The 109,833-nt window shown below is 50.7% G+C and overlaps 9 protein-coding genes across 14 annotated transcripts; 4 read left to right on the forward strand and 5 right to left on the reverse strand.

The window, feature by feature from the left end:
• Positions 1-4,555: 4,555 nt before the first annotated feature.
• Positions 4,556-10,613, forward strand: EIF4EBP1 (eukaryotic translation initiation factor 4E binding protein 1). Of its 2 annotated transcripts, none has more exons than XM_058042405.1 (3): positions 4,556-4,769; positions 8,331-8,501; positions 10,039-10,613. In XM_058042405.1, the coding sequence occupies exons 1-3, from the start codon at positions 4,622-4,624 to the stop codon at positions 10,071-10,073; spliced, it is 354 nt and encodes a 117-aa protein (XP_057898388.1). In that variant the 5' UTR covers positions 4,556-4,621; the 3' UTR covers positions 10,074-10,613. The 2 variants fall into 2 exon arrangements, with proteins under 2 accessions (XP_057898388.1, XP_057898389.1); XM_058042406.1 differs by having other exon boundaries at positions 10,042-10,613.
• Positions 10,614-20,499: 9,886 nt separating this feature from the next.
• NODAL (nodal growth differentiation factor) lies at positions 20,500-22,610 on the reverse strand. The gene is made up of 3 exons (XM_058042487.1): positions 22,537-22,610; positions 21,312-22,048; positions 20,500-21,230 (listed from the first exon to the last, which is right to left on the reverse strand). The coding sequence occupies exons 2-3, from the start codon at positions 22,005-22,007 to the stop codon at positions 21,078-21,080; spliced, it is 849 nt and encodes a 282-aa protein (XP_057898470.1). The 5' UTR covers positions 22,008-22,048; positions 22,537-22,610; the 3' UTR covers positions 20,500-21,077.
• Positions 22,611-23,741: 1,131 nt separating this feature from the next.
• ASH2L (ASH2 like, histone lysine methyltransferase complex subunit) lies at positions 23,742-31,976 on the forward strand. 2 transcript variants are annotated; one of them, XM_058042541.1, is made up of 17 exons: positions 23,742-23,815; positions 24,135-24,204; positions 24,456-24,601; positions 25,221-25,309; positions 25,600-25,694; positions 25,778-25,873; positions 26,038-26,133; positions 26,257-26,332; positions 26,839-26,856; positions 28,130-28,223; positions 29,273-29,490; positions 29,624-29,791; positions 29,874-30,067; positions 30,393-30,485; positions 30,607-30,705; positions 31,020-31,079; positions 31,459-31,976. In XM_058042541.1, exons 2-17 carry the CDS (start codon positions 24,148-24,150, stop codon positions 31,564-31,566), a joined length of 1,707 nt encoding a protein of 568 aa, XP_057898524.1. In that variant the 5' UTR covers positions 23,742-23,815; positions 24,135-24,147; the 3' UTR covers positions 31,567-31,976. The 2 variants fall into 2 exon arrangements, with proteins under 2 accessions (XP_057898524.1, XP_057898525.1); XM_058042542.1 differs by lacking the exon at positions 26,839-26,856.
• A 1,068-nt stretch (positions 31,977-33,044) lies between these two features.
• STAR (steroidogenic acute regulatory protein) lies at positions 33,045-35,890 on the reverse strand. The gene is made up of 7 exons (XM_058042505.1): positions 35,827-35,890; positions 35,095-35,208; positions 34,746-34,873; positions 34,500-34,658; positions 33,509-33,693; positions 33,237-33,330; positions 33,045-33,152 (listed from the first exon to the last, which is right to left on the reverse strand). The coding sequence occupies exons 1-7, from the start codon at positions 35,888-35,890 to the stop codon at positions 33,045-33,047; spliced, it is 852 nt and encodes a 283-aa protein (XP_057898488.1).
• Positions 35,891-38,981: 3,091 nt separating this feature from the next.
• LSM1 (LSM1 homolog, mRNA degradation associated) lies at positions 38,982-41,482 on the reverse strand. Of its 2 annotated transcripts, XM_058042472.1 has the most exons (4): positions 41,376-41,482; positions 41,163-41,231; positions 40,533-40,648; positions 38,982-40,069 (listed from the first exon to the last, which is right to left on the reverse strand). In XM_058042472.1, the coding sequence occupies exons 1-4, from the start codon at positions 41,419-41,421 to the stop codon at positions 39,899-39,901; spliced, it is 402 nt and encodes a 133-aa protein (XP_057898455.1). In that variant the 5' UTR covers positions 41,422-41,482; the 3' UTR covers positions 38,982-39,898. The 2 variants fall into 2 exon arrangements, with proteins under 2 accessions (XP_057898455.1, XP_057898454.1); XM_058042471.1 differs by lacking the exons at positions 41,163-41,231; positions 41,376-41,482 and having other exon boundaries at positions 40,533-41,087.
• Positions 41,483-41,623: 141 nt separating this feature from the next.
• Positions 41,624-46,610, forward strand: BAG4 (BAG cochaperone 4). Its single transcript, XM_058042456.1, has 4 exons — positions 41,624-41,681; positions 42,896-43,135; positions 44,378-44,623; positions 45,324-46,610. The coding sequence occupies exons 1-4, from the start codon at positions 41,634-41,636 to the stop codon at positions 45,810-45,812; spliced, it is 1,023 nt and encodes a 340-aa protein (XP_057898439.1). The 5' UTR covers positions 41,624-41,633; the 3' UTR covers positions 45,813-46,610.
• Positions 46,611-48,862: 2,252 nt separating this feature from the next.
• Positions 48,863-61,908, forward strand: DDHD2 (DDHD domain containing 2). Of its 2 annotated transcripts, XM_058042534.1 has the most exons (17): positions 48,863-49,046; positions 50,254-50,444; positions 51,411-51,500; positions 51,734-51,854; positions 53,883-53,972; positions 55,026-55,161; positions 55,969-56,177; positions 57,295-57,365; positions 57,468-57,587; positions 58,170-58,265; positions 58,349-58,441; positions 58,530-58,685; positions 58,775-58,877; positions 58,963-59,127; positions 59,450-59,612; positions 59,854-59,965; positions 60,240-61,908. In XM_058042534.1, the coding sequence occupies exons 1-16, from the start codon at positions 48,863-48,865 to the stop codon at positions 59,942-59,944; spliced, it is 2,079 nt and encodes a 692-aa protein (XP_057898517.1). In that variant the 3' UTR covers positions 59,945-59,965; positions 60,240-61,908. The 2 variants fall into 2 exon arrangements, with proteins under 2 accessions (XP_057898517.1, XP_057898516.1); XM_058042533.1 differs by having other exon boundaries at positions 57,295-57,587.
• Positions 61,909-62,424: 516 nt separating this feature from the next.
• On the reverse strand, positions 62,425-68,331 carry PLPP5 (phospholipid phosphatase 5). Its single transcript, XM_058042418.1, has 7 exons — positions 68,231-68,331; positions 68,037-68,145; positions 66,490-66,580; positions 66,313-66,376; positions 64,872-64,996; positions 63,351-63,521; positions 62,425-63,038 (listed from the first exon to the last, which is right to left on the reverse strand). Exons 1-7 carry the CDS (start codon positions 68,290-68,292, stop codon positions 62,869-62,871), a joined length of 792 nt encoding a protein of 263 aa, XP_057898401.1. The 5' UTR covers positions 68,293-68,331; the 3' UTR covers positions 62,425-62,868.
• A 1,971-nt stretch (positions 68,332-70,302) lies between these two features.
• On the reverse strand, positions 70,303-108,030 carry NSD3 (nuclear receptor binding SET domain protein 3). Of its 2 annotated transcripts, XM_058042356.1 has the most exons (24): positions 107,917-108,029; positions 101,904-102,634; positions 99,251-99,319; positions 98,591-98,750; positions 97,693-97,847; positions 96,496-97,002; positions 95,481-95,607; positions 92,253-92,353; positions 89,837-89,882; positions 89,190-89,320; positions 88,547-88,675; positions 87,832-87,958; positions 86,665-86,862; positions 84,807-84,977; positions 82,254-82,403; positions 79,399-79,555; positions 78,722-78,924; positions 78,178-78,290; positions 77,119-77,388; positions 75,614-75,730; positions 75,373-75,514; positions 74,913-75,019; positions 74,379-74,583; positions 70,303-73,895 (listed from the first exon to the last, which is right to left on the reverse strand). In XM_058042356.1, exons 2-24 carry the CDS (start codon positions 102,588-102,590, stop codon positions 73,654-73,656), a joined length of 4,314 nt encoding a protein of 1,437 aa, XP_057898339.1. In that variant the 5' UTR covers positions 102,591-102,634; positions 107,917-108,029; the 3' UTR covers positions 70,303-73,653. The 2 variants fall into 2 exon arrangements, with proteins under 2 accessions (XP_057898339.1, XP_057898340.1); XM_058042357.1 differs by lacking the exon at positions 82,254-82,403 and having other exon boundaries at positions 107,917-108,030.
• Positions 108,031-109,833: the final 1,803 nt, after the last annotated feature.

Genomic DNA, 109,833 nt, shown 5'->3' on the forward strand with positions numbered 1-109,833 from the left:
ACATTTTCTCCCCCAGAACCACTCTCACACCACAGACAGGGGCATTTCATTATTTATAAAATACATTTTCTCCCCCAGGATTGCTCCTACACCATGGGATAGGAGCAGTTCATGGCTTATAAAGCACAAATTCTCCCCCAGGATTGCTCCCACACCATGGGATAGGAGCAGTTCATGGCTTACAAAACACATTTTCTCCCCCAGGATTGCTCTCACACCATGGGATAGGAGCAGTTCATGGCTTATAAAACACATTTTCCCCCCCAGGATCCCTCTCATACCATCAGCAGGGGCATTTAATGAGTTATAAAACACATTTTCTCCCCCATAACCATGGGATAGGAGCAGTTCATGGCTTAGAAAACACATTTTCTCCCCCAGAACCACTCCCACACCATAGGCAGGGGCATTTCATGGCTTATAAAACACATTTTCTCCCCCAGGATTGTTCTCACACCATTGACAGGGGCATTTCATGGCTTATAAACCCCCAGGACCACTCTCACACCAGGGACAGGGGCATTTCATTATTTATAAAATACATTTTCTCCCCCAGGATTGCTCCCACACCATGGGATAGAAGCAGTTCATGGCTTATAAAGCACATTTTCTCCCCCAGGACCTGCCAGAGGAGCAAACCCTGCCCCAAACACAGCCCTGCTCAGCTCACAGGGATCCAGCCCAGGTCAGGAGCAAAGGCAGTGCCGGAGGAGAGCCGACACCTCGGAGAGCACTTCTGCTCCCGATTTAGAAGGCAATAATGTGATAACTGTGCATCACATGAGGATGACAAAGGGCTTTCCAGCGGAACGGGCAGATAAAATGCCCTGGAGAGGAACACCCTGTAACCCCTGTAATCCCTCTGGCTGTCCTGGACTGCCAAGACCCCTGCCAGGGGGCTCAGAGACCCTGGCACAGAGCCCAGAATGAATGCCCGTGTGGGTTTGATTACGACCCATGGAGCGAATTACCAACCTTAGATGAAGATCTGCAGGCCATGACAATTTAAGGAGAATGATAGTGAATTTATCACAAGGTGGAAAAGTAGATTTTGGGGTTTTTAGAATGGGGGTTCAGGCAAGATGGAGAGATCTGAGCGTGTCCAGCCTTTCTGCATCTTCTTCTTCTCGGCCTCCATCTTCTGCTGTGATGGTGGCACTGACAGATTGGTTTAGAGTAGAAGCTCACTGTCTAACACAGGTGATAGGTATTGGGAAGTTATTGTAAATAATGTAAAGTAATAAATTGTAAATATTGGGAAGTAATTGTAAATATTGGAAAGTAATAAATTGTAAATATTGGGAAGTAATTGTAAATATTGTACACGTAGTTTTTAGTATAAAAAATAACACCGCCCTGGGGGCAGGCAGAGTGCCTGGAACTGTCCTGCTGGACAGACCTGGGCAGGGCAGGAGAAAGAATTTTGTAGGTAAGACAAAATAAACAACCTGGAGAATGAGAAATGAAGAGCTCTGATTCCATCTTCAACTGCTGGGCTGGGAAAAGAGACTTTAACACATCTTGGGGTCACTGTGAGCAGCTGAAGATCCCGACATGGGAGGGTGACACAGTGGCAGGGTGTCACCCTGACCTTCCCCGGTCCCTGACCCCACCACGGTCCACTCTGGAGGAGGAGGAGGAGGAGGAGGAAATGGCAGCGGCCGCCTCTCTGGGCTGGGGGTCACTGCTGATGTCACTGCATGCAGGAAATGTTGTTTTCCTGCCCCAGTGCCCGCTGATGCATCCAGCAGCTGGCACAGGGCTGCCTGCCTGGCACCCGGGCGTTCCTGGGGTCCCACGGGAGCTGGGGGGCAGGAGCAGCCCTGTCCATCCCCTGGCAGCACAGCGCTGCCCTGCACGCCCAAATGCTGCCCCAAACCGCTCAGAGCTCCCCGCGGGAGGAGTTCGGCCCCGGGCTGGCTCCGGAGCTGAGCGCGGCTGCCGAGCTCCATCTGTTGGAGCTGGGGATGCTGTGTGCGGTCACGGGCATCATTCCTGAAAAACCCCTTCTCCGGGATTGCTTCTCCTGGCAAGCTGAGAAGCCTCGGAGAAAAAGGAAAATAATATTATCTGATTGCTTCTCCCTGTTTTGCTGCTTTGGAATGCGGTTGGAGATGGTTGGTTTGATTGGTTTCATGTGAATTGCTTTGGCTTAATGAGCGATCACGGTCAGGCTGTGTCGGGGCTCTGGAAGCAGGCATGAGATTTAATTATCATTTTTTGTAGCCTTCTGTATGTATCCTTTCTCTATTCTTTAGTATAGCTTTAGTCTACCATTAATATAATATAATATAGTATAGTATAGTATAGTATAGTATAGTATAGTATAGTATAGTATAGTATAGTATAATAAAATATAATGTACTATAATGTACTATAATATAATATAATATAATGTAATATAATATAATATAATATAATATAATATAATATAATATAATATAATATAATATAATATAATATAATATAATATAATATAATATAATATAATATAATATAATATAATATCATATCATATCATATAATGTAATGTAATATAATATAAATATCATAAAATAATAAATCAGCCTTCTAAGAACACGGAATCAGATTCTCAATTCCTCCTTCATCCTGGGGACCCCAAAAATACCACAGTGTATTTTCTATTTTTACTATAAGTACTCTTTGCTATAGTTTATTCTTTACTATAGTTTTAGTATAGCATAATGTAATGTAATGTAATATAATATAATATAATACAATATAATACAATACAATACAATATAATATAATATAAATATAATATAAATATCATAAAACAATAAATCAGCCTTCTAAAAACATGGAGCCAGATTCTCAACTCCTCCTTTATCCTGGAGACCCCGAAAACACCAGAGTGTATTTTCTATTTTTACTATAGGTACTCTTTACTATAGTTTATTCTTTACTGTAGTTTTAGTATAGCATGATATGATATATGATATATGATATATGATATATGATATATGATACGATATATGATATGATATGATATGATATAATATAATATAATATAATATAATATAATATAATATAATATAATATAATATAATATAATATAATATAATATAATATAATATAATATAATATAAATAATACTCAGCCTTCTAAGAACACGAAATCAGATTCTCAATTCCTCCTCCTTCATCCTGGGGACCCCAAAACCACCACAGTGTTCCACTTTCTCTATTCTTTAGTATAGTTTTAGTATAGCATAATGTAATGTAATGTAATGTAATGTAATGTAATGTAATGTAATATAATATAATATAATATAATACAATATAGTACAATATAATATAATGCAATATAATATAATATAATATAATATAATATAATATAATATAATATAATATAATATAATATAATATAATATAATATAATATAAATATCATAAAACTATTAATCAGCCTTCTAAGAACACGGAGCCAGATTCTCAACTCCTCCGTCATCCTGGGGACCCCGAAAACACCTGCGCCTCTCCCACCGCACTCTTCAAATCTTTCATTTAATAAAATATTGACGCAAACCCCGTTTCCCAGCGGGGCATCCCCGGGGACACGGCGTGTGTGGCCGTCCCCGGCTCCCTCCGCGTTTGTCGCCGGTCCCCGGGGGGAGGCAGAGCCATTTGGGACGGGGACAGCCGGGCTGGCATCTGTCTGTCCCCAGGGCAGCCCCGGACCGCCCAGAGCGGCCACGGCAACGGAGCCAACGGGGGGCACAGGGTGGGGATGCCTGGGGGGGGAAATGGGGAGAAAAAGGGAAAAATTGGGGGAAAAATGAGAGAAATGGGGAGAAATGGGGAGGAGAAGGGGGAAATGGGGGGGGAAGGGGGGAAAAGGAGAGGAAAAGGGGAGAAATGGGAGAAAAAGGGAGGAAAGGGGAGGAAAGAGGAGAAAAAGTGAGAAAGTGGGAGAAAAGGGGGAGGAGATGGGAGAAAAAGGGAGGAAAGGGGAGAAATGGGGGGGAAAGGGGAGAAAAAGGGGGGAAATGGGAGGAAAAGGGGGAGGAAAGGGGAGAAATGGGAGGAAATGGGAGGAAACGGGAGAAAAGGGGAGAAAGTGGGAGAAAAAGGGGGGGAAAATGAAGGAGAAGGTAGGAAAAGGAGGGGAAAAATGGAGGAAAAGGGAGAAAGTGGGAGAAAACGGGAGATAAGGGGGAGAAATGGGACAAAATGTGAGAAAAGGGGGGAAAGGAGGGAAAAGGGAAGGAGGAGGGGAGAAAAAGGGGAGAAAATGGGAAAAAAGGGGAGGGAAAGGGGTAGGGAGGATAAAGGGGGAGAAAAAGGGAAAAAAATGGAAAAATTGGGAGAAAAAGGGGGTCCCGCCCAGACCCCGCCCATTTAGCGCTAAGCCCCACCCCGTCCAGGCTAAGCCCCGCCCCCGTATTGGGACGCTTCATTAGCATAACCCCGCCTTTTCCCATTAAACCACGCCCACTCCCAGTGTAGGCCCCGCCCACCCCGCGCCCCGCCCGGTGCCGTTCCCGTTCCCGTTCCCGCGGCGGAAGGGGCGTGGCCCGGGCCGGAAGCGGCGGGCGGGCGGCGGCAGCGCTGGTGCCGCTCCCGGTCCCTGTCGCGGTCCCGTCCCGTCCCGGTCCGGTCATGTCGGGCCGCTGCTGCCACGGGCAGACGCCCAGCCGTGACATCCCGGGCCCCGGGAAATGCCTCGCCCTGCCCGACGGGGCCCCGCTGCCGCCCGGCGACTACAGCACCACACCGGGGGGCACCGTGTTCGGGACCACGCCGGGCGGTGAGCGCCGGGACAGCGCGGGAGGGAGGGCTCGGTTCCAGCAAAGGGGCAGGGAGCGCTCCCGTCCTGTCCCGGGATAGGAACCGGGAGCTCCCGCCCGGTACCGGGGCTCGGTGCGGGTTTGGGGGAACCTCGCAGGGAGCAGCTTTGGCCTCCGCGTGGTTACTGATTAATTGTAATCTCCAATATTTGCTGTTTTCCCTGGCAGCCAGCAAAGCCTGGGGGCTTTTTTTCTTTATTTCTTTCTTTTTTTTATTTCTTTATTTCTAACCCCACACTGCTCCGAATTCTGGAGCTGCAAACGCGCCATGGGCTCCTTCCCTCTTTGCTGGCCAGGAGAGGAACCTCCTGTAGGGACTTGTCCTTAAGTAAAATAATAAACTGATTATGCCCAGGGTTCCTCTATCAGAGAGCTTTTGTGTCCCCAAGAGTAATAAACTGATTTTGCCAAGGGTTCCTCTATCAGAGAAGTTCAGTGTCACCATCTCTCCTTGGCACTTGTGTGTCCCCATCTTTCCTTGGCAGTTTTGTGTCCCTATCCCTCCATTTTTGCCAGTTTTGTGTCCCTATCCCTCAATTTTTGCCAGTTTTGTGTCCCCATCCCTCCATTTTTTGCCAGTTTTGTGTCCCCATCCCTCCATTTTTTGCCAGTTTTGTGTCCCCATCCCTCCTTGACAGTTTTGTGTCCCCATCCCTCCATTTTTTGCCAGTTTTGTGTCCCCCATCCCTCCGTTTTTGCCACTTTGGCCCCCAGAGAAGCAGCCCCAGCTCCAGGTGGTGGCACAAGGTCGGTGTAGGGGATTCCAGCCGTCTCTGCTGCCCCCCAAGCCGGGTTTTGGGGTGATTTTGGGGTGATTTTTTTTTCCCCCACACCTTGTAGAATCTCCCCTTTGCCTCCCTATCCAGGCGGGTGTAGCACCAGGAATGGTGAAGGCAGAAAAACAAACCTTGGGGAGGGCATGGAGGGCTTGTTGTCCCGCAGGATTCGAGGGGTTAAATGGCAAGGGGAGAAGGGGAAGTGACACTGCTGATTCACGTGTGCAGAACAGCCGCGTTTGGGGTGGTTTTGGTCGGTTTTGGGGTGGTTTTGGCCGGGTTTGGGGTGGTTCTGGTCGGGTTTGGGGTTGTTCTGGTTATGTTTGGAGTGGTTCTGGTCGGGTTTGGGGTGGTTCTGGTCGTGTTTGGGGTGGTTTTGGCCGGGTTTGGGGTTGTTTTGGTCGTGTTTGGGGTGGTTTTGGCCGGGTTTGGGGTTGTTTTGGTCGTGTTTGGGGTTGTTTTGGCCGAGTTTGGGGTGGTGTTGGTCGTGTTTGGGGTTGTTCTGGTCGTGTTTGGGGTTGTTCTGGTCGGGTTTGGGGTTGTTCTGGTCGGGTTTGGGGTTGTTCTGGTCGTGTTTGGGGTTGTTCTGGTCGTGTTTGGGGCTGTTTTGGACGTGTTTTCCCTCCTCTGGAAGCAGCGAATTGCTGAAGGCTCCAGCAGCACCTGTGGGAGCCTTCCCCAACCCTGAGTAATGCAGCAGAAATGAAATGAAATGAAATGAAATGAAATGAAATGAAATGAAATGAAATGAAATGAGCAATTAGCACAGCAGAAATGAGATGAGCAATTAGCACAGCAAAAAGGAAACGAGATGAGCAATCAGCACGGCAGAAATTAAATGGGCAATTAGCAGCGTGTGCAGTAATGAGCCCTCCGGGGCTGGCAGCCCTTTGTCTCCTGCGTGTTTGCAGCAGGAGGAGAAGCTGGGCTGGGTTTGTGTGTGCCCACCTGGCAGTGCCCGGGGCTGTCCCTGTTGGGGACACCGTGTTGGGGACACCGTGCTGCCCAGCCCTGCTGTGGTGCTGAAGGGAGAAGGGGCTCAGAGCTGCTGGGGGACAGACCCGCGGGGCTGTGTGTCTGTCCTGCGGGGCTCTCGGGGGGCACAGCATCCCGTGGAGTGTGGGTTTTGCTGCTAAACACACCCTGGCAGCACCCAGAGCTGTGGGGAATGGGGGTGTGGGTGGGTGCAGGAGCCTCTTGGTGACAGCCTGGGCTGGGTCTCCTGTCCTGCTCCATCTGGGTGTCCTGTCCTGTCCTGTCCTGCTCCATCTGGGTGTCCTGTCCTGTCCTGCTTCATCTGAGTGTCCTATCCTGTTCCATCTGGGTGTCCTGTCGTGCTCCATCTGAGTGTCCTGTCCTGCTCCATCTGGGTGTCCTGTCCTGTCCTGTCCTGCTCTATCAGGGTCTCCTGTCCTGCTCCATCTGGGTGTCTTGTCCTGCCCAGGCTGTCCTGCTCCATCTGAGTGTCCTGTCCTGCTCAGGGTGTCCTGTCCTACTCCAGCTGGGTGTCCCTTCCCATCTGGGTGTCCTGTCCTGCCCAGAGTGTCCTCTCCTGCTCCATCTGAGTGTCCTGTTCTCCATCTGAATGTCCTGTCCTGTTCCATCTGGGTGTCCTGTCCTGCTCCATCAGAATGTCCTGTCCTCCATCTGAGTGTCCTGTCCTGCTCAGGGTATCCTGTCCTGCTCCAGAGTGTCCTGCTCCATCAGAATGTCCTGTCCTGCTCCATCAGAGTGTCCTGTCCTGCTCCATCAGAGTGTCCCGTCCTGCTCCATCAGAGTGTCCTGTCCTGCCCTGCTCCTCCTGGCCACATCCCCCTGCCTTTCAGGAGCTCTGTTGTAGGAAGGTGGAAGCTCCCATTGCTTCTGCTACAGAGCTGCACTTCCAGCAACCCCTGTCCTCTCCTCCCAGGAATACCACACCCCTCTCCCAGCCAGCTGAACGTAGGGATGGATCCTCCTCCTGAAAGAACTGGAGTTCAGAATCACCAGTGAGAAGTTTTTTGGTGTTTTGAGAACTCCCTGGCAGAGCTCCACAGGAGCACAGCTGCTGGACGTGTTGTTTTATGGATTTGTTGGATATTTACAGTGCTCAGACCAAAGGGAGTTGCTTGTGCCAGGACAGATGGTGGCAGGAGCTGTTTGCCCACACTTGTGTACTTTAGTTAACACTTCTGGGGAGGGCACAAGGACAAATCCCTTTCCCTGTGGCTGGAACGGGAGCAGAGCAGGACACACCTGATCCAGAAGGGGAAGCAAACACTGGCTTAAGGCTGTGTGGGCTGTTTGGAGGGGATCCCTGTTCTGCCTGTGGTTTTTGAGCACTTTCCATAAATTCCTTTATAAGGAACAGGGTGTTCAGTGCTGTTCCTAGAAATCCATGCCTGCAGGCTGGAGCTGGCTGGTTCCTGGTTCACCTTTGGGGCATTAACCATGTGTGTAAACCCTGAGCAAGGTGTGTGTAAAGTGCTGCTGTGCTGAGAGAGGTGCCCATGCAGGAATTCCACCTGTCCACCTGCAGCTCTCAGCCCCATTTCTGGCCACGAGTGGGAATTAAATCCAGTTTTCTGTTTGCTCTGTGGGCTGCTGTGACCTTGGGCAAGGTGGGAAGGGTTGGATCTGCTGCTTCTGGGGGTTTTGGAGCCCAGGGACCCAGAATCACATCACATTTACCACTTAAATACCCAACCCCTGAGCGTTTTGGGCTGTAGGGGAATTTAAAAATGATGGAATGCTGTCCCCCCCCAGGTACCAGGATTATTTATGACAGGAAGTTTCTGATGGAATGCCGCAATTCCCCCGGTGCCAAAACCCCTCCCTCCGACCTTCCCGACATTCCAGGAGTCACCAGCCCCAGCGTGGAGGAGCTGAAGGTGGAAAACCACCACGTGCAGAGCTGTGAGGAGAAAGTGAGCGCAGGTGAGTGCAGGCAGCAGGGCCCAGACAGCCTCTGAGGGGCTCTGCTGGCTCCTAGAAGGGCCAGAGCTGCTTTGGAGCCAGGAGATTCTCCAGAAACTTCTTGGAAAGGCTCAGCGTCGCAGGGTTTTGCAGTTGTTTGATCCTCAGCAATGTGGCTTTTGCAGTTTTGGGGTGTAATTTAATATGATTCCCATTAATTCCGCCTTTAGGAGGCTCTGCTGGTTCCTAGAAGCTCCAGAGCTGCAATGGAGCCAGGAGATTCCCAGGAAATTCTCCAGAAGCTTCTTGGAAAGGCTCAGTGTCACAGGGTAGCAAAGGTTTTGGAGTTGTTTGATCCTCAGCAACGTGAGTTTTGCAGTTTTGGGGTGTAATTTGATAGGATTCCCATTAATTCAGCATTTGGGAAGCTCTGCTGGTTCCTAGAAGGTCCAGAGCTGGAATGGAGCCAGGAAATTCTCCAGAAACTTCTTGGAAAGTCTCAATGGACTCAGTGTCACAGGGTTTTGCAGTTGTTTGATCCTCAGCATTGTGGCTTTTGCAGTTTTAGGTGTAATTTAATATGATTCCCATTAATTCAGCCTTTCGGAGGCTCTGCTGGTTCCTAGAAGTTCCAGAGCTGCAATGGAGCCAGGAGATTCCCAGGAAATTCTCCACAAACTTCTTGGAAAGTCTCAGTGGGCTCGGTGTCACAGGGTTTTGGAGTTGTTTGATCCCCAGCAACGTGAGTTTTGCAGTTTTGGGGTGCAATTTGATAGGATTCCCATTAATTCAGCCTTTGGGAAGCTGCTGTTGGATCAGGAGCCCTGTGCAGAGCAGAGGAGCAGCTGCTGCTGCCTCTCCCTGAGCTGGGCTGTGCTGCAGCTGCTGGAGGTTCAAGTTACAATTCAGAGCAGGATTTACTTGGGTTTTTAATATCAGCCTGAGTGGGAAATTCCTCCTGCCCGTTTCTGACCCCATTTAGTGACAGGGACACTTCTCTGAGGCCCTGCTGCAGCAACACAAGCCAGTGCTGCCTTGAAAAATTGTTTTTAAAATTATTTGGGGTTATTTCTGAACCTACCAAGTGCAAGCATTTATCTCCTTTCTCTGAAAATAAAGATCTAAAAGCTCTCATTGTGTGATTGCTGCAAGTAAAACCTTTCCAGGGTCGGGACTGCCTCGTGCTGTGACCTGAAATGGCTCAAGGGACACCCCTGAAATGCTGGGCCAGAGAATCCCTGTGCTCAGGAGCAGCTCCTGGCTGTCAGGCTGTGGGATAAGGGCTGTGAAATGTGCCTGGCTGGGTTCTGCCCTCAGTGTGGTTGTTACAAGGAAATCCAGGGGGGAAGAATTGATAATTTAAAGGGCGTTATTTAAAGATCCCCTCCCCAGCAGTGACACCTTTAGCACAGCTTCACAAGCTGATTTTCACACCAACCCTGCTGCCTGAATGCACCTTTTAAACCCAGACTGCCCACAGCTGCCAGCCACCTCAATCTTTGCTGTTTAATGTGGAATTTTGGGGCCTCACCTGTGGTTTTTTTTTTGTCCCTCCCAGCAGGTGAGGAGGAGCAGTTTGACATGGACATCTAAACACACCTGCCCTGGAGTGATCCAGTGAAGCAGCAGGACTTGTCTGGAGGATTCTCACCAGCAGCCATGCCTTGAGTGCCTTCCTGCTCTGGGAAAGGCAGATTATTCCCTCAGGAGAGCAGGGTTTGTCCTGTTCCAGGGGCCAGGCCAGGGGTGCTGCAGGGGAAACTCTGCCCCACCTTGGTTTTGGTTCCAGTTTTATGCTTTTTGTTAAATCATTTTAATACTGTAACAGTAAGGGAAATGCAATCGAAGGGAGAAATAAAAATCACCGTGGAGTCTCCTGGTGTGGAGATGAATGCAATGAATGTGATTTCTGTGCCTTATTTCAGCAAGAAACTGCCAGCCTGAGGGGTTAAGTGGTGCTCCCTGGGGCTGCAAGCATCCCTGGTCTTTGGGGGGATTTTATTGTGCCAAATCTGCCCCAGAACAGAGACAAAAACTGTCCCAAGTCCTTCCAGAAGGTTCTGTCACAAAATACTGTAACAGAAATGCAATATAAGGGAGGAATAAAAATCACGTGCTGGTGTGGAGATGAATGCAATAAATGTGATTTTTGTGCCTTATTTCAGCAAAAACATGCCAACCTGAGGGGTTAAATGGTGCTCCCTGGGGCTGCAAGCATCCCTCGTCTTTGGGGGTGTTTTATTGTGCCAAATCTGCCCCAGAAGAGAGACAAAAACTGTGCCCTGATGTCAGAACTCAGCACATCCCTCTGGGTGTCCAGAATTGCCAAGGACCCTGCCAGGAGGCTCAGAGACCCTGGCACACAGCCCAGAGCACCTGGGGATTTGATTGTGACCCCTGGAGCAAGTTGCCAGCTTTGTATGAGGATGTGAAAGTCACACAGGTTTGAATGGTGTAATAATAAAATAACCACAGGGTGAAAATGTAGATTTTAGGATTTTTGATACGGGGATTTTGGGGACAAGATGGAGCAATCTGGGTGTGTCCAGCCTTTCTTCTTCTTCTTTTTGTTGTTCTCCATTTTCTGCAGTGATGTTGGCACTTTGGGGTTGGTCTAGAGTAGAAGTGCACTGTCTGACACAGGTGATGGGTATTGGGAATTAAGTGTAAATATGTTACACGTAGTTTGTGGTATAAAAGGACAACACAGAGTGCCTGTGGCTGCCCTGCTGAGCAGATCCTGGCTGGGCAGAGAGAAAATTTTACAGATAAGAATTAATAAACAACCTCAAGACTGAAAAGTGAAGAGTCCAGACTCATTCTTCAGTTGCACGGGCTGAAGCAGAGACACCCTGCACATCCTGGGGCAGCAAATATCAACCAAAACCTGAGACCCTGAGTGCTTCCAGAAGGTTCTGCCACAATTTGTGTTCCAGCCTGGCTGAGCTGCAGGTGGGAATGTTTGGGCACAGTTCACCTGGAGGCTCCTGGAGGGCTCCTGGCTGTGCTGCCCTCCAGTTTTGCCCCTGTAATTCTGATTTTTCTGACAAGTGCCAGCCTGGGTTTGTGCTCCGTGGTGGAATTTCCCTGCTGCTTTAGCCTTGCTTCTCTTTTTTTATCCTGTGGTGGGCAGGGAGAAGAGCTTTGGGGAAGCGGGTTAGAAACAAAATCAGTGTGGTTTTGAGAGGGGAATTTTCGTCAGAGAAATAATTAATTTTTTATTATTAATAATAATAAATTTAAATAGTAATTATATTAGTTATAATTAATTATAATAATATATTTTCTATATTATTAAATATATATAATTATATATAAATGTATGTAATTAAATATATACTTTAATTATAATAATATAATTAAATAATAATTACGTTCTATTATTAATATTAAATTTAAATAATTATTATATTTGTTATAATTAATTATAATATCTTTTATATATTATTAAATATATAATTACATATAAATGTATACAATTAAATATATAATTTAATTCTAATAATATAATTAATTACATATAAATGTATATAATTAATTATATAATTTAATTCTAATAATATAATTAAATAATAATTATATTCTATTAACAATGATAAATTTAAATAATTATTCTATTTGTTATAATTAATTATAATAATATATATTTTATATATTAATAAATATATAATTATATATAAATGTATATAATTAAATATCATTTACTTCTAATAATATAATTAAATAATAATTATATTATATTAACAATAATAAATTTAAATAATAATTATATTATTTATAATTAATAATAAAGTTATATTTTTAAATATATCAAATTATAATTTTATATATTAATTCTATAATTATATAATTAAATATATAATTAAATATATAATTTAATTCTAATAATTAAATATTGATTATATTATTATATTAATAATAGTGAATTTAAGTAATGAATAAAAAATAATAAATTTAAAATCATTTTAATTAATTGTGCTGTTTGGGTCCCCAGAGCAAATATCTTCATGTTTAGCCTCTGTAATGTTTGATAAATGTGGTCAGGACATTTATCAACCTCACAGAGTCTGTAAAACGTTGCTGTGTTGCTGCTGGGGGGTGGAAGCACCTCAGAGGAGGAGAATCCTGAACTTCAGACTTCCCAAAAACCACAGGGAGTGTCTGTGCCCACCAGCTTGGGCAGATAGCATTTAAATATCTGCTAATGATGCTCGGTGGTGACATTATGATATGCAAACCCTCCATAATGAGTAACAGAACAAAGCAATTGCTGCAGATAAACCTGCATTTCTCCAAGATAAGATTGAAGGCTTTCTCTGAAACCTTAATGGGAACAAATCCAAATTTTATTGCCCTCAGGTGTGACTTTATCTGGGTTCTGAGGATGGTTTAGAGAGGAGCTGCTGCAGCTGGGACTGGCTTTTTTTCTATTTTAAATTGGTGGTTTTGGTTTAAAATAGCACTGCTGGGCTGTGGCGCAGCTGCAGCTTTAGTTTTAGGAAAATTCCCCGTGTTGATGTAAATTCCCCAAAGTTCCCCCACTGCAGGGAGGACTGAAATGGCCCTGACAGGCTGGGCAGGCTCTGCAGGGATAAATAAATCCCTGTGCTTGTGCTGGGATTCTCCTGCTGGCCCAGCCAAAATGAGGAATTTCCACTCTGCTGTGTGTCTGGGCAGTGTCCCTGTGTCACCAGGGCTGTGGGTTTGGGGGGGACACAATTCTGGTGACCCTGGGATCCCCCAGGTGCCATCCCAAGCTGAGGGCTGCGTGTCCAGGAAGGTTTGGGATTCCCCGAGGTGCTGAGGGCTGCACATCCATGCCAGTTTTGGGATCCCCTGAGGTGCCATCCCAAGCTGCATATCCAGGCAGGTTTGGGATCCCTCAAGGTGCCACCTCAAGCTGCACATCCAGGCAGTTTTGGAATCTTCCAAGGTGCCATCCTAAGCTGCATGTTCAGGCACTTTTGGGATCCCTTAAGGTGCCATCCCAAGCTGCACATCCAGGCACTTTTGGGATCCCCCAAGATGCACATCCAGGCACTTTTGGGATCCCTCAAAGTGCACATCCAGGCCATTTTGGGATCCCTCAAGGTGCCACCTCAAGCTGCACATCCAGACAGGTTTGTGATCCCCCAAGCTGCACATCCAGGCACTTTTAGGATCTTCCAAGGTGCCATCCCAAGCTGCACATCCAGGCACTTTTGGGATCCCCCAAGCTGCACATCCAGGCACTTTTGGGATCCCTCAAGGTTCCACCTCAAGCTGCACATCCAGGCACTTTTGGGATCCCCCAAGCTGCACATCCAGACAGACTTGGGATCCCCTGATGTTTCATCCCAACCTGCATATCCAGGCACTTTCGGGATCCCCCAAACTGAGGGCTACACATCCAGGCCATTTTGGGATCCCTCAAGGTGCCATCCCAAGCTGCCCTTCCAGGTAATTTTGGGGTCTCCCAAGCTGCACATCCAGGCAGGTTTGGGGTACCCCAAACTGCACATCCAGGCACTTTTGGGATCCCTCAAGGTTCCACCTCAAGCTGCACATCCAGGCAGTTTTGGGATCCCCCAAGATGCACATCCAGGCAGTTTTGGGATCCCCCAAGATGCACATCCAGGCAGGTTTGGATCCCCCAAGCTGCACATCCAGGCCGTTTTGGATCCCCCAAGATGCACATCCAGGCAGTTTTGGATCCCCCAAGCTGCACATTCATGCAGGTTGGGATCCCCCAAGATGCACATCCAGGCAGGTTTGGATCCCCCAAGCTGCACATCCAGGCAGGTTTGGATCCCCCAAGCTGCACATCCAGGCAGGTTGGGATCCCCCAAGCTGCACATCCAGGCAGTTTTGGATCCCCCAAGATGCCATCCCTGCACATCCAGGCATTTTGAGCAGAAATGAGCTGATTTCAGCCTCGGCCAGCCATGGCTGTTGGAGTTGGCCTTTGGGTGCTGGTACAGAAGTGGCTGCCTGGTGTTTGGGGGTGCCAGGTATTGCAGGTAATGCCCTTAAATGCCATTCCTGCCACCTGCAGGAGAGGTAACACGTGCTGGAGGTGTTAATGCTTTGTGTCCCGGCAGCAGCTTTGGCAGCTTTGCATCGGTATCTGCAGCTTATGCAGATGGGGGAGCATCAAAGCACCAGGTGCCTGTGCCAGAGGGAGGGAGGAAAGCCTGTGAAACACCTGGCCAGGTGTCACCGGGGCCCTGCTGGGTGCTGGGTGCAGGCCCTGGGGCCATGGGTGCATTGGGATCGTTATGGGGGCACACAGAGCCTGACCAAAGCCTGAAGCGATGAAGGGATGTGCACATCTGCTCTGGGATGGTTTTGGGGGCACACAGAGCCTGACCAAAACCCCGAGGAGAGGAGGTGATGTTACCACAAAATGGTAAGAAGAGACGTTAAATACTTCATATTTATTCATATTTATTCATATTTATTCAAGCATGGAATTGTAGGGTATGGCAACCAAAAATTACTCAAATCACGACATGATAATAAGAGATATTAAATGCTTCATGTTTATTCATATTTATTCAAGCCTGGAAGTGTACAGTATGGCAACCAAAAATTACTCAAATAAATATATGTCATGTCCCTCAGAGATATTTTTTTTTTTGTTAGAAGTTGTCCCGACAGCAGCACTTTTCCTTATTTTTAGGGATTCTTTTATTAAATCTTTGCTTACTGATCTCAAAAAAGCTCATCAGTTCGGTTCCACTTTGCACAGGGCACATCTGCTCTGCTGCAATTTGTCCCAAACCCGTCCCTTGAACCTCTCCACCCGTGGTGTGGGACCAAGTGGTGTCAGCATCCCATTGCTCTGGTCCTTCACTCCCTCCCTTCCCCCTGACACCCCCAGCTGCTGCATCCTTCATCCACACGTTTTTGGGCACATCTCCCTCATGCTTTCACCTTCAGAGCCCTTCCAGGAGCAGCTTGTGAGATGCAAAGCTGTGTTTCGTGTCAGGTAGTGTGATTGCGAAATGTGTGGACCCCGACAATGGGAGAGCTGTGAATTCTAATAATAACTGAGGAAAATAAAGCATGGAAAAAGGCCTTTGAAACCTATCTGTTGCTTGCAATTAACCCTGGTTGATTTAGGAGCATTGGAATTAAGGTGTTAAAGATGTTGCTTTTTGCTTGCATTTAATCCATAAAGAGCTCTGCAATAACAACCTTTTGAAGGATAATTTTAGAATATTACTTGTATCCTTGAAACTATAGCTTTGGAATTTATATAAAGGAAATATGCTTATCTCACGCCTTATTGAAGCAGAGAAAAACAGCTTGAGAAAGGAAGATGAACATCACCTCAAGGGTTTATGGTTTTGACCAAAGGGAAGATGGACATCACTGTTATGAGATTTATAGTCTCTGCAATTAAAAGGTGGACACACATCTGTGGAGCTGGACCCCACCAGATGGGATTCGTCTTTCTTCTTTTGGAAACTGGACTGTCACCATCTGAGAATACTCATTCGAGATACATCCTGAGAAATTAAAATCACAATAGTGTATAGAATAGTGATGTAATAATTTGGAATAAGAATTGCTGATGAGTAAAAGATTTGAAATAGAAACTGCTGAAAAAAAACTGATGAGTGCCCCTATAAATACTTGTAACCCTCAACTATCGGTGTGCAGTTGGAGGGAACACTTCCCCCACTGCACCCAGCGCTGTATTGCTCATACTTTACCATATTAATTAATGACTTGATTGCTGCTTGAATATTGGCCTAGCCAAGCTTCTCATTCATAACAAGCTCAGCATCCCAGGGCACATCCCTGCTCCCCAGGCTCTGCTCCTCACCCCACACTTGCTCTCCCAGGCCCAGGAGCTGCTTTTGGCAGGGGCTGAGCCCCGTTGAGCACAGTGGGAGGGATGGAGGCAGCCGTGGGTGGCTGAGGCACAGCTGGGATGCTCCAGGGAGGTCCAGGCACAAGCTGGCTTTGTCCTTGCATTTCCCATCCCAGCCCCTTTTTGTCTCGGCCCGCTGTCCCCGTGTCCCGTGTCCCTCAAACGCCACCTGCCCTGGCCAGGCTTTAAAGCACCATTTGTACAAATGCCACCCTGGCTCTGTTTGTTCTCACTCTTTCCTTTCCACGTGTCCAAAGTCATCTCGGCCCTTCCCAGGGCACGAACCTGCCAGTTCCTGAAATCTCAAATCTCAATAATTCATAGCATTATTGTTATGAATGAGAAGCTTGACTAAGCCAATATTCAAGCAGCAATCGATTTATTATTTAATATGGTAAAAGTGTGAGCAATACAGCGCTGGGTACAGTGGGGGAAGTTTTCCCTCCAACTGCACACCCATAGTTGAGGGTTACAGGTATTTATAAGTGTATTTATCAGCTTTTTCAGCAGTTTCTATTTCCAATTTTTTTTTTTTACTCATCAGCAATTTTTATTCCAAATTATTGCATCACGATTCTATACACTATTGTGATTTTAATTTCTCAGGATGTATCTCAAAAGGAGGATCCCAGATGGTGACGGTCCAATTTCCAAAAGAAGAAAGACGAATCCCATCTGGTGGGGTCCAGCTCCCCAGATGTGTGTCCACCTTTTAATTGCAGAGACTCTAAATCTCATAACAGTGATGTCCAGCTTCCCTTTGGTCAAAACCATAAACCCTTGAGGTGATGTTCATCTTCCTTTCTCAAGCTGTTTTTGTCTGCTTTAATAAGGCATGAGATAAGCATATTTCCTTTATATATATTCCAAAGCTATAGTTTCAACGACACAAGTAATATTCTAAAATTATCCTTCAAAAGGTTATTATTGCAGAGCTTTTTATGGATTAAATGCAGGCAAAAAGCAACATCTTTAACACTTTAATTCCAATGCTCCTAAATCAACTAGGGTTAATTGCAAACAAAAGATAGGTTCAAAGGCCCTTTTCCATGCTTTATTTTCCTCAGTTATTATTAGAATTCACAGCTCTCCCATTGTCGAGGTCCACACATTTCGCAATCACAACTACACACACCGCCTGTTTGTACATGACACGGAACACAACTTTGTATTTCACAGACAGATAAAGGTGTCATCGCTGAAATTCCACTGCTGGGTGCTGACTGAAAGGCCAGGCAGACAATCGGAGCATTTTTCCCTCGCTGTCCTCTGGCAGGGATGATAATCACAAGGTGCCCGTGCCCATCGCATTCCCTCCTCCTCCAGCTGCATTGCATTTTGCCTTCCATTCCAAAATATAATTGAAGGCTCCCGGGCAGGGCTGGGGCTGTGTCCCCATTTATTGTCCTCACGTCTGGGTTCCTGTATCCCCCCAGCCGATGTAGATTGGGGCAGGAGCAGGGCCGGAGCTCAGATCAGATCCCCCCTCCCATCTTTGGGCAGAACCTCGCCTGAACCCGGCTTTATTGTCACTGCCGCGCACTTTGATGTTTTCCTTACAGCCCTGGAATCCCGGCCTTTATTTTTCCACCCAAGGGAACGGCTGCTGCCTCCCCCTCGGCCCGGCACAACTTTTTGAACCCTCTGCCGGATTCCAGGCAGGCGTGACGGAGGGGCAGAGATGGCAGAGATGAGATGCAGAACCCGATGGAAGGGGCAGAGATGGCAGAGATACAGAACCTGACAGGGCAGGGGTCCCGGGGGGGCATTGAGGGTGTAAATCCTGCTGCTTTGGGACCCTCTGTGAGCAGCAAAACCGCGCAGAAAAAAAAAAAAAAAAAAAAAAAAAAAGGCGAAACGCTGCAATTTTGCATCCCCCAGGTTGTGCTTTGCCTCCTGCCGGGGGTCAGCCCCGCGCCCCCGGCCCACCCTTTGACAGCTCCTGCAAATGACCCTCTAATGACGGGCTGGCGGCGGTGTGAAAGCTCTCGGAATATGGAAGCGGCCCCGGAGAGGGCTCGCTGAGCTGGGGGAGCTGCAGACACGCTTTGTTTATCCGCCGCCCGGGATGTGGATTGGGGATAATCAGCCCGGGCTGGGATGTGGAATGGGGGCTGCTGCTCGCAGGAGGGGCGGGCTGGGGATGGCCCAGGGCCAGCAGGGACACCGGGGACATCAGGGCCACCAGGGACACCAAGGACACCGGGGACACCGGGGACACCGGGGACACCGGGGACACCGGGGACACCAGGGCCAGCAGGGACACCAGGGACACCAGGGCCAGCAGGGACACCGGGGACACCAGGGCCAGCAGGGCCACCAGGGCCAGCAGGGCCAGCAGGGCCAGCAGGGCCAGCAGGGACAGCAGGGACACCAGGGACACCAGGGCCAGCAGGGCCAGCAGGGCCAGCAGGGACAGCAGGGACACCAGGGACACCAGGGACACCAGGGCCAGCAGGGCCAGCAGGGCCAGCAGGGACAGCAGGGACACCAGGGACACCAGGGACACCAAGGACACCAGGGACACCGGGGACACCGGGGACACCAGGGCCAGCAGGGTTTGGAGTCCCGCCCGTTCCCTTTGCTGTCCGAGGGTCCCCAGGCGTGATTTGTGTCCCTGTCCAGCTGTGAGCCTGGGGGTGCTGGGGCTGCCAAACCCGGACTGATCCCCCCTCCTCGGGGCTGCCAAACCCGGCCAAACCCAGACTGATCAATTCGGCCAAACCCAGACTGATCCCCTCTCCCCGGAGCTTCCAAACCCAGACTGATCCATTCGGCCAAACCCAGATTGATCCCCTCTTCCGGGGCTGCCAAACCCGGCCAAACCTGGACTGATGAATTTGGCCAAACCCAGATTGATCAATCCGGCCAAACCCGGACTGATCCTCTCTCCCTGGGGCTGCCAAACCCGGCCAAACCCAGACTGATCAATTCAGTCAAACCTGGACTGATCCCTGCTGTCCGGGGCTGCCAAACCCAGACTAATTCCCCCTCCCTGGGGTTGCCAAACCCGGACTGATCCATTCAGCTAAACCCAGATTAATCCCCACTCCCGGGGCTGCCAAACCAGGCCAAACCCAGACTGATCCATTCAGCCAAACCCGGACTGATCCCTGCTATCCAGGGCTGCCAAACCTGGCCAAACCTGGACAGAGCCGTTTGGCCAAACCCGGACTGATCCCCCCTCCCCGAGGTAGCCAAACCCGGCCAAACCCGGACTGATCAGTTCAGCCAAACCTGGACTGATCCCCCGTCCCTGGGGCTGCCAAACCCGGACTGATCCATTCAGCCAAACCCAGACTGATCAATTTGGCCAAACCCGGACTGATCAGTTCAGCCAAACCCAGATCGATCCCCCGTCCCTGGGGCTGCCAAACCCGGCCAAACCCAGGCTGATCTGTTCAGCACACCCGAACTAATTCCCCCTCCCCAGGGCTGCCAAACCCGGACTGATCCATTTGGCCAAACCCGGACTGATCAATTTGGCCAAACCCGGACTGATCAATTTGGCCAAACCCGGACTGTTCCCCCTCCCCGGGGCTGCCATGCAGGAGGACACGCTCACCCCGGGGCTCTCGGGACCCCAACATCTCCCCCAGCCCCATCATCGCCCCCAGCCCCATCATCTCCCCCAGCCCCATCATCGCCCCCAGCCCCATCATCGCCCCCAGCCCCATCATCGCCCCCAGCCCCATCATTGTCCCCAGCCCCATCATCGCCCTCATCCCCATCATCACCCCCAGCCCCAGCATCATCCCCAGGACCCCTCTGGATGATGCCTGCCCCACACAGCTCAGAATTCCCTGCTCCTGCAGGGCACGGCCCTTCCCCTATCTCCCAGGGGTAAATAAAGCAGGAAAATCCCTTCAGCCTCCCCTTCCGCGCTTGCAGGTGCCTCCTTGAGCAGCCCAGGGTGGGAAGAGCTTCGTGCTTATCTCAGGTGAGATTTGGAGCTTTGCAGCATCTCTTGAGCCCCTCACTCTGGTAAGTTCCAGAGCTCACCTGCTCTCAGAGCAGGGAGGAGCTGTGGGTGCAACAGAGGGGACACAGAAAAGGGGACACTCACACCCTGGCACGCCATCAACAGCAAAAATCAGCAGAACCCAATGGGCATTTTTAATAGATATAATTTATTGATGAATTGTACAGCCGTGACCTTTTCACTACCAGCCCTTCCAATGAGGGGGAAAAGGCTCGAGCAGAGCTGTGCTTATTTGTTTGTAACATCTGCCCAGCTGGATCTGCCAGCTGGGGCTCTGGACACTGGCAAATACATCCACTTGTCTGAGTTGTCATAGAAATGTGACAGTTTTAATAGAAATATAATAAAATTATCGGAAGAAACACTTAAAACCCGCGGGGAAATTGAACACCCCAGTGGTGTGTATGCTCAGCACGGCCAGACCCTGGAGCTGCAGGCTCCTGAGAACCTCTGGCCCCTGGTGATTCCCACGGCTGGGCAAAGCAGCTGTGCCACGGCAGGGAGCCGTGCCCAGCCCTGCCTCTGCCCCACACAGGGCACCCTCCAGCCCCTTGGCAAACACTGGGTGCAGCCTCAGGGAGGTGCCTGGTGGCTTTTCCACGCAGAGCCCGGATCCAGCCAGGCACTGTGGCTGCGCAGAGCTGCCGGGCACCTTCTCCTCCCCGGCTCCTGTGCCAGCCTCAGGGTCACCCTGCTGCTCCGTGCAGCGCTCCCGGGGCATCGAGGCGCTCCTGTGCACCTTCCTGGCCGTGCCTCAGTTGCAGCCACACTCCTCGACGATCATGTCCTCGTGGTGGCGGACCACGACCTCGCCCCTCTCGTAGTAGAGCATGGAGAGGGGGCTCATCTTCACCGGCGAGCAGGCGGGGCACGGCACCAGGTTGGGCTTGTAGAGCTGCAGCAGGCTCTGCGGGAGACACGGCAAGGGCAGAATACCCCCCTGGTGGGGTGTGGGGGTGAGGGGGATGCGGGGGCAGCGCCCTCTTACCTGGATGTAGGCGTGGTTGGTGGGCTTGAATGTCTCGTCCACGGGCGAGGGGCACAGCCCCTCGCAGCGATACGCGTTGTACCTCTTGGGGTACACGATCCAGCTGCCCCAGCCCGTCTGCTCGAAATCCACCACCATGTCCACCCTGCGGCACAGCGGCCGGCCCTGCTGCCGGCCCTGCTCCCGCGGGGCGCCGCCTTTGATGCGCTGTCTGTCCGTCCTGGTCCTGCGCTGCCGCCGCGGCCCCGCGCCCCTCCAGCCGCTCTCCCGCATGATGTACTTGGAGCTCTCGGCCGTCCTGATGAGGCTGTGCTCGCCCGGAGACTTGTCCTTGGAGAAGACGAGCAGCAGCACGCTGTCCGCCGCGTCCCCGCCGCCGTCGGTGTCTCCCGGTGCGGCGGGAGCGGCGGAGCCGTTCGCATCCCAGCGGCCCTGCTGCCCGGCGGGCACGGCCTGGTGCAGCCAGCCCCGCAGCAGGTCGGTGACCTCAAAGACTTTCCAGGAGGCCTGGCTGGCAGAGGGGGTGCCAACCACGGTGCCCAGGAAGAGCTGGTGGGGGCAAGCCCCGTCCGGGCGGCACCGGCGGCGCTGGCTGTGGTAGATGTCCAGGGAGGCGTTGTGGGCGCGGGAGAGGCCGGACAGACGGACACGGAGCTGGGCCAGACTGACCTCCTGGCTGCTGGACAGCGAGGACATGTCGAAGGAGAGCGACCAGTGGGAGCCGTTGTGCAGGGAGCCTGAAAGGCGGAGGAATGGTGAGGGGAGCGGTGCCAGGGGTGCCAGAGCTGGGGGGGACGGGCACCAGCCCCGCTATGAGACCCTGAGGGTCGGGAGAAAGCAGCTGGATCCACCTGAGAGGCACCAGAGCCTCGGGCAGGGCTGGGATGCCCGGGACAGGGGGAACCGGGGACAGGGATGCGCGGGGACAGCGCTGGTCCCGGGACAGGGACAGCGGCAATCCCGGGAGGAGGGATGGTGCTGATCCCGGGGACCGTGCTGATCCCGGGGACGGTGCTGATCCCGGGGACGGGGTCTGATCCCGGGGACATCAGCACGGGAACGGTGCCGGTCCTGCGAATAGTGCGGGTCCCGGCACAGGGATGCTCAGGGACGGTGCCGGTCCCGGTCCCGGTCCCGGGATGCTCAGGGACGGTGCCGGTCCCGGGACAGTGATGCTCAGGGTCGGTGCCGGTCCCGGCACAGGGATGCCCGCGGCCCCACTCACCGTGCGGGGAGAGGCTGAGAGCGGCGGCGGCGGCGGCGCGGAGCGGGGCGGGAGGGGCGCGGAGCAGCTGCAGCATCAGCGGGGGACAGCGCGGCGGGGCGCGGGCCGGGGCGGGGGTCGGTGCCCAGGTGAGCGGTGCCCGCGGGGACGCTCCGGTGGGTGCCCAGGTGAGCGGTGCCCGCGGGGACGTTCCGCTCGGTGCCCAGGTGAGCGGTGCCCGCGGGGACGCTCCGGTGGGTGCCCAGGTGAGCGGTGCCCGCGGGGACGCTCCGCTCGGTGCCCAGGTGAGTGCCCGGGCGGGAGCGCTGCCCAGGCGGAGCAGGGCGAAGGCGCAGAGCGCCAGCGCGGGCACGGAGCGCAGCGGGACCCGCATGTCTGCCCGGGCCGCCCGCAGCCGCCCTATTTGTACAGCGGCCCCGAGCGCCGCCCCGGCAGCCCCCTCCCCACAGCCCCCTCCCCTCTTCTCCCCGTCCCTCTTCCCATCCCTCCGTCCCTATCTCTGTGCTCCCTCCCCTCCGCCCCCATCTACCTCCCGGCCATCCCTCCCCGTTCCCTTGCCCTCGTCCCCCGCCCTGCTCTTTCTCCGTCTGTCCTTCTCTCCATCCTTCCCCCGCTGCCTCCAGCCTTATCCATCCATCCATCCATCCATCCATCCATCCATCCATCCATCCATCCATCCATCCATCCTTGTCTCATCCCTGCATTCCCCCAGTTTTCTTTCTCCCTGTCCGTCTGTCCCTCCGTCCCCACCACCCCTCTCCGTCCTTCTGTCCCTGTGGCCGGGGTTTGGGGGCGGCCACCCCCGCTCTGTGCGATGTCACCGCTGTCCCCAGAGCCCGGGGACGAGCGGCCCGGGCACATCCCAGCCCGGTCAGTCCTTGGCGGGCGGAGCAGCACGGGGGGCACCCCTGGCCCCCAATCTCGGTGGCGGAACACCCAGAGAGGCCACACTCGTCCTTGCTGGGACGAAATACGCTCATTCCTCCCGCGGGACACCGGGACCCGCTCCCGGTTCAGCCCCCGCTGTCAGCCCCGCTCCGGTGACGTCACGGCCGCTCAGAGTGACGTCACACCGCCCCGCGGCGCGCTCCCGGCGGCCGCCAGCAGGGGGCGCGCTCCCGGCGCCCCAAATCTCGCGAGATCCCCGCGCTTCTCGCGGCAGCGGCGCGAACATGGCGGCGGCAGCGGCGGCTGAGGGCGCCGAGCCCCCCCCGGAGCCACCCCCAGCCCCGGAGCCCCCGGCGCCGCCAGAGCCGCCCGCCACCGACGCCGAGACCGGGTATGTCCCTTCCCTGGCTGTCCCGTGGGAGCCCCGCGCTGCCCGGGCTCGGCGGGACCTGGTCGCGTTACCATGGGAACGCGGATGGGGGGCCCGGCACTCCGGGGCTCCCTCAGCCCCAGTCCCGCCATGCCCCGGGTTCCGGGACTCCCTCAGCCCCAGTCCCGCCATGCCCCGGGTCCCGACCCTCCGGGGCTCCCTCAGCCCGAGTCACACCGGGTGCCGGGGCTCCCTCAGCCCCAGTCCCGCCAGGTCCCGGGTCCCCGCCGTGCCCCCGAGCGCCGGTGCGGGCTCCGCTCTGATCTCTGTGCCCTGGCAGGGGGGACGCCGCCATGGTCGATGCCAGCGCGGCCCTGGAGACCGAGTCGGCCAACGGGAAGGAGCCGCTGGTAGGTGCCGGTGCCGTGGGCACGGAGGGGTTGGTTCGGCCGGGGAGGAGCGTCCCTTAACGCCAGCTTGGGATTTGCTTCCTTTGCCTCCTTAAAGGATTGTTTTGGAAGTTAAATCTCCAGAGTGGAGTGTACAAAACAGCTCCGGGCTGCTCGCAGCAGAGCCGTGGGTTAGGGGAAAGGATTTATTCCCTCTCAGATTCCTGCCTGCCCCGGGCACTGTTGGATTCCTGGCTCTGCTCCGCTTGCAGGACGCTGCCGGGGATGGCGCTGAAGCCATGGATGCCCAGGGCGGCTCCGGGGACGAGGAGAACGCGCGGCAGCTGGGCGAGATCGAGCTGCAGTGTGGCATCTGCACCAAGTGGTTCACGGCTGACACCTTCGGCATCGACACCACGTAGGTGATGGCTGGCAGGGCCAGCACGGGGCTTTGAAATGGAGTGTTTGGAGTCTGAGCTCCCAAGGACCTGCCCGTGTCCTTGAGTAGTTGGTGTGTTGTGTAAATAAAGCTTTGTGATAAAGGCGCCCCCATGAAATACCACTGGTAGCAGTCTGTGCTTTTAGGGAGGGGAGGAATACTTGGAATAATTAATTTCTTAACCCGGTGTAGTAAAGAATAATTAATTTTCTTTCACTCCAAGAAGAGCACTGAGGGGCTGGAGTGTGTTCAGGGAAGGGAATGGAGCTGGGAAGGGTTTGGAGCACAAGGAGGGGCTGAGGGAGCTGGAAAGAGGCTGAGCCTGGAGAAAAGGAGGCTCAGGGGGGACCTTGTGGCTCTGCACAGCTCCTGCCAGGAGGGGACAGCCAGGGGGAGTCCCAGGGAACAGGGACAGGAGCAGGGGAGGTGTCCAAGGAAGGGCTGGAGGTGGCACTGAGTGCTCTGGGCTGGGGACAGGGTGAGGATTAGGCACAAACTGGACTCAGAGGGCCGTTCCAGCCTCACAGATTGTGGGATTCTTGAACCTGATGCAATAATTGCACTGTACCCAGCCCTAACAAAGCTGATTTTCCCCCAGGTCGTGTCTGCCCTTCATGACCAACTACAGCTTCCACTGCAACGTGTGCCACCACAGTGGGAACACCTATTTCCTGAGGAAACAAGCAAGTGAGTTTGGGAACAGCTCCTTGGGAGATGTTTTGTGCAAGATCATCCTGGAGGCTTGGTTTTGTCTGAAATCAGTGGGTGGGCTCTGCTGAGACTTGTGGGAAATGACCCAAAATCTCATATTTACAACCATGTGTGGCTTCTTCTAAAAATGATTTGCTAGTTATTTATGAAGGTGTATAACTGGTTCAGGACAGAATTTGGGAGGTTTTGCAGTTTTCTCAGGGTGATCACTGTGTCTGGGTGTCTGATTTTTCCCCCAGGTGTAATTGGGGTGTTTTGTTTGTCAGATCTGAAGGAAATGTGCCTTAGTGCCCTGGCCAACCTGACGTGGCAGTCGAGGACCCAGGATGAGCACCCCAAAACAATGTTCTCCAAGGATAAGGTCTGGTTCTTTGGGAGCTCACAGCACTGGTGGTGTCAGCCAGCAAGAGGAGGAGCTGCCACAAATGTTTTCTGTTCCTACAGGACATTATCCCCTTTATTGATAAATACTGGGAGTGTATGACAACACGGCAGAGGCCTGGCAAAATGACTTGGCCCAATAATATTGTCAAAACCATGGTAAGGATTGAGGGGAAATCTGTGGCTTTGGGTTTCTGGCATCTGGGCTTGGAGCTGCTGATGCTTCTTAGGTAGCTATCATTAATAGGAACTACTGGGGTTTAAAAATTGTTAATGAATTTGTTGTGATCTTACCCTGTGTAACTAAAACTCCTCTGTTTTAGTGTAAAGAAAGAGATGTGTTCCTGGTGAAAGAGCATCCAGACCCAGGCAGCAAAGACCCAGAGGAAGATTATCCCAAATTTGGGCTTCTGGATCAGGTATGGGATGGGAGACAGGAGGAAGGTGGGGTCCCACTGATCCCTTTCTGCCCAGTCAAGGGGCAGATTTTGGGTGGGTGGGAGCCCCAGCAGGCTCAGAGTGTTCCCTCTGATCTCCTGCAGGATCTTGCCAATATTGGTCCAGCCTATGACAACCAGAAACAGAACAACGCTGTGTCCACGAGTGGAAGCTTAAATGGCAAGTTCTTTACTCAGGGGGGGTTTGGGTATTTGGGACTAAGCTGCATTTCCCAGTGCAGTGAAACTGTCCTGTAAACTGAGCTTATGCTTATGCTCAGAAAGTCTCTCTGTGCCTTTTTATAGAAAGATTAACTGTGTGTCTTGGGAAGGTTCAGCCCTTTCTTGACTGTGACAAGATAAATCAAGGTGCTCGCTGAAGGCTGAGCTTGTCACTTTGCTCCTAGAATGGTTTTAAATTTCCTCCTTGACTTATTCAGATTTCCTGTTTCCCATCTTGCTGAGGGTACTCAGGGCAGCCCTGCTGCAGTAAATTAACTGATAATGACTTTATGTATTAATAATCTTTATTAAACACATCCCAGTAGTGCAGGCAGGAGGTTTTTGGGTCTTTTTAAAGCAGGTTAGAGATATCTCAGGTGTGTTGTTTCCATGTCATGCACTGGTTGTTTTTTGTTCCATTTCTGGGAGACTGACAAACATGTGGTGCCACTTCTGTTCTTGCAGGTGGAGCCTCTCTGGGAGGTAAATATTTACCTTTCAGCTTCTAAAACTTTAAGTATTGCTGTTTGCAAAGCTTTTCTTGCTCGATTCTCTTAGAAGCCAAAGTCAATCAAAAATGAAAGCGTGCCCTGATGTGATTGCAGTTGGACTTCAATACAAACCAGCAATTCCAGTCTTTAATCTCAGTAGTTAGAAGCTTTTAATTGCCATATTCTGCCCTACTTGACTGATTTAAAGGTTTTGTTTATTTATTTTACTCCTATGTTTATTTTTTCTGTATCGATTGACCTGATGTTGTAGTTTTAATGCTTAAACAATTGGTCTGAAATTTACAGTGCAGTGGTTTGTTGGGCAATAATTGGTTTTTTGGGCAAGGCTGACAAACTGGAGAGCCTGAATGTTTGTCTGCACTGAAATCAGGGAGTGCAGCTGGTTCAGGTCATGTTTGTGCAGAATATGGCATTCCCTGGATGGTTTGGATCCCTTACACTGTAAGGGAGTGCTGGTAATGGAAGAGCTGACTGGAGTTTTAGTTACCACACAGATGTGGTTTGTGAAGGTGTTTGTCTACAGTACATGAAATTTCCATAGTTTTCCCTGTAAATCAGCAGTGATATCTTTGGAAATAGCAAGATGACAAAATGCATGTATGATTTAATTTGTTTAAACCTGCTGATATTAATTTAAGTTTGACATGTAGCTTTTCCCACACTCAGTTTTATTACTGAGTGCTGAGCTCAAGCTAATTTGCTGCTCAATCACAGAACTGATTTCAGTAGTACTGAAGAGAAACACCTCTTGCTTTTCATTTTTCCTCAACTCAGGTGTATTTTATTTTGTAGATGGAAATTGAACACTGAGTGCTTTTTGTTGGTTGGTGTCAGTGTTCCTCCAGCACAGGGTCACTGGGTTGGTGGCTGTGATTTGGGCTGTGACTGGAATCTCCAATAATAAGAATAATATTATTAAAGCCCCTGAAGTGGATCCCAGTGCTGCTGCAGAAAAAGATTCTTAATTCTCACCTGAAAAGCTCAGATTGAGCTTGTTTTGCTGCTCAATCTTTAGCTCCCGCTCCAAATTCAGAGCCCTCAAAAGCTGAGCAGAAGCCACATGAAAGTTGTGGGCTTTGCTGTGCTCGTTGGCAGTGAAGTTTGGTTCACAGCACCCGTGGCCAAAGGCACCTGAGCCCAGGAGCTGCTTTGGTGTGGCTGCTCTGCCCCTCTGTGCCCAGGGATGCCGTGGGGTTGGCACTGGGCAGCAGCAGCTCCTGAGCAGGGCTGGTTTGTGTGTGCAGGGGGAATGGCTGCAGGGGGCAGCGGCAAGGGCAGAGGGGCCAAGCGCAAACAGCAGGACGGGGGCACCACGGGCACGGCCAAGAAAACACGGAGGTGAGAGCTGGGGGGCCATGGAGGGCAGGGGTGGGCCCGGGGATGGCACAGGGATGGGCATGAGGATGGCACAGGGATGGGCACGGGGCATGGCACAGGGATGGGCATGAGGATGGCGCAGGGATGCGTGCTATCGCTGGCTGGGGGCTGTGTACAAATCACAAACAGGACAGGACTGCTGGGAACGTGCCTTGAGCTGTTTGATTTCCCAGCATCACTCTCATTACTTGGTTATGACAGTGGGAAGATGCCATTAGTTCATATCCTCAGCAGCAGACCAAGAACTTAGTGGTACAACTCACTTTAAAAGTTTTTTGACCAATCACACAAAGCAAAAGCACACTGACAGTATTTATATCTGTATAGTATATATTCTATATTGACAGTAGTTCTGTTCAACCACTATAAGCACAGATACCTTTGGTTAAACAATGCTTGCTTATTTCAAATGCAATACCTGCTTGTGAGCCTTAAAACACAACACACAGAGCTCCATTATTAAGCTTCAACCTTCCTAATATCTCACTAGATAAACTTTTCTGCAGCTTAGAGAGTTATTCTAGACAAGCATTAATACACAGACCATTGTTCTATTTGTCCTTACTTTTTTACTTTTTACATAATTTTTCTGCTGATTTGTTTTATGGCTGCTGCTTAGCTCTAATCACAGTTCTGCTGTCTCTGAGCCCTGCCTTGTGCAGCTTTCCCAAAACTTTCTGATTTTATGGATTCCCACAGGTACCAGGCAGGGACAGTGGCACTTGTGATGCCCTAAGCTGCCTCCCAGCTGTCTGTGCCCTTGGTGGGTGTCTGGGGGTCACTCCTGTGATGTCACTGGTGACATCAATCATAGACCTGATTTCAGTAGTACTGAAGAGAAACACTTCTTGCACTGATGGCATCATGAGTGACTGATGGGTCACAGGCTAGCAGTGATTTGCAGTACATGACTGTGCAGCCCCTGAGCACAGGGACAGCTCTGCAGGGGGTGTCCTGGGGTGACAAGTGGCAGCCCCTGGGGATGCCACGGTGGTGTTTGTGTGTTCCAGTGACCCGCTGTTCGCAGCCCAGCGCCTGCCCCCCCACGGGTACCCTCTGGAGCACCCCTTCAACAAGGACGGCTATCGCTACATCCTGGCCGAGCCTGACCCCCACGCCCCCGACCCTGAGAAGCTGGAGCTGGACTGTTGGGCAGGAAAACCAATTCCTGGGGACCTGTACAGAGCCTGCCTGTATGAGAGAGTCCTCCTGGCGCTACATGACCGAGGTACAGAGCTCCTTAGGGTGTGCACTTGTGTTTCCTTCCAGAGGCATCTCAGTCAGAGCTTAAATCCACCTCTGTGTTCACTTGCCTTTTGACATCGCCACGTTAAAAATGACAAGTGTGTGCTCCCCTGCAGCTCCCCAGCTGAAGATCTCTGATGACAGGCTGACTGTGGTTGGGGAGAAGGGCTATTCCATGGTGAGGGCCTCGCACGGCGTGCGGAAAGGAGCCTGGTACTTTGAAATCTCCATGGATGAGATGCCTCCAGACACAGCTGCCAGATTAGGCTGGTCACAGCCCTTGGGTAAATAATCTTATAAAAACATTTCTCAGCAGGTGCTCCTGCTGCACTCCCTGTGTTCACCATGAAGGGTTTGTTTCTGCAGGGAACCTCCAGGCCCCTCTGGGATACGACAAGTTCAGCTACTCCTGGCGCAGCAAAAAGGGAACCAAGTTTCACCAGTCCATAGGGAAACACTATTCCTCTGGCTATGGACAGGGAGATGTCCTGGGGTTTTATATCAACCTTCCAGAGGATACTGAGACAGCCAAATCCCTGCCTGACACCTACAAAGACAAGGTGAGGTGCAAGTTCACTGTTGGATTAAGCCTTGGCAGGTGGAAAAGTGGAAAATGAGCTGCTGTGCCCCTTTTTGTGCCCATCCTGCCTCTTGATACCTCTGTGGTTCCTGGGGGAGAGGCCCAAAGTGTTGATCTCAAGAAAGCAAAACACTCCAGGATGGGATTGCCCACATCTCCTTTCACCTTCCCCTCCTGGCTCTGAAATCTCTGAGCTGTGGGAGTCACTCCTCACAGGTACTCTGACACCAGGCACGCCTGGCCCTGAGCAGGTGACAGGTAACAGATTTTGGGCTTGTTCCTGATGTTGTTTGCTGCTTTTTCAGGCTTTGATCAAGTTCAAAAGCTACTTGTACTTTGAAGAGAAGGATTTTGTGGACAAAGCAGAGAAGAGCCTAAAGCAAGCCCCTGGAAGCCAGGTGAGTTTTTGCTGTCACTTCAACTCGTGCCTGACCTGAGTGAAAGGGAGCAGGCATTAATCTGGTCAGGGTTGCTGTGTCCTGACAGCCACCATCAGTGGGAAAACCTTTCATTTTTCAGATCATATTCTTCAAGAATGGTGTCAACCAAGGAGTTGCCTTCAAGGACATCTTTGAGGGGGTTTATTTTCCTGCTATCTCTCTGTACAAAGGCTGCACGGTAAGTGAGGGGTGTTTGAAAGGGAATTTCTAAATCCATCAGTTTCACACACCAAGTGTGTTCATGCACAAAGTGTGGGCATCCAGAAGTGTGCCAAGTGAAAAGGAAAGATGGGAATCATTTTAGTGCTCTGGAACAATCGTGCTGTTCACATGTGTAACAAGATTATCAAATTGCTGAAGTAACATCAGAAATGTTTGTTCCTGTGGACTTGTACAGGGTGTGGAGAGGCTCAGGAGTAGGAAGGAATGAGGACAGAGGACTAAAGAGATTTCCCTGGATTTTTAGATTTAATGAAAATATGTTTTCCACAGGTTTCCATAAACTTTGGGCCATATTTCAAGTATCCACCAAGAGACATCACTTACCATCCTGTAAGTAAAACTGAACTTCTTACTTCATTTGAAAAACCTCATTATTTAAATCAAAGATGTTTTGGTGTGATTCATAGCACACCTGTACCTGCCCTTCAGTCTCAATACCTGGACTAAAGGAGCCAAAAGGATTGTGTTAAAAAATGCATAAGGACAGATATCCAAATGAATTGTTACATTTTAATTAAATAATAGGTGCTATTATCTTGTTCCTCTTGGTAGATTGTTGGCCTCATTTGTCAGTAAGGGGGCTGAATTGTTGTTCAAGGAAACACTTGGAATTTCCCCCCTGCCAGAAGTGTTTTGAGGAGGGAAACAGCCCTGGGCTGTGTGGTCCCTCCTTGTCCAGGAGTGCAGCTCACTGTGCTTCCCCCTGCAGATGAGTGACATGGGCTGGGGGGCCGTGGTGGAGCACACGCTGGCAGATGTCCTGTACCACGTGGAGACAGAGGTGGATGGCAGGAGGAGCCCTCCCTGGGAGCCCTAAACCCCAGCACTGTGGCTTTGCTGCAGAGGAAGCTCCATCTGTGTCTCAGTGATCAGCCAAGGAGCCAACAGGCCGAGGAGGATGCAGCCCTGGCTGGCAGGTGTGTGTGTGTGTGTGTGTGTGTGTTCACAGCTCCCCACTGCCCCAGGAGGGTGTTTTGTGCTGCTGGGGGTGTTGGAGAACCTTCTCCCAGGCTGTGACAGCTCAGGACCTGCCAGCTGTGGCTGCAGTGACCCCTGAGCTCAGGTGTGTTTGGCTGGTGGTGGCCAACAGCTCCCAGCCAGGATGGCTCTGTTGGAACAACACGGCTGCATGCAAGACTGAAATTTGGGCTTCTGTCCAAACTGTATTTTTTTTTCCCCACAGACTGGAAACCAGTTTAAAAATAAAGGCTTTAACTCTTCTTTTTATTCTTGTTTTTGTCTTGTAAATTGTTACAAACGACATTGAAACTCAAAGTAGCTACACTTGGAGATCTTTTGAGCTGAAGATCTCCTGTGCACAGGAGTTACATGGGGCCTAATGATCATCATTGCAGAGCTTTGGGTGAATAAATAATTTGACATTTCTTATTTGTTGGTACAGAAAAAAAAATAAATTAGAGCTTAACAAAATTAAGTAAGTGGTGTGTTTGAGCTTAGGGAGAGTAAAAGTTGAGGTTCAGTCAGGCTTGTGTTTGCCTCACTGAGGATGTACCTTCCCAGTCAGCTATTAGCCCAGACCTTTAATTGTAGACAGCACTAATTAAAGCTTTATTTATTCATTGAAAGTAATTAGGGAGGGTGGAGTTGGCTGACTGGGCCAGCACATGCTCAGTTAAGCAACTGCAGGAATTAAATTTTTAGTCCTGCACTTACACAACGAGCTTCAATAAATAAACCATTCTATTTATTGAGTGTAACTGTGCATTAATTAGTGGAGTCTGCTATTAAAGGCCTGGCTAATTGAAGTGACACGATTCCATACTTGGTTCCTGAAGGAAGCCCTGCACAGGGTGGTCAGCAGGTCATGGTCAGTAGGCAGTGGTCAGTGGGTTGTGGTGGTCAGTAGGCTGTGGTCAGCAGGTCGTGGTCAGCACGTTGTGGTGGTCAGCAGGTCATGGTCAGTAGGCTGTGGTCAGTGGGTTGTGGTGGTCAGCAGGCTGTGGTGGTCAGCAGGCTGTGGTCAGGTGGTGATCAGCAGGTCGTGGTCAGCAGGTTGTGGTGGTCAGCCAGGACATGGTCAGCACGTCGTGGTGGTCAGCAGGCCCTGGTGGTCAGCAGGCCATGGTCAGTGGCTCATGGTGGCCAGCAGGCCCTGGTGGTCAGCAGGCTGTGGTCAATGGCTCGTGGTGGTCAGCAGGCTGTGGTCAGCAGGCTGTGGTGGTCAGCAGGTCATGGTGGTCATCAGGCCGTGGTCAGCAGGCTGTGGTGGTCAGCAGGCCGTGGTCAGTGGCTCATGGTGGTCACCAGGCTGTGGTGGCCAGCAGGCCCTGGTGGTCAGCAGGCCGCAGGCACCGGCCGGGCCAGGCGCTGCCGCAGGTGTTTGGCGAAGTCCACCTGTGTCTGGGACAGAACCTGGTTGATGATGCTCTTGGGCAGCCACCCCTGGGGAGAGCAGACACAGCCTGTGAGCAGAACTGGCCTCCCTCAGTGCCCCTGGCTCCCCCTGGCTCCCCCAGGCCCAGGTACCTTGAGGTCAATGCTGAGCAGCCAGGTGAGCCTGGTCTGGGAGGGGCTGCCAGGCAGCGGGCGCAGGACCATGCAGGTGGGACCATTCTCAGCCCTGGCGGGGAGAGAGGCTCAGGTCAGACCCCAACTCGGACTTTCCAGCCTCAAAACTGCACTTTGGGCTTTCTGCCTGTAGAAACCCAGCGACCCTGAGCCTGCAGTAAAACCCTCGTGGTGCCCTGTGGGAATCTCCTCCCTGCTCACACCTAACAGGGCTGAGCAGGTGTGGGTACCTTATGAAGCCCTCCTGCTCGGGCATGGCCCCGTAGGTGGTGGACATCCCTGCCAGCACACAGGTGGAGCCGCGTCTCCTGGAGCAGCGCACGCTCACAAAGTCCCGCGGCCCCACGATGTTCCCGGGGGTGGCGGCCGCCTTCTCGTGGGTGATCACCGTGTCCTTGCCAATCTTCTCCAGGATCTGCAGATCAGAATTAAAGCTTTCATTGGCTGCAAGCACAGCGAAAAGCTGCCTTTGGCCACCAGGTGTTCAGATACGGGGTCTGACAAAGACTTGACAATGACAATAATTCCAAATACTTGCTGTCGCAGACAACTTCTATGAAAAATCCTTTCCTTAAGATTTTTCCTCCTAAGAGGCCTCAGGAGCAAAATGTAAACATTGATTATCTGCTGCTGTGGAATGCAACAGGTAGACCTTTGATTGGCCCATGTTAGATGTTTGTAATTAATGGCCAAACAGAGCCCAGCGGGCTCAGACAGAGAGCCCAGCCACAAACCTTTGTTATCATTCTTTCTTTTTCTATTCTTAGCTAGCCTTCTGATGAAACCTTTTCTTCTATTCCTTTAGTATAGTTTTAATGTAATATATATCATAAAATAATAACTCAAGCCTTCTGAAACATGAAGTCAGATCCTCATCTCAGAACCCCTTTGAACACGGTCACACTTGCTTGCCCCCAGGTGAGAGGTGTTTTTAATTCCTGAGTGAAAAACTATTCCCTTACTGCCTCTATGATTCTCTGTGCCTATTTCTTCCCCAGTCAGCCCCAACTTCCAGCAGAACTGGCAGCTCCTTGCAGGAAAATGCAAGGTGTTTCCTTACACTTGCATTAATTTCCTGCAGAATTAATCACACAGAAACTGCTCCAGACTCGCCTCAACACAGATACTGCAAAACCTCCTCTGCAAAACCTCCTCTGCATCTACAGCAGGAAATGCACTGAACACAGGCTGGCAGTGACAGGTGTGACACATTTCTCCTACCCTGACTTCTTTAACATTGGGGTTCCAGTCTCCCATCTGCTCCATGTTGTCCACCAGCTCTCCATACACCGTGTCCAGGGGCTGGTCCACCACCACCTCCAGCCGGAACACCTTCCCCACATCTGGCAGCACCTTGCTCAGCACTTTGTCCCCGTTTCCCTGCAGAGGGGAGGGCAGAGTTAGCACCAGAGCTGCTCTCAAGGGGAGGGAGGGCTGCAAGGCAGCACCACAGGGCACAGCACCCACCGCCACCGTCTCTGTCTTCCAGTCGTCCTGGTCCTCCAGGATTCTGAGGGATTTCTGCAGGGCCTCCTCTCCTTGCTTGATGTAAGACATTTCCATCTCACTGAAGGGTTTCTCTTCCAGCCTTGAGCCTGCAGAGAGAGGCAGGGCTGAGCAAGAGCAGTGTAATGTGCCAGATGAGCTTTATCCATGCCAATACCCATCTCTGTGCCCAGGGGATGGCGATTACACCCAGTTCCCACTCTGCCTTTGGCTCAGCAGAAGCACAGCCCTCCCTCAAGCAGGTTTTCCCCCAGCCTGTGAGGGTCCCTCCCCAGCAAGAAGGAACAGACCCCTCAGGTGTGTCACTTACTGAGCAAGGAGCTTCGCCTGCGCACCTGGTGGATCCAGGTGCTGGGTCCTGGGCTGTGGCTGGCCAGCCTGCTCAGCTCCTGGCTGATGGCCACGGCAGCTTGTCTCCTCAGACCTGGGGAGAGAGCATGTCACCCACCTGGCCCTCACCATGGTCTTTTCCCCCATTTAAACACACAACATGGAAAAGTCCCTGCTTGTCACCATCTCGGTGTCCCTACAGGCACAGGGAGCAGCTGGCTGCCATCACACTGCCCTGGGGTAGGTGCTTCTAAGCAATCCTGAGCTTGGATCCAGCTCCAAAACATGCAGCAGTAAAAACACCGAGGAGCATCGTGCAGGAAAGAGCATGGAAATGGAGCACAGAAGTACAAAACCCTCACAGCCAGGGGAGTGTGACCCAGAGCTGGTCACAGGGACATGAGCCAGCCCCTTAGTGACAGGGCTCAGGGTTTCAGGGACAGTAAACCACCGAACCCAACATGCTGCAGAGTGGGGAGAACATCGCCGAGGCCCCAGCCACCACTCTGAGGAGTTCAGGAAGAAAGAGAGCCCTTTGTGGAGCCTGTGACCCAACAGGAGCTTCTCTAATAAACTTGTCAGAAAATCTGACTCTGCCTGTGAAAGTGGGGAGAGAATCCCTGAGGCCCAGGCAGCCGGACAGGAGCAACCTCAGTCCCATCCTGCCCCAGGCAGCCGGACAGGAGCTGCCCCGGCCCGCAGCCGGACTCACCGGTCATGTTGCGCAGGTGGCGGTAGGAGATGGCGGCGCAGAGCTTGGACGTGGCTGGCAGCATCTCCTGAGGGGTTGGAGCGTCGGCTGGGCAGTGATAGTGACAGTGGCAGTGGCTGTGGCGGTGCCCTCAGGGATGGCCGCGCTGTCCCGGTGTCCGTCCGTCCGCACCGATCGCTGCTCTGGCCCGGCCCCGCCGTGCTCGGCCTTAAGTACGCGGTGCTGAAGGATTCTGCCCCGTCAGGCGGGAGATAAGCGCCGTCACTGCGGGCCCTCACGGCGGGCCGGGCCCCCGGGCCAAGGCCGGGCCCGCTCCCCGCGCACAGCACACGGGGCCGGGAGCGTGAGGGCCCTGCGGAGCTGCCCCGGGCCCGGGCACGGCAGAGCCCCCATTGAACAGCCCCGGCCCCGGGCACGGCAGGCAGAACCCCCCCGAACAGCTCCGTGATGTTTTCTGAAAAATCCTTTCCTTAGGATTTTTCCTCCTGAGAAGCTGGGAGGCCTCAGGAACAAAATGTAAACGTTGATTATCTGCTGCTGTGGAATGCAACAGGTGCATCTGTGATTGGTCTCATGGGGTTGTTGGTAATTAATGGCCAATCACAGTCCTAACCCTAACCAGACTGTCTCAGTCAGTCACCAGTCTTTGTTATCATTCTTTCTTTTTCTATTCTTAGCTAGCCTTCTGCTGAAATCCTTTCTTCTATCCTTTTAGTATAGTTTTAATATAATATATATCATAAAATAATAAATCAGCCTTCTGAAACATGGAGTCAGATCCTCATCTCTTCCCTCATCCTCAGACCCCTGCAAACACCACCACAGATATTCCACAAATTGTGGAATAACGAGCCAGGCTGAGCCTCTGTGCACGGGACCTCACAAAAGCTGAATATTAAACCCATTGAGCTGCTGAGCCTGGGCTGAAGTGAGGAGCAGCCCCCCTACTCGCCAGGCCCCGTTATCTGCCCCAGCACGGCGGAGCAGCGATAATGATCAAGGCTGAGATGACATTTCTGGCATGAATTACGGCCTGGAGAGCAGCACTCGCAGGAACCTGTGAATTACAGCTGCTTGCTTTGACGTCAGCCCCTGCACCCTCTGCACGGAGCCTGACCTTGCTCCCCCATTTCAACAGCGTGGCCCAGGGGGAGGTCACCCCCTCACTGCGCCAGCAGCCTGGCCATGGGGAGCTTCTTGTCCCCCCCTGCCTGTCCCCCAGCTTTCCCGAGCTGATTTGAGTCCCACCTGCCTTCCAGAACGCTCCTGCTGCTCCCCAGGGCTGCCATTCTCCACATGGGCCAGGAAACACCTCAGGCTCAGGTCAGCATTGTGGGGTTGCAGGGAGGTGCTGCAGGGAGCAGGAGGAAGCCAGCAGCTGCACCATCCCTGTCCAAAACCTTCGCTGGGAGCTCTTCTTCTGTGCTATCCCTGTCCAAAACCTTTGCTGGGAGCTCTTCTTCTGTGCTATCCCTGTCCAAAACCTTCGCTGGGAGCTCCTCTTCTGTGCTATCCCTGTCCAAAACCTTTGCTGGGAGCTCCTCTTCTGTGCTATCCCTGTCCAAAACCTTCGCTGGGAGCTCCTCTTTGCAGCCACGCTCCCACAAGTGTGATTCCCAGGTCATGGCACAGCTCTGGGCTTCACCCACCTGCTCCCACCTCCCTGCACAGCACAGGTGGGGAGAGAGGGTTTGGAAGCCCTGGAAATGCCCAGCCCAGGGCTCTGGCCGAGCACACACTGACAGGTCTGGGTGTTGGGGACACCAGAAACACCCCAATGTTGTGCTGTGCCCCAGCCCTTGCAGTCCCCGTGCCCTGGGAGTGAGGGCACAGAGCCCTCTGGAGCTGTGAGTGATCCAGGGTTCTTATCCCAGATCCAGGGAGCCCCTGGCTGGGAAGGATCCAGGGTTCTTATCCCAGATCCAAGGCTGTTTTCCCAGATCCAGGGAGTGATCCAGGGCTGTTATCCCAGATCCAGGGAGCCCCTGGCTGGGAAGGATCCAGGGTTCTTATCCCAGATCCAGGGAGCAATCCAGGGCTGTTTTCCCAGATTCAGGACTGTTATCCCAGATCCAGGGAGCCCCTGGCTGGAGCAATCCAGGGTTCCTATCCCAGATCCAGGGAGCCCCTGGCTGGAGCAATCCAGGCTTCTTCTTATCCCAGATGGAGGCGCCGCTCCCAGCGCGAGGCCTCGGCACAAGGACACGCAGTTGTTTGTGAGAAGAACCAAAACAAACCACGCAGAGCCGCCCCTCTGGCTCCAGGCTGGAGGGCACCAGCCCAGCTGTGCCCTCAGGAGGGGACACAGGCACACTGTGCCACAGCACGGGAGGAAATGCTGCCGGTGAGCAGGACACAGAGCCCAAAAAGGCAGCAGGAACCCTCAGGGGGATCTGGTTAACTGGGACAGCTCAGCCCCCACAGACCCGGGCTCCTGCACAAAGTCACCACACACAGGGCTTGCAGTACAAATGTACAAAAACCAAAATGATGCCAGCCAAAGGCACTGGAGCTTCACCAGGACCTGAAGGCTCAGGGACCCAAGAACCCTCCAACCTGCCCAGCTGAGCTTCCTTCTAGAACATTCCCCTCGCCCAGCCCGTTCCCAGGCTCTGTCAGGGTGACCCTGTCCCTCTGCAGCAGCACAGCCCCATCCCAAGGCTGCCCTGGTGCTATTTGCAGAGCACAGACAAACCACAGAGTGCCACAGAGGTAACACCCAACACCCCGATAAGATAACAACAGCAAGGATGGATCCATGTCTTGACCCCCACCATCTCCTTACACCCCCAAAGCCCTGGGCTGCAGAGATGGGACCCCAGCACCAGGCTGGGCAGCCCTTGCCTTCCTAGGCATCTCTGTAATGATCCCCCCTCACCCCAAAACACCCCCCAAACAAACAGCAGCAGCACAAACACCCCCAAAGAGCCACCCCTGCCTGCCAGAGACTTCCCAGCCACAGGCACCAGCTCCATTAATGCTTTTTATTCAGTTTTGTTAGAACAAGAAATAGCATTTCCTTGTTTAAACCTTTGCCACCCCCAAACCCACGACACCCACTCAAGCCCAACGGGGCAGAAATGTTTCTCCCCAAAGGGAGTGAGTGAGAATGGGCCAGCACTGGCCACAACAGCTGCCAGTGCTCAGCCCCAGCAAGCTGGGCTGGGCTTGTCCTCTGTCCCCCCAGCGTGGATTCTTCACCCAAAGAAGTCCCAGGGGAGCAGCCCTGTGTTGTCCCTGCCGAGGTTTGCCCTTCCCTGCCCACACCAAGAGGCTCCTGGGGCCTGGCAGCTGCCCAGAGCCAGCCCTGAGGCCAAGGACTCTCCTCCCCACGGGAGGGAGGGCCAGGACACCTCGGGGCAAAGCTGACACAGCTGCAGCAGCTCCCCCAGCACCATGGAACAAGGAGGGGCTGGAGCTCCAGGCTGTGCCCAGGTGCAGCAGCTCTTCAGCAGCAGGTAATTAGTGGGTTCAGCTGGTAATTAGCAGGCTCAGCTGCAGGGGAATGGCACAACCTGGCTGGGGGGGGGGGGGTATGGCTGGTCTGTGTTGGGGTACAGGGGTTCTGCTGCCCTCTGTGTTGGGGTACCCAGGTTCTGCTCCCTTCCTACAGCAGGATCTGTGCACAACAGGCTCCAGCATTGTCTCAGAGTGGAGCAGGGGTGCCATCTGTCCCTGCACAGCACACACAGAGGGGACAAGAGCTGGCCTGAGCTGTGTTCATCCTGAGAGAGGGAACTGCCAGGGCCAGAACACGGGAAAACCATCGAGGTCAGGATCAAGGATTTATTTACATGTCAAGGAAACTCTCACCCAGAGTCATGTGAGGAGGAAAAAGCAAACAAAGCCAAGGAGCAGTGATTTGCCTCCCAAACACAAATGCTTGCACTCCCAGTGCGCCGGGCCCTCCTCATCTCCTTCTCCAGAAGGAGACCAAAGGCATGATTTGTGTACAGTTACCAGCACCACGGAAAAGACAATCTGAAAATGAAACCTGCCTTTCCAGGCAGTGTGTGCCTGCCCAGGGGGGTCCTGGAGCAGCCCTGGCTCCCTGCAGGAGAGGAGCAGCCCCTCAGTACTCATCCAATGTGTCAGCACGTGGCACGGAGAGGCCCCGCTCCTTCAGAGCCTGCACCTTCAGCTTCTCCGACTCCTGCTTGGCCTGCTGCTCCACCCGCTGCTCCTCCAGGATCTCCTCGATGGACACCTGCTGCAGAGGTGTGTCACTCTCCTTCTCCAGGTCCTGCAGGAGAAAGGAGCCTTCAGCACATACAGTCACCTGTGGCCACGCAGCGAGTGCCAGCAAACAGTGGGGCTGGCAGAAAACAGAGGTGCTGGAAGTGCTCTGAGGGGTGGGGATGTGGGCAGGGGTCTCCTGGGAAGGGGATCCTTTAGCAAACAGTGCTCAGCTCCTCCTGAGCCCATCCCAGACAGTGTCTGCTGGGGCAGAGCCAGCAGGGAGCTACCAGGCAGGCAGCAGTGCCACCCTCCAGCGGTGCCACACCAGCTGCAGTTGTTCTTTGTCCTTGTGCCATCCCAGAGGAGCTGTGGCAGCAGGAGGCAGCCCTGCCCTGCAGGCTGGCCTTTCTGTGATGGCTCAGCCTGAGCTGCCTCCAATTCCAGCCCAACACAACAGCAACGTTTCACAGCAGACAGACAGACAGACCGAGCATAACCCCGCCCAGCAGTGCGATTTGAGCACTTACAATTTCCCCCAGCAGCACCACATTCTCGCCCCTCACCACGAAGATGCCCCGAGGGATGTCGCCGTACTTCTTGCCCACGTGGATGCGCTCCACAGTCTGGTGCAACACCAGGTTCGCTGCAGCAAAACAACGAGACAGACACAAAACCAGCGACGTTCCACCGTGAACCGCGGCTGAGCAGTGTCCCCCTGTCCCCTGGCACTCGGTGGCTGCCGGAGCCGGGGCACTGAAGCCACCGAGACCCAGCGAGCTCCGAGCTGAGCCCACCCGAGACCCCGCAGCACAGAAGATGATGGTGATGCTCTGAGCAAGGATGGCCGGGAGGATGGACATCACCCCAGCAGGAGGATGATAAACACCACCGGTCCCGGGAGGAGGATGAACATCACGGGTCCGGGAGGAAGATGATGAACATCGCCCGGTGCTTCTGCCCATCAAGCAGAACCACAGCGCTGGATGCACCCACGGCACGGGGAGCGCCCAGTGCAGGAGAAACCCCGGGAAGCGCCCGGTCCAGAGGTTCAACCCCCAGCACAACCACACTGGGAAAGCAGCACGGCTCCCTCCTCATCTTCCTCCTCCTCCTCCTCCTCGCCATCCCCGGTGCTCCCCGGCCCAGCCCGGCCGTACCGAACTGGTCGATGCTCCGCAGGTACCCGATGAGCGTCCGGCCGTCCCTCAGCAGCACCAGGTGTTTCTCTACGGGAAAGAAGAGCGGAGCATCGGGCACGGCCCCCGCAGCACCGGGACCCACCGGGCTGCACGGGGAACGCGGAACCGCGGGGCAGGACCGGGGGAAGCGGGATGCCGGAGCCCACGGCGGGGCGGCCCCGGGACACTCACTGTCGATGTCCTGGATCAGGCTGGCCGTGCCGGGCATGTAGTTCATGGTGCCGCCGCGCCCGCAGCGGAAGCGCCGCCATGCGCCGGTGCCGCCGCCGCCGCCCCGGAACCGCCCGCGCCGGGCGGGGCCCACCCGCCGCTGCCCTTTTAAGCCGCGCCAGCCGTGCGCGCGGGGCCGCCGCCGATTGGTTGGAGCCAGAGGGGAGCGGCAGCCGATTGGGCACGGGGCGCGTTGGGGGCGTGGCCTTGGCGGCGGCCATGGAGTCCCGCACGGCCGGGCCGGGCCCGCCCGCGGCGGCCGCGCAGGTAACGGGGGCGAGGGGCGGGCACGGATACCGGGACGGAAACAGATCCCGGGATGGGAACGGCCCCCGAGGAGGGTACGGCCCCGGGGATCGGACACAGCCCCCGAGGCGGGCACGACCCCCGGGATCCGATAGCGTCCCCGGGACGGAAACGGCCTCTGGAACCGGACAGGGGCCCCGGGATGGACAGAGCCCCCCCGGGATGGGCACGGACCGCATCACGGAAACGGCCCCGGGGCGGGCGGGCAGCGCTCAGCCCGGCCGTGCCCCGGTAACGGGCGCGCAGGGCGGTCCCGGGGCGGGCCTGCCCGCAGCCTCCCACGCCCCGCCGGCTCTCGTGGCTCTGCTCGCGGGGCCCTCCGGGCGTGTAACGGGGCGGAAAGCAGCGCGGGGAGGGAGGGAGGCGCTGCACCGGGACGTGTCTGGGGCGCTGTGCTGGTGCCGACATCCCGGGAACCCCGGAGCGCTTTGCGGAGCGGGAGGGCCACGGTAACGGGGCCGGGCATTGCCGGGGCCGGTGCCAGGGCTGGGGATTACCGGGTCCGTTACCCGCGGGGTTGATGGCAGCTGGGTTTCGGGCTGCTGTGCAAATTCCGTGTGATGAGGAGGGTTTGCCGTGGTTTGGTTTGGTTTGGTTTCTCCTCTGGGCTGTCAGGATGGTCCGGCCCTTCTGTAAACCCCGGCACACAGGTTGTGCAGCCTGCACTGTGGGAAAGCAGCTCAGGGTGGAAAAATGCTGCTTTGCCCGAAGGTACAGGGAAATCCTGTCCTTCAGCATCCCCTCCGCCAGGTGGAAACTCGAGTTCCCTACACATCGGTTATGGGATGGATCCAGGTAAATTCTCAGACGTGGCCTGGGTGTGCAGACAGAGACTCACATGAGCTGCAGCTCCAGGAGCTGAACGCTGGCTGGCAGAGCTTGTCTGTTTGAGAACGAGCTTTTCATGAACACTGGCTGGCAGAGCTTGTCTGTTTGAGAACGAGCTTTCCTGGAGAGTTTTCCATCTTCCCATTGGCGATGCAGAGCTGGCATTGAATCCTCCAGGAGCTGCTCACTCTGAGGGGCTGCACAACTCCCCCTGAGGCCAGCTGGTACAGCCAGGTTAGACCAGGAAAGCCTAAAACTGGGGCAGAACACTGCAGGAAGGGCCAGACTCATTCCTGGATCACCTGTGCCCCATCATCACCTCCCCTGCGCTCTTCCCCTGTCCCCAGGCGATGGATTCTCCCTATGCCAACGGAGCCTACAGCCCCCCGTACCCGCACTACGCCAGCCTGCCCCAGCCTCGGGGCTTCTACTGCTCGGGGCCCGCGCGCAGCCCGTACCCCCCGGAGCCCGCGGGCCTCTACCGGCCCCCGTCGCCCGCCCCCGCCTGGAGCTACGTCCCCCCGGAGTGTCCCCCCGAGGGCTCGGCCCTCCGCAGGCAGCAGGTGCCCGGCTACTCCCCGCCACAGGTAAGGGCAGGGCGGGCGGTTCGTGGCATGGGTGGCGGGGCTGGGACAAGGGGGAGCGGCTCTGGTGGCTCTGAGGGCCTGGTGCTGCCGGGTTTTGCTCTGAGCAAAAGTGGCGGGCAGGCTGTTGTCTGGAGAGCCTGAACTTTTGGGTCAGGGAAGTGGGAATGGGGCAGGCAACGTGAGCTGGTGCTGCTCCATCCAGCTGCCAGGGCTGGGTGAGGGTGCAGTGACCCCCCCTATAACACCTGTCCTAGGGCTGTGTGAGGGTGCAGGGTTGGGAGTGACCCCCATGTAACGCCTGTCCCGGCTCCCAGGGCTGTGTGAGGGTACAGTGACCCCTCTGTAACACCTGTCCCAGAGCTGTGTGAGGGTGTAGGATTGGGAATTACCCCTCCTGTAACGCCTGTTCCATCTCCCAGGGCTGTGTGAGGGGTCTGTGCCCCCCCTATAACACCTGTCCCAGGGCTGTGTGAGGGTGCAGAGCTGTGTGAGGGGTCTGTGCCCCCCTGTAACACCTGTCCCAGAGCTGTGTGAGGGGTCTGTGCCACCCCTGTAACACCTGTCCCAGGGCTGTGTGAGGGTGCAGAGCTGTGTGAGGGGTCTGTGCCCCCCTGTAACACCTGTCCCAGGGCTGTGTGAGGGTGCAGAGCTGTGTGAGGGTACAGTGCCCCCCTGTAACACCCGTCCCAGGGCTGTGTGAGGGTACAGTGCCCCCCTGTAACACCCGTCCCAGGGCTGTGTGAGGGTGCAGAGCTGTGTGAGGGGTCTGTGCCCCCCCTGTAACACCTGTCCCAGGGCTGTGTGAGGGTGCAGAGCTGTGTGAGGGGTCTGTGCCCCCCCTGTAACACCTGTCCCAGGGCTGTGTGAGGGTGCAGAGCTGTGTGAGGGGTCTGTGCCCCCCCTATAACACCTGTCCCAGGGCTGTGTGAGGGTACAGAGCTGGGTGAGGGTGCAGTGACCCCTCTGTAACGCCTGTCCCAGGGCTGTGTGAGGGTGTAGGGTTGGGAATTACCCCTCCTGTAAAGCCTGTTCCATCTCCCAGGGCTGTGTGAGGGTACAGTGACCCCTCTGTAACACCTGTCCCAGGGCTGTGTGAGGGTACAGGGTTGGGAATGACCCCCCTGTAACGCCTGTCCCAGCTCCCAGGGCTGTGTCAGGGGTCTGTGCCCCCCCTATAACACCTGTCCCAGGGCTGTGTGAGGGTACAGTGCCCCCCTGTCACTCCCGTTCCCGTCCCTGCAGACCCCAGGAATGCCGATGCCGCAGTATCAGTACGGAGACAGCAGCGCAGGGGTGACAGGGCAGGGCCCAGTGCCACAGCCCCGAGCCCTGGAGGACACCTGGAGCCCCCACTCTGGTTTTGGGGTGCAGCCCCGCTACGCCTGGCCCGCCTCGGGGCACGGCAGCCTCTACATCTCGGATTCACAGCCAGCCTGGAGCGGCAGTGGGGCCCCTTCCCACCCTCCCTGCTGGGACTCACAGGGACAGGTGAGCTCCTGTTTGCACACAGAGCACTCAAACCCACGGCTGGGGTTCTTGTGAAGGGTAAAATGTCCTGGGTGGGTCTTGAAATGGGTCTGGCAGGCTTTAAAGTGACTCCACTTTTTTGGTGCCCGGTAGCAGCCCTGATGTGACCGTGCTCAAAGGGGTCTCAGGTTGAGGGAAGAGATTCTATGTTTCAGAGGGCTTGATTTATTATTTTATGATCTATATTACATTAAAACTATACTAAAAGAATAGAAGAAAGGATTTCATCAGAAGGCCAGCTAAGAATAGAATAGGAAAGGAATGATAACAAAGGTTTGTGGCTTGGACTCTCTGTCTGAGCTAGCTGACTGTGATTGGCCATTAATTAGAAACAACTAACATGGGCCAATCACAGATCCACCTGCTGCATTCCACAGCAGCAGATAACCATTGTTTACATTTCTGTTCCTGATGCTTCTCAGCTTCTCAGGAGGGAAAATCCTAAAGAAAGGACTTTTCAAGAAAGATGTCTGTGACACCCTGATGGGGGTTCAGGGGTTCAGATTCCTCCTCTGCACAGGTGCCCCTTGCTGGGGTGTTGTTTCTACCATAGGAGCAGAGCACAGCTCCCTGTCCCAAGCATCCCCAGCCCTGTTGGGTGCAGGGTGAGAGCAGGTTAAAAGGAAATGCACTTAGAGATGTTTTCTCCCTCTGACTGCAGGACTCTGTCTACAGCAGAGCTGAGCAAAGCCCCACCCAGCACAGTTACTACCCTGATGGCAACCAGAGGCACTCAGGGCCAGGAAATGAGCACAGGGTGGCCAAGGCTGCCCCATCCCAGCCCAGGGTGCAGTACAGTGCCCAGCCCCAGCTCTACGACCTCAGCTCACGGAAAGCCACGGCCAGGAGCCACGAGCTGGGCTTCAAACCCGCTGAGCAGCCTGCCACCCATCCTGCAGCCCTGCAGCCGGAGATTCAGAGGATCCTGCACGTCATGGGTGAGGCTGAACAGCTGGAGGAGGAGGTGGATGAGTTTGTAGGGAAAAAGACAGATAAATCCTACAGGCTGCTGGAGGAGATGCTGACCAAGCTGCTGCTGGAGCTGGATTCCATTGAGACTGGGGGCCAGGACAGTGTCCGGCAGGCCAGGAAAGAGTCCGTCCACAGAATTCAGGCCATCCTGGAAAAACTGGAAAGAAAGGGGTTGTGAAAGCACATGAGCCACAACACACAGCCTGTTGTTGAGGTTCCAAAGAGTTCTCTTAAATCTCAGCTCGTTCTGCTACGCACTGTTTGACAATGGAATAGCAATAAGCCCTGAGTTAACAAATCAAATCCAACCCACCAAAAAAGCCAGCCCAGAAGCCCAGCCCTGACAAACAGCTCAGCAAAGGACAAATGGAGGGAGGTTTGAAGCAGCAAAAGTGTTGGATGAAGGTGTTGAAGAGAAGTGGGCCAAGGATGGAGCCCTGTGGGGTTGTGCCCAGTCTCTGGGTGCCTCCCACGGCCACAGCCAGGCTTCAGACACTCCTCAGATGTGCTGCAAGGTGCAGCCACCAACCAAGACTCTGGGCTTGTCCTCACTGCCTGTAATTTCAGCTTCAGCTCCCTTGCCATGAGCCCCGTGTGTCCTCAGAGGGGTTGTTTGGGTTTAGTGCACTCAAGGAGCAGCACTGAAGTGCTGGAGGGAGGGACTGTGCTGGCACATGTCACATCATGTGGTGCAGAGCCAGTGTGGGGTGTCCCTGTGGGCATAGGAACAGACCTGAAATCCCCGTTCTGCCACTGGGAGGAGTGCAAGTCAAGGCAAGAGCAGGGGCAGGATGCTTGGAAGTGATTTCCAGGTCACTTGGGTCAGAATCCCCTGTTTTATGTCCCTCTCCATCCTGTGAGTTGTGCAGCACCACGGGGAGGGAGCAGCTCGGCCTGTTCCAGCCTCCTGCACAGCAGCTCACTGCTATGTGTGGCACCTAATAAACCCTGACCAGTTTTAAATGTTATTTTGTAATTGAGATGTCTCAAAGTCTCTTTTTCTTTAAAGAGAAGAGGTGAGGAAGGTTTTGTAACTCAGACTAAAGCTCCAGCCCAGCTGTACCAATGAACAGAACATCTGAGAAGGCTCTTTTGGGGTGCCCTGTTGCCCCCCAGGCAGTGCAGATGCTCCAGGAGCCTCCAGCTGTGGCTCTAGGGCTGGTGTGGAAGAGGGTTTGGAAGGGATTTAGGATGCCTGGCCATGCCCTGTGTGCTCCCAGCCAGCCAGATGAGGTCCTGGAGGCAGATCCCACATTCCCAGACAGGGCTGTGGCCACAGGATGACCTTTGGAGCTTGTTGAGATGTGTCCACGGGCACACATGGTCAGTTTGCACAGCCAGCCACATCCAGGCTGAGCTGGGAGTGAGCTGCATGTCCTGGGACAGGGAAAGGCTCTGCTGCTGCTTCATTCTGTGTCAGGCAGGGAGCAGTTCTGGGCTGTTCTGTGCTTCCAGCCTGGCAAGTGCCTCCTGAGGGCTGCTGGCTGTGCTGGGAGGTCAATAATTCACGTATCAGAGAGTGCTGCCCTGTCACTGTGCTGGTGAGGTGAGTGCCACCCCTTCCCAATCAGCTGAACCCATCCAGGTAGGACATTCCTGAGCAATATTGCTTGTCCCTGCCTCCTTGGTGGAGGGTTATGTAAATCCCTGGAGAAAAGCCCGAGATGAAGGAGTGGGCTGAAATTGGAGGTTATCATTGCAGGGTGTGGGGATCCCACAGCTCCGTGGGACACTCCACATCCCTGGGTGGGTTTTGTGTGTTTCCCCCAGAGCTGAGCTGGATCAGGGGTCAGGCACACGTCCCACACCTCATCCTGCAGGAAGCTCTGCTGCAATAACCCATCCCTACCTGCTGCCTCTGCCTCTTCCAGGCAGGACCAGCGTGATCTGAGTGGGGACGGTGTGACACAGACAGGAGCTGTGTCAGCACCCGCTGCTGCAGGCTCTGCAGGGCCTCCAGCTGCACAATGGGAGGCTGAGCACTGCTGACCCTCCTGTTCTCCTCGCCAGTCCCTGCTGTGCCACTGGGACAGCAGTTCCTGGCAGCTGGTTCATCTTGCAGCATCCTCTTGCAGCATCCACCCACACCACAAGCCCCAAATTAGAAAGTCTGTCTCTGTTTATCGCTGGCCTCATCTCTACAGAAACCAAACTCTTACTCTGGGGTTGCCCCTTGCCTCTCCAGCGCTGCTGGAGTTTCTCAATCCCCACGGAGGCTAAAGTGTCACAGAGGGACTGAAAAACAAACATGAAATCAGCGCCGCGTGGTTTGTGCTGCAATCAGCCCATGCCGGAGTGTTTGTTCGTGCTGCAGCTGGCACTGGGCTGGTGTTTCCCTGTGCCCCGGTGCCCCTCATCCAGCTCGGGGCCAGCATCAGCCCCGCCTGGGCAGGGAACGTGGGCAGGGACCAAGGGAAGGGAACGGGAGCAGGGACAGGGAACAGGGACCAAGGGAAGGGAACGGGAGCAGGGACCAAGGGAAGGGAACACGGGCAGGGAACATGGGCAGGGACCAAAGGAAAGGAACGCGGGCAGGGGTCACAGGGAGGCGACAGGGACAGGGAGCAAGGGCAGGGGAGCAGGGATAGGGACCACGGGAAAGGAATAGAGGCAGGGGCAGGGGTCACAGGGAGGGATGAGGGACAGGGGTCACAGGGAGGGAACAGGGACAAGGGACAGGGACCAAAGGAAGGGAACATGGGCACGGTTCACAGGGAGGGACCAGGGATAGGGACCAAGGGACAGGGGCAGGGAACAGAGACAAGGAATACGGGCAGGGAGCAGGGGAAGGGAACACAGGGAGGGACCTGGGGCAGGGAACAGGGACGGAGGCCAAGGGTAGGGACCAGGGGCAGCGGTCACAGGCAGGGATAACAGGCAAAGGTCGCGGGCAGGGATGGCGGGGCTGCGGGCGGGGACCCGGAGCAGGGGCGCTCCGGCGGGCACTGCGGGCGGGCACTGCGGGCACAGATTGCGGGCGATCCCCGCTCCGCCCCGGCCGTGACGGCGAGGGCGGGCCGGGGCAGCGCCGCCCCGGGCTGGGCGGGCACCGCGGCCGCAGCGGAGCCTGCGCTGCCGCCCGGGCCGGGCCGGGCCGCTGGGGCCGCAGCAGCCGCGGGGGCACCGGGGCCGCTGCTCGGAGCCGCTCGGGGCCGGTTCCGCGGAGCCCCCGGTGGTGCCGGCGGCGGCGGGAGCGAGCGGCACCTCCGGCCCGGCCGCAGCAGCCCCATGGCGGCGCAGGAGCCGCCGCGGCCGCCCCCGGGCAGCGCCGAGCCGCTGGAGCCGGAGCCCGGCGGGCGCTACGAGGCCGTGGTGCCGCACTGGTTCTACTGCAAGGTCACGGACACGCGGGAGCGCTGGGTGCCGTTCAGCGCGCAGGACTCGGAGCGCCTGGAGGCGGCGCACGGCGCAGGTACGGCCGGGCCGGGCCGGCGGGCGGGGGTCCCGCGGTGCCCCGGGCGCGGCTCCCGCCGCCCTCCGCTTCGCCATCCCCGCTCTTGGGAAACCCTGAGTGTGGTAGGCCTGCTGGGCTTGTGCTTGCGATTCTTCCCGCGGCTTCCACCTGCCATGCTAAATTCCCTCGAGGGATTCTAAATTCTGGCTTTTTTTGGCCGTGTGCCTGCCCCCAATAACCGAGCGGATGCATCAAATGGTCTGACCCCGTTCAAGTGATGCCGCTCTGAATTATATATAATCACGCTGCTAAGCATCCTCTGGTGAGGCCGGGAGAGCGCTGCCAGGATGGCAGGAATTCCTCTGGGGATTCCTCTGTGCCTGCTGTGGCAGCGGGGATTGGAGGTGAGCCCCAAGCCCTTGTGTGCCAAATGTCACCATCTGTGCCACCTGCTGCTGCTGCTGCCCCGGGCACAGCTCCGATTGCCCAAGGATTGGCTCGCCCAGGAAGTTTCGGATTAGAGGCTGTGCTGCTCATCCCCAGTGCTGCTGCCTGGCACGGGGTCCACAGGCAGCCCCAAAAGGCAGCAAAATTCATAATTTGAGGTCTGTAGAGAGTTCTCTGTTTTGGAGAGAGACAGGAGACCCTGGTGCACCCTCAGTGTTACACAATGCCCTTCCCAGGGCCTCCCAGTTTCACTTTTACCCTCCAGGCCAGGCAGGAGAGGCCACGTAAGCGTGTGCCCAAACTGGAGAGGAGGACAGGGTACAAACTGGAGAGAAGGACAGTGCAGTGGAATGTTGGCATCTTACCTCCTGGAGCATTGTCCTGGGTGTTGTTTGTTCTGTTGCTGCTAAAACCCTGCCTGCTCCCTGGGATTCCAGTGCTAATCCAGCCTCAGAAATGATGGGAGTTGGCTCTGCTTGGTGCCCTTGGAGCAGGAAAACCCTCCTGGAGTGGCTGCGCCCCCTGTGCCATCCCCCTGGTGTCCCCAGGGCGTGCTTGTATTTCCAACCATATTTAACCTCATTAAAAGAGGGGAGAAACCATCTTCTCCATATAAAATCCCACCAGATTTCCCTCTGGGGGAAATCTGAACTGGGGCATCTCGCCCTGACAATGAGTTTGGTGCTGGTGCTGGTGCTGTGGTGGCTCTGAGCTGTCCAAGGGGGCGAGTTTGCCATTCCTGGCTGTGTGAGGGTTCACTGCAGGTCCTGTTGTGCAGGGAAGGAGCAGGCTGGCGTGGTGGTGCCCACCTCGGGGGGCAGGTACGACGTGCACCTGCAGGAGCGGCGGCGCGTGGCCGTGTACTGGGAGGAGGAGGCGGCCGAGGTGCGGCGCTGCACCTGGTTCTACAAGGGGGACAAGGACAACAAGTTCATTCCCTACTCTGAGGCCTTCAGTGAGGAGCTGGAGGTGAGCACACCCTTCCTCTGCTGGTTTCCATGCCGGTTTCTCCTGGTCGCACAGTGCCTCTGATGTCCCAAACCCTGTACGAGGCCGCTGGGGACGTGAACTCCAAAGAGGCTTTGGCAGGAATTCCTGCAGCAGATTGGTGTGACTGTGAGCTCTGCTGTGAACTCCCCTTCCCCTGCCCTCAGTGCATCCTTCCAGCACCCCTGAGAGTGCCAGGCTTTCTTTTGGCATCATGCAAATTCCAGCACGCCTGGAAATGCCAGGCTTTCCTTTGGCACGATGCAAATTCCAGCACGCCTGGAAATGCCAGGCTTTCCTTTGGCATCATGCAAATTCCAGCACGCCTGAAAGTGCCAGGCTTTCCTTCGGGATGATGCAAATTCCAGCACGCCTGGAAATGCCAGGCTTTCCTTTGGCATCATGCAAATTCCACCTGAAAGTGCCAAGCTCTCCTTTGGCATGGTGCAAATTCCACCACACCTGAAAGTGCCAGGCTTTCCTTTGGGATGGTGCAAATTCCACCACACCTGAAAGTGCCAGGCTTTCCTTTGGGATGGTGCAAATTCCACCTGAAAGTGCCAGGCTCCCCTTTGGCATGGTGCAAATTCCACCACACCTGAAAGTGCCAGGCTTTCTTTGGCATGAAATGGCTTTCTTTGGCAAATGCAGAAATATATAGGCAGATATATAAAAATCCCCATCTTGGCAGTAATCTGCATTCTGATGTACCAAAACCAGCTCTAAGGGGATGGGAAGGTCTGATGCTGCTGCTGTCAAAGCGAGGAGCTCTTAAGCATTCTCAGCAGGTGATCCTGGGATGACCCTGCTGCTCCTCCAGCTGATTTCTCTGCTTCTTTTGCACAGTATTGATGAGAGGTTCTGAAAATTGGGTGGGGAGTGTCCCAGGAGGGTGAACACTGATGGGCAAGCTTCCAGCTGACTCACAGTGGGTGTTCCCTTCTGCAGGAAGCTTACATGATTGCCGTGACCCTGGGTGAGTGGAAGAAGAAGCTGGAGTCCCCCAACAGAGAAGTCATCATCCTGCACAACCCAAAGGTGAGCAGGGCCTGGTGAGGACGTGCCCTTGGGTCTCTTGGTGCCGTTTCCCTTCAAACGGGTTATCCCAAAGGCATTCCACTCCCCGGTGCCAACAGCTGAGCCTGCCACCAGCCCCACATTCCTTTCCAACACCTCTGTGGGCAGAGCTCGCTCTGGTACCACCCTGTGTCAGCCCCAGCTGCTGCCGCTGTCCTGCTCTGGGTCACTGACAGGCTCTTCTTGTTCCCAAGCTGATGGTTCACTACCACCCCGTGGCCAGCTCTGACGACTGGGTCTCCACGCCCACGGAGCAAGGCCGGCCCCGCACTGTGAAGAGAGGAGTGGAGAACATTGCTGTGGAGATCCCCAATGGTGAGCCCCTGCTCCCATCCCAAACCCTGGGTGAGGGTGTCCACGGGGCTCTGAGAGTGAGGGAAGAGAGAGGATCTGACTCCATGGTTCAGAAGAGTTGATTTATTATTTTATTGTATATATTATATATTTTTATTTATATTATTATATATTTATAAACATATTTATAAATATATATAACATATAATATATAATGTATAATATATATCATATATCATATATATTGTATATTATATTGTATACAATATATATTATATATTATATATTATATATTATATATTATATATTATATATTATATATTATATATTATATATTATATATTATATAATATATTACATATTATATATTATATATTACACATATATTACACATTATATTTATAAATTATATATAATATATATAATATAATATAATATCTAATATCTTATATCTTATATTTATATATTATATATTACACATTATATATTATACATTATATTAATATCTAATATATACAATATATAACATATAATATATAATATACAATATATAACATATAATATATAATATATAATATATACAATATATAACATATAATATATAATATATAACATATAATATATAATATATTATATGTTATATATTATATGTTACATATTATATGTTACATATTATATGTTACATATTATATATTATATATTATATATTATATATTATATATTATATGTTATATGTTATATGTTATATATTATATTTTATTATATATATTATATTTATACTAAAAGAATAGAAGAAAGGATTTCATCAGAAGGCTGACTAAGAATAGAAAAGGAATTAATGATTACAAAAGCTTCTATCTCAGACAGAAAGTCTGAGCAAGCTGTGATTGGCCATTAATTAGGAACAACCACATGAGACCAATCACAGATCTACCTATTGCATTCCACAGCAGCAGATAACCATTGTTTACATTTTGTTTCTGAGGCCTCTCAGCTTCTCAAGAAGAAAAAATCCTAAAGAAAAGATTTTTCATAAAAGATGTCTGTGACAACCCCGGCTGGTGTTTTCCACCCTGCTCACAAAGACTGGAGGGAGCTCCCGTGATCCTTTAAGTCAAGTGCACGTCAAAACATTTTGTGCCAAAAGGATCCAAATGGTTTCAGAAACCTCCCCAGCCCCTGCAGAGCTGCAGATCCAGGGGAGGGTGCAGGGACAGAGCTGCTGGCAGCTCTGCAGTGCCTGCAATGACCCCTGAGATTTCGATTTGTACAGGAGGGGAGTTCCTCTCCCTGCTAGGGACACAGTGCTTTGTCACTCACCTTTGTGCTGGTGACTCTCTGGGACACCTGCTGTCCCCATCTCTGTAGCCAAGTGTCAGCTCTGTCCCCTCCCAGCTGCCCTGAGCTGCCAGTGGTGCTCAGCACTTGTCCCCATGAGGACACCAGGCAGTTGCTCCATTTTCCATGGGTGCCTGCCCTCATACACAAACGAAGGTGTGTGGGAAGCAGGGAACGAGCCCTGACTCCACCTGGGCTCTGCCTGGGAGATGCAGCTCCATGGGGCTCCTCAGGGTGGGCTGAGCATGGGGCAGCTGCACTGAGCCTGAAAATTCAGCACTGAGCCCTCCTGGTCCTGCAATTCAGCACTGAGCCCTCCTGGTGCTGAAATTCAGCACTGAGCCCTCCTGATGCTGAAATTCAGCACTGGGACCTCCTGATGCTGAAATTCAGCAGTGACACCTCCTGGTCCTGAAAATTCAGCACTGAGCCCTCCTGGTGCTGAAATTCAGCACTGACACCTCCTGATGCTGCAGTTCCCTGTGCTGGGAAGTGAGGATGAGCCACCACCCCTTCCTCTGCTGTCCTGTTGGTCCAGATCCATCCCAGGGCAGCAGAGCTGAGCAACCCCAGCAGCCTTGGGGTGTAAATGCAGGCACTGAGGAGGGTTTTCATGGGCCCGGGTGAGGGTGGGAGGCTCCAGCCCTGCCCAGGGCTGTCTCCAGCGGTTCTGCTCAGCAGCCATGCCCTGAGCTGCCCTCCCCTCCTCAGGAGAGCCCCTGCAGATCGACCACCTGGTGTTCGTGGTGCACGGCATCGGCCCCGCCTGCGACATCCGATTCCGCAGCATCGTGCAGTGCGGTAGGGCTGAGATGGGAGGGGAAAAATGGGGGGAAAATGGGAGGGGAATCTGTCAAGGGAACGTGGGAGAGGAACATGGGAGAGGAATCTGGGATGGCAGCCTGGGAAGGGAACCTGGGAGGGCAAACTGGAAGGGGAATCTGGAAGGAGAACCTGGGAGAGGAACCTGGTGGGGGATCCTGGAAGGAGAACCTGGGGGGAAGCTTGGGAGGGGAACTGGGAGAGGAACCTGAGAGGGGAACCTGGGGGTAAAACCTGGAGGAGAGCCTGGGAGAGAAATCTGGGAGGGAAACCTTGTGGGGGGAACCTGGCAGGGAAACCTGGAAGGGAAACCTGGCAAGGGAACCTGGGAGGGGAACCTGGGATGGCAACCTGAGAGGGGGACCTGGGAGAGGAACCTGGCAGGGCACGCTTGGAGGGGAACCTGGGAAGGAAACTTGGAAGGGCAACCTGGCAGGGGAACCTGGGAGGGCAACTTGGGGGGAAACCTGGGAGAGGAACCTGGGAGAGGAACGTGGCAGGAGAACCTGAGTGGACAACCTGGGAGGGCAACCTGGCAGGGGAACCTATAGGAGAACATGGCAGGGGAACCTGGGAGAGGAACCTGGCAGGAGAATCTGTCAGGGGAAGCTCACCCTGGGGCTGCCACGCTGCCTCCAACCACGCTGACCCCGGCAGGCTGACTGTGGGCAGTGTGAGCACAACGCTCCCTGACCACCAAATCCACCTCCTGAAAGGGTTTAGCCAGCTGCTGCTCCTCGGTTTTGCTTCAGAACAGAAGCAGATTTGTTTCTCATAAATTTCTCTAAGTTTCTTATCCTGCCCCTGTGAAGGAGGCGCAGATGGGGCAGCGAAATCCAGTAGCACACGTGGCCGGGCATGGAGCCTCCCCTGATCTGTAGTTAAAGATTCAGGGACTTAGGGGAGCAGCAGCAGCTTAAAGACCCCACTGGGATTTCCCCTTAATGATCTTTCACGGTATTAAGCGTGGTTGGTGGCACGGGCTGGCCCCAGAGCCTGGTGCATCTCGCTGAGAGCTGTTGTGTTTCGCAGTGAACGATTTCAGGAACGTGTCCCTCAGCATGCTGCAGTCCCACTTCAGGAAGGCCCAGGAGCAGCAGCAGGTGGGCAGGGTGGAGTTCCTGCCTGTCAACTGGCACAGCTCCCTGCACTCCACGGGCGTGGATGTGTGAGTATCCTGCAGCCCCTGCCCCGAAAGGGGCACAGGCAGCCTCCTGCCCTGGAAAATCCACTTCTTCTCTTGGGAAAGCTGTGAGATTTTAGGGTAGGAGGGAGCAGGGACCCCCAGAGCCCTCCCCACTGCCATTCTGCAGCTCCCATCACATCCTCGGAAGAGAAATTTTTGCCTTGCCTGGCTGCTCTCAGGAGGGACAGGAGATAAAATCAAATATGGCAACCAACAGGATGCTCTAGTTCCCTAATGATTTCCTTTCTCTTTTCTTGTTTTATTTTTGGTTTTGTTCCCATTCATCATTGCAAATAATTTATTTGTGTTATTTCCTCGAAATAAGGATATTTTTTTCTTTTATTCATCTCCAGAGCTATCACATACTAAATCAATATTGAGTATTAAGGTGTTAGATGAGAAAATTCTCTCGTAGCCTTCAATATGAGATTTGTGTAACTTACAGAATTCTTAATGTACTTGGAGATTGTTTTTAGCCTTCTTATTTAAGTTACATAGTTACATGAAACAAAAATGAGGCTTACAGTGATCTCAAATTGAACATTTGAACCTTGCCATCGTGCTACACATTGCTGAAGCCTCTGAGAGCTGAGTGCCCCAGCGAGGGCAGAAAGCAGGGCAGGCTCTTTATTCTCAGAGTGCAACAGCACAGGCTGTGCTTTGTCTGGATTACAACACACCACGTTGAAAACTGTGCCAGTCCTCATCAGAGCTCATATTTTGCTGCAGAAACAGGGTGGGGGGTTCAGTGCTTTCCCCGTGTGCAGCCCCTCTGTCCCCTCCCCGCAGCGACCTGGAGCGGATCACGCTGCCCAGCATCAACCGCCTGCGTCACTTCATCAACGACACCATCCTGGACGTGTTCTTCTACAACAGCTCCACCTATTGCCAGACCATCGTGGACACGGTGGCCTCGGAGATGAACCGCCTGCACCGGCTCTTCCTGCAGAGGAACCCGCGCTTCAGCGGCGGCGTGTCCATCGCGGGGCACAGCCTGGGTGAGAGCCGTGCCAGGGGCACAGGGAGGGCACAGCCCGGGCTGGGAGGGGCTGGGAGGGATGCCAGGCATGAAACCAGGCTGTTCCAAGCCCTGTCCCAGCTTCCAGAGGTGTGGCAGCCACAGATTCTCTGGGCAGCCCGTGCCAGTGCTTTGCCGAGCAATAATTCCTTTACCGAGTCATAATTTCTTCACTGAGTGATAATTTCTTCACTGAGTGATAATTTCTTCCTGACATCTAATCCAGCCTGTCCTCTACCACTCTAAAGCCATTGTATCTTTTCCTGTCAGTGTCTGCCTGTAAAAAGGCCCAGAGTGCAGCTCTTCCATCCCAAAAGAGGATTTTCCCTCCCTCCATCCCCAAAAAGAGGTGGCTCGGGTTCTTCTTCCCCTCCAGGTGATGATGCTCTGCCCCTAGCTGGTTTCTAGGGTCACTCATTTTGTTAGGAGGGACACCAGCCATGAAACCAGGCTGTTCCCAGCCCTGCCTCAGCTTCCAGAGGTGTAGCAGCCACAGCTTCTCTGTGCTTCACCACCGAGTCATAATTTCTTCACTGAGTAATAATTTCTCGCTGGCATTTAATCCAGCCTGTCCTCTGCCACTTTAAAGCCATTGTACCTTGTCCTGTCCCTTTTCCTGTCACTGCCTGCCTGTAAAAAGGCCCAGAGTGCAGTTCTTCCATCCCAAAAAAGGATTTTCCCTCTTTCCCTCCCTCCATCCCAAAAAAGAGGTGGCTCAGGCTCTTCCCCTCCAGATGCTGATGCTCGGCCCATGCCTGGTTTCTAGGGTCACTCATTTTGTTAGGAGGGACACCAGCCATGAAACCAGGCTGTTCCAAGCCCTGGTTTGGGTGTGGCAGCCACAGATTCTCTGGGCAGCCTCTGCTGGTGCTTCACCGAGTGATCATTTCTTCACTAAGTAATAATTTCTTGCTGGCATTTAATCCAGCCTGTCCTCTGCCACTTTAAAGCCATTGTCCCTTGTCCTGTCACTGTCTGCCTGTAAAAAAAGCCCAGGGTGCAGCTCTTCCATCCCAAAAGAGGATTTTCCCTCTTTCCCTGGTGGCTCAGGCTCTTCCCCTGCGGGTGCTGATGCTCTGCCCCTGCCTGGTTTCTAGGGTCACTCATTCTGTTTGATCTCCTGACGAACCAGAAGGCTGATCCTGAGGAGAAGGAGCGCTGTGTGCAGGTAGGGGAGGCCACTGCCCCCTCCTGCAGCTGCTTGGGGACGGGGCAGAGGAGCCAAGAGGTGAGCACAAAGTGGTGTGATCCCTCCTGGATGTGTTCGCAGGGCTCCAGGACAACCTCAGGCACGGGGGGTATTGAGGAGGTAAAAGAAATCCTGAAGAAGCTGGAGCTGTCTGAGTACTGTGATGTTTTTGAGAAGGAGAAAATGGACAGGCAAGCACTGGTGAGAAGTTCCTCTGTTTTTCTGGCTCTTGTGGCTCTTCTTTGCTTTTCTTCCCCATCATCCCAGCCCTGCACGTCTCCTGGTACTGAGTCACGCATGAACCATTGTGATGGTGTTCACAGGGGTCTCAGGCTGAGGGAAGAGATGAGGATCTGACTCTGTGTTTCAGAAGGCTTGATTTATTATTTTATGATATATATATTACACTAAAACTATACTAAAGGAATAGAAGAAAGGATTTCTTCAAAAGGCTGGCTAAGAATAGAATAGGAAGGGATGATAGCAAAGGCTTGTGTCTTGGACAGAGAGTGTGAGCCAGCTGACTGTGATTGGCCATTAATTAGAAACAACCACATGAGACCAATCCCAGATGCACCTGTTGCATTCCACAGCAGCAGATAACCATTGTTTACATTTTGTTCTTGAGGCCTCTCAGCTTCTCAAGAGGGAAAATCCTGAGGAAAGGATTTTCCATAAAAGATGTCTGTGACAAACCATCTCTGAGGTTCACACAGTCCCACAGGACAGACACCTCACCATCCCTCTGCTCCTGGACTAACAGCAGCCTTGCTTATTTTCCAGCTCTTGTGCACAGAGAACAACCTGAAAGAAATGGGAATTCCCTTAGGGCCCAGAATGAAAATCCTCCATCACATCAGCTCCGAGACAGGCATGAAGGTTTGTTCTCCACATGGCTTGTGCTCATCCCATCCCACCCCACTGCACCCCTCTGACACCAGGACCCCTTTGTGCTGCTGCAGGGTGGGAGCTCTGAGCCAGGGTCCCCATCCCAGCTCGGGGACAGCTCTGAGGATGGCAGGAGCTGCCAGTACCGGGACGTTGGCTTGGGACAGGTACAGCAGAGCTCTGGCTGCACCCCAAACCCTCATGAGACAGCACGGGGATTGTCTGATGAACAAATGTGAACATCCCCCATTCCAGGTGTCAGCAAACTACCCCCAGCTGGACTACAAGCCCAGCATCTTCTTTGCCTTTGGCTCTCCCATCGGGATGTTCCTCACGGTGCGGGGAGTGAAGCGCATCGACCCCAACTACAGCCTGCCCACCTGCAAGGGCTTCTTCAACATCTTCCACCCCGTAGGTACAAGAGCCAGAGCTGTGTCCTGCGTGACACACCTGTGGAGCACGAGCCCTGGCCGCTGTCACTGTCCCCCTCTCGTGTGCAGTTTGACCCCGTGGCGTATCGGATCGAGCCCATGATCGTGCCAGAGATGGAGTTCGAGCCCATGCTGCTGCCCCACCACAAGGGCAGGAAGAGGATGCACCTGGGTATGGCACAGGCAGCCCCTTTCCCCCGGGCTGGGGTCGCTGCTGCAGCCCCCAGCCCCACAGCCAGCCCCCTGCTGCCTTGCAGAGCTGAAGGAAGGGCTGACCCGCATGAGCGTGGACCTGAAGAACAACCTGCTGGGCTCCCTGAGGGTGGCCTGGCAGTCCTTCACCCGCTCCCCCGTGCTTGCCCTGGAGGCTGGCGGCTCTGAGGCCGAGGCAGAGGCGGAGGCTGGCACTGAGAAGCAGCCAGGTCGGTGATGGGGGGCACGGGGGAGCCGGGGGTGCAGCCCTGGGAGCTGTGCCCGAAGGTGGGCACAGGTGATGGGCAGTGTGGCTGTGGTGCTCCAGGCACCTGCATCTCCCTGAATGCTGTGGCCCTTTCCCTCTTAGCACCTGATGAAGGGGTTTCTGAGGGTGTCTCAGCACACCACACCACGTTTTAAGCCCACCCCTCTCCTCTGGCAGCACTTCAGCTGCCTCTGCCCTGTGTGAGGGAGGGCACGGCCCTGCTGTTGTGTTGTCGTGGCTGCTGGTGCCCTGGGGCTGAGCCAGGCTGCTCCTCCTCCCTGCAGACACCAAGGCAGAGGAGCCCCCAGCAGCGGTGAAGGAGGAGAGCCCTCCCATCAACGTGGGCAGGCTCAACGGGGGGAACCGCATCGACTACGTGCTGCAGGAGAAGCCCATAGAGAGCTTCAACGAGTATCTGTTTGCACTCCAGGGGCATCTCTGCTACTGGTGAGTGTCTGGGCAATGCCCAGGGCTTCAGGTTTACCTGTGGTGAAGCAGGATGGCATCAGTTTCAGAGGCAGTGTAGTGAGAAAAGCCTCAGGTGGGCGAGGGAACCAGAGCTTGTCCTGTCTGTGACACACAGAGGGTGGGCAGGGACAGAGGAAGGAGATTTGTGGTTCTGGTGCTGCCCCAGCTATCACAGAGTGCAGGGAAGCATTCCCTCCTGATTGCCCTTCCTCCCCTGCAGGGAGTCAGAGGACACCGTGCTGCTGGTTCTGAAGGAGATCTACCAGACACAAGGCATCACACTGGACCAGCCTTTACCGGGGAGCCAGTGACCCACCCGTGCTCTTCTGGCTGTAAGTCCCCTCTGGATTCCCCTTCTGCATTTCCCAGGACTCTGGAAGTCCCTTCTGGATTTCCCAGGACGCCTCAGAGGAGCTCTGCTTGGTTTGGGGGAGAATTATCCATTATCTAAGGCAGGGAACGTGTGTCAGCTTTCTTCTTTTGCCGTCAGCACCTTTGGCTTCTTTCCTCTTCCCTCCATGATCAGACATGAGGAGAGGAGCAGGGAGGGTCCAGGGGCTGCATTCTGACTCCAGCTATTGCTGTGTTCTCCTTTTGCTCTCTCAGGTCCAATCCCACAGAGCACTCACCAGGAAAGTCCAGATCTCATCTCTGCCTTCCTCTCTCCTCTGCTGCCGTGTCCTGCATGCTGCTTCCTGGAGATCAGGATGGATTTTCCTCCATTTTGGCTTGGGGTAGGGGGAAAAACCATCAAGGAAAAACCACTTCAGCTCCAACACACACACACACACACACCACCTGTACAGTGACTCCCTGTGGCAACGTGTGCTTTCAGCCTGCACCCTGTGAGCCCCCACACCAGCAGACGAGCTGTCCGGGCTCAGAGCCCACACCTGGACACTCACAGCCTGGGACTTGAGGAGAAAAAGCCTTAAACACAGCGTGGGAAGAGCTGCAGCAGCCTTGGAGCAAGGGAGATTGCTGAGTTTTGCTAACCCAAAAACACAAAACCTCCCCCCCCCAGCAGGGCACAGGAGGTGAAGCCCAGGGCACAGAGAGCTGCTGAGCCATGGGGGCTGGCCAGCATCATTGCTGCACTGCTGCTGCATCCCTGGGCACCCCTGCTGCATCCCTGGGCACCCCTGCTGCATCTCTGGGCACCCCTGCACTGCAGCCAGGCAGGGCTGCCCCTAAAGCACCCTGTGAGAGTGGCATGCTCGTGCTCCTCCCTGCTGTGGGGCTCTGCTGGGGACAGCTCAGCACCCAAACCCACCCCAACCCTGCCCACCCTGAACACCCAGGGCTCCCCAGTGCTGCTGGGGACAGCTCAGCACCCCAAACCTCCCCATCCTGAACACCCTGACCCTCCCCAGTGCTGCTGGGGACAGCTCAGCACCCCAACCCAGCCCATCCTGAACACCCTGACCCTCCCCAGTGCTGCTGGGGACAGCTCAGCCCCCAAACCTCCCCACCCTGAACACCCTGACCCTCCCCAGTGCTGCTGGGGACAGCTCAGCACCCCAACCCAGCCCATCCTGAACACCCAGACCTTTCCCACAGCCCTGAGCCAGCCAGTGCCCTGCTGTCCCTGCTCTGAGGAAAGTTTCCCCTCCCAGCTGGCAGTGCCAGGCAGCGTGAGCCCTGCAGGGACACAGAGCAGTGTGAGCAGCAGCTGAGCACAGAGATCTGTGCCCTCTCCACGCTCCCATCCTGGTTTAGCTTTAAATGTCCAAGACGCAGCCAAGCAAAGGTGGAGCCCAGACCCAGCAGGGCGTGGGCACTGCAGGAATGACACCAGCTCTGTGGGCAGCTCAGTCTGCACTGCCTTGAAGCTCTTTTTTCTGAGAGGGCAGGGCTGGAGAACCTCTGTGATGCTTCCCTGGGGCTCCAGTGCTGTGTGAGGCGTTGCTGTGCAGCCTTTGGAGAGCCAAACCACTTTTCCCCTCCTGCTGACTTTTGCCCTGCATGGGGTGAGGAGCCTTTTTTCCCACCCCCCCAGAGCCTGTTGGTTTGTTTTTCCTCCATTGTTCTGTTATTTGCACTATTGGAAGGGTTTTGTTTGCAGCCTCCATCCCTCCTCCCCTCCCAAGGAACTGTACCTTGGTCAGCACCTGACTGGCTGAAGTCTCATGGGAGCAGGAAAAGGGACAGTCTTAACGTGGGACACTAATGATCAGCTTTTTAAGTTATGCACTTTGTTAAAAAAAAAAAAAAAAGGAAGTTAAATACATTTTAAATGTTATTTAATGTCTTTTCCAGTAAAAACCAAAATAAATAAGTAGGTGACTGTGGTGTGTGCATGTCTGGGGGGAGAGGGAAGGGCTGGAAAAGTCAGATGTGGAGTTTTGGGGAAAAGTGAAGCTGTTTCTACTCTTTCTATTTCAGTGGAATTATTTCTGTGATTCTTCTGAAGCTGCAGAGTTACAGAGGCTGCAAACTGCAGCTGCTGGGTTGGTGTTTCATTGCTGACTCCCCTGCCCTGCTCTGCTGCAGCCTCACCTGTGCTGTTTGCATGAACACACACCTGAAATCTGTCTTGGAAGGGACCAGGGACAAACAGCTGCTCCCAGAGGAGCTTTGATCCCTGGGTCTCAGCAGCACTCAGCCCTTCCTTCTCTGAGACAGACCGGGGAAATCAGGGATGCTCCCAGGCACCATTGCATTTTTTGCTGTCATTTCCTTGAAACTACTAAAGCTGCAAGCAAAGAGCACCCATAGAAACCCCTGCAGACACCAGAGGAAATGGTTTATAAAGCAAACCTTGAAATGAAAGTTTTAGTGCCACGGGTCATTACAAAAATTAAACTCCTTTATTTGGGACATTAGAAAAGCTCAAGGTTGGCAGGTCCTGCGCTTCATTTCCCAGGAGAAGGGCTGGGACAGCTCAGCTGGAGTGCAGAGAGGTGGCCAATGGTGCTTCCTGGGCTGGACACAAGAGCTTCCACCAGACTGGGCACCCTGGGCTGTGCCATTCTCCCAGTTGTGTTCAGGACCTTCACACCCAACTGTCTCCGTGCAGGTTGGCACCTTGAGTGCCCCCCTCATTTCACAGCGGGCCTGAAGAAGGGGTGGCCTAAAAATCCAATGAAATGCAGCAACACAAGGGCCAGGGCAGGGAACTCACCAGCTCAGCAGGCAACACCTGCCCAGGGCTTCATCCTCAGTGCTCCTGAGCAGCCTCCCCCCAGCCTCACCCTGCCCTGGCACCCAGGGAGAGGCAGGACAGAGCCTGGCACTAAATGTTCATGTGGAAGCTGGGAGCTGGAGGCTTCTCCTCGTGCCCTGGCAGCGCTTTGGGCTTGGCCAGGGATGGTTTGTGGCACGTGGTGTCTGTCAGGGGAGGGTAGTACTGCCTGTAGCACAGGTATGCCAGCAGCAAACCCATCGCTGAGCCAGCCAACACATCTGTGGGTGAGACCAGAGCAAAGTTAACAGCCCTTCACCCTCCCAAGCCTTGTGAGCAATTCCTCATGACCAATTCCTCAGCAGCAGCTTTTCTGCTAGATCCATAACTTGATTCAGCTGTAAAACCCAAGCTTGGGATGGATTTCCAAACCATTTCCCTGCAGGTGGCAGCAAAATCGCCACTGTGAGGAGGAGTGAAAAAACAAACCCCAAGGTGCTGCCGGGGGTCTGAACATTTCTGTGGCACCAAAACCCCCCCATGCCTGGTGCACGTGGAGCCCTGCTCAGGTGCACCAGGAGATGCTCACCCACCTTCCCAGTGGTGTTTGTAGTCGCAGGTGCGGGACACGGCGATGAGGGTGGCGAGGAAGAGGGGCAGGAGGAAGGCACAGAAGCGCAGGGCCCGCCCCCCCCGGCCCGGGACGAAGCTGTGCAGCTTCCCTGCCAGGTAGAAGGCAGAGAAGGCAAGGCCAGCAAAGGCAACTGGAAGAGAACAGAACAACGTTGGGTCAGAATAGCTCCAGGTTTTGCTGCCAGACCCTGTCCCTGCTGCAGGGAAAGGGTTGTGAGTGGTGTCTGTCTGTCCCTGTGAGTGGTGTCTGTCTGTTCCTGTGAGTGGTGTCTGTCTGTCCTGTGAGCCAAGGGAAAACCAGCTGGGAGTGTGCTGGGGAAGATGAAACAGGAAAGCCTTATCAATATGATTGCCTGGCAAAAGATTTGGAGAATATGGAAACTATAAGTGAGATGGAAATGAAAGCAAGCTTTGAGATCCCTCAGTTACTGAACAACTGGAAAACAATGGTGTGGCTGGCTGAAGGTGATCCCCTTTGGATGGAGCAACACCCTCTGCTTGCAGACAGCTCCAAGGCTCAGAGCAGACCCTACAGCTTGGCAGAAGGGGCCCAAAGAGGAGTTTGTAGGGTTTAAAATGTAACACAGGATGGTGATGTAATGATTCTTATAGGCTGTATGGAAATGCTGTAGGATTTGTATCTTGCACTAGATTGGTTAGTGAGAATCAGAATATTCAACACAGAAGATTTACTGTGTTGGAACGGGAACTTCACCCTCTTACCCCTTTTACTCTCTCATCCTCTCTCTCTTTCTTAATCTCTCTACCCCTCTCTTCTCTCAGGCCTGCTCTGAGCTGTGCCTGGCAGCTCCCAGCAGGGCCCTTTGCAATAAACCCCAAATTTCACTACCTGGCTGCAGAGATCTCTCCATCTGTCCTGACCATCCTACCCCCATCGCTCCTACAGCAGTGATGGATCCTGGAAGCTGCTCCCTGGCACACATCCCTCCTCCTCCTGGGTTGCAGACAGCTTTGGACTGCATTTCTCACCCCATTGTTTTGCACAGGGAAACCTGAATTCCTCTCAGAACTCAGCCAATGTGACAGTGTTTACAGGGGTCTGAGGATGAGGGAAGAGATGAGGATCAGAAGGTTTGATTTATTATTTTATGGTATATATTATATTAAAACTATACTGAAAGAATAGAAGAAAGGATTTCATCAGAAGGCTGGCTAAGAATAGAATAAGAAGGGATGATAACAAAGGCTTGTGGCTTGGACAGAGAGTCTGAGCCAGCTGTGATTGGCCATTAATTAGAAACAACCACATGAGCCCAATCCCAGATGCACCTGTTGCATCCCACAGCAGCAGATAACCAATGCTTACATTTTGTTCCTGAGGCCTCTCAGCAGAACAAACCCTAAGGAAAGGATTTTTCAGAGAATACCATAACTACACGCCAAAGCTGTGGGGTGCAGGAAAACAAACCCAAGCCGCCCAGGGCCGTGTCAGGAAGGGACAGACCCCGTGTGGCACTCACAGGACGCGTGGCCGCTGGGGAAGCTCTTCCTGCCCTCGCTCACCCTGCGGGCGTCCCCCGTGCACAGCAGCTCCGCGTTGGCGCGGCCGTCGGGGAAGCAGCGGTGGAAGAAGTCGGGTCGTGGCCTGCGACAGGGAAGTGCAGCTCAGGGCCCTCCCGTGTGTGGGCACTCCCTGCACCCAGGGAGCAGCTTGTGCCAACGCCGGCCTCCCCAGCCTGTGCCTAAGCGAGCCCATCTGGGTGATGGCTCGGCTCCCCAGGGTTGGAGCAGTGTGAGTTGCTGCTGGCACAGTCCAGGGTAAGGAAGCAAAAAGGATTTTTGCATAAGATCCACAGATGTTTTATGTGTGGATATTATGCAAATAATACCCACGGTGAGATGTTCAGGTCCCAGCACCCCCACACACACAAAGCACCCTGTACCTTTCTCCCTACAGGGGCCTGGGGGCTGTCCCTGCTCTCACAAAGGTGAGGGCTGATCAGTGGCTCAGGGACACAGGAACAGATGTAGGAACAGGGGAAGGAGCCAATGGGGTCTAACAGCTTTTTGAGGGAAGCTTCTTGTGTCTCCCTAGACCATGGAATGCCCCCCCCCCAGGGTCTCTACACAGTGGTTTTTCTATTTCTAAATTGTTTTTGCAGCTAGGAAAAAACCCACATTCTTTCCAGGCTGAGCGTGTCCAAGTTCAGCTCCTGGCCCTGATGTGGCCATCCCAGAATCCCAGAATGATGAGGTTAGGAGAGACCTCTGAGATCATCGAGTCCAACCTGTGCCCTGACACCTCACCCAGACCATAGCACCCAGTGCCATGTCCAGGCTTTTTCTAAACACATCCAGAGATGGTGATTCCAACACCTCCCTGGGAAGAGCATTCCAGTACTTTATTATTCTTTTGGTGAAAAAATTCTTCCTAATATCCAACCTATACCTTCCCTGATGTAGCTGGAGACTGTGTCCTCTGGTTCTGTCAGTGCTGCCTGGTGGAAGAGACCAATAGGTTGGATATTAGGAAGAAAATTTTCACTAAAAATTAATAAGGTACTAGAATGCTCTTCCCAGGGAGGTGGTGGAATCACCATCTCTGGATGGGTTTAAAAAAAGCCTGGACATGGCACTGGGTGCTGTGGTCTGGGTGAGGTGTTGGGGCACAGGTTGGACTCGATGATCTCAGAGGTCTCTTCCAACCTCATCATTCTGGGATTCTGGGATTCTGTGGTTCTGGGATTCTGTGACACCTTCCCTGCCATAGCTTGAGGCTGCGTCCTCTGGTTCTGTCAGAGACCGACCCCACCTGTCCACAACCTCCCTTCAGGAAGCTGCAGAGAGCAATAAGGGCACCTCTGAGCCTCCTCTTCTCCAGGATAAACAACCCCAGCTCCTTCCAACGTTCCCACAGCAGAGCTGCCTCCCCCACAGCGCTGGGAAGCAGCCAGTCCTCACCTCCCCACCACGAGCTTCAGGGCGTTTGTGAAAACCCCGTTCAGGGCAAGAGCAAGGCTGGCAGCTGGGAGAGAGCAGAAGGGTCACATCACATCAGCACTGTCCCCACCTGAGAGTGCAGCCTGTCCAGGCACGGGCAGGGTTCAGGCTGCCTTTCTTGAACAAGGAGGAGCTCACCAAGGCAGGCTTCCCTCGTGTCCTCGTGGTCAGCGCCCATGCACAGCCTCGCCAGGAGGATGAGCAACAAGGGAGACAGAAATGCGATGAACTGCACGACACAGGGAGAATTTTAGGTCAGTGAAGCAGGTTTAAGTTCTCATCAGAACCCAAGAGCACTTACTCAAGACTCTGAGTGCACTTCCCCAAAGCCCAGCAGCAATCTGTCCTCTGCAATCAGAACACAGCCCCTCCGGCTGGATTTGCAGCAGGCCCTGATGAGCCCAGCAGATCCTTTGGTTCTCAGACAGCTCTTCTGGCAGAGTGCTGCTCTGGCTGCTTGCTGGGGGTGTCCCCAGGCACAGCACCTCAGCTCTGCCCTCCCTGCAAGCCCCAGCATTAGCGCTCAGTCAGCAGCACCCTCGCTCTGTCAGCAAAACCTCGGCAGCTGCTGATTCAGAGCAGGCAGTTCTCATCATCCCCATCTCTGCCCTGGGGGATTGCACCCCGGGACATCCTCAGCACTGCCAGGCTCCCATGGAGTCTGCTCCCACCTGGCACATGTCCTGATTTACACGTTTACACTGCCTATTCCAAATGCTACCCCAAGGTTTTGTCCTTAATGTTTAAAAACCCCACCTGGATTTACCAACAGCCATTCACCTCACACCAGTGACAAATCAATCCCTCTGACACACTGCTCTCTCCTAGAACTCCAACACAGACTTAGTCAAACTCTTCTAAACAAGCCTAGAACCATTAGGAAAACATTTGACAATAAAATGATGATAAATCCCTGCTATAAATAGCTGCTTGCAAGGAAAACATGCCCTGATGGCAAGAGCTGTGCTATCTTCCACACACCCGCTAAGTGAGACGTGGAGTGGATTATGGACAGCAGTGCAAAGTCCTGACCAGTTTATGAACTTCAAATCCCAACAGCAATGGATGGTAAAGCCTCAAAATATGACAAAAATCACTGTGTGTTCAGCCTGGTTGGTTTTAATTTCACAGAAAGGGATCACTGGGGACCATCCTGCTCAGGGTCCACATCACCCAGGACTGTGTCCAGGTGGATTAGGAGTATCTCCAGCTAAGGAGACTCCCTCTGTCTGGGCAGCCTGCCTGTGTCACTGCTCAGTGACCCACACAGCAAAGTTCCTCCTCCCGTGCAGGTGGAAATGTTCCAGCTTGAGCCTCTCGCCCCACTGAGCAGAGCCCGGCTCCATCCATCCTCACAGCCCCTCCCCGCAGCCATTTATCCACATGGATGCGATATCCTGCACTTTCTGCAACGTGCACTAGGAGCTCCAGGTACGAGCTTGTATTGCAGTACAAGCTTTTAGCCAGCAGCTTTGTTTTCAAAGGAGAGCTGGCAATTCGAGAATAAATCCAAGTAAATGCAGGAAACACCGGCACAAGCTGCCCAGAGAAGCTGCGGATGCCCCATCCCCGGAACTATTCACAGATTATGCAGGCTCGGTCTGCTGGGAGGGGCCGGGAGGGACAACACGATCCTTTAAGCTCCCCTCCGACCCCAAAGCACGTCGAGAACCCGCTAAACTCACAAACATGAAGACCGTGGGGACGTGATCCGCTTCCACGTAGGGATGCTTGTAGAGCCACATCTCCTCGGGCTGCACCACGCGCTGGAAGGGCGGCAGGAACTCCATGATCCTGCAAGGAGACGAGCGAATGAGCGGCGGGGAAAGGGCTGGGGAGGGCGGGGAAGGGCTGGGCTGGCCGGGGGTCCCGCACCCACCCGAAGGTGGCGAGGAGCAGCACCCGCAGCCCGGCATCGAGAGCCAGCTCCGATCTCCGCATGGCCACGGCGCGGCTCGGAGCGGAGCGCGGCGAGTCCCGTTATCCCTCCCCGCGTCCCGCCCCGCCCCGTAGACGGAACTGAGTCATCTCATCATTGGAACATTCAGAACGATTTATTGAAGTCAACCTCAAGCAAAAAAAAAAACAAAAAAAACCCCCCAAAAAAATTTTCAGATCAGTGGAATGTCATTAAAAATTTTTCCTCATGGAAAAGTAAAGGAAAAAAAAAAAAAAAGAAAATAAAGCAAAAAAAAAAAAAAAAAAAAAAAACCAAACCAAAACCCACATCTGAATTCCAGAGTATTTGTAAAATAAAAAAAGAAAAAAAAAAGGCAACATCTCAGTAAATAGAATGTACAAAAATTATATGTTCTACCATCACACACAGTCAGTAAGAAGCTAAAATATTACAGGCAAGTCTCGATACGCTCTACCTAGAGGACAGGAGCTATCTATGTACAGGGAACCAGCTTTACAGGCTTCACACTATGCAAGAGGACAGAGGCCAACACAAACCCCCCAAAATATTGGATATCTCAAAGTCTATGCGGCAACATCAAGTCATGATACAGTAATGCCCCGTGGAATCAGACACTCCTCGTGGTGCCAGGGCTGAATCTGCGTCCAAAAACTCTTCCAAACCAACTCCGGTGAATATCGACGCTTCGCTATTAAAGACTCGAGTGATTTCCTTAAAATAACATTTCACAGAATCTACAAAGTTTGTTACAGATAAACAAAGTCTACAGAAAGAACGACTCTACAAAGGTCCATCTTACAGAGCACGTGAGGATGGAGACGGATCCGCGGGGATCTGCGTTGTGCAACATCACTGGTGTGGAGACAGACGGGCTGGGGTCCTCAGAGCACCCCAAATGCAACCCCCAACCCCTGGCTCAGATGGGACAGGATCACCCTGGGGGCTTGGTGGAAAAGTGACACCAAAATGAGATACAGATCCACCTGGAACAGGGAGTGTAGGGGTTCGTCCGGCCTGGTTGTGACCCAAAAGCGAAAGAGAGCTGCAAGGTGGGACCCCAGGCAAGAACCCACTGAACTTACAAACAGTGGCATCTCCAGAGGCAGCTGAGATCTCCAGAGGGACCCCAGGCAGCTGAGATCTCCAGAGGCACCCCAGGCAGCTGAGATCTCCAGAGGGACCCATGCAGATGGCATCTCAGAGGAACCCATGCAGATGGCATCTCAGAGGGACCCCAGGCAGCTGGCATCTCCAGATTCAGATCCAGATCCCCCTAGAGGGACCCCCATGCAGCTGGCATCTCCAGAGGGACCCCCGTGCAGCTGGCACCTCCAGATCCAGATCCCCCCAGAGGGACCCCAGGCAGCTGCCTGTCCCTGGAGCTGGTGGTGGCACAGCCCCGGGGCACAGGGAGTGGTAAATGGCTTTGGCAAATTCACACGTTTTCCCTTTTTTATTCACATTAAGCACAGAAATCCCCTACACAAAGCACAGTTCCAGCTCCCCAGGGGAACACAGACCTGAGCTGCTCACTGGGAAATACAGTATCACAGGGAACATCATTTCTTTTCTTCCTGTTTTTGCCTTTTTCTCTTCCTCCTTTTTCCCTCAGAACAACACTGGGAATACATCCAACGTGTAGGAGTGTATCTTAAGTGCAAATGTTTTTGCTACACAAAGAGAAATGGTGGGGAAAGCTGATGGGGATGGGAAGCAAAGGGACAGCACTGCTCCAAGGTCAGCGTCTCCCACGCAACACCTGGCGAGCACAAACCTCCCAAACCCTCCTGTCTGCCATGGATCCACTGCACAGCAGGAGCAGGAAGGAATCTGGGGGGAAGTCAAGGACATTTTTCAATGCAGTATACAAAAAAAAAAAATAATGTATAAATAAAAAAAAGCTGTAAAAGGAACCGCAGAGCTTCAAGTACATTAAACCCTGAATTCAATGAGGCAGAGGTTTCCATGTTAAAGTGACTTCTCCGTACCAGCGTCGGACACCCCCATCCCACCCTCCCCCCTTCCCCTCCCACATAATTCTGTAAAGTTTCAATATATACAGATTTTATGCTCATTGATAGTTATGTCTAGTAATTGTTGTCTTTCCCGTTCTATCCTGAAATTAAGATAAAAGAAGGGTTTTTTTTAAGAAGAAAGGCCAAAAATCCACATTCCAGCCCTATTACTCCATTTGAACTGATTCTTCAAGACCATGTGGTGACCAAGAGAAGGTGATTTGCTCATGAAATTTCCTTCCTGAGCTTCAACAGCCTATGGACAGGACAAGTCTATACAATAATCTGACAGCTACAACAGCTAATGCTTGCACAATGTGTTCAGGAATGGTGGAACCAGCCCCTGCATCACTGGAATCACAGAATTGTGGAATTTTGCTTCTAAATTCATCTGGCCACAGGTGCAGCTGCAGAGGAGAAGCTCCAATAAACCACAAACTCTGTTCCTTGGGCAGGGCAGCTCAGGCAATGCCCAGGTGCCAGAGATGGAGGCAGGAGGTCACCAGAAGTGTGGGGCCACCCCAAAAATGTAACAAGAAAATAGGTGAAAAACGTGTCACTGTGTGTCCATGAAGGAAAAACAATGTGCTGGGACAGCACACTGCAATTCTCCACCAAAATTACCATTTCTGTGGATTTCCCCTAGGTCTCAGCATGAAATGACCCAACTATCCAAGATTCCTTATTTTGGAGCCCACACAAATGAATTCAGCAGCTGCCTCCCACTCTGCTGAAGCCAATCCATCAGAACAGCTGTGCAATCTTTTCCTTACAAAGGAGCTGCACTAAGCAACTGCATTCTGGTTACTCAGCTTACAAAGATGTGGTTGAAATGTACATTTTAGCATCTGAGCCTGGCACTCAGAACAGCCACAAAGATCCTCTGAACTGGGTTGTTCTCAATGTTAAAGCTTTTTGAAAGACTCACCTTCAGTTCAGAGTTTTGTTCACAAACTAAACAACCTCTCCTGTTTTCCCTCCTGAGTCCAAGCCCAGCTGCTATGAATCACTTTTTGGTGGAAAAAAGAAGCCTCTCTAAGAAGTCTGAACACAAAGTGAAACCAACACACAGGAGGAGCAGCAGGCTCCATCACAGCGTTTGAGGAGTTTAAAGCCTTCTGTGCCCTGGCACGGCACTGTGGCACTGCCAGGGTGGCCACTGACAGTTTGTGCCACCTGTCCAGTGCTCCCAAGGTGTCCTGGCGCTGCCACACCTGCTCAGCAGGTCACCATGGACACAATAAATGGAGCAGGCTGGGGCACTCACACAGCAGCACAGAACCAGCAACATATCTGATATATATAAATACATATTTTTATACATATATATATATATATCAGCTGATAGCTGCAATATCAGAATGCTCTGACTTCAGAGAAAATCACTGAATATTATCAAGCCTAACAAAGAATATAAAGTGAACACCTCAGGCCTTACAGACATGGTAGCAAGAGCTGTGTTTGGAATTTCTGAGAAGGTTAAACATCCTCAATAAGAGCATAAAAAGAGACATTTCTCACACAAAACGTTAAGAAAAATAAAATCCTTTTTGTACCTTATTTTTTTTTTTTTCTTTAAAAATACCAAAATCCAGCAGGGTTAGTGTTGGACCCTGGCTGGAGCATGGCCCACAGCAGGAAGTGCTTTAGGGGTCCCAAAGCTGCTGGCCCAGGTGTGCCCCAGCACCTGTGGGGTCTGGCACCCCAAGGGAGCTGTGGGCAGCTGCTCAGGGACTGTAGTGTATCCATCACTGATTGCACACACAAAAAACTCCCCCTGCACACCAGTGTGAGGATGAGGAGGACACGAGGCAGAGGCAAGACACGGTCTAAATTCCACACAGATTTTTTTTTTCTTGATCTGAGAAGTCTCTGTGTTCCCACAGGTTTGTGTAAGCAGTTTTCCAGAGACAAGGTTCTTAATTCCAAGGCTCAGATGCCAGCAAGATTTGATTATTTTCAGTACCCACGAGCAGAGGCTGGCAGGGAGTAGCTGTTATCAGCACACAAGGCAGAAGTACTCACTGTACCAGGGCAGGGGAGGGACAGTGCTTGGTGAGATTGTGGGCTGAGGGGGGAAGAGTCACCTAAACTAGCTCCAGCCTGGGGACACCAGTGCCCTGTGGCTCCTTGCACAAAAAATGGAGGAATATAGGTTTTCTAAAAATATTCTGGAGCAAGTGGCAACCTAAGCCACCTTGAAAGCCTCACTGAAGGAGTCTGTCTCTCTGATTAACAGAGGAAATCCAAGACAGAACCATCTCCAGAGGCATCAGCTGGCTGCTGGGATATGGCCCCTTACCCAGACACAAAATACCCTGTTCACTGAGGAAGTGCTGAGATGTTCCTCAGCTCCATTAACAATGAAGATTAAAGTTAAAAGATCTCTCTCAACAAAAAAAATATTAACACTCCATTAAAACCAACATGCACATGGGTCAGGTCCCTCACGTGGCCAAGTCTCCCTGAAGCCAAGGGGAGCCTGAGAAGGCAGGACTGAAGAATCACTCAGGAACTGCCACCAAACCAGGTGAGGAAGCCACTGGCAGGACTGCCTTCAGCTCTGATTGAGGCTGGGAGCCTCTCCTGCCTGGGAGAGGTTTCCAAAATATATGTGGAACACAGAAATGACCACTGTGCAATTACACTCTGAATTTTTGCTGTCCAAGACAGCTCTGGAGCAAGGCACCACCATTTCTTCCTCACTGCCAGACCTTGTGTTATGAGCACTTCCCAGAAGTCACACACCTGATTTCTCACAGGAAAAGCTTCACAATAATATTCAGAAGTAAACATGAGAGACAACCTACCTTCTCCAATGCCTTTACCAATAAGTAGTGGAACAGAGGCATTGCAGAGCCACCTGGTCTGACACCCACACCTGTCTGTTTGGCATCTCAGTGTTACAGAGGGGACAGGCTTTGCTCTTTCCATAAACTAGACACAAAAGTTACGTTGGCTTCGCTGTTTTGTTTTTAAAGACACGATGACTGATCAAAGCCAGATCTTCAACACCCTTTCAAAATTAAATAAATAAATATGTGGCTATGCTTTGCTTTCTACACTCAAAGAACATTATTTTAAACAGAATATTCTTTTCACTGTCAAAAGGTTTACGGTTTTCTTCAAAGGCCAAGACGCTCCTGGTTTCCAACAGTAAGAGCTGCTGTAGCACATTCAAGGGTAAAAGAAAGACCAAACAATAAAAACCAAACACCACTGCCTGGTCCTTCTCGCTCAGCTCAATGGTCCCATTCCAGCTCACACGCGACGGCTCCGAGGACAAAGCCGAGTGTGGCGCTGCAAACTCCGAGTTCATCGCCTGCTGCCCCTCCTCTCCCCTCCCGTGTTTGTTTTTAACCAAATTCACTCCTTTGCCTCTTCCACAGCGTTCTGTGCTTCCAATTTGCACTTGATCTTGCTCCAGTACTCGGGTGCCACAGGAGATTTGGGGTCGTGGGCAGAGCAGCAGAGGCGGCCGTCCAGCGCCGACGGCACCAGGGCTCCCTTCTCGTGATCCTTGCAGAAGGAGTGGGGGCAAAACTCACAGAAGGACACGGCAGGATTGCTACAGATGTCACACTGATGCCATGGACATTCCCACTTTCCTGAGGAGGGGAGGAGAGAGAGAAAGGAGCTGGAATTAGTGCACTTTGGAGACAGTGCTGGCCTTTAATCCTCACTCCATGCTCACATGAATGCAAACAAAGTTCAGAAAAATCAGCCACTACTTCTGCTTCTCATGTACAACAATCTGACTGAACACAGTTCTGTTCTGCATTTTTTAGACAAAAAGATGATGCTCATGTTTCAATCAAAATAAGAGGAAGTTTGATTGATTCAAGGAGAGGAACAAGAGCACCATTAAATGTATGACAAAGCCTCTGCCCACCAGCTCCATTTAGGAACAGTCACCTGATGTACTGCTAAAAGTGAGTGGTATTGCAAAAGCAAATTTGGTGCACTCAGTGCAAATGAATACTGCATTTAATGTAAGTGAACACTGTATTTTATTTACATGCTGCATTTCATCTCCAACACTGCCTTGTAGCAGGAAGGAGAAGCTGAGCAGGAGGAGCCACTGTTCTTACCAAAAGGTGGTTGAGTCAGGTTAAGGCATAGGAGGTGGTATGCTTTGGGACAGTCCTTCTTATCACACATGACCAGCTCTCCCCCATCTCCACACTGGAAACAGTTATCTTCATGCATCTGCTTCTGCTCTGTTTTTATTTTCCGTTTCTTCTGCTTTAGTTTTGCGTTTTTCACCTTCTCTTCATTTGCTGATGCAAATGCTGTCTGAGAAGGAGAAAATAACAACAGAGTCATTTATAAACCCCCAGCATTCAAGCAAATTTTGGGCTATTATTTGCATGAATTCTTCTTAAATGAGACCAATTTAAAATAGTTTTTAAGCTCTAAAAGCCAGAAGTGCTCATTCAGATGTTTCTGAATTAACTTCCTGCCAGATATAACTGCATGGCAGGGCAGACTACGGAATCTTTGGAGACTTTTAAGGGTAGAAAGTATTATGCTACATAAATAAATATTTTGAAATAAATCCAACCCCTCTTTGCCCTAGAGAATCTCTGGGTTTGGGAGGAGAAGCTCCAGTTCCAGCCATGTACCTTGGGCCGCACTCCCAGGAAGCCGCTGCAGTTTTCTGCTCCGCAATGACACTCGGTCCTGCCATTGCCCAGACAATCCAGGTTGTAATTGAATGTTAATTCCATTCCTGAAATGTAAAGAAAAACAATTCACCCACGTGGACACTCGGTCCTGCCATTGCCCAGGCAATCCAGGCTGTAACTGAATGTTAATTCCATTCCTGAAATGTAAAGAAAAACAATTCACCCACATGGACACTGAGGGAAGACAGGCCTGTGACAATGACATTTCATTAGCATTTATTACCACGAGACCCCTGCTAAAAATGCAATCTGAAGTATCATCTCCACACCAATGAATGAAAAGTTCCTAAACACTTCACTGGTATTAATAACTTCAAAGAAAAAGCCATGATCTCAAGTGAGGAACTTGGCCACTGCAAGACAAAAGCAAACATGCCAAATAAAGCCATGCTTTTACCTGCAGGAATGTCACAAAGAGCAAACAGTCCAACTCTAATGTCACCATTCACTGTCCACTTCTGTGTTTCACAGTTTGGGTTACAACTATGGTTCATAAAACGAGAGTAGTTCCCCTTTGGGCCAGCATCTATTATTCGGTCCTTCAAGGAAAAAGACAAAAGATGTGTTTAGTAGTTAGAAAGCAAAGAGTTTTCCTGCTGCTGAGTGATATTTGCTAGCAAACAAGACACAATATTCACCTTGGTTACAGTCAGCATATAAAAATTGGTGACACTGTTCTCGTGAGCACGTTTGATCCGCAGCCGGCACTCCTCCTCATCAATCAGCTCCCCAACATATTCATTCACAAATTCACCCTGCAAACAAGAACAAAAGTAAGTCATCTCTGCATCCTAAGCACAATCATAAAGGGAAGCATCACAGAAAAAAAGCATTTCTTATAAAATAAGACTCTGACCATCACAGAAAGTGTTACACTTTACTGGTCTGGCAGGCACAGTGTGAATACATGCACCAGGTAACTGCTGTCCTAGAATTACACCCAGGCAGAATAAAAAGCAGCCCTGATCCTACATTCAGTACACAAAACAGTTGTCAGGTCTATAAAACCCTGTCAACCTTCTCACTTTCTTTCAAAGAGGACAATGTGACAATATTCATGGACTCCTCAGGAAACAGGAACTGTTGCAGTAAGTATTTTCACTATATACTTCACTTTTATTAGGACTTTAGTAGTCAATAAGCTCAGAACATTTGCAGTAGCACAGTTTTCATGAAACACAGATTTTAAAAGTTCTGAATTTAATAAAACTAATGGCTAAACCCTGTGTTTAAAAGTATGGCCTGCTTTTTCCAGAAAATATGACTAAAAGGGATTTTTCCAGAAAATTTGACTGTGACAGTGCAGAGTGCAATGCTTTCACCCATACCCACCCTGATGGCTGTCACAGCCCTGTCCTGGCTCACTGTACTGTCACTGTCATATTTTCTGGAAAAATCTCTTTGCCCAGGACTTTGCTCCTGAGAAGCTGAGAAGCCTCAGAGAAAAATGAAAACAATATTATCTCATTTGCTTCTCTTGTGTTTTGCTGCTTTGGAATGTGTTTGGAGATTGTTTCATTGGTTTCATGTGAATTGTTTTTGACTTATTGGCCAACTGGGGCCAAGCTGTGTCAGACTCTGGGTAGAGAGTCACGAGTTGCAATTATTATCTTTTAGCCTTCTGTCTGTATCCTTTCTGTATTCTTAGTATAGTTCAATTTAGTATTTTTAAATATAATATAGATAATAAAATAATAAATTAGAACATGAAGTCAGATTCATCATTCCTCCCTTTGTTGCGGTTGTTGTGTTGTGAGGTCTCCAGGATGAGGTGAGAGATGAGAATTTGACTTAATGTTCTTAGAAGGTTGATAATAATAAATTATATTATACTATGATGTATTATACTATACTATATTATATTATATTATATTATATTCTAAAACTATACTAAAGAAAGAAAAAGGAGATAACAGAAGGCTACAACAAGAATGAACAATAAAAACCCATGACAGACCAGAGTCCCAACACAGCTGGACTGGGATTGGTCTTTAAGTCAACACAATTCACATGGAACCAATCAAAGATGCACCTGCTGCTGAGTAACCTTTAGACCACATTCCAAAGCAATACTTATTTTCTGAGACTTCTCAGCAGAAAAACCCTGGGCAAAGAAGATTTTTCAGCAAATACGACCCCGTACCTTTTTGATGCTCCTCTTGGTGCGCAGGCCCCAACCGCGGCGCTCGGTTTTGATGATCTCTGCATCGGGGTAGAGCCTCTTGGTGAAGCACTGGTTCTGGCAGCGCTCCCCAGCTGGGCACACCTGAGGGTGGCACTCGTACTGCAGCATCCTGTTGAGGCACTCTGACTCCAGCCCACACGGGTTCTCATCTGAGGGCTTGCAGTTACAGCGGGGGATCTCCGACAGGTCTGCAACCTGGATCTGCACCTTGCCGATCACCTTGTTGGACTGGGGAGAAAAGGGCACAACAAGGCATGAAGGCAATGCACTGGGGACATAGAGTCAACAAACGATACAAAAAGGCAAAGAAAAATTATTTTATTCTGTAAAAAATTATTTTATTCTGTGTATTCAGTCGGCAACCTGGATCTGCGCCTTCGTGATCGCCTTGTTGGACTGGGGAGAAAAGGGCACAACAAGGCATGAAGGCAATGCATCGGGAACACTGAGTCAACAACTGATATGAAAAGGCAAGTAAAAATTATTTCATTCTGTAAAAAATTATTTTATTCTGTGTTTTATTCTGTGTTTTCAGTCGGCCACCTGGATCTGCACCTTCCCGATCACCTTGTTGGACTGGGGAGAAAAGAGCAAAACAAGGCATGAAGGCAACACACTGGGAACACAGAGTCAACAACCGACACCAAAATGCAAAGAAAAATTATTTTATTCTGTAAAAAAATTATTTTATTCTGTGTTTTAGGGTACTGTAAATCACAACAAGAGATTAGTGAAAAGAACAGCAAAATTATTTACGTGAATTTCCTTAGGCTGAACACCTTGGTGTAGAGGTAGATAACTTAGAATTACAGAATAGTGTGAGTTGGAAGGGACCTTAAAGAATATTCACCCCAACCCCTGCCATGGGCAGGGACACTTTCCACTAGACCAGGTTGCTGTGATCCCCACCCAACCCACCCAGGAACACTGCCACACCTTCTCTAGGCATCCTTACTCATGCACAGGGCAACTTCCTCACACACAGAATAAAAATAAAATAGAAAGAGGCCAACTCACTTTAATGTGTTTATAGGGTGGAGGCTTCCTTGAATTCCTTTCAATTTCCAATGCCTCTTTGCTTTCTCTTTGTGCTTTCAGTTCCTGGAAACGCTTTGCTGCTTCTTCAAGTGCTGTGCAAGGAATTCAGAATAGAAAGCAATCAGTCCCAGTTGCTGCTAATCAAATGTGCACATCTATCTATTTTTTTAAGACTAGGAACAGAACTTTATTAACAGAAAGACAAGTTAAAATTAGTTATTGCAATTTATCATGAATTTATCAGCAGGTACCAACATACTGAACAATGATCCCATGCAGCAGAGCCCAAGATCCATCTCAACATTCCCCCACTGTGGAAGCACTGAACTGGCCCACAACAACACACAATGAGTAGGCACTTCAACACATTTTTATCTGCAGTCAAGGGATCAACACAATGCTTGGATTTCACGTGAACACAGAACACTAGTCACATAATATTCCCATGCAGGTTAAGTGGTGATGGAGACACAAACACGTGGAATTTTTGTCATAAACCACTATAAACTTTGTTTGATTTTACCTTTCTTGAAGGTCTTGTTAATACTAGTTTGCCCCTCAGCAAAGCTTTTATCTCCTTCAACATAAGGGAAAACTCTGCCCTGGTGTACCCAATAGTAGTCATGTGAACCAAAGAAAAATACTGGGAAGTCCCCGATATCATGTTTGAGGCCCTGTATGTTGAGAGGCACAGACCTGGGATTGCAGATCTCTGCTGGCCACCACCTGCAGAGTAGGAGAGAAAAGAAGAATGTAAGTTCCCTGAAGCAGAGCTTCCCAGTTTCCCTATGGGACTGAGAAATCAAAGCCAGTTTTCCTTTCCCGGGAGGCTCCAGGCGCAAAACACAAGCAATGTTACTCCAAATTTTGGGAAAGACTTCTAAGCATATCCATGGCCTGAGAGTGGGTTTCAGGATCACCTGCAAACACCTGTATTGCTGCAGCTGACTAAAGCAAATACCAGCAAGGACAGCTGGGCTCTGGCAGCCCCTGCTTTCCCACATCCTGACCACGCTCTGCAGAGCAAAGGTGGTGCAATCCAGAGTCCAGCACCTGGGAGTAGCTGCAGCATCACATTTCATCCATGTCTGACCCCAAACAGAGGAATTACTGCATTTCTAACTCTTGCTCATGACGACTGAGCTGCTTTATCTTCCTGCAATTCCAGAGTGCATTAAAACATCCAAAAGTTGAACTTGCCTGTAATTCCCAAGCTTGACCCAAACGATCTGCTTGTACCGCAGCTTCTTGCCAGCTTTACAGTCATTGCAATTCCAGCAGCCCTCAGGCATTTCTATGCTCAGACACTCGGGGTGGAAGGAAGCTGGGCACGACTCACAGCACAACAGTTTGCCACCTTGAAACAAAGAAGCCCTGCTTGGTTTGTAGAAGTCAGGATTGCTCCCCCCCGTGCACAGTAATTGACATTTAGTTTAGATCATCCGCTCCAGATTTCCCACAGAAAAATTGCAAAAGAAAGGGATCAAGTCAAGCTTCACAATGTTGGTTAAAAAGGACTGTGCAGGGTTTAATCTAAGCTGGGACTGCATCAGACAAAAAAGCAGCTGAGGATTCAAACATGAGGTGAGCTGGCAGGAGGAGCACCATTGCCAAGGGAAGCACTGCAGCTGGGAACAGTGCTAGCAGTTTTTAGAGCTCTGGTGATGGCCAAAGCAACCACAAAACTCCACATTTTTCAAGAATCCTTTTCAATCAACATTGCTCTGACTGAATCCCCAGCAATCATCAGCAAGCACCAACCCCACAGCCTATAGGTTGATCAATACTTTTCTGCTGCAAGGACAGGAAAAAGAGTTGTAATAAATGTGTTTATTCCACAAAAAGTTTACCAGGATAAGCCCAGTACATAAAGCAGAATGAGACACACATGAGTTGTCCCCATCCCAAAAATTCCTGGTGCACAGAGGGAACCTCAGCACTGGGGTTCACATGAATTTCTGAAGTTGACACTAATTTGGGCAAAAGTTATTTTGGTTGGCTCACATTTTGGACAATGTGTTATATGTGGAGAGCCAGAGCACATCTCTAAGCCACCCTCAGCAAAGCAGCTCATGTAAGATGACATTACACATACTGTAATATTTTATACATGTAGGTATATAAAATATATATACACGTTCTTATATGTATATATATTTAAAAATTAACAAGATTTTGTCTCCCAGATGGAAAATCCGGGAGATATTTGAGAGTATTCAAACCAATTGTCACTCACAGTATCAAAAGAAGTGTGAATAGTCACTTTCAAACCTTTATCAGAAAATCTTGTTCACCTATAGACTTGCCAAAATATCATTGCATTAATTGATCATTGCATGTTACAATAAGCATTCCTTAAACAATTCAGTTGCATGACCAACACTGTATTTCCTCTGCTAAAACCAGTAAAATCCAGTCACATGGATCCTCCAGAGCTCCCAAACCCACAATGAAATTTTTGAAGTATTTTTTGCAAATGTAATTTCAGAGGAAATACAGACAAATCACTGAAACATTATCCAAGATGAGAAAATGCCAAGAGATGCAAAAAATCAAACAAAATCAAACACAAAACTGTCAACGCTAAGCAAGAAAAAACCCAACATTGCTCTCGGGATGCATTAGGCAGATATGGCTCAAGCTAAGCACAGGGCTCAAAATAATTCTTGTTTTGAGGAATTACAGGACTACTGCAAGCCATTGATCTCACAATGATGACAACGACCTAACTTGGGCTGGGAAATGGGGCACCGGCTCTGAACGCTCCGGGGAACCAAAGCTCTGTGGGGAATGAAACACCAGAGCTGAGCATTGCACACAGACAGCAATAACTGCCCCACAGGGCTCTGGGGAGCCTCAGTCCCCTTGGCACCAGGAACTGTCCCCAGGGATGTGGAGAGCTTCACCCCCTTGGCACCAGAAACTGCCCTGTAGAGATCTGGAGAGCCTCAGTCCTTCAGCAGCAGGAACTGCCCCAGAGGGATCTGGAGAGCCTCAGTCCCTCAGCAGTAGGAACTGTCCTAGGGATCCAGAGAGCCTCAGTACCCTTGGCAGCAGGAACTGCCCCTCCATCCCTCAGCACCAGGAACTGCCCCTCACCCCCTTGGAAGCAGGAACTGCCCCCAGGGAACCAGAGAGCCTCAGTCCCCTCAGGGGCAGCAACTGCCCTGAAGGGATCTGGAGAGCTTCACCCCCTTGGCACCAGGAACTGCTCCTCAGTCCCCTTGGCACCAGGAACTGCCCTGCAGGGATCTGGAGAGTCTCAGTCCCCTCAGCAGCAGGAACTGCCCCTCAGCCCCCTTGGCACCAGAAATTGCCCCCAGGGATCTGGAGAGCTTCAGGACCAGGAACTGCCCTGCAGGGACCCAGAGAGCCTCAGTCCCCTCAGCACAGCACCAGGAACTGCCCCTCAGCCCCCTCGGCAGCAGGAGGGGTCCCTGAGCTGCAGGGTCCCATCCTGGCTGCAGCAAGGACCCATCCCCATGGGAGGGGACAGGATGGGGCACTCAGGCTCAGTGCTGAAGGTGGGACATGAGGCCCATGGGGCACACTCAAGTCAAACCTCCCTGCCCTCCTGCTCTCCGCAAGGACACAGCACCCACCCTTGTCCAGCCCCAAACACCCTCTCTCCTCTCTCAGGACCTGCACAAGGTCTGAAGCAGCACATCCCCCTCTGCTTCCAATCCCTTTAAGAAGTGTTTTACATCATCCAGGTAAATACTGAACTGCAACAACATCAACATCCATCTGCCTCCTCTTCATATTGCTGTGCCAACAGCTCCCTGAACCTGGAACAGCCCAGGCCAGACAGAGAGTGACCAAATCTCTTCCAAGGAGAATTTAGTGACAGCAATTATTTTAAGCCCTTTTATAATTAAAAAAAAATAAAAATTAAAAACTGCCAACAACATGAACACAGGCTCACAAAAACCATGAGTGAAGGTCACTGAAAGCAGTCAGTGTCAGGGGACAAGCAGACATTTCTCCGTTGATTTAGAGAGAAAAAATAGAAAAAAGCGAAAGTAAATTAAAGAGAAAGAAACTATTTTGGTTACCTTTCTCACATTTCTTTTTGGAAGCTGACGAAGGAGGAGGAATCATAGGTAATTTCATCAACTCAGCACGATTTGACTCATTCAGTAGGTAGTGGGACTTATAGGCATAGGAACTGAACAGGGGGTCTGAATGGTCCTGCACTACCAGCCCTATACGAAACAAACAGAAAGAGATGAGTTGCAATGAAACTACCCATGATTCCATGAAGGAAAAACCAAATACACCCAATGAACACCTCTAATGCAGTATGTGGGAATGAAAAAAAGGATAAAATGAAGAAAAAGGAAAGTCTGACAAAGTGTCTGCGCTAACAAAGAGGTTGTGCTGGAGAGACTCAAACTTAACTGGAAAATCTTGCAATTAAGTGGAATTTCAATTGTTTTTTTACCCTTCTAGACAAGCACAAGAAAAGCAATAAAGTTTGAATCCATGGGATCCCCTCTCCTTCCCACAGGGCAAAAGGAAGCTCCTCTGCAGACCTGGGGTGATGGTTGCTGCAGCTGGGCTGTGCTCTGAGCACTGGGGCTACAGATGGAACAGAAGTTGGGAATGAGAACTCACTGTCCCACTCCCTACAAGCCTGTCCCTGAGATCTTGCCTACAGAAGTGTTTTGCCCCTGTAATTGTGCTGGAAAGCAAGGAGGAGGTCAGTGTTCTGCAAGGCACCAAGGGGGAAGCACAGATGGAGGTTCTGCCCTCGATGGTGAAGCTCCCCCACCCAGCCCTCCCAGGGCTGCTCCAGAACAGTCCAGCACTCAGTTCCCTACACAACTCCACCCCAGGCCTTTGCAATTCTCAAGAAAAGCTTTTCCTTGTTGTCTAAAGATCCAGGAAGCCCAGCTGAGAGCCCAGAGCTGCAGAGAGAAGCACGTGGCCAGTAACTCATGGCAAGAGCGGAGCAGCTGAGCCCCAAAGAAACAGGAAAGATGAGCTACCAAGAGAACCCCCAATTCTTCCCCTGAGGGCTGGACAGAAACTCTTGGATGGTGCCCAAAGCACTGCTGTAAGAAGACTGGGGTCAGCCCACCTGGACATGCATCACTGGGAGGATTCCTAAAACAAGGGAATCTACAAATGAACTGCACCATGCTGACTGCAGTTATTGCAGGGTGCTGAATAAGAGGTCTTCAAATATCTTGTATTTCAAAGCAAGTTTGTATATCTGATAGATTGTCTCTCATCTACATTTCTCACTTCAGTAACTGCATCTAAACACAAAGTCTCTGCTTCTGATAGCAACTAACACTAATTAAATCAGCACTAATTAAATTCTCATAGAGATGTCCAAGGATTTCTGAAGTGCTCAGTTCCCTGTTTCTTTCTGAGCAGGTGGCTCAGTGCTTTCACTCCTGATTCCAGCCAGGCCTGGTGGACAAAAGCCCCACAAGAATGTTCTAGAGGAACAAGTACAGAGCTGCTCTAAGACACAGAAGATTCAGGCAGTGGCAATGGTTTGGAACTGTTCAAGTTCTCCTAATTAAGATCTGGGGAATACAAAGGACAGGGAATTCTATCTGTCAGGGCACAAGAGGTTGCTTAGATTGCCAGGAGAAAATCCAGACTTGTGCAGTTGCATCTCTGATGGAGCCAGATTCAGGTATAAAGAGAACTATTAAACAAATGTAAAGTGGAAAGAAGAAAAAAAAAAGGAAAGGCATGAAAAATTCCTTCTGCATTTCTTGAGACGTGTAATTATTCCTAAAGCCAAACTAAACTTCTACCTGAATGAACACAAATGAAAACAAGTAACTTCAGAATCCAGCTCACTTTCATTTCCCTATTAGTGACTCTCAAAAGGGCTGCAGAGACCACATCCAATATAAACTGCTGGCATTCTGTAGAAAGTACACATTAATATTATTCCAAGAGAATAATGGTACTTTTGAATCTTGAGACCAAGGTAACTGCTGCAACAACATTTTTAAGCTGCTCTCTGGCAGAACTCTGGTGACTGAAGAACCATAAAAGTAACAAGTGGGAAAAAAAAGTTAAAAAGAAAAAAAAAAGAACTTTGACACATGGAAAAGCTCAGCATGAAACCTGCTCATACAGTACTGCTAAAGGTTTTCTTTCAAAGTTCTCAAATGTGAAGGCAGTTATAAATGGAGTTATTCTAGTTCATGAGTAAATCCCACCTTTTAGCCTTAAAATTTAGTTGTAAATCTGTAGCAGTGAAAGAATCTCCTTCTGCTTAATATAGTGATTAACAACACAGCATTCTCAGCATGAAAAGGCTGGAATGGGGGGACTGGGATCTGCTTTTCCCTCCTTTACAGGCAGAACAAGTGGGCCTGAGTGCCTGGTGCTGCTTCTGGCTATCAAATGGACCAACACAGCAAGCTGAATCTCATGAGAACTGCTGACCAAAATAAAATTAAATTAAATTACATAAAAAATCCCAGGCAGCATTTAACCCCAGCAAGCCCTAAGGGAGGAGTTCCTCACGAAACACTTATTTTTACAACTAAACTACACAAATGACAACTACAAACTATAATTGACAACTGTAAACTACAGAACTATAAACAGGGAAAAAAAACCAAGTGTCTCACCTCTTGCACAAACGAAACAAAAGCCTACATTTACAGCTGATGAGGAGTGAGTCCTTTTGGAATGGTTACTACAGATGAGGATGTGGGATGACACAAACAAGCTTCCTGCAGCGATGCAGCCGTCTCCAGAGTGATAGGCCACGGGGCAGCGCAGACATCTCGCCATGCGACCTGCAAACACAAAACACACCCAGGGCTAGCACCAGCCAGCCAGCTGGAAAACACCACTGGGGACTCTGGGAATCTACAAAATTAGAGGGTTTTGGGAAAGCTGCAAGGTGCAGGCTTCAGAGACAGCAGAGCTGTGAGTAGAGCTGAGCAGCTGCAGTGAGGTAGGTCAGCAGAAAAAGTGTTTGTACCAACCAATGCTCAGGTCAGGACAGGACACAGGCAAGGCTGGGTCTATTCTAATGGTGTAAAAAAAGGAAACAGCTACATCTTTTTTCTAAAGAAAGTTTCAAAATATTACCCCTTAACTTTCGCTTTAAAATTGTTAAGAAAATCTTCCATCATTCCAGAGGCTGTTTGTTTGCTTTAAACATTTTAGTTCATTTCTAAGAGGATCTTCTTCCTTGAAAAATAATTGTTCACAAGGCCATTACAAATTGTCTTCAAAAATCAACATTCTTTGGCCTAGTACTGTGAACCTCTGGCTTCCATTAAACCTGTTGCTCTGTTCTTCTAAGCCTTCTGATGTTCACATTCTTGTAACAAACCTTCTTATGCACTTTTTACTTAATGACCAATCCCCATCAGCTGTGTCTGACTCTGAAGAGTCAGTCACCAGTTTTTCATTATCATTCTTGTTAAGCCTTCTGTCTGTATCCTTTCTCTCTTTCTTTAGTATAGTTTTAGTATAGTATTCTTCAATATCATATCATATCATATCATATCATATCATATCATATCATATCATATCATATCATATCATATCATATCATATCATATCATATCATATCATATCATATCATATCATATCATATCATATCAGCCTTCTGAGAACATGGAGTCAGATTTTCATCTCTCACCTTGTCCTGGGGACCCTCACAAACACCACACAGGTGCAAGACACCTGTGGTAAAACACCTCACAAAAGCAATTAGTTTCCTTGTTCTCTTATTTTTCTGGTAAATTGCTCAGGCAGGACTTTTTGGCTTCTGTGCAATTAGCTATCCTTAAGTTTGAGGTGAAGTCCTCCAGGTCCTATGAGATGCCTTTCCACCTAACTGAGGAGAGAAACTTCTGGGCTTATTTCCTTTTTGAGGGGACAAAGGATAGTTTTGTCACTCTGTCAACAAGAAGCACACTCCTATACAAGACTTTTTTGGCTCCTGTCCAGTTGGGTATCCTTAAGTTTGAGGTGAAATCCTCCAGGTCCTATAAGATGTCTTTTCACCTAATTGAGGAGAGGGGTTCTTTCCTTTTTAAGGGGACAAAGGATAATTTTGTCACTCCATCAACAGGGAGCAATTCCTATACAAGACTTTTTGGCTTCTGTGCAATTGGCTATACTTAAGTTTGAGGTGAAGTCCTCCAGGTCCTACCAGATATCTTTCTACCTAACTGAGGAGAGAAACTTCTGGGCTTATTTCCTTTTTGAGGGGACAAAGGATAGTTTTGTCACTCTGTCAACAAGAAGCACACTCCTATACAAGACTTTTTGGCTTCTTGTGCAATTAGCTATCCTTAAGTTTGAGGTGAAATCCTCCAGGTCTCTATGAGATGTCTTCACCTAACTGAGGAGTGAACGTCTGGGCTTACTCCCTTTTTAAGTGGCCAAAGAATAGTTTTATCACTCCTCCAAGGGGACAAAGGATAATTTTGTCAATAGAGGGCACATTTCTGTGGCTGGCCTCACCTTTGCTGGCTTTGTGCATGTCCTTGTCCATGGAGCAGGCGGTGCAGCAGTGCTGCGGGCAGCGGAAGCCGCGCGACTCGAACAGGGCCGTGGCAAACTTGCGCACGCAGGACTCGTGGTAGAACTTCCCACAGGTGCTGACAGAGCAGCGCTTCACGTCCTTGCCAGGCTGCTTGCAGGAAAAGCACGTGTGCTCTCCTTGGAAGAGAAGGAATAAGGAATGTCAATTGTAAAAGCAAACTCTGATGTGGAAAGCCAGGGCACCACCAGTGAATATTTCCCTGTCTGCCCTGACCCCCAGTGCAGCACTGACTTTGACCCTCATTCATGAAGAAACTTTCCCAGACTTCAAGATAGACCAGAATCCACAAAAGTGTGAAATAGATTATAGAGAGTAGTGTAGGTGTATAACTTGGTGAGAAATTTAGGTTTTGGGATTTTTAGTATGTTGTGGATGGAAGCAAGATGGAGGGCATGGGGTGTCATCCTGGGTTTCTTCTTTATGTTTCTTCTTCATGGGTTTGGGTGGCATTTTGTAATTGGGCAGAAAAGTCCACATTGGGATCAGTTATTGGGTTAAAAGGGGAAATAATCTAGGTGTCAGTTCTTAATTGGATGGTTTAGTCTTAAAAGTCCTTGGAACAAGAGATTGTTGGCCATTTTGTGCCTTCTAATGAAAAGCTGTCAAACTCACAGTAGTGAGGCTGTTTTACTGATAAGAAATAATAAACACCTGAGTATGAACATGAATTACTGTCTCAAGTGCCTTCAATGCAGACCCAGAGAAACCCACAACTGAAAGCCCCACACTCTGACATACTGATATTATCCAAACAAATTCTGAAGCCAACAGACTGTGAGCAATACAGGATCCTTCCCATCCAGCAGGCTGGGTTATTGTGATCCACAGTAACACTGGAGTAGCTGCTCACATAAAAATCTCTTATTCCAAGTAAAACCCTAAGTAGCCCTTTTTTTTTTTTTTTTTCTTACAAGGTACTTGCTAAATGGAAAATGAGAATCTGGTCACAGAGGTTAAAAAAGCAACAGAATAACCCAAACTTAACTCAGAAACCCTCGGAAAGCACCACCTTGGTTTGCTCTGACCAGAACGGGAGGAAAGGGGGAAATCCCTCCCATTTTCCAGGCACAGGAACACACACTCACCATTCTTACACTCGGTGCAGATGAACTTTTCCTCAGGCATGGCCTTCAGGCCGAGACACTCCAGGTGGAACATGCTGCAGCACTCGCCCTCGCAGGCCAGCAGCGACTCGCCAGAGCTCTCACAGATCTGCAAGAGGCAGAGAGCTCAGCAGGGAACAGGGCACCCTGACACACCAGGAGCTAGCAACACAACTGCCTGGAATTGCTTCAGAATTAGGGTAAGGCAGAACTGAACCTGGCAAACCTCAGGGTGAGGACAATGCCAGCACTCGCTGCACCTTTCTCTGGTGCCAGGAGAGGCACCACAGCACCCACCTGCCCTCCATGCCTCAGGGAACAAGCTGCTCTGGCTCTTCAGGTCCTTTACTACTGACCAGGGAACTGGACAGAACATCCCAGGATTTATGTTTTTTTAAATACTGAAAAATTCTTGCTCTGTCCTATCCTGACCAACCATCTGGAATCTTCAAATGGAGCAGAAAATGGCATCTATACTTTTTCTACTGATGCTGGCATGTATGGATTAGACACTACCTTCCAGCTGCTGAGCTTTCTGGCCTGCAGGAGGGCTTAGGAATCATTTAATATGGATCATTTCCAGAACATAAAAACTCCTAATAACCTTGATATTTTAGCTGAGAGCTCAAATTAAGACAACTAACAGAAATAGGGGATACATATTTAGTATGCATCACTTCCCAGTATCACCAGTTACCTGACAAACAGTGTCTTTTTTACTTGTTCCAGTTCCTCTCCTGGATAAGCTGGAGTCCACTGACTGCACATCTGAGGCATCAGCATCAGCAGTGGCTGAGGGGCTGTCTGAACGTTTCCCAAAACTGCCCTACAAAGAGGAAAAACCCATGGCTCTCAAACCAGACAATGCCAAACCACAACCACACCAGGAAAAGTACTTCTGTCACTGCTGAGCAAAAGAACATTTGGTAGGTCAAGAGACATAAAGGTCCTGGACTTCACTGGCATGACACAAGTGCTGCCTTCTTGATATATTTTACCTGTAAAAGCCAAACACCATAAGGAGATCTCTAGGAGTTACACCAGACACAGCAGCATCTCCCAATTCCCCAAGAATTTCAAACCTTCCACAGAGCAAATAATGATCTAAACCAATGCTTTGCCAGACAAAGTAACAGGAAAGTTTGTAAGTAAATATTGCACTTTTACAACAAATCAGTGGAGGGGATTAGAACAGACTAGGTTTTATGTTTTTAGATAATAAAAGATTCAAAATTTTGTAGAAAATAGGGTTCACATATTTAGCAATAATCAACTGAAAAGCCTTTTGTACACTGACAGCTTGTTCAGGTTCCTGGGAGAACCAACTATGAAACCTTTACCTGCAAATCATTGAGTCCTCTGGAGTCAGAGTCAGACGTGTCCCTGTAGGCTGAGCTGGTCAGTTCCATGTCAGTGGAGGCACGACTTCTCTTCTTTAAGGGTTTACAGGAGTCTGAAATCTCACTGGCACCTTAACACAACACACTAAAATTAGTTTAATACATGGTCTCGACTTTTCTCCTACACTTAATAAAGGAAAGAAAGATGAGGGCTTGGGTTCCATTATCTGTCTTAATTATTCAGTTTGCAATTTTGTTACTAGTTGAATTCTCCCTGAAAATTAACTGAAAACCAGCTTAGGCAGAGTTTTGATAAACTTTTAACATGGTGATGCAGTGGAGGAAGGCAATAAATTGTCTCTAAGGCAGGATAAATCCTTAGATTTGCTCTTCATCCTCCATCTTTAACTTTGGCTAAGCAGAGATTTTTAAGAATGCCCAGAAGCTCTTGGGGGCTTACAGCTATGAACAAACAACATCCTCCCCCAGCAATGCATGAGGACCAAAACCCCAAACACAGCCTGTCCCCAGGGAAGCTGAGCTCAGCCCTACAGAGCACCAACATTGTGGCTCACATGGAGCAAAGCTGCTGCCAAAAGGCCACAGGCCACCAAGGTCAGCTGAGTTAATTTTCACCTCTCACTCACCTTTCTGCAGCCCCGTCTTCACTGCTGCCAGTGGGACAGCTTCAACCTGTTTGAAAGGAAAATCCACAGTTAACACCAGAGGAAAGTTTCTCCCTAGTACCAAAAAGCAAACAGGTCAGTTCAAGGGGGGTTACAATTCAGGTGGGAGCTGCCACCCCCTCCTCAGCCCGAGTCTCCACGTCCTGCTGGATCCACTCCTGCCTAGGCTGGTGCCCACAGCCCTGGCAGCCAGGGCCCACTAGGCGGGGCCACCAGGCAGGTCCTTCCTCTCTGCCCTGGGGCAGGAAGGTGCCAGGAGCGCTGCATCCATGTCCAGCAGGCAGGAGCACCCTTGGGCCAGTCACTCCTGGTGCTGTGCAAAGCCCACAGAGCTGTGTGAGCACACTGGGTGCCCCTGGCAGGGCTGGCACTGGGCTAGTGAGGCACAGGGTGGGTCACTCGCTGCTCCCTGCAGCTCCTGCAGCCCTTGCTCCCCGTCTAGAGCTCTGCACAGGCCTGCCCAGGTGCCGTGGTGCAGGGCTCTACACAGCTGGAACTCCAGGGCACAGGCACTGCAGCACACAAATGCACAAGTTTACAGTCTTGCAAAAGCACTTCCAGTCCTTGACCCCTAGGGAGAAGTTTAGGAACTGTTCTGCCAACACACATGGAAGATGTGGGAATTTGGTGACTGGGTAATATTTACAGATGTAAGCTGTAGCCTAAAATCCTGTTTTCAAGGTTAAGAATTACAAGTTATTGCTTTGCAATGTGGTTACATATGCATGGAGAAACACATTTAGTAAATATTTAAGGATTATTCTATAATTTTTTTAAAAAATATTTTATTTTGTTGTACAATAGGTAAAAACATACAGTAGAAGGATTTGTATAGGATACATTTTGTAATACAAATATAAAATCTAAACAATCACTTTTATTTCTCCACTAGTCACTGTAACAGTAGCATCAACATTTTGTTTTTCCCATTAATTGTACTCGTTCCAGTTATAATTTTATACCAAGTTGTTGCAGACTAACTGGGGAATCAAGAAAACTTGACTTTGGGTAACAAATATTGTTGCATAATTGTAAGAAGTTACTAAGTTTTCTTTTTTTTTAAAATTTAACTTAATACATTCAAAGTTTTGCGCATTACCCCTGGGTTGCACTTTAGCCAGATACTTCTCCTGAGAAAAGCACTTTAATTAAAGTCCACAGACTGAGTCAGCCAGGTAAGAGAAGCACATGAAGCTACCTGGCATCCATGAAGTTCATCTTGTTGGTTCTTATACCTTTGTTAAATTAAGAAACCTTTACAAACATAAAAACACTTGAAAGGGGGAGGCTGCGACAGCTCGTGCCAAGAGGCTCCACAGTCCTCATCAGGTGTCACACACCCGACACCTGAATTGCTTTAAAGTTTCACCAAGAAACTGCCTCGAGCTGGAGCACTTCTCTGCTGCACAGCAGTGCAGAAATGCTGCAGCATCAAAGGAAAAATAAGGAAAAAAAACCCCAAAAAAGCAACCGAGTTCACTTTCAGTCTCTGAAGTGAAGGAAGTGCAAAACAAAGCGCAAAGGGCAAAGAATAAATTAAAGAGATAAAAATATTTTTTTCCCTTCCCATATAAATCTTCATCCTGACTATCCCTCTTTAAAAATTCTCACTGGGAAAAGCTAAACTATTAAACATTTATATAAAATTCTCAGCTTTCAGATAGAGGCCTTTGAAGCGGGAAAAATCAACCATGCAAGGAGAAGAACCAACAACTTTGACAAATTTGTTTAAAGTGTATGCAAGTTTTGGTATTTCTGTCCATCCACTGCACTCTCCTACTCATTTCCACGCAGAAATTTGTTATCATTAAAATTTTCTTAAAGCAACAACATTTGTCTGTCTGACATCCAGATTAAAGGAATGCCCTGTACAGGTCAGAACTCTTTCAGGAAAAAATGGTGTATCCCAGAACTGTTTTGCTGATGTCTGCCAACATGAAAGTCTGACTATTCATCTTTAAGTGAAATCATTCTTGAAGTCCATTTTCAGAAGTGGTCAAATTAATCACTCTAACTTCATTTGAAAAAACAAAGCCTCATCACAAACCAGCAGCTAAATCAAGAGCCAAAGGAAGGAACCTGGTGGCAATTCCATCCAAGAGAAATCACTGAAACAAACCCATTTTGCTCAGAACAGAAATCTCAAAGGAAACATGGCAGGTTCATTAGGAGTCATCCATCACTTCCATAGCCTGACTGATACTGAGAAGATGCCAGTAGCAGAGTCACAGCAATGGCATTGACAGGGGGATTTCATGGAGGATAGTCCAAACCGAAACCCGATGGGGAAAAATGGAGAAAAATAAAAAGGCACCAATATAAGCCACAACATTTATGAATACAATATATTTTAACTCTCTACATGGAGGAAGCCAACCTGCTCCTTTTTGATCTTCTTCTTTGGCACAACTTCAGTGGATTTCTCAGACTCGGAGCGGGTTCGAATCGATCTTCTCTGTTGCTTCTTTTCTACAGAACCTGAAGAAGGAAAAAGGTTTCCATTATTTGATTCCTTGTATTTCTGAGGCACAGCAAGATGTGCAACACCAAACCAAGAGGTAAAGGAATGAAACCAAGACTTTGTCCTCTTTTGAATGTTTTATTTTTAAATTCAGTTCCAAGCTATTGACCAGCTGGTGCTGTGGCTGCAGACACACATTCTGATTCCAGAGATCAGCTTCAGAAAACAGACACAAGTAACAGACTGGAACAAAAGGCTGGAATTCAGATTAGGGCAAACAGATTTCCATAATCCATAACACACCTCTCTGGCATGGTCTTCACCTGGGTAATTCTGAACCAAACAGTCCATCTTTGGTGTTTTGGGAAGGTAGCCACAACCAACTCCTTTGAACAAAAACAAACTAGAAACTTCAGATGCAAAGCACAGCTTCAGGATCTCCTCCCAAATGCCAGATCTGTGTCCCCCTCTGTGGGGTGATGGCCTCTGTCCCACCCTGTACCACCTGCAGCCACACCAGACCTCAATGCTCACCTGAAAGTTTTGAGGTGAAGAAAAACTCAGCACAAACAGAGGCATCAACCATGATGTGTTACCATCATTGATGAATGTGAAAAAACAAGTTTTTCAAAGCATTAGCATAGAAAACAAACTCAGATTAATGAAGGTTACTGTGACATTTCAACAGATGAAGAGGGAGCTACTGGAATTTTGGTAACTAAGGCTGGCAAAATCAAAAGACCTTTCTGTGCTCCAGCACCTCCTCAACAGGCACATGGAGAACCATGGACACAACACTATGGGCAGCTGTTGGAACAAGCACCACACCTGGGGCTGACAAAACTGGCACCTGAGCATTTACAATGAGCTGCTTTTGGGAAGCATTTTGTTGGATTTTCAGCCTGGGAGGTTTCAACTATACAAGACAACTGGGAAATACTTTGTTTTCTTCCAAGCAAAACTGCAAACTCTTGGGAGCTGACTGTGTCAGATGGATGCACTGTTAGGAGCTGTAAACCTGCCTGGTCTTGTCAGAAGATCCAGTATCTAGAGAAACACATGGGCTTGAACCAGACTGAAAGACAGCCTTGCAAAAGAACTGCAGAGAAAAAAAATGAAAACTTTTTTTCTCATGGCTGCATGGCTTGGGAATGTCTCAGTAACTAAACTACATAGCTGGAAATGTTATTATGTTACAATAACTGGATTTCTGAGGGGAAAAATTTCTTTTTCTTAGAGGGAAAAGGCTTTTACAGCATATTAATTAATGAAAAATAGCAATTAGTTATTAATAATTTAGAAATTAATGACTGAGGTCAACATCCATCCTGTCTGTCCATGTGTAATTTCTGGTTAGGCCCCATCCCTTGAGGAACTTGCACAGCAGCAGTGGGGCTCCACATCAGAGCTGGGAAATATCTTTTGTCACTTTGCTGTGTGACCAAAACCCCCTGAAGCAGCTTCAGGTAAATTTGAGCAGATGTGACCAACAGGTACTTTAAGCAAGAATGGATTTTCTCCCTGAAGCCAAGGAGAAAAGATCAAGCCCTGGATCAGAGAATTCCTGGAGAGTCTAATGTTGGCTGACAGCAACACTGACCACTGCAATGGGCACTTTCTCCTCTTCCTGCCCTCCAAGGATCCAGCCATCACCTTCACAATGCTCCCATCCCATCTTCAGGTTTATTTTCATCCAAAGTTTCAGGAGAGATGTTGGACCAGCCCTCCACCTTCCTGGAGATGAATCCCAGTACAGTGTCTGCAGGCCAGGGATTCTCAGGGCTGCTCTTGCAGTTTCATGTAAGGGAATTAATTATCTTTCCAGCATTATTGAATTTTGTGTATCTAACTCCAGGTTAGCTATAAGGACTCCCAGAGTCAGTCTGGGAAATACTTTACCATAAAGGAATTCTGAAGTTCCACTGACCTTACATTTGAAAAAAAGGACTTGGCAGTTATGTTCCACAAGAGGGGACCAAAAACTGGGCTTTGGAAATGGCTTTGACAGTGACTGGAGTGTGCACTGCAGGTAAGCTCAGGCACTTACAGGGTGTTAGCAGGTGCAGTGTTATGTATCCAAAAAGCCTGAGAAAATGAAAAAAGAGAGGCTCAGAATTCCCACCCCCTACATCTGAGGAGCCAAAGGGAAGCTGAAGCCTTTAGATCCCAGGTGAGAGAAGCAGATGGAGATGGCCTCTCCTGCTGCAAGGCAATTCAAGGAGGCACAGCAACCACAGCTGGAAAGAACCACCACTGTCAACAGCAGGGGAATCCCCCCTGACAGCAGGAAATTCAAGTGCTGCAGCCCCAAACACTCCATAAACCAGCAAACAACCCTGCCTAAAACCAGCACACACCCAGAACCTGAAATGTGTTTGCACAGGACTCATGGATGCTGACCACTGAGATTCCTGACTCTGGTTCTCATCTATTTCATGTTTGGAAAGGGAGAAATAATCAAATGGATGGATAGTTAAAGCAGAAGTGACACCTGGCAACATTATGAGGTTCAAATAGCTCATTCAAGGTTTTCCCATTTCAGGCCCAAGTTCCATGATTTGCTTCAGTGGTTCTTCTCCCTCAGACCTGATAGTTCCAAACTTTATGATGGCTTCAAAACTCTGTGATGGCTTCAGAAGGCAAGCACCACCTCATCTGGATGGAGTTAGCTGAAGCAGTTTTAAAAAATCCCTGCAAAAACTGAACAACAAAGCCTAGGGAGTCTCCAGCTTGATTCAGACATTCCCTACTGAAATGTGCCACCTCCTGACTCTTTTTGCTTTCATGACAGCTCTCATATTTTCCATCTGGGACCAAAAGCCATGGCAACACTCTGCTAACACACATCCACTGGGTTGTCTTCTAAACCAACTTTCCATTGCTCTGCACAGGACATCATCCCTTGAGTATGTTGCCTCAGGCTGTGAGTTGCAGACACAAAGTTCAGAGGCCAAACCACCAATCCCACCCCACAGCCATGCTGTGTGTGTTGGCTCACCACGTGTGACATTAGCCATGCTCATTACAATCACTCTGTGAACAGAAAAATGTTAATAATTCTTAAGTAATGACAAAATGCTGGGTTTGAGATTTGAGTTCTCATGCTGCAGGCTCAGGTTCAGAGCAGGATTGCAGTTTCCCTACCTGCTGCCCCAGAAGTTGTCTCAGGAGAGGATGCATTTTGCACCACAGCTTTCTCACTTCTCTGAGCTGATGAAGAATTCAGTTTCTCTTGTCCTTTGACGCTTATTTCTGTTTTGTTACCAACTCCCTTGAAAAGAAAAAAGGAAAAGATTGTCTTCCCCTGTTACAAAGCTGCGCTGCTACCAGGTAACAGGCCTGCCCCTGAATCTCAGAACAGAAACAATCAATGCTCTCCAAGCCAACACATAGACAGGATTAATCTGCCATGGAGCTGCTTCCCTGCACAACTTTCCACCCCTCTCAATCTCCCCTCACACACAAGGAAAAAATAATTCCAGTGACTTTTCTAAACATTACCTTCTCTATAGGGCTTAGGATGAAATAAACACTCTCCAGGTAGAGAGGCAGAAGAAGGAGGCACAGAAATAGTCCTAAGCCTTTTCCTTACACTGACTGTGGGAAGCTGCTGTGCACCTGAAGGAAGCTCAGAGGCAGAACTCAATTTAAAAGTCTGTTACACAAAACGTAGTTATTACTTTTTAGTACATTATGAACAGTCTTGTCATCTGTTTCCCACAAAACCACTGATTTTATCAAGAATTTTTTTTTACTATTTCAAGTAGGAAGCAGAATATATTATATATATTTAATATATTAATATATTAATATTAATTATACATTGACATAATACAATAATATATGACTATAATGATATATTAATATCAATTATATTAATATATTAATATATAGATATTTAATATATTTAATGTGTTATAAACAAAAATACTGCCATCTGTAGGGAGCTGCTCTGCCACCAGCAAAACAGTTACTGCCAGAGCTGCACTGAATGTGGGGTTCAGTGCCCTGAAAGATTCTATTGTCACATCTGTCTGTTAATCTCTCCAATAAAGGAACGTGGGTGGTGAAAGCTTGATGGACACAGCTCAAGCTCCCCAGTAAGGCAGATTCAGGATAACTCAGGAGCAAAAAAAGGGTCACTGCACCAAGCACGTACCTTGGTGGAATAAACAAATTGATCGATGAGCTTTCCATCCCCAGCAGCATTCTGAAGGGCAAAAACCTGTTCAATTTTAACAACCGGAGACATGTTACACTTTTGCAGATCCAGGTTGTGCATGGTGATGGAAGCTGGCAGGGATTTCCTAGCTGCAGCTGTTTTCCAGGCGATTTTCACAGGCGGAGCCTCCTCCTCCTCCTCGGGGCTGGAGTGCCTGCGCTGGCCCTGCCGGCGCTCGCCGTGGCAGGGTGAAGAGCCCGGGGCTGCAGGGCCGTGCTCCGGCTGCGAGCTCGGCGCCGCCTTCGGCCGCCGGTTCTTCTTGGCCTCTGCTTTGGAAGCAGCAGTCTTTTTGGCTTTGGCCAAAGCTTCCTCTGGCTCTTGGTCTACGTAAATGAAGGTGTACTGTTCTATCCTCTCTTCCCGGGTCATTTTCAGCGCTTTCTCGGCGTGGGCAATGCCAATGTCCCACTGCGCTCGCTCCCGCTGCGGCCGCGGCTTGCGAATCTTAGGGGACAAGACAAGCAGTGGTTACACTGAAGATTTTGCCACCACAGCATTCAAACACAACCCTGAGGGTCTCTGCATCTCTCAGGCAGCAGTCTGCTCTCCATTTACAGGGTATTTTTGACACTGAATCTATGTTGCCACGTTCTCTTCATAGAGAAAAGCAAGGCATAATTTTTCCCAAGAATATTTCTGAGATTCACGTTCTCTGAACCTCAGAGAAAGAGAAAGCACAATTCTTATCACTTACTGTGCCTATATTGTGTCAATATAGAGATTGTTTATCAAAAGTGAAGATGTTTTACTTCCTTGGCCTATTAGGGCTGAGAGAGTGTATGTCTGTCTGCTGACAATCACAAAGCAATGAAGAGAGGAGTGCAGTTCTGTGCAGTTGTATGCAAACTAAGTGCTTGGCAGATTCAGTTTAGATGAAATGTACAATAAAGTATTATACATTTGGAGTATAATAAAGTAATTAATTATTAATATATTATAGTATAATAAATTAAATAATTAACCTTTTAATAAGTTAGAGTCAGATACATCATTTCTCCCCCTCGTCATAGTCACCCTTTACTTCAATAAATGTAGACACAGAATTCTCTGCTGGTGAGATGCAGCCAGTTCTTCCCAGGACAAAGCCCTGGAGCATCTCCCTTACAGAGATGATCCCCCCAGTGCCCCCTGTACCTTCTGTTTCTCAGAGTGGTTGCTGGCTTGCTTGGCTGCCTCAGCCAGTAACTGCTCGTACTGTTTGTGCCCTTGGTACTCGCGGACGCGCTTCTCGTGCACCCAGGCCCGCTCTGGCTGGTTGCTGAAGAACTGAACGTGGTATTCCCGGGCACCTGAAAGGGCAAACACCACTCAGCAGTTGTACCAACACTGCTCTGTTCAGCTCACACCTTCCTCCTCCTTCCTGCAAGTGAAGGCACCTGGCCCAAGTGGCCCAGATCCAGAACAGTCTGATATGGAGGCTTGTTATCGTATTTTCTGAAAAATCCCTTTGCTAAGGATTTTCTCCTGAGAAGCCTCAGGAAAGAAATGTGAACAATAATTATCTGATTGCTTGGAATGTAGTTTGGAGGTTGCTCATCAACAGGTATATCTTTGATTGGTTCCATGAGAATTGTTTTAACTTAATAACCAATCAGAGCCAGTTGTGTCGGACTCTCTGAGTCTGTCACAAGTATTTATTATCATTCTTGTTCTAGCCTTCTGATGTCTCCTTTCTCTTTCTTTAGTATAGTTTTAGTATATAATTTTATATGATATGACAATTTAATAAATCAGTCTTCTGAGAACTTGCAGTCAAATCTCATCCTGGGGACCCTCACAACACAACAACAGATGCTCAGGACACCCTGCCCACACCGAACTCTCCCACTGACTTGAGAAAAGCAGAAACACCTGTGCACCAGCCCATTGCCACAGTGCCACCTGCAGAGATCACATGCCAGGTGCCAGTTCTGTCCTGTTCAGCACACACACAGCAGAATTCACCCCACAAAGGCAGTTTAGCATGAGGGTATTTTTAATAACAGAACAGCTACAGACACCTGCCACTCTGGCAAAGAGCTTCCTGCCTCACCTCTTGTATTAATTTTGGTGTGCACATCAAGCTGTGGATCACAGGACACCATGCAAGGCCACCATGGGTACGTCCCCACCTTGGACCAAACCAGATCCCCAACCTGGAACTTGACGTCGTGGGTGACCTGTGCTGGAAGGGATGGCACGAGCTGCTGGACCTGCAAAGGAAACACCAGATTAAAGTCACAGGAGAGGATTCAGAGCACTTGGGGATGCACATACCATCCACAGGGACTTGTTGTTGTTGTTCTCTCAGATATCCCTCAGGTTTGATAATCCAAGATGAGAAAAACATTTCTTAGAAACGTGAAAGAAAGGAGCTGCACGCAGATGGGATTTATGTAACAACATCACTGACAAACAGAGACACAAAAGAGCAACTGCCACCCCCCCCAAAAAAAGGATTCTGCTTCCTAAGTTGATTAGAAATACTGCTTTTAGGATAAAATAAAATAATAAAATAGGAATAAAATAAAAGAAATATTTAGGAATAAAATAAAGCAATAAATCCAGTGCAATAAGAGATGAGTTGATGCAGTAATGAGAGTAATAAGAGTTTAAAAGAAATGACAACTGATTTAGCAGATAAATTAAAGAATCAATGGAAGAAACAGACATTCTCTGAGCTCCCAAAGTGTAAATTGGTGCATGTACTAACCGGGGCTTCCTCCAGCACTGCATCTTCTCTTGGTCTCTCAGAGAGTGTGCTAAGCCTCTCATTTGGTCTCTAAGAAATGGGTAACAATGAAGAGAAAAAAGGAAAACAAGACTTACTGTAAAGGGACAGTAAAACAACAGAAGATAATAGTGAAACCAGGCAGAAAAAGATAATTCATAGAGAGAAAAGCAACCGTGAACCCAGAAAATGTGAATATGACTATTAAGTAACACAGTAACACCACAATAAAGAAATACCTGCTTTCCCCTACACTTTTTACATTACTATCACACCTAAATATAACTGTGTTCTCCTGTAACAGATGACAGAAGAACATCCATTCATAAACAGCAAATCCAAGTAACTTCACACCTAAAATAACAAACAATTTCCAAAAATCCATGTGAGGATATCCACAGTGATGTGGTGAGTCTCACTGTGCACCAGTCATTTGCCAGAACTGCAGTACATAAATTATGCTAAATACACAACATGACCATTGTAAAATCGATGTTATATTGCATAGAGTTGACAAATATATTTGGAGGATCAAAAATCCACAACACAGAGCAGAATCAGCCCCCACCAGAAGCTGACACTGACGTGGGGTGGGTGTGAGGGAACAGGGGCTGAGGTTCAGGAGACAAATGCCACCCACTTGCTTTCCCTGCAGCACAAAGTCAAAGGACTCAAAGAGCAGCAGAAGGAGCAGTCAGGCACAAGCAGCGAGGAATTAATAATGCTGAGGACCCCATTATTGCCACTCCAAGCACAGACCCCACATCAGTCCCTGCTGTGTGCTGCAGAGAACTGGGGACACAAGGAAGGGACAAGGACAGCTCAGGGGGGCACAGCCCATGTCTCATCTGGAGCTGTCTGTACACAACCTCCATTTAACACTAATCACTTTGCTCTTTGCTGGGCAGAAATTCTTCCTCCCTGCACAGCAGGAAGCAGAGCACTGACTGCTGCCCTTCTTTAGCTACAGGGAGTTGGTGAAACCTCCCCTCTGCCAGGCTGCAAAATTCCAGCTCCTCACAGAACACGGCTAACTACTGAGCAGAGAGGCTGATTCTCAAAACAAGGATTCAGAGCTTGATGTTCACCACTGTTTTCACAACATTTCCATTTTAAATCAGCCTCTCCAGTATGGGCATCCCCTCAGAGTCAGTGGATTTCCTCTGAAATTACAGAATGAGAATAAGGAACAACTGGTGACCATCTGACTTGCCACAGCCTCGTTGAATGCAAACCCATAAAACCACAGTTGTACCAAAAGTTGTTTGTTCCTATGAAGATGATCCCAAGCCACAAATCTCACACCTTTAACACTGAAGATGACAAAAGTGTACATGAAGATGAAATCATGCAGCGGAAAGTAAAATGATGGGACAATGGACCTGAGACTGCCCTGGCAAACTCATACTGAGAAGCACCAGCAGAAAATCCCGCTCCTGTCAGAGCAGGCCATGTCTGAAACAGGGCTGGGCTCCACAAAACATTTATTGCAACACCACCTTTAGAAAGGGAAATGAAAGCAACAAGGAAGACAGTAGCAAGACCAAGATTTCTGCTGAACTCTGGATGGCACACATGACTAGGAGCTTGGAATTCAAGATGCAAGGCTTTGGTTCAGTCTGTGAGAGACAGAAGATTCCATTCTCATGGCAAGCAGGTAACAGAGCCACGGGGGACAGGCACAGCTGAAGCTCCAGGAGTAGAACAGGAGTCACTGGTAAGAGGGGAAACAAACTGACAGGCTGATGTGGGGGTGATGGGGCCTGGCCAGAAAGCAGGAACAGTGCAAGAGGTGCTGCTCAGGGAGTGCCAGCAGAGCACAGCAGCTCCTACAGCCTCACAGGGGCCCCAGCAGCTCCCTGCAGCACAGAACCCACTCCACCAGATCACAGCTGGTGCTGCAGGACAGGATCTTCTCCCTGAAGAGAACAGCAAGCACCAAGGGCTTCCACAGGCCTGACAACAAACTCAGCTATGTTCTGTAACAGCCCAGCCTGTGCTGGGCAATTTCTGTCCCTGCCAGAAATGGCAACTTCCCCATTCCTGCCTCAAAGTGGGAGAGGCAGAAACCAGCACCACAGAGGTGCAGAAACAAGCAAGAGGAAAGGAAACAGAAGCATTGGAGTGGCTTATGAAACTGAAAGAAAAAGAATGAGAGGGCACCAAGGTAATCTGGGTCTTTGCTTCCCAGAATCTCAGTTAACACCACCTGATGTACATCCTCTGGATATGGACAATATGGTACATGATTAATTAATGCTTCACTGCTGAATACCCCAAGGAACCTCACTTTCCACTCCACAACCTAGCACTCTTTTGAGAGGCAATTTTAGAAATGTGTGAGCTTTCATCCAGAAGTTCCATCTTCAACACTGACCAGAGTGTAGCAAACATATTATAACACTAAATAATATTTAAAAACAATTTTCTAAGATATGTTTTTCACATGAGCCTTTAAACCACCATTGTGTTACCTACAGACACAGCTCCTGGCAACCTCATCCTGAGGCTCTGACGAGCAACTACAGCCTGGTGACTCAGCGTGCACACAGCCAGAACAAGGACAAACCCTGCTGGACACGCTCTCCATCAACAACACCAGGTGTACACATGGCTCAGTTACCATTCCACTTACATTTTGCTCCTCTGGTTCTAATTTTGGAATTTTGTGTGCCTTGCGCTCTTCCGAGCGGGAAGAGTCATGCTTGCTACTTTTTTTCCTTTTCTCTTTCCTCCCTTCATGTTTTGCCTTAGCGTACTCCCTGGCTTGGACTTCATTCAACAGGTCCCCACACAGGGAGGACTCAAACAATTCCCTGCCGTTCTGGATAGTTTTGGTTATTTTCAGTTTGATCTCTGGTGAGCCAGTCTTCTTTGGAATCCCCACTTGTGGAGGTGGCGGTGGTGGCGGTGGTGGAGGCGGCTGGGGAGGAGGGGAAGGTTTCTCCAGCACTTCGTGCTGCCTGCCATTGGAGTTCTCCAGCTGGTAATACTCCGTGGGGCTGAAGTTCCTGCCTGTCCCAAAGCCATTGGCAGACCCATTGGGGTACTGAGGGTAGCCCTGGTACTTGCCCTGGGGTTCATACATGCTGATGGCCGGGGGGTAGCCGTTGGTGAGGGCGGGCAGCTCCTCTGAGGGCGTGGGGTACTGGAAGCCTTGCTGCAGCGCGGCCTCGTACGGCGTCCGGCCCCCATCCTCGGCAATGTCACTGCTGCCATCAAAGGCCTCCTCTTGGCGGATGTTGGCCGAGTCAATGAGTTGAGGTGGTTGCTGAATTGTGTTTCCCATGATCCCTTGCATGAAAGAGAAAGAGAAATCCATTGTTCTGCTCCAGCATCCTTAGCTTTCCCTTTTTCTCATAGGGCCTAGAGGCAGGGGAAGGGAAATAAGAAGTCAGTGTAAATTAAAGAACGGTAATTAAGCAAATTAAACAGTTGAGGAAAAAAGGGATCTCAAGAACAATTTTCCCCTCTCTATTCAACAGACACCCTCATGTGGATTTAGAGAGGACTGGCGTTACTGAGCCTTTACTGGCATGTCTTTCATATGGCAAATTTCTTCTTTCCCAAGACATTTAAAAAAATATCAGAAGCACCTAGGAGTGCTTAAGAACTATAAGCCAAAGTATTACAAAGTCAGAGTAACAGTGCCAAACTCCCCAGCCTTCCTAGCCATGCCCTAGGAAGGGTTATTCCAGCCTGAAGCAATTCTGGACAGCATTTCACCCTGCAGCAGATAAGAGATACCAAGCTGTCCTGACACTGTCACTGTAAACTGCACAAACCAGGAACACCACAGAAAGGCAAACAGAGAAACCTCTTCTCCTCCTCCCTCCCCACCTCCTTGCCAAAATTGGGCAAGCCATGGGATGCTCTGAGCAACAGCACAATGAAAACAAGTGGGTCATTCCACCTTGGCCACTGGGAAACCAGTGCCCTGCAGCAGCCTCAGATGGAGCTTCCCAACCTCCTCCCTTCCCAGAAAAGCAGGGTACAATCTGCACTGGCTCCCAGCAGCTGTGTGAGGAGGGTTATTCTCCTGCCCCTCACACTTTATTTTAATATTAGGCAGTGTATGGATCAGAGCCTCAGCACCAACAGACCCACTGAGTGAGATTCCACACCTTCAACCTTCCTGTGCACATTAAAACACCACAACCAGACTCAATCAAAGACTTCCAAAATTCAACTGCAGGCTCAGAGAAGGCTTTGGCATTCATGTAAGCAGCTCAATGTTCAACAAGAAGCAACACAAAGTGACTGACCTGACCTGCAGGTAAGAAACACCAGTTTGCTTCCCACAAGGTTAGCTCAGCCCTTCCAAAGCAAACACAGCCCCATGGTATTTGTTGTGCCTGTGTGGGTTACTGTGCCCTTTTGGTCTGGGTTAGAAATGACATTAATGCATCCCACAGACACTTCTTCTACAGGAAACCTCCACTAAACCCTGCCCACATGCAATTCTCACCCTCTCAATACCTTAGAGCTTTCCTAACACTGAGAATTTCCCTCCTCTAAGACAGCAAAAAGTAACGGAAGTTCCAACAGGAATAAAAACTCAAACAGATTTGTGCTGGATGTTTTGGGGTGATGTTTTTGATGATGTTTGTCCTCATCTTCACTGTCCTGTGAGATTGACTTGGGCACGTTTGTCACTGTAATTAAGCAATTCAAGACAATAACACCACAAGGCTCTGCAGCATAATTTTCTCATTGCAGGAACTTTTAAACCTTGGGGCAACGAAACCATCCCTTCCTCCACAGCTCTGCACATCAGCCAGCAAACCAACACAGGCAGCACCATCAGGGGCAGCAGATCTGAGGAGCAGCACTGGGATTGCACAGCAAGGTCAAAAACCCCAAGCCACCCCTGTTCTGGGAAGAGGAAGTGGGACTGTTTGTACAATTTACCACTGAATTGTTACTCTCCATCTGCCAAACCAAAGAGCAAACAGCAGATTCTCACACTAGGCCGGCTTTTATTTTTTACTAAAACCAGGTTCAATCTTCTGAATACTTATAAAAAACTCTTGGGAAGCTGTGGCAGCCCTTCAGGAACATCCACAGCTGGGAGGGCACAGTCCCAGCTGCCAGTGCAGCTCCCACAGGCCCTGCAGAGGTGGCTGCCCTTGTGCTTTGTTTTGCTACACGACAGAAATGTGGATTAATGAACTCCAAAGCACTGCATTTAGGGGCCACCAGTTAAAGAACAGTTATTTGGTTTTTTTGTTTGTTCTGGAGCTGTGTCTCTCAGCCTGTGCTGCACAGCTGGGATCAAACCCCCTCCCAAACTGGTTCCTCAGGAGCTCTGAGCAGGCTGAGAACCAGGGTCAGGGCTGCACAAAGTGCCCCAGCAGCCCCAAAGCACTGAGGCTGCTCTCTGCCCCTCACTGCCATCACTGCTAACACACCCAAACCTTCCCACTCTCCTTGCCCAAAATTCTGCCCCACGTGCTGCCCAGTGAAGTGGATTACAGTGAGAGTGACCACAAAACCAGGACACAACAAAGAACCCTGAGCACACAGGAACCTCAACAGCCAAACCCAAGCAAGGATCACTTTGTGTCTGTCCCTCCTAAGCACTAATGTGAGGAACACCCCACCCTGACCACAGAGAGCTGTCCCTGCCACACAGCAACACCACCCAGACCACAGGATAACGGGATTTCCAGCTGATCTTGCAGAAAAGTATTCCAGAATAAATTCTTCTCACTATGCCAGTGATTACTCTATGAACCCACCGTGGCAGCCTCTGTGAACTGCAGAGTTTGGCTTCCAAACATGACCCATAACAGATCCTGCACTGATACAACACTGGAGATGAACAGATAAAGAAACTATTTCATCAGTTCAAGGTTTGTAGGAAATGGACACTTCACAGCGGCTGCAAACAACTTGCAATGAAATCGACAACGAAACAATTTGAAATTAACACTTTGAAAAGTGCAACTGTATTTCCTGATGAGAACATTTCCTCTTAGAAGGTGCAAATCCCCCATTCTGCTCAGTCCTTTCCCAGGGCAGACAGGGACACAGGGCCATTTACAAACACTGAGCCTTGACACACCTTCAGTAAATATTTTCCTGTCATCCATGGGAGAGTCACAATTCAAAGGAACAGAGGAAAAGGTAAATGGTAAAATAGAAGCAGCACAGGATAAGGCAGGGCAGCCTAGCAGAGTGAACACTGATAGTTTCAGTTCCCATCCTGAGCACAACCCAAAAAACCAGTTCCACTCCAAGAGTGAGTGCTCAGGGAGGGGAAGGTTTTGCAGAGATTACAGATCCTCCAGGTTCACTTTTTCACCAATATTTCCACTTACCTAAAACCAGTTTCAATACGAGTGTTTTTCAACTTTGCTTTCAGAAAACAAGACTTGAAGTTCTCAAACCTTGCTTCCATGCTGCATTGGACTAAACAACAACTGACCTCAGATTATCAAAGAACTCCAATCCTGTGTGATCACAGCTTTTCTTATTCCCAATCAGGGAGCTCTGTAGGTCTGGCTGTGACCACAGCAAGGAAAAACACAACAGCTACTGATGAAGCCCAGCATACAAACATTTTAAACAGAGGTTTTACCAAATCTTTTGTGTTGACAGTGCCCAGCCAGGGCTAGAGCAGGCAGAGGTAAGTGTGTTTTGGATGGAAGGTGTGTGTTGTGAGGCAGGAGCTGGAAGCACTGCTGTGAGTCAGAGTGTGTGCTCAGAATGGTGTCACTGCCTCGTCACCCTGAGCTGGGCTTTCTATCACCAACCTCAAAAGCAGAACTTGCAGGACATCTCAATGTCCAAACACCACCCAGTTCCTGTCCACAGAGACCTAAACGAGAGAGATTCAAACCTCTGCTCACATCCTACCCACCCCTCCTTACCCCACAGATGTTTACTGCCATTTCCTGTGCTGTTTCACCCCAAAGTTTCACAATCCAAGCTGCACTGGGGCTGCTCTCCTCACTGCTGCAGGTGTTTGACAGACTGACAGACAGACAGACAGACAGAGCTGCCTGGCTGGACAGGCTGGGTGTCTGAAGTGATGCAATCACTCCTGACCTCTCAAAGCCCTAAGTTCACACACACCTCACTCTCACACCTCTCTGCAGCTCACACCCTCTGCTCCCAGGTTAACCACGGCCCAGAGGGACACCTGTGTCACCTGGAACAGGGACACCTGTGTCACCTGGAACACGGACACCTGTGTCACCTGGAACATCATCCTGGTGGGCCACAACTGTATGAACTGCAGAGAGAAATAAAACAAATGTTCCTACTAATCCCTGCACTCAATCTGCTTTGTCCCACCCCTCTCTGCACGTCCTTAACAAATCCCCCAGACAAAGCTCTGTTTGCACACCTTAAGACAACACCAAATTTTCACCTGCACCTGAGTCTTTAACAGGAAACCTGTGGATTTTTCCTGACTCCAGCTGGGGTGAGCTGTTCCTCCTGGCAGACACCAGTGGTGAATCAGAGCACTCTTGACAAACTTTAAAGCACGAGGTGAGGCTGCTTCCCTGTGCACCTTTGTAAAGGTGTTTTGTGTTTGGTTTGTGAGTGCCAGAAAAAACAGTCACATCTGTAACTGGGCTAGATAAGGGCGTTTGGAAGGAGTTTCCCACGGTGCTGTGGAAAGAAACAACTTGGGGTTTGTCTGAAAAAGGAGCTCAGGGACTCATTTGTTTAGAGAGCCATGGGATTCAAATGGAAAATATGGAGCAAAAACTCTGGATCTTCAGGAAAAAATCATGGGCTAATACTGCTATGAAGCCAGAAGTCAGGTATCACAGTCAGGGCAAGAACCACAACGTGTCTCAAACAAACCCTCTCAAACTCAAGCAAAGTTGTGAAACTGGAAAATGCAAAATATGCTTGTATTAAAACAAAACATACAGTGTTTGACCGCCATCCTTCACTCTTACCCTGCACCTTCATAAAGCACATGCTCAGGAGCAAAATCCTTCCAAGCAGTTCATAACAATAATAAAAAAATATATATACATGTAAGTACCAAAATATTCACTGTGCATCTCTGCAAAAGGCCACTGAAAGACTTGAACAGCCATCAAAACACGCTACAGTTTTCCCACCTACTATAACAACTGGCTACTTCATACAGTCCTTCGGGCTAGTTGATATCTGTAGAACCGTGTCATCGTTCAGACTTTTAACAACAAATTGCACCGAAACAACCGAGCGCACCGCCAGCCAACAGCGAGACCACAACAAAGTGCAGCACAACGCAACAGCACCGCAGAAAAACAACAGCGGAGCGGCAACAAACCCTCGGCTGATGCGCAGCTCTTCCCGCGCGCAATAAAACCGCGTTCCCCGAGCTGCGGAGGCCGCGGCACGGTGACACCGACGGCTCCCGTGGGCGAACCCGGCACAGGACGGGGCACGGCCCCGGTAAGAGCGGCGGGGCCGGAGCGGGGAGTGCGGAGCCGGCCGGCGGTCCCGCAGAGCCGGGGCTTGTCCTGACCAGGCTCTGGTCCGGCAAACCCGGGTCGGGTTTGTCGCCACCGGGCTCTGCCCGAACCGGGCTCTGCCCGGGGTCCGGCCCCGCCGCCCCGGTGCCGCCGCAGCTCCCGCAGCAGCAACATGGCGGCCGCGGCCCCTCCGCCCCGGGGCGGCCGCGGCCCCGCGCTCACCTTCAGTCAGTTCCATTCTCACGGCCCCGCCGCGTCCGCCCGGCCCCGCGCAGACAAAGGCGGCGGCGGGGGCGGCGCGGGGCCTCCGCCTCCTCCTCCTCCCGCGGCACCAGCAAGGCCGCGACGGAGCCCCGGCCTCGATTTCCGCGCCCCCGCCGCTAGCGCCGGCTCCGCCCCGGGGAGGCCGCCCGCCCCCAGCGCCCGCCGCGGCCGAGGGAGGCGCTGGCGGGGCCCGGCGGGTTCCGGCGGGTCGGCGGCCGAGGGAGGCGCTGGCGGCGGCGGCGGCGCTGGAGCGGCTGTGCCGGTGCGGCCCCGCCGAGCGCCTCCGCCCCCGCCCGCCCCCCGCCGCCGCCGCACTGCGCAGCCGCGCGCGCACGCGCCGCCCTCGCCCATTGGCCGCCGGGGCGGTGCCCGCCGCGAGGCATCACGGGAGGTGTAGTTCGGCCCCGTGTGGCGGCGGCGTGACCCCTGAGGGGAGATGGGGACAAGGGGGGGGGACTGGGCGGGATTTGTGTCCCTTTCTGGGCTTCTCGGACAAGAGGGACGAGAGGTGGGGCTGGGGACAGCTGTAAGAATGGAAATTTAAAAAGTGATTCTGCTCCTCATTTTAGGGACCTTCCTAAAGGCCCGTGCTCATCACAGGAACAGCCACAGATGAGTCTCCTCCGGAACAGGAGAGGAGGCTCATCTGTGTCCCTCATTCCCACAGGAAAAAGCTCTTTTATACATAATCTAAATGTGTTTAAAGCCCAGTTTAAAGTCCTTTAAACTATTTAAACTGGGAGCTCTGGCAGCAGACTTGGGAGCTCGGTCCCTTTTTTCACCCCTCCACTCCATTTTATTTTCTACTTTTTAAAACACTGTTCAACTGTTTGGGCATCGATTAACCAAAGGGTTCCAGACCCTTTTTTCACTGGGGCAATGAACTGCTTTTTCTCCTCTAGTCTCTGCAAACCAGGTAATATTTCATGGAATCTCAGAATGGCTCTGGTTGGAAGGGCCTTTAAAAATTCCAAGGGATAAAGTCACCTGTCACCTGCTGGGGACGTTTCTAAGCTGTCAGTGTCTTCCACCCACCCCTCAGCTGTGAAAAACGCCCATCACTTGTTATTTTTAAATTTTAAAAGTTTACTAGCAATAAAATGGTTATAAAAATAGTAACACAATCAGAGTAACAATAATTTGGACAATTTGAATTAGGACAATATGAGACAACAAATACAAAGAGTTACGGATGTCCAGGTACCTTTTTCTGGGCAGCACGAGCCCGAAAAAGGACCCACGTTAACAAGGGTTAACGCTTAAAATCAACAGCCTGTTGCATATTCATACACCTCATACACGATGCATAAATTCCATTCAAATACAGGATTCTGTCTGGTCATCATCAACTTCTTCCTCTGAATCCTAACAGCGCCTTCGAGGTGGGGAGAAGTTCGTTTCATCTGATAAGAGAGCAATAAATTCTTTTTCTCTGAAAGATTCAGGTGTCCTGTGGCTGCTATCTCGCTGTGAGTCCTTTCTTTAAAAAAGTGTCTTACACAGCATAGGTTCTATTTTAACATTGTTTATGACCTAAAACTATATTTAAATCACTACTTAAGAGAATGAACACAGCATCACTTTCTAACACAACACATATAATATTCATTTGAATATTTGCGAAAAGCCAATCAATCACATGCATTTTTCACATCCTGGATACCCTTTAAGGCGCCGGTGCGGCTCTGTCGGAGGCCTCAGGGCCCCGCGGGCCCGTCCCGAGCACCTCCCCACGCGCGTGACGTCACGCACAACTCCCCCGTCTCGCGATGGCGTCACGCCACCGGCACGTGACGTCACGGGTCGCGCGCCCAATCAGCGGCTTTTCCCGAGGGCTCCTCAGGTCAGGCCCCGCCCCACTGCGCTCCTATTGGG

This window comes from Melospiza georgiana, chromosome 31 (assembly GCF_028018845.1).
Source record: "Melospiza georgiana isolate bMelGeo1 chromosome 31, bMelGeo1.pri, whole genome shotgun sequence".
Lineage (NCBI taxonomy): Eukaryota > Metazoa > Chordata > Aves > Passeriformes > Passerellidae > Melospiza > Melospiza georgiana.

Bases quoted from the DNA above. Each gene is read 5' to 3' on its own strand.
- BAG4 (XM_058042456.1), top strand. From the start codon at position 41,634: ATGGAGTCCCGCACGGCCGGGCCGGGCCCGCCCGCGGCGGCCGCGCAG. The intron at 43,136-44,377 runs GTAAGGGCAGGG...CCGTCCCTGCAG, and splicing joins CCGGCTACTCCCCGCCACAG to ACCCCAGGAATGCCGATGCC. The intron at 44,624-45,323 runs GTGAGCTCCTGT...CTCTGACTGCAG, and splicing joins GCTGGGACTCACAGGGACAG to GACTCTGTCTACAGCAGAGC.
- NODAL (XM_058042487.1), bottom strand. From the start codon at position 22,007: ATGTCCTCGCTGTCCAGCAGCCAGGAGGTCAGTCTGGCCCAGCTCCGT. The intron at 21,231-21,311 runs GTAAGAGGGCGC...TGTCTCCCGCAG, and splicing joins CCAACCACGCCTACATCCAG to AGCCTGCTGCAGCTCTACAA.
- PLPP5 (XM_058042418.1), bottom strand. From the start codon at position 68,292: ATGCGGAGATCGGAGCTGGCTCTCGATGCCGGGCTGCGGGTGCTGCTC. The intron at 64,997-66,312 runs GTGAGGACTGGC...TCCCTGTCGCAG, and splicing joins CTGAAGCTCGTGGTGGGGAG to GCCACGACCCGACTTCTTCC. The intron at 63,039-63,350 runs GTGGGTGAGCAT...TCTCACCCACAG, and splicing joins CTACAAACACCACTGGGAAG to ATGTGTTGGCTGGCTCAGCG.
- NSD3 (XM_058042356.1), bottom strand. From the start codon at position 102,590: ATGGATTTCTCTTTCTCTTTCATGCAAGGGATCATGGGAAACACAATT. The intron at 92,354-95,480 runs GTAGGGAAACTG...TTCCTTCTTCAG, and splicing joins GACAACTTCTGGGGCAGCAG to GTTCTGTAGAAAAGAAGCAA. The intron at 75,020-75,372 runs GTAAAAGCATGG...TTTACATTTCAG, and splicing joins TCTTTGTGACATTCCTGCAG to GAATGGAATTAACATTCAAT.
- ASH2L (XM_058042541.1), top strand. From the start codon at position 24,148: ATGGTCGATGCCAGCGCGGCCCTGGAGACCGAGTCGGCCAACGGGAAG. The intron at 24,205-24,455 runs GTAGGTGCCGGT...CTCCGCTTGCAG, and splicing joins CCAACGGGAAGGAGCCGCTG to GACGCTGCCGGGGATGGCGC. The intron at 30,706-31,019 runs GTAAGTGAGGGG...TGTTTTCCACAG, and splicing joins CTCTGTACAAAGGCTGCACG to GTTTCCATAAACTTTGGGCC.
- STAR (XM_058042505.1), bottom strand. From the start codon at position 35,890: ATGCTGCCAGCCACGTCCAAGCTCTGCGCCGCCATCTCCTACCGCCAC. The intron at 34,659-34,745 runs GTGGGTGCTGTG...TCCCCTCTGCAG, and splicing joins GGAAGACAGAGACGGTGGCG to GGAAACGGGGACAAAGTGCT. The intron at 33,694-34,499 runs GTAGGAGAAATG...TCTGATCTGCAG, and splicing joins CCAATGTTAAAGAAGTCAGG to ATCCTGGAGAAGATTGGCAA.
- EIF4EBP1 (XM_058042405.1), top strand. From the start codon at position 4,622: ATGTCGGGCCGCTGCTGCCACGGGCAGACGCCCAGCCGTGACATCCCG. The intron at 4,770-8,330 runs GTGAGCGCCGGG...GTCCCCCCCCAG, and splicing joins GTTCGGGACCACGCCGGGCG to GTACCAGGATTATTTATGAC. The intron at 8,502-10,038 runs GTGAGTGCAGGC...TGTCCCTCCCAG, and splicing joins TGAGGAGAAAGTGAGCGCAG to CAGGTGAGGAGGAGCAGTTT.
- LSM1 (XM_058042471.1), bottom strand. From the start codon at position 40,967: ATGGGCAGAAGCACCGGGCGATGTTCATCATCTTCCTCCCGGACCCGT. The intron at 40,070-40,532 runs GTAAGTGCTCAA...TTTCTCCTGCAG, and splicing joins TGGTGCTGCTGGGGGAAATT to GACCTGGAGAAGGAGAGTGA.
- DDHD2 (XM_058042533.1), top strand. From the start codon at position 48,863: ATGGCGGCGCAGGAGCCGCCGCGGCCGCCCCCGGGCAGCGCCGAGCCG. The intron at 53,973-55,025 runs GTAGGGCTGAGA...TGTGTTTCGCAG, and splicing joins CCGCAGCATCGTGCAGTGCG to TGAACGATTTCAGGAACGTG. The intron at 56,178-57,294 runs GTGAGAGCCGTG...CCTGGTTTCTAG, and splicing joins CATCGCGGGGCACAGCCTGG to GGTCACTCATTCTGTTTGAT.